Source organism: Erpetoichthys calabaricus, chromosome 11 (genome assembly GCF_900747795.2).
Source record: "Erpetoichthys calabaricus chromosome 11, fErpCal1.3, whole genome shotgun sequence".
Taxonomy (NCBI): Eukaryota; Metazoa; Chordata; class Cladistia; order Polypteriformes; family Polypteridae; genus Erpetoichthys; species Erpetoichthys calabaricus.
Window position 1 is genome coordinate 130,321,230 of NC_041404.2, and position 134,232 is coordinate 130,455,461.

A 134,232-nucleotide genomic window follows, 5' to 3' on the forward strand; every position below is an offset into this window, starting at 1 on the left:
TATATATATATATATATATATAAACTCCTTTTGTACAATGACAATAATGTTGAATCTAATCTAATCTAACCTAAAAGAGATAAAAGAGTTAGTGACAGTGCCCCCTTGTGTCCCGGGGTACTTACCTCCGACGAGCCTGGAAGATGACCCTCTGACTTGCATACATGACATCCACATTCAGCTCTGCTTCTGTGTGCAGTGATAATGGGACCTCTGAAATGATAAGTAATGCTGGGAAGGTTTGATAGTAGATGTCTGCCTTTAACAAATCAAATACAATTCTGTGATATAACATATGGGAGCACTTTACTTGTCCAGCAATATTAATGTCATTGCATGGTAGTGAAGGATGCTCAAAGAGGTCCTTATGTTTCTTTATTAAAACATTTATTATATAGCTTCCTTAAAACTAGCTAAAATGAATGGGGCTAACTGAAGAGGTTTTTTTTAATTCTGCTGGATAGCCATCTGGAATAGTGGTTTTCCCATTCACATAGGAATTTATAACTTCTTGGATTTCAAGCAGCTTCAGTGGTTAGTCCAACTTCTCTATGCACAGGATATCAAACTTTTATCCAAATTATGAGCCTCATGTTTGTTATGCTCTGAAAAGATTTCTTAAAGATGTTAGTTATTTCTTTACTCTCAGCTGCATTGTTAATCCCTGCAACTCTGTTCCAAATGTTCTTCTTAGATAGATAGATAGATAGATAGATAGATAGATAGATAGATAGATAGATAGATAGATAGATAGATAGATAGATAGATAGATACTTTATTAATCCCCAAGGGGAAGTTCACATACTCCAGCAGCAGCATACTTATAAAAGCAATCTATATATATAATTCACTAAGCCGCCGCCAGAGCAAGCAAGACACCCATGAAAGCACGCAGGATAAGCAAGACACCCATGAAAGCACGCAGGAAGGGGCGTGGATTCACTAAGCTACCGACAAGTAAGACACCCATGGCGTACGCAGGAAGGAGCCACGCCCACCAACTCTAAGACCATTGGATACGATGAGAACTCGCAGAGCCACGCCTACCAACTCGGACGCGACGACTCGGAAAAAACGCTGTCATTTATGTTCGTCTGTGCTACAGTACACATGGACCTCTGAGCCACGTTGACTTTTCGGTTACGACGCACAACTGCGTGCACCATCACAAACTGTTTTACACGCTACATACAGCAATTCACATCTGCGACAAACATGCGTCTTCTTAGATGGTCCTTTAGGAACACGGAAGACATTTCCCCGCCCATGACCAGGCAGTGTGTATGCTTCGAGAACGAGGGTGGACGCTGCAGGACCATCTAAGAAGAGGCTGTGTATCGATATATATAATTCACTAAGCCGCCACCAGAGCAAGCAAGACACCCATGAAAGCACGCAGCGCTTTGAAAGCAGTCAACTCACAAAGCCCAGCCCACCAACTCGAGCACGCGTCTACCCAAGCTCTCAAGGCATTCATGGTGCCTGCTTATGTGCCCAGACGGAACAACTCACTTTCATCTCTGCTACAGTACACATGCACCACTGAGCCACGTTGACTTTTCATTATTCCTTTCGGTTTCAGCTGCATTTCCATATGTAATCCACCAAGTTGTCCGACCATGGGGTACAAACGACAGAGCACCGCCCAAGAACTTGAACCGCTAGAGAGACACACCCACCAACTCTAATACGCCTGCCCGCCTGACTGTTACCAGCGTTCACCGCAATGTACTGGAGTGTAAAACCATCACAACTATCAGACGCTGTCTATATCTAAGAAGATATATAGATACTCATTATTCCCCGGCACGCGTCCACCCACGCTCTCAAGGCATACACAGTGCCTGCTCATGTGCTCGAACACAACAACTCGCCACACACAAATCTTGCTTAATTTGACTCAACACGGGAAACCTCACCCTGCCCGGACACGGAGAGGATTGACAGATTGATAGCTCTTTCTCGATTCTGTGCGTGGTGTTGCATGGCTGTACTTAGTTGGTGGAGCGATTAGTCTGGGTAATTCCGAAAACGAATGAGACTCCCTCCTGCTTAATAGTTACGCGATCGCCAAGCAGTAGGCGTCCAAGTTCTTAGAGGGACAAGTGGCTTTCAGCCACGTGAGATTGAGCATTAACAGGTATGTGTTGTCCGGTACTGCACGCGCGCTACACTGAATGGATCAACGTGTGTCTACTCGGCGCCGACGACTTGGTGGATTATATATAGAAAAGCAGCCGGAACCGCAAAGAACAAAGAAAGGATAACTTGGCTCAGAGGTGCACAGATGACAGCGACTCAGGTGAGGAGTTGGGGGCAGGCACATGAGCAGGCAGTGAGTACTGAACGATGACTGTATGTTGGTTTGTAGCGTGCATTGTTGCAATATTACTTTTCTTGGTGGTTTATTACATTACTGATTTTGCAAATGTTCAATTTTGTCCCTCTGCTTAAAAAACATTTAAAAAGCGGTGTGATTATGCGCTGTATGCTACGCCGCGGGTTGGTATGCAGCGTGTAAAACAGTTTGTTTGTCGCGGATAATTTGCCTTTTACTTTTACACAAAGACAATTTCCTGTTAGATTGGCCTTTGCGATGACAATTAATAAGGCACAGGGCCAAACTTTCAACACCATATGCATGTATCTGCCAAAACAAGTTTTCAGTCACGGACAATAATTGTATGTTGCTCTCTCCAGAGTTCCATCTTTTCATTCACTTACTGTTGTATCCTGAAACCCACCCCTTTTAGACTACTATGTCTTTCCGGAAGTGTTCAGCCATCAATAAATAATTATGGGGCGTATGCCTGCAGGAACACATGCAGCGAGCGAGCGAGGCAGAGAGAGAGAGAGAGCGACACACACCCACACATACAGGCGCACGAGACACAGAGGGAGGGCTGGACGCATAAGAATAATAATACTTCATTACATTGATATAGTGGTGTTCGCAGTATTCAAAGCGCTATCCACACAGGGAGGAACCGGGAACCGAACCCACAATCTTCCACAGTCTCCTCACTGCAAAGCAGCAGCACTACCACTGTGCCACAAGGCAGTTAAAGAATACACCGGGCTCGATTTTGTTTTCACTTCTGTTTACAGAGATCAGGTCGTAGATAGCATTGTTGCAATGTTACTTTTCTTGGTGGCTTATTACATTACAGATGTTTCACATGTTCATTTTTTCCCCTGTGCTTAAATGACACTAAAAAAGTGTTTCTCAACTGTGACTCCGGGACATCTCAGTACGCAAGCTATATTAAGAGTCAACAACGAAGACTCGCTACACCTTAATCTACAAGTACTGACACTTATCCCTACCGACGAAGTAACTTTCACCAGCATGCCTTCTTCGTCACAGACGATCCTGCTTTCAGTCACGGACAATTATATGTTGCTCTCTCCAGAGGTCTATCTTTTCATTCACTCACAGTGGTATCCACAAACCCACGCCATTTGGACAACTGTGTCGTTCAAGAAGTGTTCACCCATCAATACATAATTATGCGGCGAATGCTACGCTGCGGGTTGGATAGTATTAATTAAAGAGTGATAAAAACGCAGTACAGGTTAAAAAGTTCAAGGTGGAGAGTGTGAGGCAGGTATAACAGACAATAACTTTGTATAATGTTAATGTTAACCCCCCCGGGTGGAATTGAAGAGTCGCATAGTGTGGGGGAGGAACGATCTCCTCACTCTGTCAGTGGAGCAGGACAGTGACAGCAGTCTGTCGCTGAAGCTGCTCCTCTGTCTGGAGATGATACTGTTTAGTGGATGCAGTGGATTCTCCATGATTGACAGGAGCCTGCTCAGTGCCCATCGCTCTGCCACGGATGTCAAACTGTCCAGCTCCGCACCTACAATAGAGCCTGCCTTCCTCACCAGTTTGTCCAGGCGTGAGGCGTCCCTCTTCTTTATGCTGCCTCCCCAGCATACCACCGCGTAGAAGACGGCGCTCGCCACAACCATCTGGTAGAACATCTGCAGCATCTTATTGCAGCTGTTGATAGCCAGCCATCTAAGGAAGTATAGTTGGCTCTGTCCTCTCTTGCACAGAGCATCAGTATTAGCAGTCCAGTCCAGTTTATCATCCAGCTGCACTCCGAGGTATTTATAGGTTTGAACCCTCTGCACACAGTCACCTCTGATGATCACGAGGTCCAGGAAGGGCCTGGTCCTCCTAAAATCCACCACCAGCTTCTTGGTTTTGCTGGTGTTTAGGTGTAGGTGGTTCGAGTCGCACCATTTAACAAAGTCCTTGATTAGGTTCTTGTACTCCTCCTGCCCACTCCTGATGCAGCCCACGATAGCAGTGTCGTCAGCGAACTTTTGTACGTGGCAGGACTCTGAGTTGTATTGGAAGTCCACTGTATATAGGCTGAACAGGACCGGAGAAAGCACAGTCCCCTGTGGCGCTCCTGTGCTGCTGACCACAATGTCAGACCTGCAGTTCCTGAGATGCACATACTGAGGTCTGTCTTTAAGATAGTCCACGATCCATGCCACCAGGTATGAATCTACTCCCATCTCTGTCAGCTTGTCCCTAAGGAGCAGAGGTTGGATGGTGTTGAAGGTGTTAGAGAAGTCTAGAAACATAACTCTTACTGCACCACTGCCTCTGTCCAAGTGGGAGAGGGGATCGGTGTAGCATGTAGATGATGGCATCATCCGCTCCTAGAATGCGAACTGCAGACCTGTGGCCTCAGGTGGTGATAGCAGCAGCCTCTCCATGGTCTTCATCACATATGACGTCGGCCTGAAGTCATTCAGTTCACCAGGACATGATACGTTTGGGACTGGGGTGACACAAGATGTTTTCCAAAGCCTCGGGACTCTCCCCTATTCCAGGCTCAGGTTGACGATACGCTGTAGAGGACTCCAACGCACAGGCCTTCAGCAGTTGTGGCGATACTCCATCTGGACCCGCTGCTTTGCTGGCACAAAGTCTGCTCAGCTCTCTGCTGACCTGCGCTGCTGTAATTGTGGGTGGGGATGTCTCTCCTATGCTGGTATCAGCAGAAGGATGGGCAGAGGGTGCAGTACTCTGAGGTGAGAGTGGGTTAGGGTGGTCAAACCTGTTAAAGAAGTTGTTCATCAGGTTTGCTCTCTCCACGTGTCTTTCGATGGTGGCACCCCGCTTCGAGCTGCAGCCAGTGATGATCTTCATCCCATCCCACACTTCCTTCATACTGTTATTCTGCAACTTTTTTTTCTCTCGTTGTTTTCTAAGAGTAAACATGGCCACTCCACTTTCCATTTGCGTCAAAGAACAGTAGCGAGCAATGACCTGCTATTCATGGGATGAAGGAGTACCAGAGACTGAAAACTTTGGTTCGTCAAAATCAAGTACGAACTTGTTGAGTGTTGTCTTCAGTAGTGGACGCAAATGGGTATTCGACTCCTTTTCCATTCTTAAAACGTGTCTGCCAATTTTTGGGCTTCTCAATTTGTTTGTAAACACCCCATCATGGTAAAATGCTGCCTCCTGGTACACCTTCAGCTCATGAGAAGCGGATCACTGATCACTACTCTTCTTTGGTTTTAACAGAGAGTGGATCAGCCATGTTTACTCATAGAAAACAACAGAAACGAACCAATCAAGGTGGAAACTTTACCACTGTGACCAGAGACACACCATGTTTACACATGTGTGGGGAAAGCTGTACAGCCAACCCAAACAAAATATTCACAAAACAGCGGATAATTGTTGACTTAACCCTCATACATATGCTGTGTTCCATTTACCGCGGAAGTCGGTGCCAAGAACGACATCACACATCACACATAGCTCATTCACTTCATGGTAAGACATCTTGTGCATTCTGAGATGCTTTCCTGCTAACCACAGTTGTACCGAGTGGTCGCCTGAGTTACTTGTAGCTTTTGTGTCAGCTCCAGGCAGTCTGGCCATTCTCCTCTGACCACTCTCATCAACAAGGTGTTGCTGTCTGCAGAACTGCCATTCAGTGGATGTTTGTTGTAAACTCTGCAGACTGCTATGTATGAAAATGCCAGGAAATCAACACCTACAGAAATACCCAAACCACAGCCTGTCTAGCACCAACAATTATGCCACTGTCAAAATCACGCAGATCACATTTTTCCTCATTCTGGTGTTTGATGTGAACATTAACTGAAGCTTATGACCTGCATCTGCATGGCTTTATGCATTGTGCTGCTGCTACTTGATTGGCTGATTAGATAATTGCATGGATAAGCAGCTGTGATCAGTGAGCATAATATACACCACTGGTGGCATCCATGAATAAAATAATAAAGCAAAATAAATTTTACTCAAGTCAGAAAATTAATAAGCATTCATTTTATAGTAAGCTTAATTCAGAACACAATTAACCTTGTGTGTAATCTTCGGAATTTGTTGAAAATAAACTCCACAGGCACATGCAGTACATTTCACATAAACCGCAACCAAAACAGGTTTTGAATTCAGAAGTTGGGTTTCAAATACAACTGTAGCAGGAATACATTTGTGTGAAAACATTTTTAGCTTTGAATAAAAAGAAATTAGTGTCAGTTTTATGTACAGTAGTATAATGTACCACAAACCCTAATGCTAATGTGTGTTTGAACGCCAGTTGCATTTCCAGAGTTTCTAACAATCTGGTGATGTGCACACTGCTTTTATTTTTATGCGACCACATATTTATCTTTTGAGGCAAATAACACAGCGATTAGTGGCAAAATTAAAGAAAAAGGGGCTCTGAAGAGGAGCTAGAAATCAGAACAAATAACCTGTTGAGTGTTTAAAGTGCTTTGTCAGTTGGGATTTATGACATGCACCTAACCCTACCCTGACTGTGGGTTTCTTTTCACCCAGAGATAATATTATTTTACTGTTAAAACAACAGTTCTCCACATTGAAAAATGATCCTCATGCAGGCATGAAAAGAATGAGGCTTAACATTACAAGCGCATTTGTCTCACGCCCTTCTAAAAGGTTTTGATTAAACAATTACGGCTTTGGTTAATTTAACAGCAGTGAGAAAGGGAAATCTTGCATAACTGGTATCCTGGTTGAAATTCTTTCATAATAAAAATAAATATATATAAATATACTCTGATCATATCAGTGGCATTATGCGTAAGCGGTTATTTCTTCATGCTAAATTTGTTGCTAGAGTGGCATTTAATAGCTCATGTTTTCTTTCACTTTTTAATCTCAATTTATTCCAATAGGGAAAAAAAGCTTCAGCTCAGACCTTCAATAAACTGGGGCTCAAAATCTGTTTGGTTTATGGTAAAATGAACACAAATTTGAGACAGTAAAGTTGCTGCTAGCCATGGAGCATAGGAAAGGTACTATATACTGTAAATAAAATGTTATTATCAGTTTTACAAGGACTGGGGATCAATTACAAAACCTTATACAGTAAGTAGGTCCTTTAACTCTTTTAGGGCGGATGTTGACTTTTGTCGACTCATGGTGTTGACGGTGGATGTCGACTAAACATGCCATTCAGGCACAGAGGGCGATAAAAGCTATAAACGTTGCGTTACAGGTGGACCCTCTTTGATCAGAGGATTGTTAGACTTGTTGACTTGACGTCAAATCTCTGCGGTGTGCATGAATAGGGTAGAGTAAACAACAGAATGGTAGCAACATCTGGCACGAGAGCGAAGTGAATGCACAAAGCAAAACACTCTGTGTATGTCGTTTATTTTTTTGCGTATTATTGCTGAATCGGACTCTGACTTACCAAAGTCTGATTTTGATGCAAACAACCTGGAAATCGAAAATGAAAGACAGGTAACTGCATCAGTTGACTGGCCCCGAGCTGATTGTAGTGTTGAACACACTGGTGTAGCTAATGTGCCCATGATGACGTCGCACTCGTAAGACTACACAGACGTAGATCCGTGGGAGGCAAGCTGGCTACTGGACTTCCACAAATGACACGACATGCTGTCAGACACTGCAGATTACCAGCCCCTCAAGTACTTCAAGCTGTCTTTTTTTTTCCAGAAAATGCCTTTCAGCTTATGAGTGATGAGACAAACAGGTTATGTAATACGAGGGGGTACCCAAAAATTACTGGAATCTGTACGAGGTGCGCAATCTCGACTTAGTTGTGAATTTAGCCACTATGTGTAGCAATATTTATAGTATTCTGTGGCCGTCTGCCAAGTGGCGTTGCTCTGTATTGTTCGTACGCCATTCCATATCATTTTTCTTGGTGCTTACTAAACATGTTCTGCGATTTATTTGATGGGTGATCATAAAGAACAGCAAGTCTACGTTCAATTTTGTTTTCTCTTAGGGAAAACAGCTGCTGGAACTGTAGTGATGCTTGAAATTGCTTTTAAAGAGCAAGCTTTAAGTAAAACACAGGTTGATGAGTGGTTTTCGCATTTCAAAATGAGGGGAAATGTCACTTGAAGACCAACCAAGATCTGGCCGACCTTCCACAATTCGGATTGAGGAAAATCTTGAAAAAGTTCACAATGCAATTTACAAAGATTGTCATCGGACTACTGAAGAGATTTCTAAATTGACTTGTTTCTCTTGGAGTTCTTGCCACCTTCCCTACTTGCCTGTGAAAAAAAGAACTCAAAGGAAAGTGGTTTTTATACCGTGGAGGAAGTCAAAGAAAAATCGCTGCAGGCACTGGATAACGTTCCTCTTCAGCGATTCCAAAAATGTTTCCACCAGTGGGAAAAATGTTGGGACAAGTGCATTCATTCACATGGAGAGAACTTTGAAAGAGACTAAAGTTTCAGTATTAAAAATTATTAAAACAATTTTGTTTCCCAATTCCGGTTATTTATGGGTACCCCCTTGTATGTATATTAATTTACATACTGTAGGGGCTCATGGAACATAAAACAGAGTGATGTTTGTCATAAATAAGTATTTTATACTGATTTAAGTGTGAAACCATTGCTTTTTAGAAAACTGAGTGTTTTGGAAAAATACTCAGCCCTGGGGCAAAAGGTAAAAAATAATAATCAGCCCTAAAAGAGTTAAAAGAGTCGGGTTCAAAGGCACCCCAGAAAACAGGGCTCCTTGGTAAAGTAGATGCTGAGTCTGCCTCACAAACGCTCCTGCGTTCACTGCGTTCATCAGGAGACGCTACAAGATTCTTTGGTTCCGCACCAGCAGGCTCAGGAACAGTTTCTTTCATAATACCATCACCATTCTGAACTGTCAACCCTTACCACTCAATAGCTGACCTTTCTAAATATCAATAACTTCTGACTGTACTCTATGTATATTTTCACCTACTTACATAAAGTATTCTGTACATAAAATATTTCATATATCTATTCATATCATGTTTCTGTATATACTGATCAGTATTCATATCTATATACTCTTCCTGGTATATCCTACTTCTTGTAAATTCACCCAATTTATTGTCGGAACACTACATGCAGAGGGGTACTACAGTCACTAGTGCAGGTTATTGGGACTTACTGGAGGCCAATGTGAAGCCTGCTATTCAATTCAAGCGGCGGGAACTGCTGTGTCAAGGAGTCCTTTTGCTGCAAGACAATGCCCACCGGCCACACACTGCTAAGAACACCAAGGCTTGTCTGGAGAAACTGAAGTTTGAGGTATTGCCACATCCTCCTTATTCGCCAGATTTGGCACCGTGTGACTTCCACCTTTTTGGTCCGCTTAACAAACATCGAATCGTCAATTCGGAATAAGTGACAACGTAAAGAAAGCGGTGCACAAGTGGTTGTAAAAACATGACAAAACCTTTTATTCTGCTAGAATCCTGGAACTACCAGGCAGGTGGTGTAAGTGCACTGAGAAGGGTCAAGACTACATTGAGAAATGACAATATCAGTTTTGTTAAGGTTCATTCCATTTTCTGATAAATCCAATTTTCTAAGTTTAGCTTGACTCCCTCTTGTGTGTGCATATATATATATATATATATATATATATATATATATATATATATATATATATATATATACAGTATATATATATACAGTATATATATATACAGTGCATCCGGAAAGTATTCACAGCGCATCACTTTTTCCACATTTTGTTATGTTACAGCCTTATTCCAAAATGGATTAAATTCATTTTTTTCCTCAGAATTCTACACACAACACCCCATAATGACAACGTGAAAAAAGTTTACATGAGATTTTTGCAAATTTATTAAAAATAAAAACATTGAGAAAGCACATGTACATAAGTATTTACAGCTTTTGCCATGAAGCTCAAAATTGAGCTCAGGTGCATCCTGTTTCCCCTGATCATCCTTGAGATGTTTCTGCAGCTTAATTGGAGTCCACCTGTGGTAAATTCAGTTGATTGGACATGATTTGGAAAGGCACACACCTGTCTATATAAGGTCCCACAGTTGACAGTTCATGTCAGAGCACAAACCAAGCATGAAGTCAAAGGAATTGTCTGTAGACCTCCGAGACAGGATTGTCTCGAGGCACAAATCTGGGGAAGGTTACAGAAAAATTTCTGCTGCTTTGAAGATCCCAATGAGCACAGTGGCCTCCATCACCCATAAGTGGAGGAAATTCGAAACCACCAGGACTCTTCCTAGAGCTGGCCGGCCATCTAAACTGACCGATTGGGGGAGAAGGGCCTTAGTCAGGGAGGTGACCAAGAACCCGATGATCACTCTGCCAGAGCTCCAGAGGTCCTCTGTGGAAAGAGGAGAACCTTCAGAAGGACAACCATCTCTGCAGCAATCCACCAATCAGGCCTGTATGGTAGAGTGGGCAGACGGAAGCCACTCCTTAGTAAAAGGCACATGGCAGCCCTCCTGGAGTTTGCCAAAAGGCACCTGAAGGACTCTCAGACCATGAGAAAGAAAATTCTCTGGTCTGATGAGACAAAGATTGAACCCTTTGGTGTGAATGCCAGGCGTCACGTTTGGAGGAAACCTGGCACCATCCCTACAGTGAAGCATGGTGGTGGCAGCATCATGCTGTGGGGATGTTTTCAGCGGCAGGAACTGGGAGACTAGTCAGGATAAAGGGAAAGACGACTGCAGCAATGTACAGACACATCCTGGATGAAAAACCTGCTCCAGAGCGCTCTGGACCTCAGACTGGGGCGACGGTTCGTCTTTCAGCAGGACAACGACAATAAGCACACAGCCAAGATATCAAAGGAGTGCTTCAGGACAACTCTGTGAATTTCCTTGAGTGGCCCAGCCAGAGCCCAGACTTGAATCTGACTGAACATCTCAGGAGAGATCTTAAAAATGGCTGTGCACTGACGCTTCCATCCAACCTGATGGAGCTTGAGAGGTGCTGCAAAGAGGAATGGGCCAAACTGGCCAAGGATAGGTGTGCCAAGCTTGTGGCATCATATTCAAAAAGACTTGAGGCTGTAATTGCTGCCAAAGGTGCATCGACAAAGTATTGAGCAAAGGCTGTGAATACTTATGTACATGTGATTTCTCAGTTTTTTTTATTTTTAATAAATTTGCAAAAACCTCAAGTAAACTTTTTTCACGTTGTCATTATGGGGTGTTGTGTGTAGAATTCTGAGGGAAAAAATGAATTTAATCCATTTTGGAATAAGGCTGTAACATAACAAAATGTGGAAAAAGTGATGCGCTGTGACAACTTTCCGAATGCACTATAATATATATATATATATATATATATATATATATATATATATATATAATATATATATAATCTATACTAATAAAAGGCAAAGCCCTCACTGACTCACTGACTGACTGACTGACTGACTCATCACTAATTGTTCAACTTCCCGTGTAGGTGGAAGGCTGAAATTTGGCAGGCTCATTCCTTACAGCTTACTTACAAAAGTTAGGCAGGTTTCATTTAGAAATTCTATGCGTAATGGTCATAACTGGAACCTCTTTTTTGTCCATATACTGTAATGGAGGAGGCAGAGTCGCGTTACGCGTCATCACGCCTCCTACGTAATCACGTGAACTGAAAACAAGGAAGAGATTTACAGCACGACTCAAACGCCGGAAACGAAGGTAAATGACGTTAATTGTTGAGTGTCTTTTATACTGTGTAAGCATACATATTAACACATGGCAATTAAACGTGTGCATTTATGGGGTGATTTTTCAGGCTTAAAAGCTCGCCTTTTATTAAAAAGGTAAATGCAAACTGTTTTCATTCTGAAGGGCACAAACCACGTTGGATTTCAGCCGTTAAAACGCGCAAAAATGTCGGTACACCAGATAAATAAGCGCAACATATTATCAGTTGTATGTATGCTTACAATACATATAGAACTGTGTTAATCGTTAACTAATAGTATGGGATGGTGTTTTTCGACTCGCGCCTTGATTTAAACGATTCCATGTCTTGGTGGGTTTGCGTAGCTTATTGTCAATATCTTTACACCTCTTTTTAAGACTTATTGACTGAAACGGGCTTTCACGAAAAAACGTAAGGCTTTGCTACAGGATACACCCTCCACAAGTTAAGGAAGTAAAAATAAAGGTATATATTTCTGTTTTATTTAAACCTTTTAAGTTCGTATGCATAGCCCCATTTGGCTGTTTTAGTTTTTTTTTACTTTCTTCAGTAATATTTAATCTCCTTAAAGAAAAACAACATATGCATTTTACTTTTTTTGTATCTCTTTAGTAATATTTTAGTGTAAAAGGATAACCAGTATTTAAACCTTTTATGTTACTTTATAAAGTTATTTTACACAATGTTGAAAAATTAATAAGAAAGCTACATATTTTGACAGCTGCTGCTTTAAGTTTCAATGAAATGAAAAAAAGCTCTCCAAGAGAAAACCTCAATGAAGAAGAAACAGTTTGCACTATCTAAAAAGGAGAAACCCTCATTTATAAAGGTTTGCTGCAGATGACTTAACTGAAAATAAATGAATAGTTCCTATGTGTATAATACATATTTATCTATTTGACTTATGCCTTTATTCCAGCAACTTGCAACATCTGAGGTACAATTTTTACATTACTTTTGTTTTTTGCAGCACAGGCAGGTGAAGTAACTTCCTCAGGGTCACACAGTGGTGTCAGTACCAGGATTTGAACTGACAAGCTCCGGGTTTACTGAAATATTACTGAAGAAAGAAAAAAAAACGAAAACGAGCAAATGGGGCTATGCATACAAATGTCCATCCATCCATTATCCAACCCGCTATATCCTAAATACAGGAGCCAATCCCTGCCAACACAGGGCACAAGGCAGGAAACAAACCCCGGGCAAGGTGCCAGCCCACCACAGGGTGCACACACCCACACACCACGGACAATTTAGAATCGCCAATGCACCTAACCTGCATGTCTTTGAACTGTGGGAGGAAACCGGAGTACCCGGAGGAAACCCACACAGACACGGGGAGAACATTCAAACTCCACGCAGGGAAGCGAACCCGGTTCTCCTAACTGGCACCTTTCACTGCGCCACCATACCGCCCACATACAAACTTAAAAGGTTTAAATAAAACAGAAATATACACCTTTATTTTTACTTCCTTAACTTGTGGAGGGTGTATCCTGTAGCAAAGCCCTAACTTTTTTCATGAAAGCCCCTTTCAGTCAATAAGCCGCTATTCAATTACACTTGCCTAACGCCTCTCCTAAGGGGAGATACTGTGGGATCTGGGCATCCGTCAAAGCACCAATCACAGGCCCAATTAGAAACCGGGAAGCTGTGATTTGTCGTCTCCCTCCCATGTAACAATCACAGCCCGTGTTACAACGCACCATGTATGTATGTGTATATGTATATATGTGTATGTGTGTGTGTGTGTGTATGTGTATATATAAGTTGATATGTGTGTATATATATATATATATATGGATGTGTATATGTATATATATATATGTATATATATGTATATGTAGATATGTGTATATGTAGATATGTATATATGTATATATATATATATATATATGTTTACATAACTTTAACACACTACTTCTCCGCTGCGAAGCACGGGTATTTTGCTAGTATGTATATATATATATATATATATATATATATATATATATATATATATATATATATATATATATATACTGTATACCTGTAATATATACTGTATATATATATATATATATATATATATATATATATATATATATATATATATAAACTCCTTTTGTACAATGACAATAATGTTGAATCTAATCTAATCTAACCTAAAAGAGATAAAAGAGTTAGTGACAGTGCCCCCTTGTGTCCCGGGGTACTTACCTCCGACGAGCCTGGAAGATGACCCTCTGACTTGCATACATGACATCCACATTCAGCTCTGCTTCTGTGTGCAGTGATAATGGGACCTCTGAAATGATAAGTAATGCTGGGAAGGTTTGATAGTAGATGTCTGCCTTTAACAAATCAAATACAATTCTGTGATATAACATATGGGAGCACTTTACTTGTCCAGCAATATTAATGTCATTGCATGGTAGTGAAGGATGCTCAAAGAGGTCCTTATGTTTCTTTATTAAAACATTTATTATATAGCTTCCTTAAAACTAGCTAAAATGAATGGGGCTAACTGAAGAGGTTTTTTTTTAATTCTGCTGGATAGCCATCTGGAATAGTGGTTTTCCCATTCACATAGGAATTTATAACTTCTTGGATTTCAAGCAGCTTCAGTGGTTAGTCCAACTTCTCTATGCACAGGATATCAAACTTTTATCCAAATTATGAGCCTCATGTTTGTTATGCTCTGAAAAGATTTCTTAAAGATGTTAGTTATTTCTTTACTCTCAGCTGCATTGTTAATCCCTGCAACTCTGTTCCAAATGTTCTTCTTAGATAGATAGATAGATAGATAGATAGATAGATAGATAGATAGATAGATAGATAGATAGATAGATAGATAGATAGATAGATACTTTATTAATCCCCAAGGGGAAGTTCACATACTCCAGCAGCAGCATACTTATAAAAGCAATCTATATATATAATTCACTAAGCCGCCGCCAGAGCAAGCAAGACACCCATGAAAGCACGCAGGATAAGCAAGACACCCATGAAAGCACGCAGGAAGGGGCGTGGATTCACTAAGCTACCGACAAGTAAGACACCCATGGCGTACGCAGGAAGGAGCCACGCCCACCAACTCTAAGACCATTGGATACGATGAGAACTCGCAGAGCCACGCCTACCAACTCGGACGCGACGACTCGGAAAAAACGCTGTCATTTATGTTCGTCTGTGCTACAGTACACATGGACCTCTGAGCCACGTTGACTTTTCGGTTACGACGCACAACTGCGTGCACCATCACAAACTGTTTTACACGCTACATACAGCAATTCACATCTGCGACAAACATGCGTCTTCTTAGATGGTCCTTTAGGAACACGGAAGACATTTCCCCGCCCATGACCAGGCAGTGTGTATGCTTCGAGAACGAGGGTGGACGCTGCAGGACCATCTAAGAAGAGGCTGTGTATCGATATATATAATTCACTAAGCCGCCACCAGAGCAAGCAAGACACCCATGAAAGCACGCAGCGCTTTGAAAGCAGTCAACTCACAAAGCCCAGCCCACCAACTCGAGCACGCGTCTACCCAAGCTCTCAAGGCATTCATGGTGCCTGCTTATGTGCCCAGACGGAACAACTCACTTTCATCTCTGCTACAGTACACATGCACCACTGAGCCACGTTGACTTTTCATTATTCCTTTCGGTTTCAGCTGCATTTCCATATGTAATCCACCAAGTTGTCCGACCATGGGGTACAAACGACAGAGCACCGCCCAAGAACTTGAACCGCTAGAGAGACACACCCACCAACTCTAATACGCCTGCCCGCCTGACTGTTACCAGCGTTCACCGCAATGTACTGGAGTGTAAAACCATCACAACTATCAGACGCTGTCTATATCTAAGAAGATATATAGATACTCATTATTCCCCGGCACGCGTCCACCCACGCTCTCAAGGCATACACAGTGCCTGCTCATGTGCTCGAACACAACAACTCGCCACACACAAATCTTGCTTAATTTGACTCAACACGGGAAACCTCACCCTGCCCGGACACGGAGAGGATTGACAGATTGATAGCTCTTTCTCGATTCTGTGCGTGGTGTTGCATGGCTGTACTTAGTTGGTGGAGCGATTAGTCTGGGTAATTCCGAAAACGAATGAGACTCCCTCCTGCTTAATAGTTACGCGATCGCCAAGCAGTAGGCGTCCAAGTTCTTAGAGGGACAAGTGGCTTTCAGCCACGTGAGATTGAGCATTAACAGGTATGTGTTGTCCGGTACTGCACGCGCGCTACACTGAATGGATCAACGTGTGTCTACTCGGCGCCGACGACTTGGTGGATTATATATAGAAAAGCAGCCGGAACCGCAAAGAACAAAGAAAGGATAACTTGGCTCAGAGGTGCACAGATGACAGCGACTCAGGTGAGGAGTTGGGGGCAGGCACATGAGCAGGCAGTGAGTACTGAACGATGACTGTATGTTGGTTTGTAGCGTGCATTGTTGCAATATTACTTTTCTTGGTGGTTTATTACATTACTGATTTTGCAAATGTTCAATTTTGTCCCTCTGCTTAAAAAACATTTAAAAAGCGGTGTGATTATGCGCTGTATGCTACGCCGCGGGTTGGTATGCAGCGTGTAAAACAGTTTGTTTGTCGCGGATAATTTGCCTTTTACTTTTACACAAAGACAATTTCCTGTTAGATTGGCCTTTGCGATGACAATTAATAAGGCACAGGGCCAAACTTTCAACACCATATGCATGTATCTGCCAAAACAAGTTTTCAGTCACGGACAATAATTGTATGTTGCTCTCTCCAGAGTTCCATCTTTTCATTCACTTACTGTTGTATCCTGAAACCCACCCCTTTTAGACTACTATGTCTTTCCGGAAGTGTTCAGCCATCAATAAATAATTATGGGGCGTATGCCTGCAGGAACACATGCAGCGAGCGAGCGAGGCAGAGAGAGAGAGAGAGCGACACACACCCACACATACAGGCGCACGAGACACAGAGGGAGGGCTGGACGCATAAGAATAATAATACTTCATTACATTGATATAGTGGTGTTCGCAGTATTCAAAGCGCTATCCACACAGGGAGGAACCGGGAACCGAACCCACAATCTTCCACAGTCTCCTCACTGCAAAGCAGCAGCACTACCACTGTGCCACAAGGCAGTTAAAGAATACACCGGGCTCGATTTTGTTTTCACTTCTGTTTACAGAGATCAGGTCGTAGATAGCATTGTTGCAATGTTACTTTTCTTGGTGGCTTATTACATTACAGATGTTTCACATGTTCATTTTTTCCCCTGTGCTTAAATGACACTAAAAAAGTGTTTCTCAACTGTGACTCCGGGACATCTCAGTACGCAAGCTATATTAAGAGTCAACAACGAAGACTCGCTACACCTTAATCTACAAGTACTGACACTTATCCCTACCGACGAAGTAACTTTCACCAGCATGCCTTCTTCGTCACAGACGATCCTGCTTTCAGTCACGGACAATTATATGTTGCTCTCTCCAGAGGTCTATCTTTTCATTCACTCACAGTGGTATCCACAAACCCACGCCATTTGGACAACTGTGTCGTTCAAGAAGTGTTCACCCATCAATACATAATTATGCGGCGAATGCTACGCTGCGGGTTGGATAGTATTAATTAAAGAGTGATAAAAACGCAGTACAGGTTAAAAAGTTCAAGGTGGAGAGTGTGAGGCAGGTATAACAGACAATAACTTTGTATAATGTTAATGTTAACCCCCCCGGGTGGAATTGAAGAGTCGCATAGTGTGGGGGAGGAACGATCTCCTCACTCTGTCAGTGGAGCAGGACAGTGACAGCAGTCTGTCGCTGAAGCTGCTCCTCTGTCTGGAGATGATACTGTTTAGTGGATGCAGTGGATTCTCCATGATTGACAGGAGCCTGCTCAGTGCCCATCGCTCTGCCACGGATGTCAAACTGTCCAGCTCCGCACCTACAATAGAGCCTGCCTTCCTCACCAGTTTGTCCAGGCGTGAGGCGTCCCTCTTCTTTATGCTGCCTCCCCAGCATACCACCGCGTAGAAGACGGCGCTCGCCACAACCATCTGGTAGAACATCTGCAGCATCTTATTGCAGCTGTTGATAGCCAGCCATCTAAGGAAGTATAGTTGGCTCTGTCCTCTCTTGCACAGAGCATCAGTATTAGCAGTCCAGTCCAGTTTATCATCCAGCTGCACTCCGAGGTATTTATAGGTTTGAACCCTCTGCACACAGTCACCTCTGATGATCACGAGGTCCAGGAAGGGCCTGGTCCTCCTAAAATCCACCACCAGCTTCTTGGTTTTGCTGGTGTTTAGGTGTAGGTGGTTCGAGTCGCACCATTTAACAAAGTCCTTGATTAGGTTCTTGTACTCCTCCTGCCCACTCCTGATGCAGCCCACGATAGCAGTGTCGTCAGCGAACTTTTGTACGTGGCAGGACTCTGAGTTGTATTGGAAGTCCACTGTATATAGGCTGAACAGGACCGGAGAAAGCACAGTCCCCTGTGGCGCTCCTGTGCTGCTGACCACAATGTCAGACCTGCAGTTCCCGAGATGCACATACTGAGGTCTGTCTGTAAGATAGTCCACGATCCATGCCACCAGGTATGAATCTACTCCCATCTCTGTCAGCTTGTCCCTAAGGAGCAGAGGTTGGATGGTGTTGAAGGTGTTAGAGAAGTCTAGAAACATAACTCTTACTGCACCACTGCCTCTGTCCAAGTGGGAGAGGGATCGGTGTAGCATGTAGATGATGGCATCATCCGCTCCTAGAATGCGAACTGCAGACCTGTGGCCTCAGGTGGTGATAGCAGCAGCCTCTCCATGGTCTTCATCACATATGACGTCGGCCTGAAGTCATTCAGTTCACCAGGACATGATACGTTTGGGACTGGGGTGACACAAGATGTTTTCCAAAGCCTCGGGACTCTCCCCTATTCCAGGCTCAGGTTGACGATACGCTGTAGAGGACTCCAACGCACAGGCCTTCAGCAGTTGTGGCGATACTCCATCTGGACCCGCTGCTTTGCTGGCACAAAGTCTGCTCAGCTCTCTGCTGACCTGCGCTGCTGTAATTGTGGGTGGGGATGTCTCTCCTATGCTGGTATCAGCAGAAGGATGGGCAGAGGGTGCAGTACTCTGAGGTGAGAGTGGGTTAGGGTGGTCAAACCTGTTAAAGAAGTTGTTCATCAGGTTTGCTCTCTCCACGTGTCTTTCGATGGTGGCACCCCGCTTCGAGCTGCAGCCAGTGATGATCTTCATCCCATCCCACACTTCCTTCATACTGTTATTCTGCAACTTTTTTTTCTCTCGTTGTTTTCTAAGAGTAAACATGGCCACTCCACTTTCCATTTGCGTCAAAGAACAGTAGCGAGCAATGACCTGCTATTCATGGGATGAAGGAGTACCAGAGACTGAAAACTTTGGTTCGTCAAAATCAAGTACGAACTTGTTGAGTGTTGTCTTCAGTAGTGGACGCAAATGGGTATTCGACTCCTTTTCCATTCTTAAAACGTGTCTGCCAATTTTTGGGCTTCTCAATTTGTTTGTAAACACCCCATCATGGTAAAATGCTGCCTCCTGGTACACCTTCAGCTCATGAGAAGCGGATCACTGATCACTACTCTTCTTTGGTTTTAACAGAGAGTGGATCAGCCATGTTTACTCATAGAAAACAACAGAAACGAACCAATCAAGGTGGAAACTTTACCACTGTGACCAGAGACACACCATGTTTACACATGTGTGGGGAAAGCTGTACAGCCAACCCAAACAAAATATTCACAAAACAGCGGATAATTGTTGACTTAACCCTCATACATATGCTGTGTTCCATTTACCGCGGAAGTCGGTGCCAAGAACGACATCACACATCACACATAGCTCATTCACTTCATGGTAAGACATCTTGTGCATTCTGAGATGCTTTCCTGCTAACCACAGTTGTACCGAGTGGTCGCCTGAGTTACTTGTAGCTTTTGTGTCAGCTCCAGGCAGTCTGGCCATTCTCCTCTGACCACTCTCATCAACAAGGTGTTTGCTGTCTGCAGAACTGCCATTCAGTGGATGTTTGTTGTAAACTCTGCAGACTGCTATGTATGAAAATGCCAGGAAATCAACACCTACAGAAATACCCAAACCACAGCCTGTCTAGCACCAACAATTATGCCACTGTCAAAATCACGCAGATCACATTTTTCCTCATTCTGGTGTTTGATGTGAACATTAACTGAAGCTTATGACCTGCATCTGCATGGCTTTATGCATTGTGCTGCTGCTACTTGATTGGCTGATTAGATAATTGCATGGATAAGCAGCTGTGATCAGTGAGCATAATATACACCACTGGTGGCATCCATGAATAAAATAATAAAGCAAAATAAATTTTACTCAAGTCAGAAAATTAATAAGCATTCATTTTATAGTAAGCTTAATTCAGAACACAATTAACCTTGTGTGTAATCTTCGGAATTTGTTGAAAATAAACTCCACAGGCACATGCAGTACATTTCACATAAACCGCAACCAAAACAGGTTTTGAATTCAGAAGTTGGGTTTCAAATACAACTGTAGCAGGAATACATTTGTGTGAAAACATTTTTAGCTTTGAATAAAAAGAAATTAGTGTCAGTTTTATGTACAGTAGTATAATGTACCACAAACCCTAATGCTAATGTGTGTTTGAACGCCAGTTGCATTTCCAGAGTTTCTAACAATCTGGTGATGTGCACACTGCTTTTATTTTTATGCGACCACATATTTATCTTTTGAGGCAAATAACACAGCGATTAGTGGCAAAATTAAAGAAAAAGGGGCTCTGAAGAGGAGCTAGAAATCAGAACAAATAACCTGTTGAGTGTTTAAAGTGCTTTGTCAGTTGGGATTTATGACATGCACCTAACCCTACCCTGACTGTGGGTTTCTTTTCACCCAGAGATAATATTATTTTACTGTTAAAACAACAGTTCTCCACATTGAAAAATGATCCTCATGCAGGCATGAAAAGAATGAGGCTTAACATTACAAGCGCATTTGTCTCACGCCCTTCTAAAAGGTTTTGATTAAACAATTACGGCTTTGGTTAATTTAACAGCAGTGAGAAAGGGAAATCTTGCATAACTGGTATCCTGGTTGAAATTCTTTCATAATAAAAATAAATATATATAAATATACTCTGATCATATCAGTGGCATTATGCGTAAGCGGTTATTTCTTCATGCTAAATTTGTTGCTAGAGTGGCATTTAATAGCTCATGTTTTCTTTCACTTTTTAATCTCAATTTATTCCAATAGGGAAAAAAAGCTTCAGCTCAGACCTTCAATAAACTGGGGCTCAAAATCTGTTTGGTTTATGGTAAAATGAACACAAATTTGAGACAGTAAAGTTGCTGCTAGCCATGGAGCATAGGAAAGGTACTATATACTGTAAATAAAATGTTATTATCAGTTTTACAAGGACTGGGGATCAATTACAAAACCTTATACAGTAAGTAGGTCCTTTAACTCTTTTAGGGCGGATGTTGACTTTTGTCGACTCATGGTGTTGACGGTGGATGTCGACTAAACATGCCATTCAGGCACAGAGGGCGATAAAAGCTATAAACGTTGCGTTACAGGTGGACCCTCTTTGATCAGAGGATTGTTAGACTTGTTGACTTGACGTCAAATCTCTGCGGTGTGCATGAATAGGGTAGAGTAAACAACAGAATGGTAGCAACATCTGGCACGAGAGCGAAGTGAATGCACAAAGCAAAACACTCTGTGTATGTCGTTTATTTTTTTGCGTATTATTGCTGAATCGGACTCTGACTTACCAAAGTCTGATTTTGATGCAAACAACCTGGAAATCGAAAATGAAAGACAGGTAACTGCATCAGTTGACTGGCCCCGAGCTGATTGTAGTGTTGAACACACTGGTGTAGCTAATGTGCCCATGATGACGTCGCACTCGTAAGACTACACAGACGTAGATCCGTGGGAGGCAAGCTGGCTACTGGACTTCCACAAATGACACGACATGCTGTCAGACACTGCAGATTACCAGCCCCTCAAGTACTTCAAGCTGTCTTTTTTTTTCCAGAAAATGCCTTTCAGCTTATGAGTGATGAGACAAACAGGTTATGTAATACGAGGGGGTACCCAAAAATTACTGGAATCTGTACGAGGTGCGCAATCTCGACTTAGTTGTGAATTTAGCCACTATGTGTAGCAATATTTATAGTATTCTGTGGCCGTCTGCCAAGTGGCGTTGCTCTGTATTGTTCGTACGCCATTCCATATCATTTTTCTTGGTGCTTACTAAACATGTTCTGCGATTTATTTGATGGGTGATCATAAAGAACAGCAAGTCTACGTTCAATTTTGTTTTCTCTTAGGGAAAACAGCTGCTGGAACTGTAGTGATGCTTGAAATTGCTTTTAAAGAGCAAGCTTTAAGTAAAACACAGGTTGATGAGTGGTTTTCGCATTTCAAAATGAGGGGAAATGTCACTTGAAGACCAACCAAGATCTGGCCGACCTTCCACAATTCGGATTGAGGAAAATCTTGAAAAAGTTCACAATGCAATTTACAAAGATTGTCATCGGACTACTGAAGAGATTTCTAAATTGACTTGTTTCTCTTGGAGTTCTTGCCACCTTCCCTACTTGCCTGTGAAAAAAAGAACTCAAAGGAAAGTGGTTTTTATACCGTGGAGGAAGTCAAAGAAAAATCGCTGCAGGCACTGGATAACGTTCCTCTTCAGCGATTCCAAAAATGTTTCCACCAGTGGGAAAAATGTTGGGACAAGTGCATTCATTCACATGGAGAGAACTTTGAAAGAGACTAAAGTTTCAGTATTAAAAATTATTAAAACAATTTTGTTTCCCAATTCCGGTTATTTATGGGTACCCCCTTGTATGTATATTAATTTACATACTGTAGGGGCTCATGGAACATAAAACAGAGTGATGTTTGTCATAAATAAGTATTTTATACTGATTTAAGTGTGAAACCATTGCTTTTTAGAAAAACTGAGTGTTTTGGAAAAATACTCAGCCCTGGGGCAAAAGGTAAAAAATAATAATCAGCCCTAAAAGAGTTAAAAGAGTCGGGTTCAAAGGCACCCCAGAAAACAGGGCTCCTTGGTAAAGTAGATGCTGAGTCTGCCTCACAAACGCTCCTGCGTTCACTGCGTTCATCAGGAGACGCTACAAGATTCTTTGGTTCCGCACCAGCAGGCTCAGGAACAGTTTCTTTCATAATACCATCACCATTCTGAACTGTCAACCCTTACCACTCAATAGCTGACCTTTCTAAATATCAATAACTTCTGACTGTACTCTATGTATATTTTCACCTACTTACATAAAGTATTCTGTACATAAAATATTTCATATATCTATTCATATCATGTTTCTGTATATACTGATCAGTATTCATATCTATATACTCTTCCTGGTATATCCTACTTCTTGTAAATTCACCCAATTTATTGTCGGAACACTACATGCAGAGGGGTACTACAGTCACTAGTGCAGGTTATTGGGACTTACTGGAGGCCAATGTGAAGCCTGCTATTCAATTCAAGCGGCGGGAACTGCTGTGTCAAGGAGTCCTTTTGCTGCAAGACAATGCCCACCGGCCACACACTGCTAAGAACACCAAGGCTTGTCTGGAGAAACTGAAGTTTGAGGTATTGCCACATCCTCCTTATTCGCCAGATTTGGCACCGTGTGACTTCCACCTTTTTGGTCCGCTTAACAAACATCGAATCGTCAATTCGGAATAAGTGACAACGTAAAGAAAGCGGTGCACAAGTGGTTGTAAAAACATGACAAAACCTTTTATTCTGCTAGAATCCTGGAACTACCAGGCAGGTGGTGTAAGTGCACTGAGAAGGGTCAAGACTACATTGAGAAATGACAATATCAGTTTTGTTAAGGTTCATTCCATTTTCTGATAAATCCAATTTTCTAAGTTTAGCTTGACTCCCTCTTGTGTGTGCATATATATATATATATATATATATATATATATATATATATATATATATATATATATATATACAGTATATATATATACAGTATATATATATACAGTGCATCCGGAAAGTATTCACAGCGCATCACTTTTTCCACATTTTGTTATGTTACAGCCTTATTCCAAAATGGATTAAATTCATTTTTTTCCTCAGAATTCTACACACAACACCCCATAATGACAACGTGAAAAAAGTTTACATGAGATTTTTGCAAATTTATTAAAAATAAAAACATTGAGAAAGCACATGTACATAAGTATTTACAGCTTTTGCCATGAAGCTCAAAATTGAGCCTCAGGTGCATCCTGTTTCCCCCTGATCATCCTTGAGATGTTTCTGCAGCTTAATTGGAGTCCACCTGTGGTAAATTCAGTTGATTGGACATGATTTGGAAAGGCACACACCTGTCTATATAAGGTCCCACAGTTGACAGTTCATGTCAGAGCACAAACCAAGCATGAAGTCAAAGGAATTGTCTGTAGACCTCCGAGACAGGATTGTCTCGAGGCACAAATCTGGGGAAGGTTACAGAAAAATTTCTGCTGCTTTGAAGATCCCAATGAGCACAGTGGCCTCCATCACCCATAAGTGGAGGAAATTCGAAACCACCAGGACTCTTCCTAGAGCTGGCCGGCCATCTAAACTGACCGATTGGGGGAGAAGGGCCTTAGTCAGGGAGGTGACCAAGAACCCGATGATCACTCTGCCAGAGCTCCAGAGGTCCTCTGTGGAAAGAGGAGAACCTTTCAGAAGGACAACCATCTCTGCAGCAATCCACCAATCAGGCCTGTATGGTAGAGTGGGCAGACGGAAGCCACTCCTTAGTAAAAGGCACATGGCAGCCCTCCTGGAGTTTGCCAAAGGCACCTGAAGGACTCTCAGACCATGAGAAAGAAAATTCTCTGGTCTGATGAGACAAAGATTGAACCCTTTGGTGTGAATGCCAGGCGTCACGTTTGGAGGAAACCTGGCACCATCCCTACAGTGAAGCATGGTGGTGGCAGCATCATGCTGTGGGGATGTTTTCAGCGGCAGGAACTGGGAGACTAGTCAGGATAAAGGGAAAGACGACTGCAGCAATGTACAGACACATCCTGGATGAAAACCTGCTCCAGAGCGCTCTGGACCTCAGACTGGGGGCGACGGTTCGTCTTTCAGCAGGACAACGACAATAAGCACACAGCCAAGATATCAAAGGAGTGGCTTCAGGACAACTCTGTGAATTTCCTTGAGTGGCCCAGCCAGAGCCCAGACTTGAATCTGACTGAACATCTCAGGAGAGATCTTAAAATGGCTGTGCACTGACGCTTCCCATCCAACCTGATGGAGCTTGAGAGGTGCTGCAAAGAGGAATGGGCCAAACTGGCCAAGGATAGGTGTGCCAAGCTTGTGGCATCATATTCAAAAAGACTTGAGGCTGTAATTGCTGCCAAAGGTGCATCGACAAAGTATTGAGCAAAGGCTGTGAATACTTATGTACATGTGATTTCTCAGTTTTTTTATTTTTAATAAATTTGCAAAAACCTCAAGTAAACTTTTTTCACGTTGTCATTATGGGGTGTTGTGTGTAGAATTCTGAGGGAAAAAATGAATTTAATCCATTTTGGAATAAGGCTGTAACATAACAAAATGTGGAAAAAGTGATGCGCTGTGACAACTTTCCGAATGCACTATATATATATATATATATATATATATATATATATATATATATATATATTATTATATATATCTATACTAATAAAAGGCAAAGCCCTCACTGACTCACTGACTGACTGACTGACTGACTCATCACTAATTGTTCAACTTCCCGTGTAGGTGGAAGGCTGAAATTTGGCAGGCTCATTCCTTACAGCTTACTTACAAAAGTTAGGCAGGTTTCATTTAGAAATTCTATGCGTAATGGTCATAACTGGAACCTCTTTTTTGTCCATATACTGTAATGGAGGAGGCAGAGTCGCGTTACGCGTCATCACGCCTCCTACGTAATCACGTGAACTGAAAACAAGGAAGAGATTTACAGCACGACTCAAACGCGGAAACGAAGGTAAATGACGTTAATTGTTGAGTGTCTTTTAATACTGTGTAAGCATACATATTAACACATGTGCAATTAAACGTGTGCATTTATGGGGTGATTTTTCAGGCTTAAAAGCTCGCCTTTTATTAAAAAGGTAAATGCAAACTGTTTTCATTCTGAAGGGCACAAACCACGTTGGATTTCAGCCGTTAAACGCGCAAAAATGTCGGTACACCAGATAAATAAGCGCAACATATTATCAGTTGTATTGTATGCTTACAATACATATAGAAATGTGTTAATCGTTAACTAATAGTATGGGATGGTGTTTTTCGACTCGCGCCTTGATTTAAACGATTCCATGTCTTGGTGGGTTTGCGTAGCTTATTGTCAATATCTTTACACCTCTTTTTAAGACTTATTGACTGAAACGGGCTTTCACGAAAAAACGTAAGGCTTTGCTACAGGATACACCCTCCACAAGTTAAGGAAGTAAAAATAAAGGTATATATTTCTGTTTTATTTAAACCTTTTAAGTTCGTATGCATAGCCCCATTTGGCTGTTTTAGTTTTTTTTTACTTTCTTCAGTAATATTTAATCTCCTTAAAGAAAAACAACATATGCATTTTACTTTTTTTGTATCTCTTTAGTAATATTTTAGTGTAAAAGGATAACCAGTATTTAAACCTTTTATGTTACTTTATAAAGTTATTTTACACAATGTTGAAAAATTAATAAGAAAGCTACATATTTTGACAGCTGCTGCTTTAAGTTTCAATGAAATGAAAAAAGCTCTCCAAGAGAAAACCTCAATGAAGAAGAAACAGTTTGCACTATCTAAAAAGGAGAAACCCTCATTTATAAAGGTTTGCTGCAGATGACTTAACTGAAAATAAATGAATAGTTCCTATGTGTATAATACATATTTATCTATTTGACTTATGCCTTTATTCCAGCAACTTGCAACATCTGAGGTACAATTTTTACATTACTTTTGTTTTTTGCAGCACAGGCAGGTGAAGTAACTTCCTCAGGGTCACACAGTGGTGTCAGTACCAGGATTTGAACTGACAAGCTCCGGGTTTACTGAAATATTACTGAAGAAAGAAAAAAAACGAAAACGAGCAAATGGGGCTATGCATACAAATGTCCATCCATCCATTATCCAACCCGCTATATCCTAAATACAGGAGCCAATCCCTGCCAACACAGGGCACAAGGCAGGAAACAAACCCCGGGCAAGGTGCCAGCCCACCACAGGGTGCACACACCCACACACCACGGACAATTTAGAATCGCCAATGCACCTAACCTGCATGTCTTTGAACTGTGGGAGGAAACCGGAGTACCCGGAGGAAACCCACACAGACACGGGGAGAACATTCAAACTCCACGCAGGGAAGCGAACCCGGTTCTCCTAACTGGCACCTTTCACTGCGCCACCATACCGCCCACATACAAACTTAAAAGGTTTAAATAAAACAGAAATATACACCTTTATTTTTACTTCCTTAACTTGTGGAGGGTGTATCCTGTAGCAAAGCCCTAACTTTTTTCATGAAAGCCCCTTTCAGTCAATAAGCCGCTATTCAATTACACTTGCCTAACGCCTCTCCTAAGGGGAGATACTGTGGGATCTGGGCATCCGTCAAAGCACCAATCACAGGCCCAATTAGAAACCGGGAAGCTGTGATTTGTCGTCTCCCTCCCATGTAACAATCACAGCCCGTGTTACAACGCACCATGTATGTATGTGTATATGTATATATGTGTATGTGTGTGTGTGTGTGTATGTGTATATATAAGTTGATATGTGTGTATATATATATATATATATGGATGTGTATATGTATATATATATATGTATATATATGTATATGTAGATATGTGTATATGTAGATATGTATATATGTATATATATATATATATATATGTTTACATAACTTTAACACACTACTTCTCCGCTGCGAAGCACGGGTATTTTGCTAGTATGTATATATATATATATATATATATATATATATATATATATATATATATATATATATACTGTATACCTGTAATATATACTGTATATATATATATATATATATATATATATATATATATATATATATATATATAAACTCCTTTTGTACAATGACAATAATGTTGAATCTAATCTAATCTAACCTAAAAGAGATAAAAGAGTTAGTGACAGTGCCCCCTTGTGTCCCGGGGTACTTACCTCCGACGAGCCTGGAAGATGACCCTCTGACTTGCATACATGACATCCACATTCAGCTCTGCTTCTGTGTGCAGTGATAATGGGACCTCTGAAATGATAAGTAATGCTGGGAAGGTTTGATAGTAGATGTCTGCCTTTAACAAATCAAATACAATTCTGTGATATAACATATGGGAGCACTTTACTTGTCCAGCAATATTAATGTCATTGCATGGTAGTGAAGGATGCTCAAAGAGGTCCTTATGTTTCTTTATTAAAACATTTATTATATAGCTTCCTTAAAACTAGCTAAAATGAATGGGGCTAACTGAAGAGGTTTTTTTTAATTCTGCTGGATAGCCATCTGGAATAGTGGTTTTCCCATTCACATAGGAATTTATAACTTCTTGGATTTCAAGCAGCTTCAGTGGTTAGTCCAACTTCTCTATGCACAGGATATCAAACTTTTATCCAAATTATGAGCCTCATGTTTGTTATGCTCTGAAAAGATTTCTTAAAGATGTTAGTTATTTCTTTACTCTCAGCTGCATTGTTAATCCCTGCAACTCTGTTCCAAATGTTCTTCTTAGATAGATAGATAGATAGATAGATAGATAGATAGATAGATAGATAGATAGATAGATAGATAGATAGATAGATAGATAGATACTTTATTAATCCCCAAGGGGAAGTTCACATACTCCAGCAGCAGCATACTTATAAAAGCAATCTATATATATAATTCACTAAGCCGCCGCCAGAGCAAGCAAGACACCCATGAAAGCACGCAGGATAAGCAAGACACCCATGAAAGCACGCAGGAAGGGGCGTGGATTCACTAAGCTACCGACAAGTAAGACACCCATGGCGTACGCAGGAAGGAGCCACGCCCACCAACTCTAAGACCATTGGATACGATGAGAACTCGCAGAGCCACGCCTACCAACTCGGACGCGACGACTCGGAAAAAACGCTGTCATTTATGTTCGTCTGTGCTACAGTACACATGGACCTCTGAGCCACGTTGACTTTTCGGTTACGACGCACAACTGCGTGCACCATCACAAACTGTTTTACACGCTACATACAGCAATTCACATCTGCGACAAACATGCGTCTTCTTAGATGGTCCTTTAGGAACACGGAAGACATTTCCCCGCCCATGACCAGGCAGTGTGTATGCTTCGAGAACGAGGGTGGACGCTGCAGGACCATCTAAGAAGAGGCTGTGTATCGATATATATAATTCACTAAGCCGCCACCAGAGCAAGCAAGACACCCATGAAAGCACGCAGCGCTTTGAAAGCAGTCAACTCACAAAGCCCAGCCCACCAACTCGAGCACGCGTCTACCCAAGCTCTCAAGGCATTCATGGTGCCTGCTTATGTGCCCAGACGGAACAACTCACTTTCATCTCTGCTACAGTACACATGCACCACTGAGCCACGTTGACTTTTCATTATTCCTTTCGGTTTCAGCTGCATTTCCATATGTAATCCACCAAGTTGTCCGACCATGGGGTACAAACGACAGAGCACCGCCCAAGAACTTGAACCGCTAGAGAGACACACCCACCAACTCTAATACGCCTGCCCGCCTGACTGTTACCAGCGTTCACCGCAATGTACTGGAGTGTAAAACCATCACAACTATCAGACGCTGTCTATATCTAAGAAGATATATAGATACTCATTATTCCCCGGCACGCGTCCACCCACGCTCTCAAGGCATACACAGTGCCTGCTCATGTGCTCGAACACAACAACTCGCCACACACAAATCTTGCTTAATTTGACTCAACACGGGAAACCTCACCCTGCCCGGACACGGAGAGGATTGACAGATTGATAGCTCTTTCTCGATTCTGTGCGTGGTGTTGCATGGCTGTACTTAGTTGGTGGAGCGATTAGTCTGGGTAATTCCGAAAACGAATGAGACTCCCTCCTGCTTAATAGTTACGCGATCGCCAAGCAGTAGGCGTCCAAGTTCTTAGAGGGACAAGTGGCTTTCAGCCACGTGAGATTGAGCATTAACAGGTATGTGTTGTCCGGTACTGCACGCGCGCTACACTGAATGGATCAACGTGTGTCTACTCGGCGCCGACGACTTGGTGGATTATATATAGAAAAGCAGCCGGAACCGCAAAGAACAAAGAAAGGATAACTTGGCTCAGAGGTGCACAGATGACAGCGACTCAGGTGAGGAGTTGGGGGCAGGCACATGAGCAGGCAGTGAGTACTGAACGATGACTGTATGTTGGTTTGTAGCGTGCATTGTTGCAATATTACTTTTCTTGGTGGTTTATTACATTACTGATTTTGCAAATGTTCAATTTTGTCCCTCTGCTTAAAAAACATTTAAAAAGCGGTGTGATTATGCGCTGTATGCTACGCCGCGGGTTGGTATGCAGCGTGTAAAACAGTTTGTTTGTCGCGGATAATTTGCCTTTTACTTTTACACAAAGACAATTTCCTGTTAGATTGGCCTTTGCGATGACAATTAATAAGGCACAGGGCCAAACTTTCAACACCATATGCATGTATCTGCCAAAACAAGTTTTCAGTCACGGACAATAATTGTATGTTGCTCTCTCCAGAGTTCCATCTTTTCATTCACTTACTGTTGTATCCTGAAACCCACCCCTTTTAGACTACTATGTCTTTCCGGAAGTGTTCAGCCATCAATAAATAATTATGGGGCGTATGCCTGCAGGAACACATGCAGCGAGCGAGCGAGGCAGAGAGAGAGAGAGAGCGACACACACCCACACATACAGGCGCACGAGACACAGAGGGAGGGCTGGACGCATAAGAATAATAATACTTCATTACATTGATATAGTGGTGTTCGCAGTATTCAAAGCGCTATCCACACAGGGAGGAACCGGGAACCGAACCCACAATCTTCCACAGTCTCCTCACTGCAAAGCAGCAGCACTACCACTGTGCCACAAGGCAGTTAAAGAATACACCGGGCTCGATTTTGTTTTCACTTCTGTTTACAGAGATCAGGTCGTAGATAGCATTGTTGCAATGTTACTTTTCTTGGTGGCTTATTACATTACAGATGTTTCACATGTTCATTTTTTCCCCTGTGCTTAAATGACACTAAAAAAGTGTTTCTCAACTGTGACTCCGGGACATCTCAGTACGCAAGCTATATTAAGAGTCAACAACGAAGACTCGCTACACCTTAATCTACAAGTACTGACACTTATCCCTACCGACGAAGTAACTTTCACCAGCATGCCTTCTTCGTCACAGACGATCCTGCTTTCAGTCACGGACAATTATATGTTGCTCTCTCCAGAGGTCTATCTTTTCATTCACTCACAGTGGTATCCACAAACCCACGCCATTTGGACAACTGTGTCGTTCAAGAAGTGTTCACCCATCAATACATAATTATGCGGCGAATGCTACGCTGCGGGTTGGATAGTATTAATTAAAGAGTGATAAAAACGCAGTACAGGTTAAAAAGTTCAAGGTGGAGAGTGTGAGGCAGGTATAACAGACAATAACTTTGTATAATGTTAATGTTAACCCCCCCCGGGTGGAATTGAAGAGTCGCATAGTGTGGGGGAGGAACGATCTCCTCACTCTGTCAGTGGAGCAGGACAGTGACAGCAGTCTGTCGCTGAAGCTGCTCCTCTGTCTGGAGATGATACTGTTTAGTGGATGCAGTGGATTCTCCATGATTGACAGGAGCCTGCTCAGTGCCCATCGCTCTGCCACGGATGTCAAACTGTCCAGCTCCGCACCTACAATAGAGCCTGCCTTCCTCACCAGTTTGTCCAGGCGTGAGGCGTCCCTCTTCTTTATGCTGCCTCCCCAGCATACCACCGCGTAGAAGACGGCGCTCGCCACAACCATCTGGTAGAACATCTGCAGCATCTTATTGCAGCTGTTGATAGCCAGCCATCTAAGGAAGTATAGTTGGCTCTGTCCTCTCTTGCACAGAGCATCAGTATTAGCAGTCCAGTCCAGTTTATCATCCAGCTGCACTCCGAGGTATTTATAGGTTTGAACCCTCTGCACACAGTCACCTCTGATGATCACGAGGTCCAGGAAGGGCCTGGTCCTCCTAAAATCCACCACCAGCTTCTTGGTTTTGCTGGTGTTTAGGTGTAGGTGGTTCGAGTCGCACCATTTAACAAAGTCCTTGATTAGGTTCTTGTACTCCTCCTGCCCACTCCTGATGCAGCCCACGATAGCAGTGTCGTCAGCGAACTTTTGTACGTGGCAGGACTCTGAGTTGTATTGGAAGTCCACTGTATATAGGCTGAACAGGACCGGAGAAAGCACAGTCCCCTGTGGCGCTCCTGTGCTGCTGACCACAATGTCAGACCTGCAGTTCCCGAGATGCACATACTGAGGTCTGTCTGTAAGATAGTCCACGATCCATGCCACCAGGTATGAATCTACTCCCATCTCTGTCAGCTTGTCCCTAAGGAGCAGAGGTTGGATGGTGTTGAAGGTGTTAGAGAAGTCTAGAAACATAACTCTTACTGCACCACTGCCTCTGTCCAAGTGGGAGAGGGATCGGTGTAGCATGTAGATGATGGCATCATCCGCTCCTAGAATGCGAACTGCAGACCTGTGGCCTCAGGTGGTGATAGCAGCAGCCTCTCCATGGTCTTCATCACATATGACGTCGGCCTGAAGTCATTCAGTTCACCAGGACATGATACGTTTGGGACTGGGGTGACACAAGATGTTTTCCAAAGCCTCGGGACTCTCCCCTATTCCAGGCTCAGGTTGACGATACGCTGTAGAGGACTCCAACGCACAGGCCTTCAGCAGTTGTGGCGATACTCCATCTGGACCCGCTGCTTTGCTGGCACAAAGTCTGCTCAGCTCTCTGCTGACCTGCGCTGCTGTAATTGTGGGTGGGGATGTCTCTCCTATGCTGGTATCAGCAGAAGGATGGGCAGAGGGTGCAGTACTCTGAGGTGAGAGTGGGTTAGGGTGGTCAAACCTGTTAAAGAAGTTGTTCATCAGGTTTGCTCTCTCCACGTGTCTTTCGATGGTGGCACCCCGCTTCGAGCTGCAGCCAGTGATGATCTTCATCCCATCCCACACTTCCTTCATACTGTTATTCTGCAACTTTTTTTTCTCTCGTTGTTTTCTAAGAGTAAACATGGCCACTCCACTTTCCATTTGCGTCAAAGAACAGTAGCGAGCAATGACCTGCTATTCATGGGATGAAGGAGTACCAGAGACTGAAAACTTTGGTTCGTCAAAATCAAGTACGAACTTGTTGAGTGTTGTCTTCAGTAGTGGACGCAAATGGGTATTCGACTCCTTTTCCATTCTTAAAACGTGTCTGCCAATTTTTGGGCTTCTCAATTTGTTTGTAAACACCCCATCATGGTAAAATGCTGCCTCCTGGTACACCTTCAGCTCATGAGAAGCGGATCACTGATCACTACTCTTCTTTGGTTTTAACAGAGAGTGGATCAGCCATGTTTACTCATAGAAAACAACAGAAACGAACCAATCAAGGTGGAAACTTTACCACTGTGACCAGAGACACACCATGTTTACACATGTGTGGGGAAAGCTGTACAGCCAACCCAAACAAAATATTCACAAAACAGCGGATAATTGTTGACTTAACCCTCATACATATGCTGTGTTCCATTTACCGCGGAAGTCGGTGCCAAGAACGACATCACACCAGATTTGACCACATTTCGGTACAACATTTAGAAAAACAATATGGACGTGCCCAAAAAAAACCCTTGCTGTGTTTGTGCCATTGGAATAAACAGCAGTTGATAACAGCACTTCGCATGGTATTTTGCATATCCAAACACTGTAGCAGCACACCCACAGACAGAAGTTGGATGCTACTGTGTGTACGACTGATTTAATGAGACACAAACAGACAGATGTGCCAACAAACAGTATAGTGCTACAGCTCTCATTAAAGTTTGTGGTGTACATTGCCATTTCTGGATTGACGTCATGGCCTAAAGTGAGACTTGGCAGACCAGGCCAGAGTTTCCAAGTTGGAAATCTGACTTAAAGGGGTGTAACAGTTGAAAATTCTGACTTTCCACTTCAAATGGAATGCAACATTATTCCAGCCTTCTTAATAAAAATATGAAGTCATTGAAAATCTGAGACCTCTATAAAGACTGTGTACATATTCTTTGAAAACCACACTTCAAATATAATCTTCCAGCAACACACTTTCTTTCCCTATGAACAAGTTAGAACTTTATCAAAAGAAACCCGGCCAACTTCCCTAATTTTGATTAAATATCTATTCTTGAAGGTCAGTTGCGTCATTGGACATAACCAATGATTCACTCTAACTTGCCTGAGGCTCACTTTCATAAGATCAAACAGGTTTATTTTTAGTCATTGGGGTGGGCTCTGTGTACATGAGAGCTGACAACCAATGAATGTTCATCTGGAAATACAAAGCATTTAACGCACCAATGAGGAAAAAGGAACTCGGGTGTTTTGGATGTCACAAACAAAGCAGAAACTTGTCTGTTTGATGTCATGTGTTTAACCTACCAGAACATCCATCAGGCAGCACGTTATTCGCTGACACCTAAAGGGGCGAGTATGACTGCATTGGAAGGTTAGCACTCTGTCAGTAAAGTAGACATGACCTGCGATTTTTAGTTGTTCAAAAAATACAGCAATGAGATCATCGAATGCAGTCAGCAAATCTGACTCGCCTCATGACTAGAAGTCATGTAAATGTGTGACATCGGCTTAAGGAAAGGATAAGATCAGAACTTGCAAAGGAATGGAATCAAGCTGTCGACAAGACACACTCTTCTTCAATCCGTGCAAATAATGGTGCAGTTTAGCTTAGATTTGTGTGTCATAAAAGCTACAAGTCCTGACTTTGCCTTAATTAAATGCAAACGTAAATAGAATGTATTGCCCCTTGTATTTTTGGCTGATCTGTCATCCACTTATTGTAATGTCTTCTACAAAGTCAATACAATGTAAAAAAGAAAACATGAATTCAAACATCAGATTCAAGAAAGTATCTGAGTGAACAGCATTAGTCTTAAAAGTACAAGTCATCTTTAAAATAATAAATTGAACTGACTTAGTCATACAGTATCTCATAAAAGTGAATACACCCCTCACATTTGTGTAAATATTTTATTATATCTTTTCATGGGACAACACTGAAGATATGTCACTTTGATACAATGTAAAGTAGTCAGTGTACAGCTTGTATAACAGTGTAAATTTTCTGTCCCCTCAAAATAACTCAACACACAGCCATTAATGTCTAAACCGCTGGCAACAAAAGTGAGTACAGCCCTAAGTGAAAAATGTCCAAATTGTGCCCAATTAGCCATTTTCCCTCCCTGGTGTCATGCGACTCGTTAGTGTTACAAGGTCTCAGGTGTGAATGGGGAGCAGGTGTGTTAAATTTGGTGTTATCGCTCTCACACTCTCTCATACTGGTCACTGGAAGTTCAACATGGCACTTCATGGCAAAGAACTCTCTGAGGATATGAAAAAAAGAATTGTTGCTCTACATAAAGATGGTCTAGGCTATAAGAAGATTGCCAACACCCTGAAACTGAGCTGCAGCACGGTGGCCAAGACCATACAGCGGTTTAACAGGACAGGTTCCACTCAGAACAGGCCTCCCCATGGTCAACAAAAGTTGAGTGCACGTGCTCAGCGTCATATCCAGAGGTTGTCTTTTGAAAATAGACGTATGGGTGCTGCCAGCATTGCTGCAGAAGTTGAAGGGTTGGGGGTCAGCCTGTCAGTGCTCAGACCATACGCCGCACACTGCATTAAATTGGTCTGCATGGCTGTCGTCCCAGAAGGAAGCCCCTTCTAAAGATGATGCACAAGAAAGCCCGCAAACAGCAGACTAAGGACATGGATTACTAGAACCATGTCCTGTGGTCTGATGAGAACAAGATAAACTTATTTGGTTCAGATGGTGTCAAGCGTGTGTGGCGGTAACCAGGTGAGGAGTACAAAGGCAAATGTGTCTTGCCTATAGTCAGGCATGATGGTGGGAGTGTCATGGTTTGGGGCAGCATGAGTCCTGCCGGCACTGGGAAGCTACAGTTTATTGAGGGAACCATGAATGCCATCATATACTGTGACATACTGAAGCAGAGCATGATCCCCTCCCTTCGGAAACTGGACTGCAGGGCAGTATTCCAACATGATAACGACCCCAAACACACCTCCAAAATGACCACTGCCATGCTAAAGAAACTGAGGGTAAAAGTGCTGGACTGGCCAAGCATGTCTCCAGACCTAAACCCTATTGAGCATCTGTGGGGCATCATCAAACGGAAGGTGGAGGAGCGCAAGGTCTCTAACATCCACCAGCTCTGTGATGTCATCATGGAGGAGTGGAAGAGGATTCCAGTGGCAACCTGTGAAGCAGTAGTGAACTCCATGCCCAAGAGAGTTAAGGCAGTGCTGGAAAATAATGGTGGCCACACAAAATATTGACACTTTCGGCACAATTTGGACATTTTTCACTTAGGGGTGTACTCAATTTTGTTGCCAGCAGTTTAGACATTAATGGCTGTGAGTTATTTTGAGGGGACAGCAAATTTACACTGTTATACAAGATGTACACTGACTACTTTACATTATATCAAAGTGTCATATCTTCAGTGTTATCCCATGAAAAGATATAATAAAATATTTACTAAACTAGCCGATGCCTGCCGTAGCATACGGTGGTGTAATAACAACCCCAAAAAGATGTTGTTGTAGAATGTCTCCAAGTAATTCCTGCAGCTTAATCCAAAAGACTCGTACTACAATATCAGGTCTGTGCTCCGGCCTCTGGGTATCCGACAGTGCATGTAGAATTTCCGGCCAAGCAGGATTACATGTGAAAGTGATAAATAAATCAGGCTTTCCAAATTTACGTACTATGGCCATGGCATCCGGATAGTTTTGTTGCATGTATCTTGGACTTCCTGGAAATGTGGACAGTAAAATGATCATTTAGCCTACACGTTCGTTGTTATTTTCAGCGTTTGCTTGCAGTGCGTCTGATAGTCCTTTGTATTGATCCATGCACAGATCTTGTTGATGTAATCTGAGATAGTTGAGACGCGCTCCCTCTGTTTTAACATACGCATCTACGGCGTACTGTTGGAATAGTTTGCCGCTGGAGTGTAAAATACTAAATGTATTCCTCATTGCTAATCTGTACGTGTAAAATTGGCATTGAGTAAGCCATATTTGCTTGGCGGTTCTTTTATCGGGAACATGTTGTAAATGTTTGTGGCAGCCAATGTCTCCGTAAGGGAATAAAAGTGGGTAAACCATAGGATCGCAATTCATATTGAGCGTGAAAATCTGTTTACAGGAGTTGCCTATGGGATAGATGCAAATGTCCCTTTCAGCAGGCGGTTCACAATCTTCTCCGACGAAAATCGGTGCAACATCAGCGTGACATGTTGGAGCATTGTATCGTCGTAAATCCTGCCTAGGGTTTTCCTTGAAAACCATTCGTACAGATGCTGTTGGATTGGACTGACCGATTTCATGCATGTGTTTGTATGATTTAGCGAAGGGGTTGATGGTTCTGAGCATGGAATCTAGCTGGAGAAGTACATTTTCGCTGCCTGCAGAGTTTGCTTTATTTTGTAAGCGTACTTCAGTAGCTCGCGCTGTGTCAAAAACATACAACTGTCCATATCCTGGAGAAGTAGAAGTGTTAGCGTACAGTGGAGAGATTTGGTGATAAATTTGTCCGTGTATTTTAAAACAGTATGGACCGTGGCCAGGAGGTTGAGTTATCTGTGCACCCATGGAAGCAAATGCTAGAGAAGAGTTGTATTCTCGAATGTGTTCACGATAATTTTTAGCTTCTGATGTCTGCTGTGTAAGAAACTGTTGTAAAGACACAGGTGACTCCCGCAAAGGTGGTAAAGCTACTTTACAGTTGTGGCAGCACCTCGAGTACTTGTTGGATGAATTACGCTCAGCAGGCCAGTATAGTGCATGACAGTGTTTGCACTGCTGGTCTGGAGTCCCAATGCAGCGTGGGGAAGGGTTTGGAAGAGGACGAATAGGAATCGAGAAATGCCATGTCGCCTGCGTGTGGGCGGGACCAGTTTTGAAGTGGAAGCAGGACAAACCAGAAGAGAAATATATATAAGAGATGTGAGGGGTGTACTCTCTTTTGTGAGATACTGTAGGAGCTTTAGACTTAGCTAGTATCAGAAAAATGTTTAACAAATAACCTAACCAGATAATAATCAGATTTTAATTAGAATTAGTTTGATAAAGTATAATGAATGAATGAACATAGCAAATTGATAAATCCAGTAACAATCCTGATAAACTGCAAAAAAACTTAAAAAAAAATAAATAAATATTTTAAATTGTCTTACCAAAAAACAAAAAAAACTAACTAGAATCAAGTGTTTAGCTTCAGGGTGCCACGATAAGATAAAGAATATGAAAGTTAAACAGACAAGTTTTAAGGCAGCAGAGTTGTTGTTCAATGTAGGCAAGCAGACAGCCATACTCTTAATGTTTAAATATTATATACTCTTTGGTTACAGCACAGTATTCTACAACTGTAAATTTAATGTCAAACATAACGAGCAGGCCATCTTTAAACTATTTGACTAAAGATGAATGTAACTGATGTATCACGTTACTCATTTTATCAATTACGCTACAAAATTATACTGCAATTCTAAATGACACCATTTGTTCACTCCAACCTGGAATATCCAAGTCTTTCTGACCAATCTCAATAATGAATATAGCAAACATCAAAAACATTAATGCCCAACATCCTGGAAATTCCGTCTATTTGTCTAGGCTTTATGTTAAAGGCTAGTTATTTTTTTAAACCAAATATCAGATTTTAATGTTAAATGGACAAAATTTAAAGGAAATAAGTCTCAAAACAAATACATAAAATAAAAAGAAGTGACTTAAAAGGTAACAGAAGAAAGTAGTTTAATTGAGTAAAATTATGTACAAAACATTATTTGTTTAAAGGCAAAATCCTCTTTTGGAGTAACTCTGCTTCAGCATTACTCTGGGTTGTACTCATGGCAAAAGGTTTCCAGTACAAAAAAAAGTCATTATTGATAGTAAAATCTTCTCAACCCACACTTAAGCAACTATTATCAGACTATATATAAAAATATACAATGGAATACTTTAACAATTAACTACATGAATCCAGTCGACCACAGTGGTTCATGTGGTTGCTTCCATATGAAGGACTTTCATGGCTTCCGAGATCATACCACTTGTATCGATCTGTCCATAGATCCCAACAAGGAAAGCTTTGTGCAGCAAAATACTTGCATGTTCTGTGAAATGAAACACAAAATGTATTACTAAACAACATCTTAGTTTGGTCAAAAGGCACGGAGTTCAATCCCCCACTGGGAGAGTTTAAAGTATATGGGCCCAGGCAAGATCTTTGTCTTAGCTCCCCCAAACAGGCTTATTTTCACCAGCACACTCACCAGTCAGTTCTCCGCGCTGGTCAAGAGACCACAGCATAAATGTTATCAAATCAAATACTGACACCATTAAATATTCAAAAGTACCACTTTACATCTTTTATAATTATTTCTGTAATACTTTCAAAGCACTTTGAGCTATACTTACAGAAGAAAAGCAGCTATAAAAATAAACGTTGCTAATTACTCTCCTACTCCTACCATGCAGCCCCTCCAACATTTTATCCTTGAAATCCACAAGGGATGTATAATTATTAGTTGTACTATTTGTAATATATTCTATTAAATAAAATATTTTGAGACCACAAACATAACAACCAAATAATAGTGCTATTAAACCTACAGTACAATTATGTGACTTGTCTCAACAATACAATTTAGATGTTTGTAATTAACTGCTGGATAAGACATTGTACATTGTAACATGTTCTTTTTACACATTAGTTCATTTTTGGATATGGAAAATAGCCCTTCACTAAACATTCTCTGATTCTCTGTTGTCTTTAAATCTGAGAAGTGATGAAATGAAAGGGAGTTATTGAACTTAATCTATACGCAAACTCAGGAACAACACTCAAGAAAATCAGTATGTTTCCTTTTAACAGTTAAATCTTAAAATCACACCTTAATGCATTTTTTAATGGTTATGATAATAGGGTTATTTATCACTAGATGAAGGACCCGTAATATCCAGGATACAATTAAACAAAGAGAGCTAACTGAACGTAGTTTGTATTTGGTTTTTGCACATATCATTGGCAGTGACTTATGGTAAGGTTGCCCTTGAGTGAATCATATTTATGAAAAATAATTCCTACCCTTGATATCATGTGGGTGGTTATTTTACATGAGCAAAAATTATACTGATAGAAAAATATAGAAACTAAATGTATGTTACATTGGTACTGTATAGATTTAAAAGTAACATTTTTTTCTTAATTGTTCATAAAAGCCGACCAAGTGATGGAGCAGAAGCAATGATCTGCCCACAGAAGTTCAATTGGCAAATGTTTAAGCATAAAAAGCATTTTACTTAATTACAGAAATAAGCCACTAGCTTTTCAAAGTGTACTTTAATATGCTAAAATATACTTGCCAACAAAAGCTCCCATTTAATATCAGTAATTTTTTGACTTACTGTATTGTTTTTGATAGAAGAGTATAAGTACCAAAGTGCCATCAACACCTGCCTGTCACGCTGAAAGTGTTTCTTTTACAGCATTGTTTAAATACAGTTGCTTTAAAAATCAACATTGACAAAACTGAAATTGGCAGTTGGGAAATTTGCTAAAAAGATAGACTAAGACAGAGCTGGTACCCCAAATACTTATAAATGATTATAAACACTGGGTGACACTATACATTTTGTAAAATAAAGTAGGTATTCCATAATATGTAGTCTTCTTTTCAAGTCCTTAAAACCAAAGTTTCATACTGTATGCCATTCCAATGGCAATCACAAGCTATGGCTCTGTTGCTGGCTGCGGTGAAGTCCTCCATGATTCTTCCAGGAATCGGCAGATCAGGAGGTGTTCCACGGTCTGTCTTTCCCCACAGATGAACAGGTCGCTGTCATCAGAGTATCCCCACTTGGTCATGTTGATTTTGGATCTGACAGTCCTGTTGTGCAGGCGGTTAAGGATTTTCCATGTTGGCCAGTCTAGGTCACCTCCAGTGGGTAGATGTTCTCTCACTTCTGTGCTAATGCTTTCGATTGTGTTGATGTTCCTGATGCGTTTGCGCCATAAGTCCAACCTGCCGTTGAGTCTAGAGGTCTCTCGAGCATGAAGCTTTTATGAGATTTGAGGCGTTTGGTGACATTGATATGGCTGTGCAGTGGGTGTCTGGGGTCCTCTAGTTGCTTTAGTTTTTTCTGTTTACATGCTACATTTCTACTTATGTCTGGGGGAGCAATGCCGGCCAAGATGTAGAGGGTGTTGATGGTTGTCAGTTTTAGGCATCCTGTGATGTAGCAACAGCTCTCATTGAGCACAGGGTTGAGTTTTTTGGCATTTGATGACCGCTCCCAAACTGGACACGCATATTCTGCTGTGCAGTAGCAGAGTGCGAGTGAAGTAGATCTCAAGGTTATAGAGTTGGCAACCCATCTGGTGTTGGCTAGTTTCCTGAGGATAATGCTACGAGCGCTAACTTTCATTTTCATCTACTACATATTCCAGTCCAAATATGCAGTAAATTATCATAATAAATTTGATGTCTTAGTGATATTCTGCTTCATGAATTAGATTACAAAACTTGATTATTGCCAACAACTCTGATCAAAATGACCGTATTCTTTTCAATTTGGCTTTTTAAAGGCACATCCAGAAAAATGATAGTTGTTATCATCCTTGGAATCTTTCATTGATGCTTTTCCAAAAAATGAATGCACTTGCCCCAGCCAGCTACATGTGACTTGAAATCTGTCCATGAACGTGAGTGGAATAATGGCTTTATATGAGTTAATGACTAACTTTTAATTGCTAGTATTATTTATGCATACTATCTAAATAAATGTAGCACAAATCTAAAGTTAGGTGTTGGATGTCTTTGCATTACCATTTAGGTTCAGCTCATGAACCATGACTGCTTTTGTAGTATTTAATTTATCAATTCACTGCAACAGATAACATTGCTGTGAAATATTGTATTTGACCATAAATATTCTGCATTCTGCAGTCCAATGAGAAGGATGAAGTATGAATGTCATGTTTTGTATTTCATCGAGTCAATAAAATAAGATTGCTGTCCAGTTTGAGAATATTTTTTTATAGGGAAAATATAAAGAAGTGGATGACTATTCAGTGTCAATAGCCTAAAGTTTATAAGATGTTTTCATGTCAAGTAGAATGAAAAAAGGTACAGCATTAACTATTTATTATAGTTACACATAAGCAAAAAAGCAAACTTGTTCTTCACTATATGTGAAATTGGCCTTACTGAAATTAGGTAAAATTATTTTCGCAAATATGCAGCTTGAACAGCTGGGGAAGAGAAAACATTTTGCACAAATGTGGATTGATTAAATTTCACGGTTTACCTTGACAAAGAAGGGTGTAGTCTGGAAGATGCCTCAGAGCTGTCTGTACAACATCAAAGTTAGTACTTCCCATGCAGTACATAAATGTTGGCAGGAAGTCGGCAGCCATGCTTAGTTAAAAAAAAAAGTAAATAAATCAATTAAGAAATGACAAAAGTTATGTGGACTTCTACAGCCTCCATGATCAGACCATAAAAGAGAAAATGCTCTGAAAAATAGGCTAGAGACAGAGTTAGGTTTTTACTCTTGACTAATTAGAGCTCCAACACTTCACATAAATAACAATTGACAAATCATGGTGGATACACTTCACACATGTCTACACTACTCGTCAAAAGGTTTAGAACACCCCAATTGTTTCAGCTGTTACTGAAATTTGCCTAACACATAAGTTGTTAACTCTCAGAAACTCATATTCTGATTCTGTCGTGTTTTCTCCAGTTTACAGTTTCCTTCTGATGGCATAGGAAACTATATTAACTGAAAAAGTTTTGCATGCAAATTGAGTGGCATAATTAAATGCTGCTACTACCCATAGAAATCTTTTGATGCCAACATTCAAATTATCCAGAAATACACTGGAGAATTATATCAGTGAGCTGAAGTTTTAATTTTATAAACCATAGTTTAATTTTTTCAATTTATGATGAAACGTTTTCTCCTTTTATCCATCCAGATTTGAAACCTACTTATTTCAAAGGCTTGCTCAGAAGCAGAGCCTATGCCTAAAATTATCAGGTTACACACTAGATGTGGCAAAACTCCACAGTAGGACACATTAACACATATACCTAAGGTCAGGTCAACAAGTATTTGGACAGTGACACAATTTTCAGAATTTTGGTTCTGTACACCACCACAATGTATTTAAAACAAAGCAATCAAGATTTGATTGAAGTATGGACCTTCAGCTTTAATTCAGGGGGTTTAACAAAAATATGAAATAAGCTGTTTAGAAAAGGCATATTTTTATACACGGTCCCCCTATTTTCAGTGGCTCAAATGTATTTGGACAAACTACCATACTGTATAATGATCCATTTTCAATATTTGGTTGAAAATCCTTTACAATCAATGACTGCCTAAAGTCTGGAACTCATGACCATCTCCAAATGGTGGGTTTTTACCCTAGTGATACTTGTAGCTGTCTTCAACTGTTGCTTGTTGGTTGGACTTTCTGCCATTAGTATTGTCTTCAGCAACTCAAATACATGCCCAATTGGGTTGAGGTCAGTTGATTGAACTGGGCGTTGAAGAATGTGTCACTGCTTTGTGTTGAAAGGCACTTGATTTGCTCGTGTCATTGTCCACCTGTACTGCGAAGCGTTGTCCTATCAGTTTTGCAGCATTTGGCTAAATCTAAGCAGACAATATAGCTCTGTACACCTCAGAAATCATCCTGAAACGTTTGTCAACAGTCATATCATCAGTAAATACCAGTGATCAACTCCCAATGGCAGTCATGCATGATCATGCCATAAAACTGCCACCATCATGTTTCACAGAAAATTTGGTATTCATCAAATTAAAAGCTATTTCTTCTGTTCTCCATGCTTTTCTCTTTCCAGCATTCTGGTATATATTGATCTTAGTTTCCTTTCTCCAAATTGTTCCAGAACTGGACAGGCTTTTAAAAATGTTTTCTGTCAAAATCTAATCTGTCCTTCCTACGTTTGAGGTTTACCAGTGGTTTGCACTATGTGGTAAACCATCAGTGTTTACTTTTAATGAAGTCTTTTACTGACTGTAGACTTTGGCAATGATAGTTCTACCTCCCGAAGAGTGCTCTTGGTTTGGCTAAATTTTGGGAAGGTGTTCTTTTTCACCATCCAAAACAGTTGTCTTCTGTGGCTTTCAAGACTGTCCGGTGTCGCTGAGTTCACAGTGGCAATTTCCAAATGCAAATTCCACACTTCAAATCAATTCCAGACCCTTTACCTGCTTAATAGTTAATGAAATATTGTGTGAACTGCTCCCACCTGGCTACGGAACAGCTTGTCAGTCAAATCTCTATATACTTTTGAACAACTGGAAACTGGGGAGCGGGTAGGGGGATTTATGCAAAAAAATGTCTGTCATTCGTAAATGGCTCATATGACATTTTTGGTGAACCCTTAAATTAAAGCCGAAAGTCTACCATACACTTCAATCACATAATGACTGCTTTATTTCAAATCCATTGTGGTGGCGTACAGAGTCAAAATTATGAAAACTGTGTTATTGTCCAAGTACCTATGGACCTGACTGTACATTCATTTATATAACATTGTTTTTTAACCAAACTGAACACTTCCTATGCCTGTGACATCTCATTTGTGATGCTGAAGGCAGCCAGGATACTTGCAGGGTGCTATATACAAAAATAATACCTGGTTGATTAAAAAGGATTTTAAGGCTAACAGATCATTCAAAAATAGAATATCAATTTCTCATAACTGATGTTCCTCAATAAATTGTAAGAGAAAGTCAAATAGGATCAATAAGACATAAAATATCTGCTTTACCATGGACTGTTTTGGATACATCGTAGGGCCAGGCTGAATGCCATGTTGCGACACAGCTCCTCTGGGGAGGCCATCAGTCTTTGTAGATCATTCTAATAAAAAAAAAAAACTTTAAATTATTTGCTTATGCTAATATTTGTAAAATTTTGAATATTACCAACACAACAACTTAAACAAAAACAGGCTAGTTAAACATCTATTGAATTTGCTTATGTCTCATAAAAGTCACTGAAGCTTTATAGGCATAACTCAGTTTCTCTTGTGGATGACAATGAAATTATAGCCCTGTGTGAACCAACTCCCAAAGTCAGCCTCAGACACTTTGCAGCTAAAGGGCTATTCTGTTCATAAAGGTTTGAAACTGAAAATGAAATATAATGATATGGTCACCTAAAGTGAAAAAGCTTTCATTACAACTGTCAAACAGCATTCTTTAGAACTGAAAAGAGGTTGTTGGGTTTGGAAAGGGCATAAATGTCAAGTGCAAAAGACCTCTGCTAGTCGATTAAGTACACGGGCAACATAAAGTAGTCATTATGAATTATGCTTATCTAAAATTGTTTTAAAAAATAAAACTAAGTTATTTATTGAAAAGAAAATCTCAATATTTAGTTTGTCCAGGTTCTTTACCTCCAAACATTTCTTAAATTACTCCACAAACCCCTTGATCTTAAAAGATTTTGGTAGCTTGTTAAAATTCTCGTGCACCAATTATTTGGACTTTGGCTTGCTTTGGAGAGAAAATCAAAACATCAATGGAAGCTTTTTTTTTAGTATTAACAAACAGGGGTAGGAGTTATCTGTCTGTAGTCTGTGGCATGAAGTCTGCCTTAACATAAGGAAACAGCCAGAGCGCTAGCTACTGGTGAGACACTTCTGATTTGAACAAACAATCTAACAGCATATATCAGGTATATTCTGATATTGAGAGTCAGTTAAACATGCAAACTAGAATGACGTTTTCATTTACCATTTTATATTTCTGAATCTAAGTAAAATTCTAAATATTAAGAAAAAAAATACTAGTATAAAGTTATTGTTTCTAAATATTTTATTCTACTTCCAAAAAATTATTATCATAAATATTCAAATACAGACTCAAACTCTGGATAGTTGCATATAAAAGAATAATAGCAGAAGGTCATATCAACACAGCATTCTCAAACTCACGTAATCCAATTTATGGGGGTCCACAGTCTATCCCAGTTGCATCATGCACATGACAGGCAACACAACTAGACGAGGTGCCTAGTCATCATTAGGCCAAAAACTAAAACACATGTCTTTGGGAAGTGGCACAAAAAGTGGAGTACCTGAAGAAAACTGTTGTAGACACAGTAACTGCGTGTAAACTCTACAAAGACATCATCCAAGTGCAGGACTTGAATCAAACTTGCTGGAATTGTGAGGGTGCTGCATTAATCACTGTATAAATAATTACAATGCCCTCCTTGGCTTCTCTTTTTTTCTAAACTCAAACTTTTTGACAAACCAAACTTCCGCACTTCTACATAATGCAATCAAACTCTGCTTTTTTCAAGTGAACATGAATCCTTTTATTCCCATTGGTGTTAACCATCAGACTGCTGGGGATAAACACATATGTTGTGAGCTGTATGGTTTACGTAGCACATCCAAATCAATTGAAAATTTCTGTTTTAGCAAAAGAAAGCTTGGGTTTTTGTGTGTGTGCAGTGTTTTCTAGTGTTCTGCAGTTTCTGCATGAGTTTGGTTATAATGTGTGTGCTGAAATCTCAATTAACAGTAAACATGCAACAATTAGAACCTTTCTGTTTGCAAAGGGTGTGTGTGTGTAGGGGGTGGGTGGTAACAGGGAGAGCTTAAACATTTTTAAAGAGTGACATTGTAGCCTGGCAGGTAAGCAATAGACTTTAAAGAATAATGCCGCTAGTCTCCACTTCTGACACAATGTGTAACTTGAAGCAAGTCACTATAAGTACATGCATCTCCAATTGTAAATGTAAAGAAAAACATATATATACATACATACATATTATATATATATATATATATATATATATATATATATATTGTCACAGATGGCCGGGATCCTTACCCGGTTGGGACACCTCTTCGCTGGAAGGATCTGGGGAGCAAGCCTGGTCAGGGAGTTACCTCCCCCAGGACAGAAGATGGCAGCCCCCATGGGTTGCAGCAGTGCCTCGGACTCATATTCGATCTCTTTTCGCTGTTCCGTTATTTCACCGAGTAATAATTTCCGTTTCTTTACTATCATTTTTTTGACACTTTCTAATTTAGTACTTTCATTATCTCTAACATGCTCTGCATGTGTATCACACCAACATTTTTGAACTCTTTATGATGTTCTACTTTGTCATCTACTCTTTGTCTTTTATTTTCAGCCCCGGGCATGGTTAAATCTCTTGCCACAACGTCTCGTCTTGCGGGACATGAAAGTATCTCTCTGAAAAAGTCTCGTCTCGTCCCAGGATTTTTTAATCATAATATATATATATATATATATATATATGTATATATAGAGAGAGAGAGAGAGAGAGAGAGAGAGAGACCTGGAAAATAATATTAATTTGTGACCACTACTGAAATGGCACTATATAAATTGTTCTAAAAATACTTTATTAATTTTTGACACAAACCTGGCTTCACACTTATAGTGATTATTTCGTCACAAAGCTGCTAAAAATATGAAATTTCAGGAACATTTGTAACAGAATAGCAAAACAAAACATGCTAGGAAAAAATGCCAAAAAAACCCACACTTTTTCTCAAAGCTGAGTATCTGTAGTATGACCTCCTCCTCTCTTTTACACTATGGTGTAAATAAAAATTATTCAATTAACAAACTTTTTTGTTAAAAAGGTTTTGGCTTTTTGAAAATTTTAATTAACTATAGATTAACACACTTCCACTACTAACCTAAAATAATCTTCAACAGACAGGCAGATAAAACCATAAATGTTTTGACACATTCAATGCCTGAAATAAAATAATTTCAAGACATTCTTAACATACTGTTGTATTAAAATATTTAAGGCTATACAAAAAATTAAAAGCCTAAGTCACACTTATCTAAGTGCAAAGTAAAAGCACAAGAGGTGCCATTTTATAACAAGAAAAAGCCATTTGTACAAGCACAAATAGCAGAAAGTAAAATGCTGAAAAAAAGTTCTTTCTAGAGTGGTTAAAATCCATATTTTTTTTCAGAAATTGCATGTGCTGGGCAAACATTTACACCTGAATCAAAAACACAGACAGCAGTATGATTACAATCAGAGCTTCAAATGAATAGTGGAAACAGCTTGCCAGTGTTTTTATTTTCTATTTCATTAGCAGCCCGAGGCTAATTCATCAACTCCAGCTTATTCTCTTTGTTTTCACAGTTCTATTTGGAGTCATTCTTTCATCACCTCTCTCATTCTCTCACTGTGTATAGTTATAATGGAAGTGAGTAACACTTTACTTGTGGTTATACTTTGATAACGATAACTAAAGGATCATATAAAAACAAAAGTATCACTTAACACTCAGGAACAATGTGATTACTATATGTATGATAGGATCTATAGACAGCACTGCACTGGCGTTGATTATCACTATACTAAATTGAAAATGGCATACACAACACAGCAGCTGTGTATAACCACATCCAGACAATCTAACAAAATCATATAATTAAAACATTAAATAATGACTGCTGCTGCTACATAGAATGAATTTATGCTTTAGTATTTCGTAACTAAAATACATAGTGGAAAAGCAAAATAAAAATGCACTATACACATTTTATTCAGAAACCATTTCTAAGTACTAAAGTTCTGTTCTTGTAAACCTGAAGTGAGAAATTTACAACTGGAAAAGTGTGACCTAATGGTCAACAATCAAAACAAAAGTGCAGACAAGATTACCTTCTAATTCCATGGCCATAAAAATGATTAGATTAGCACGCATATCTTTATGTGTCCTTTCCTAGTTTATGCACTTAAAACATTACCATGGATAGTCCAACAAATGTTAGCTGTGATCATTTGTGAACAGACAAATAAAACCCTTGAGACATTTGATACCAGAAAAAAATTCATAGCATTTCTAATATATGCTGCATAAAGCAAAAGACACAATAATGAAGAAAAGCCATTTCCATCTAAACTAATTTTTGCTAAACAGTGTCTTACCACAATTTATTTCAGTTCTGGACATGTTACATATATCTCCTGAATTACCTGAAGTATTGTGTTGGACAAATTGCTACCAGATATACCAGGAGATCAAAGCAATGTTCTATACGGTTTCTTTCAGCATAAAGACTTAAATTCATCTCTTTAACTGAATAATGACAAAGCTTTTATACTAGCAAGATAGATAGATAGATAGAGAGAGAGAGAGAGAGAGAGAGAGAGAGAGAGAGAGAGAGAGAGAGAGAGAGAGAGAGAGAGAGAGAGAGAGAGAGAGAGAGAGAGAGAGAGAGAGAGATAGATAGATAGATAGATAGATAGATAGATAGATAGATAGATAGATAGATACTTTATTAATCCCAATGGGAAATTCACATCAAAACAGTCCACTATTGAATTATGACAAAAATGGAAGGAAACCATGTACAAACCAAAGAGTATGTCAACCAAACACCGTTTCTGAATTCATTTTTGACAACCTTCCAGTTCTTTCAATTCGTGCTGCATTTAAAATATAATTCCATCAAGTGCCAGGTGTAAAGATTAGCATTAGATCTCAGATGAAGAAAAATTATTTGCTGTCTTGGTTGAAAAATTAGAATTGTCTTCTAATTATAAAGAATAACACATAGAAAAAGCAGTTACCACTTTCAAAACTATACTACTGGTTTAAAGGAATAACCTAACTTTGATATACCTGATGCCTATTTTTCACTTTCAGCTGGAAAAAAACATATTACTAGGACAATAATGGCACTATTAAAATGATATATATTATTTTTTGCAGTATGTGTTTCTAGTAGGGTAGACTTTGGAGGATAAATATAATGCATGAGCAGAACAGGATCTTAACTTAGCAACTTATTTCAGCATCTTGAAATCTGCTCTCAGGCTGAATGTGCTAGGGTAGCCTGCTGGCAGTTGTTTGAAATCTTCTCCACTTGTACACGATCTTCTAGACAAAAGAATGGCTGACTTCCAATTGTTTGGATATCTCTTTAAATCCCTTCCCAGACTCACAAACATCTATAACCTTCTTTCTGAAGGGCTCAGAGAGTTCTTACGATCTAAGAGCTGTTGTTGAAGTATGTGCCATCACAAAGAGGGAACTGGACTAAATGTCTGAGGTTTAAATAAGACCGGTTCCTCCAAGATGATCTCTAATGATGTTCTAATTATGCGTACCTGATTCTAATTTTACGTATTTGAGGTAGTGGTAAAGTAGGGGTGTACTTACTTTTTTCCACATGTGAAATTTACTTTTATGCTTATTTAAATTATACAATGAGACTAAAAAATTTTACGGCATAATGTTTGTTATAGTATATCACCCTTTCTATAGATACAATTTAAATGAAGATCAAATCTTGGTAGGTCTACACATGTCAAAACAGAAAAAAAAACAATGGGTATACTTACTTTTTCATAACACTGTACATAAATTTTAAAAACAATGGTGCAGTTTGAAAAAAATGTTCTTCGCTGTAAGCTACTCTTACACCCAAAGATTCTTTGGACGCAATATGTTTCAGTCAAATATGCTTACCATAAAGTAGGGTAAAATTTCAGGGCTTCGCTTTGATTTCTCATCAACATCAGTAAGGACCTCTAGTGTACCTAAAATGAAGACCAGATGAATTTATTTACTAGATTTACTCCAATCAATGGCAAAGGTCACAAAGTCTGGCTTGATTAATTTGTACTTCTTCTGAATGGACAATGAGATGGGCCATTTCCACATTCTACAAAAATTAAATGCTGTAGTTCTTAATGCAGCTGACTTGAGTTTAGAGTATAAATAATGCAGATATGTGTGAAAACTTGTGAGGCTATCAGATGTAATACACTAACCTTTTCCCAATTACAGTAGATGTGTGAATGAGCTAAAGGAAAGTGATGTTTCAAACACTGTGATTAAACCATAGCGCCTACAATTATCTGAAACATATGGGGATGTCTTACTGTGTAAGATCACTTACAAGGAATGACAGGAAAAGGAGGGGGAAAAATGTAAAAATGGATAATATTTCAAGGAGAAGGACTCCAAGTACAACACCCAGAAAATTAGTCGAAGTACCTGGTGTTGCCCAGGTAATATTTGTAGGAAAGGGCAGTCTTCTGTGCCTAGACCAAGGAAGCTGCAGGTAAGGTGTGGTAGTCACACAAGGTGTAGCTTGGGGTCAGAAAAATGGCTTATAAGGCAAGGCAGAGAGAGAGAGAGAGAGAACCACTATACATATCAACATGGTGCTAAGAAATACAATAATAGGGCATACAGAGTCCAAGTATCTCTATAGATGCCACACCTCTCGAAGTACAAGTGCCTAGGGTGAAAGTTTTAAGACACTACTAAGTATGCTGAAGGGCTGCCCAGTCAAGAACGACGTACAGATGGCTGTGTCTTCAACTAAGGTCCTGAAAGGTCAAGGCCATGTTATTGGCTAGAGGTTAAGCGATGATCTTTTTTGAATAATTCTAATCTTATAATTTGCTTGAGTAATGAATATAAATGATCACCCTGATTCTGAGCTTGTGGTAAAGAAAAGAGATGTACATTATATACAATATTACGGAATTGTTTTCTTTACTAACCCTCTTGTGTATTTATATCAGAAATACTTGCAATTTACTGTAATACTATGGTGTGGAATAATTTTGCTCTGGTTAGTGGGTGACTCTTTAATTATTGCTATAATTATTAATAAATGTGCACCTTTATCAAGGCCAGGTTAAAAATAACACATCCACATTTTATTACCTTCCAGTGATTCATTCGTGGAAATATTTTTTAAGTACTTTGTCACATCTGATGCTGTTAACGAAGCGGAAGCAGATATGCTGACCAAAGGCAAGGATCCCGTGGTTGACTCCTCTGTTACTCAAAAAAAAAAGAAGAAAAAAATCCTTTGCATTAAAATCTTCAGAAATTATCAATATTCTTTTATTCAAATTCTAAAGGTTATGAAGGCTTAGTTGTTCTTTCTTTGGTCCACAATAATTTTGTATAGTAAAAGTCAATGGATTCTAAAAGGCAATAGAATTGAACTGTTAACCACAATTAGCTGGTTCAGTCTCCTACCATTGTCTCATCACATGACTCTCAACAAATCGCCTAATTTTCTTTGTGTACCAACTGCAAATTTTTGTACAAAAAGTCACAGCTAAGTAAATAAAAGGAACTGATGATTTAAAAAAGCAAAATGCACACACTTATTAATTTGCTCTGCTGTCTCATCTTTAACTGCTTTCAGTACAGTCAATTCTTGTTATCTACAGGGGTTACATTCCTGAAAATCCCACCTAGAAACGGAAACCACAGATACTGAATTATTGAACCTACAGGAAAAATTAGGTTAGATTCTAGCAGCCCTGTTCACTGTACACTTTTGCTACCCAATACAATAAACAAACACTGAGAACATGTTGAATGCTATCATAACGTGGAGACCTGTTAACACTTTAGAAACGTCAAGAATGAAGACATTAAACTGTGTCACTGAAGCAGACAAGTAGATACCTGGGACTTTTCAGCCGAAAACATAGGGAGGGAGGGAGGGAGGCAGCAGTGGGAGGCGAGCAGGACTAGGCCAGGCACAGGGGCATAGGGTTGAACAGATGCACCAGCCCTCAGCTCTCACTTCTCAAGGCTCAGTAATGATCCTTCTGTAGGTTCACATATAGAAACCTTGTTACAAATTTTACTTCCTCTAGATAGTCAAGTTTGACCAGAAGCAATGAGCGACTAAGGTAGGGCTGTTCCCAGGATCTCACTAAACCATGCAATTAGTAGTAGCAATGAGTGATGTCTACAAAGGGCAGGGACTTAATCAGTGTGAATGTCTGCACTTACTGGGAATTTTTTGTTCAAAGGGGACAATCACACATGTTGCTGCTGGCCTCTGAGAATTTTTTTTCTATTGTGCGTGGCCACGAATAGGTGTGAATACACTGCTGATGTTGTAAAATAGATTACACTGTTTTTAAAACACACATAAATAAATGGAATGGAATCTACAGACAGCGAGGATTTACTCCCTTTCAAAATTGGAGCAGGCTTTATTTGTCCTGGGGCAAATCTGGCTTAAATTAATTTTCAATTAAATATCAAACATTCTTAAATTACAATGTTATACTGGTTTCATACTGCAAATTACATTTTTGAATTTTTAATAATAAAGCAGTAACAATACATATTACAGATTGTGAGATACTGAATGTGCACCATAATCATTTGGTGCCTGTCTGTACTTTATTTCCCATAAATACATTTTAGTTTATAATGGTACATGTAATGTAAAATGTTTTTCATTTACTGTATAGTGAGAATGTAAGAGTTAAAAGAAGGGTTAACCTGATTTTCTGAGTTTTCATTCTTTCCATTTCTGTGTGACTTTTTATGACCTTTTGAAAGAATTGGAGTAGACATTGTTGGACCCCTTGAACCCTCTGCAAGAGGACACAAATATATTCTGGTCCTCGTGGACTATGCCACCCAGTTCCCAGAAGCTGTTCCCCTACACGCAGCTAATTCAAAAAATATAGTACGGGAATTAGTAGGGGTCTTTTCGCGAGTCTGCATCCCCAAGGAGATCCTTACGGATCAGGGGACACCATTTACTTCGGAGATGTTCAAGGAGGTGGCCAAATTACTCAGAATAAAGCGTTTAAAGATCTTGGTATACCACCCACAGATCGACGGACTGGTTGAGAGATTTAACCAAACTCTCAAACAAATGCTTCGTAAGGTGGTTAATGAGGATGGGAGAAACTGGGATCAGTTGCTCCCCCTCATTTTATTTGCCTACTGGGAAGTTCGCCAGGCCTCTACCGGTTTCTCCCCTTTTGAGTTATTATATGGGCGACAACCCCGGGCATACTGGATATCTTAAAGGAAGGTTGGGAAGAGGAGGCCCTCCCATCCGTCAACATTCTTGAATACATTGCTCAATTACGCAATACATTGGACAAAATCAGACCAATATTATAAGAACACGTGCGTAAGGCTCAAGCAGTGCAGGCCCATTCTTATAACCAAGGCACGGCTCTACGGGAATTCCAACCGGGAGATCCCCACCTCTCATTCCAAACTCCTCGCACATTCGCAAGGCCCTTTTGAAATCAAAGAGCGGAAAGGACTTGTTGACTATCTGGTCAGCCAGCCTAACTGCCGCCCAAACGAGCGGGTATACCACGTTAACTTGCTGAAACCATGGAAAGAAAGGGAACACCACCCCACCTCTGCCAACCCGCAAGCACTGTTTGCCCGCTCGTCCCCCCTTAACTTTGGACCAACCCTTTCTGTCAGCAAACGACGGGAGTTGGAAAAGGTGATCCACTCGATCCCGGAGCTGGTGAACGAGAACTCAGGGCGGACCGCACTGATTGAGCACAACGTTGTCACCGAGCCCAGGACTTTCGTCAGGGAGAGACCTTATTGGCAAAACAGGCTGAGGTACAGCTGGAAATCAGGCGCATGCTGGACCTCTGTATTACTGAGGAAAGTCATAGCCCCTGGTCCAGCCCTATTGTCCTGGTCCCTACGCCCGATGGTAGTTGGCGCTTTTGTAATGACTTCCGTCGGCTTAACCAGGTGTCTCAGTTCGACGCCTATCCAATGCCGCGCGTAGATGATTTACTCGAGCGGCTCGGTAAAGTGCTATTCCTGACCACATTTGACATGACCAAGGGGTATTGGCAAATTCCTTTAATGGACACCGCTAAACCAAAGACCGCTTTTAGCACCCCTAGTGGGCACTGGCAGTATAGGGTCCTCCCCTTTGGGTTACACGGGGCACCCGCAACCTTTCAACGTCTGATGGACTGAGTGCTCCAGCCCCATAACTCCTATAGTGCTGCCTATTTAGATGATGTCATCATCTTTTCCAACACCTCGGAGGAACACCTGCTGCACGTCCGGGTGGTACTTCAGACACTAGGCAAAGTTGGTCTCCGCATTAATCCAAAATAATGTTTTCTTGGTCTAACGGAGGCCAAATTTGGGCTACCTAGTAGGTCAGGGTACCATCCGGCCACAGCGCTCTAATGTCAGTTCAATCCTAAACTGACCCCGTCCAAAAGTCAAGAAACAAGTGCAAGACTTCCTAGGGTTAGCGGGTTACTACCGCTGGTTTGTTCCTCATTTCTCTGAGAGGGCAGCACCTTTGACTGACTTAACAAAGAAGCAGGCACCTAACACTGTGGTATGGTCTGAAAATACAGAGGCTGACTTCCGTGACCTAAAGCAGGCCCTAGTGTCAGCACCGGTTCTGAGAACACCTGATTTCTCTTTATCATTTATTCTCCAGGCGGATGCTTCGGACACCGGACTGGGAGCCATGTTGAGCCAAAGCATCAATGGCACTGAACATCCCGTAATGTTCCTGAGCCGGAAGCTGCTGGACCGAGAGATCAGGTATGTGGCTGTTGAGAGGGAGGCTCTTACGATTAAGTGGGTGGTAATCCAATTGAGGTACTACCTCCTGGGACATGAGTTTACTCTGGTCACTGACCACGCAGCCCTTCAATGGATGGTGTTGCATAAGGAGTCTAACCCCCGTGTCACGAGGTGGTTTTTGGACCTTCAACCATACTGGCTTTCCGTCACTTATCGGAGAGGTTCCCTCCAGGCGAATGCCGACGCTCTCTCTCGGGTATACGTCCTCGCGGCCCAGAACGCCGGTTTGTCCTGGGGGTTGGAGGGGGCAGTGTCACACACGCGTGCATGGGAGTCAGCAGCAGGGTCTAGTTATTGTTGAAGCGTAGCATGGGACTGATTATGTGCACTAATACCCTCTCTCATTCCTTGCAGGGACTCTTAAGAGTTTTCACTTCCTGTTTTCAGCATAAAGACTGCCCTTTGATGATGTCACTTCCATTTGATGACCCACCTCTTCACTATATAATCCTGATGATCCCCCTGGTCTGCAGTCTGATATATGACTTGGTTCGAAGAGATTACTGTCTTTCCCAAAGCAACGTATTTTGCCTTGCAGCTAATCCTGGCAATATACAGGGTGGATCCCCCAAACCCTTTATCTTGTTCCCTTTGTTTTCTTACTATATATATTTGTTTATCTGCAAAGTCTTTCAAGAATCCAGTTGAGTTGTACTTTCATTTATTGAAAAGCAAAATTAGGAAACATGTTATTGGTAGAACACTAGTAGTCAACTGTTTTCTGCAATTTTTTTTCAAGACAAATTACTGAAAATTAATTGTAGTATAGTAATAGTCACATTAGTAAGTTACAAGGCAATATATGTTAATTAGACTAATGACAGGGATTTAAAGCAAACATGATTTAGGCTCCAGAATAGTTACGTTGGCTCTCACCTTCTCTGTCCTCCATATTGTTGTCTGTAGGTCCACTTTTCACAGGGAGAGTAAGGACAGCAAGAAGAGATTTCAGCTGCATGAGGTCCGGGTTTTCTGAAGACAAACCTCTGCACCAAAATAAAAACATTTTTCAATTCTGAAACGTGTAAAATCCAGTAAGTCCACCCCAAAACTTCCACCACCTAAAAACTGATCAAGTCATGATAAGTGAACATCTGAATATGGCAACTGTTCAGGTGCTAGTAAACTTTCAACTACAAACTGATGACAACTACAAAATCTAATACCCTTGTTTATCTAGACAACTGACTTGTTCTATTGAAAAACTTATGCCAGTGAGACTCATATTCAGACCAGTAACTTACAAAATCCAAAGAAGAAAATAATAAATTCTTGAAAAGTCAAAGTTTATGTTTTGGCAAATATATTTTCTAGCAAATATGAAATTTTACAGGACATGTACAAATGTGATGTATAGCTTTGTATGCATCCTATACAAATGGTGACACATTTCATACAATTTTAAAAGTGAAAGATTACATGACTATATTGTACTGAAGCTACAATATTTATGTAGCACCTGTCCATGTGCATTCTGAACATCTTCTCAGAGTCTTTGTGGATTTTCCTCAATAAATTCTAGTTTTTCTCACACATCCCCAGGGATGTGCACATTAGCCAGACCTACAATTCACTTGCACCCTTCTCTGTCCTTCACCAGTTCCTACCTTGTGTTCAGTGTTGCCAGTATTTGCTCTGGCAACCTGTGACCCTGGATTGTATTAATCAAGTTTATTAATAGTATGTTATTATTTATACCTTTTTAAATCTCTGTGCAATATTCAGAAATACAAATATAAATAAAAAAGACATTTCCGAACACTGAGCATTAAACAAGCGAAAGCTGACCTAAGGGTGCAAAATAATGCAGCATAAGTGCTTTATTATTTTTCAGCTAATATCAAGGCTAAAAATTTTGTGAGCTTGAATTTCTGCAGCATCTTAAAAGCAATATGCAAGCAGATAATTTGATAAACAAGAATAATGCATTAAGATAAAAACCTATTAAAATGGCATATCTCATGAAATGGTTAACAAAAATAAATATTTGAAAGTATACTAAAATCTGAATTGTGCAATCTGAATTGCACCTGCCTCACAAATTAATTAAATGTCTGGAAAAAAATTCTTTGCTTATTTATCGGTCTTGGATTCAATAATCCTGAACTCAAACAGCAATGTCTGAGGGAATGCCTGATAGAACACTACTGTCTAATGAACAATCTACTGCAATAACTTACAATATATTAAGATGCAAGTACACTGCCTTTCTTCAACTATAGAAGAGTTCTAAAGCACCTACAACAACATAATGTGAAAGGGATGTCCTGTTTTACTTGAAACTGGAAGACTCTTATCTACTTTATACAGAACAGTCCAAATGTTCTTTATAGCCTGGCAGGAGTGTATTAACACTATCCACTTTAGTTTAGGTATTGAAAAATTTATCTATTACTGATTTACTATTTTATAACAAGACAGTAACAAGGTTTTCTTTTGGTCGTAATAACACTTACAAAGCTTAAATTAAGTGTTCATGCCTACAATACAGCCTACTAAAATAACTTCACTTTGCAATGGCTAAAGGCAACTTAAATGAGACAAGTTTCTGTAGTTCCCTCATACTTACCATTAATCTTAACGGAATGTCAATGTGCCACACTGCATAAAGGTGAATAACCACTTTACAGATATTTTTAAATCTTAGTAAGACCAAAAGAAGCCTTTATTAAGGTCTTGTTAACTGTCACTGTATATGAGTAATAGAGGCAATTTTTGCAGTACCTAAACTGAAGTGTTACCAAGAAAAAACTACATGCTGTGTACACTGAAAGTTTACAAATGTGGCTCCAGGAATCTGCTTTAAGATGGTAGCCTCTCTTGGCCTTGTGATCTGGATCACAGAAAGCAATGTCACCATCACAAACACTTGTACTTCTGAACACCAAAGCTCTTAATATGTTTTCATTTTAATGGACACCTATATAAGATAAGCCTTGGTGTGTATAATAATTAAATTCTATCAGTCAATAACAAAAAAAATAAAGAACAAAAAAAAAGCACTTTTGAAAAGAAAGATAATGCAGGTGTTATTTTATCAAATATTATATTAATATATTAGCAATACTTATCTGTAGATTCATTTGTTCAATAAACAAAATCAGTCTCAAGGACAGTATTATTCTACATGGTTTAATCCAGACTAAATCCCACACATGATAAACTAAAGCCAATTTGGTTTATTTTTTTTTTTTAATAATTTCTCAAAGTAAAGTATCATGAATGAGCCTTCAATAATAAATTATTAGCAGTTTAAAAAAGGATATACTCACAGAAAGATGTCTGAGTGCTTTTGAAGGTATGGAACAGCAGTACTAGCATCCTGAGTAATATATTTATGAATAAACTGGACAAATTTACTAATAAAAGTGGCAAGCAGACGAGAGCACTTCCTGAAGTTCTAGGAGACAAATAAAGGAAACATTCTTTACTATAAGATTTAGTTTTCAAGGAAAATACAGTAAGATTTTAAGTCAGAGCTTTAAATAATAAAATAGAATACTCAATCACCGAATAAAGAAAAAACATGCAAATACTCATTCAATGAATAAAGAACAAAACATCATCTGAAGAAATCAAACTTCTGTGCTGAGTGCTGAAGGAATGGAAAGGAGCAGTTACATACCAGTTCTTGGCATTAATTTGCACTTTTGAGTTATCCAAAAAAAGTCAGATTAAATATCAGAAAAGAATAGGTAAACACACTGGAAAGATTCTAGAGTCGTTTATTTTTGGCTTGTTGCTGTATGAGAAAAAAGTAGACAAGAGCCTCACCTGAAGGACCTGCATAAAAGACAACAAGCAGTCCTGAAGTGCTCCTTGATGTTCAGTATGGAACACAACTGGTTGCAACAGTTCCAGAATGGCCAAAACATGAGTAAAAAAGGCTAAGTGATTTTGCTGTTTGAATTCCTGGAAGTTCAAGTGAACGCGGCCATGTAGAAGAGCAGCCACCATTGGCAGATGTCTAAAGAAATACAGAAACTATGATTAAAAATAATAATTTTTCAGACAGAAGAGTGTAAGCACAAATTTTGAAGAAGAATAAAAAAAAGTGTCCTTCATAACTGCAGTATATGACAGCAATCATGAATGTGTATTTCATAAGACAGAAAAATTGCAAAGTGCTAACATGGCTTTGCAATTTTGTAATAATAATTATAATAATAATAATAAATTTTATTTATATAGCACCTTTCCCATGCTTAAGGCACTTCACAGAGTTTAAGAAAGAATGGCAGGGTATACAGTATATAACATTGTACTAAACCAGATAAATAAATAAGAAGATTAAGAGAAAAAGCCTAACAGACAACATAATTGATGGCATAGCACACACACGTACAGGTAACATGAGCATCTTGACATAGAGGTATACTGAGAGAAGGGTAATAAAGTCAAGTAGAGCTAAAAGCCTTCCTGAACAGATGAGTTTTGAGTTGTTAATAATTGTTTGTAATGAAATATAAATGCAAGGAAAGGTACAATAGCAGTAACAATAATAAAAAGCACAAGATGGGGCAAGAGGATTCAGCAATAAACATTTGATTTCAAACAAGAGTACAAATTAATATAAAAATTAAAAAAGGTACGTTTGGTGAAATTTAATTAACCCTTTATCTGTTCATGTGTCCCATTTTTAATTAATGTATTAAGTATGGATGGCATAAAGAGGCTACAATCTTAACTGAATGGAAACATTAAGAATTGAAGGGTATAATTTTAATAAAGAAGTAGTAAGCACACACCCAACATTTTCTTAGCTATGGCCAAAACAGCAATTTTCCTGAAATCCATTTATAGTAATCTGTTATTTGGTGAGCCTAATTGAATTTTAGGGTCGTTGGCCTTCGCTCTTACATTTCATTACATTTTTTATATATAAGAAGTTATGCCAATTACACTCTAAACATTTTAAAGGGGAGACACCAAACATATTTAATAACGTACTGCACAAAAAGGGATCAAAAACTCAGTATTGAGTGTTACATCATTTTATAATGGATGAAACTGCAAATAAAAGAACATTTTAAAAATACACTGCCTGGCCAAAAAAAAAGTCGCCACCAAAAAAAAAAGGTCACACACTAATATTTCATTGGACCGCCTTTAGCTTTGATTACGGCACGCATTCTCTGTGGCATTGTTTCAATAAGCTTCTGCAATGTCACAAGATTTAGTTCCATCCAGTGTTGCATTAATTTTTCACCAAGATCACAGTCTACGGTTGGCACTAGGCATGATGGGTGCATCACTTCATCTGCCTCTCTTCTTACCCTGATGCGCCCATCACTCTGGAACAGGGTAAATCTGGACTCATCAGACCACATGACCTTCTTCCATTGCTCCAGAGTCCAATCTTTATGCTCCCTTGCAAATTGAAGCCTTTTTTTCCGGTTTGCCTCACTGATTAGTGGTTTTCTTACATTTACACAGTAGTTCAGTCCCAGTTCCCTTCGCATTTGCATGTGGAAATGCTATTAAACTATTAAACATAGACCCGAGTTCTACTGTTGTTTTTCTTCGATTTGATTTCACCAAACATTTAACTGATCGCCGATCACGATCATTCAGGAATTTTTTCCGGCCACATTTCTTCCTCGAAGACGATGGGTCCACACTATCCTTCCAGTTTTAATAATGTGTTGGACAGTTCTTAACCCAATTTTAGTAGTTTCTGCAATCTCCTTAGATGTTTTCTCTGCTTGACGCATGCCAGTGATTTGACCCTTCTCAAACAGACTAACATCTTTTCTACGACCACGAGATGTGTCTTTTGACATGGTTGTTTAAGAAATGAGAAGCAACTCATTGCACCAGTTGGGGTTAAATAACTTGTTGCCAGCTGAAAGATAATCGCCCATGCAGTGATTATCCAATAGGAGGCTCGTACCTATTTGCTTAGTTAAATCCAGGTGGCAACATTTTTTTTGGCCAGGCACAGTGTAATAAAAATAGGAAATGTTTAGCACGACAAGTGACATTTACAGCAAAGGCTCTCAAACTGTGGGGTGGGCCCTCCTAGGGGGGCGCAAAGTAACAAAAAGGGGGGCGCAAAGATGTGAAATAAAGAAAACAAGAATCGAAAATATGACAAATACATCTATTGAAACCAAAACAAATGAACTTAAAGTACATTCTGATACTAGAAAAATAAATATAGAGTTAGGTAAATGTCGATAAAAGTTAAGTAGGTATAATAAAATATGCATCTATGATATATCATTAATTAAAAATAGAACAAATGGTATTAGTGGGCTCCTTTCAAAAAAACGTTAGGGGGGCGCGATTAAAACTGTTATGAAAACTCGGGTCGCAAATACTTAAAGGTTGAGAAACGCTGATTTACAGTAAGTTAGCAAGCCATCATGAGGTTTGCAACAAATGGATTTAATTGATATAATCAGTGTACTTGATCTCTTAACTACATAAAATTTCAATGGTATGAAAAAAAAGGGACAAAGACATGAACACGTCATGTCCAAAGGGTTAGAGAATACTTTGTGCCTGTAAAATACTGCTGGCTATTTCACAAAGAAAACATCAGATATCACAAATAATAATGAAGGAAAATGAAAAAGTAAAGCTATAAAAAAAAAAAAAAATCAGAACCTCAGGAGGAGAACAGGATGTGCCACAGCTAATTTTCTGCAAGCCATATTGGCATCGGACATTCGATTTTCTGCTGACTTCGAGTCTCCAGTGTCTGCAAGTAATGTAAATAAGCGATGTACCAAAACATCCAGCTAGCACAGAAAAAGAAAATAGGAATAGCAAACATATCATTAACTCTCACATTTAGACAGCCACTCTTTGTATTATATAATTTAAACCCAATCTTGTGGTCTGTAAATAAAAATTGCCTTACTGTATAATGAGACTTCATATAAAATGCAAGAATTAATTTTAAATCTAAACAACTATCGTATATCTTGCGCTCATTCATTATAATTTTCCTCTTTTGTTCTTTAATATTCTTCATTATTACAGAGCAATAGAAATTCCCTATTAGTTTTCCAATAATTTTATACCTTTTTTTTCATGAAAAAGTTAACTTGTTCAAGGGGATTGCAATAATTGCCCTTAAATTGTACAATTAATTAGAGCCAGTAATATTCTTCAATCATGCAGCTCTTTCTCTTTAGTTCATTTTTTTCTAGATTACGTGTAAATATTTACTAACAACTTTAAAGCAGCACAGTGAAAAACAAAGTACATCTTGAATAACTGGTAGCAACACAAGATCTAATAAATGATGTTCTTGTTTACGTACTAAGTAATTTAACTCTGATGTTTTATGTTTATAAAAACATTAACTCTTCAAATGATACACATGAATATTTAAATTAAATATTGAAAAACATCAATTCTGATGCATAAAGTTGAAAGAAGTCCTCTAAAATTTGTTTTGCATGTAATATTTAATTTCATACTTTTATTTTGAAATGAATAACTATTATTCAGGTTTCCTTAAATTGTTTTCAAAATATTCAGCCTGTAAAATTAATTAATCTATAATAAATTAAAAAAACATGCATATCTTCAATCCTGCTCTCTTGGGAATGGTTGCGATAAACAAACATGATAACAGATATACAACACATAAACAAAATATATATTGTAATTATAGCACACAGTAAATTCCTATTGGTTTCCTAAGACTGCATACCACAGCTTAGTGAAGACACACCTTACAGATGCTGCCTTCTGCTGCGCCTTCACTATTAAGTATGGCATCTGGAAGGGTTATATGCTGGATCACCTTTGGTACCTGTAGATATATCTGCAGCAGGAGGTTCTGGCATCGCTTGCTCATTATACTACAGAAAAAACAACAACACAACAGAGAGTTGCTCAAATCTAACAGAATAAAAAAAAATCCTTTGCATTCATCATAACTTTAAAGTCTACAGAAAACAATAAGGTTCAAAATCTATTAATTTAAAGGTTATGCACAATAAATGACCTTCAAGTAGCATAAACACCCAGATTTGTGGCTAAACAAAAGTTTAAGATTTCTACAAAGTAAACGATATATTTGAAAAACAAATTTAGCTAATAACACTATTTATTCAATGTGTTTTATAATAGCAACTATAAAATTGTTCACTTGCTATAATAATTCAAGATCAAAACATTCCCAAGATTTTAATCTATATTTACATGCTTTGTTTACCTTTCAAAAGTCTAACAAAGAAATCATTTTAACTACAAGCCTTACCAGTGTAATAAGTTTAAACAGCAACAAAATACTTTTGGGAAATTTTTTTTGTCGAGATAAGGATTTTTTTTTTTTTTTTTTAAAGATACTCGATTGTATTATATGAAATTGCAAAGCTTTACATTATCCTCTTTGTTAGCAATAGTTTATAAATGTCTTCATCTATCTGTATCCTGAAAACAATTTTTTTGATTACAATATGCTGTACATATATAGATAGATCTACATACAAGGCAGAAGATGGCCTCAGAAGACTCTAGTATATTTTACACAGCACATGTATGACACAGACACTTCATATACTTCTAACAGTACAGTTTGGGATACAAGAGGAGACCAGGGTCCTGAAGATGAACTCCACATAAACAAGTAAACAGAATGCCATACCACACAGAGCAAGACATTGGATATAAATCTTAAATGGAATAAAGCTGAAGCAGGGATGTTAGCACGACCAACCTCTGTAGCACCAGGCAGAAGGCAGGAACCATCTTTGGACAAGGCACATTTGTGCAAACACACATACACACTCATTTATAAAAGGCTAATTTAGACCCACCATCCTAACCCTACCCTTCTTTTGAGATGTGGAAGAAAAATGACTGTACCAAGAGAAATTCTACGTGAAGATGGGTAGAACGCACAAATTGCAAACAGATAGTGCTAACCCCTGCAACACTGTTGGTACAGCAGAATCAAATAATAATATAAGTCTTGAAAATGCACTTAATGATATGTTAGCAGCTTGTCTTTCACAGCTTTCTAACAGAAGTATAGTCACAACAATATACTGCTGGTTCAATCTTTTTAGGACGCAAACAAAACTTTTCCCAATCACATGCCACAATACCTGTCTCCCCATTTCTTGATGCAGCTTATCAAATATTCAGATACTTTCTTGACACTCTCCAGATCTCCATGGTAACAGCTATGAAGTAATGGTAGTCGAGACTGTATCAATGAACAGGAAGTCTCATCTAGTGTCTTCTTGCTTATTGAAGGACTACTGTCACTCATTTCAGACTCCAGTAAGATAAGATCTACAAGGCTGATCAACTCTGGAGGCTTGAGACGCAAAACAAACTCCTCTGTTCTTTTCTGCAAATAAATGAGACATTCTTCTTTTAAAATTTATAATAGTTTAGGCAGTGTCAAGTAAAATGCTAATATTTAGTAAAGTGTTCACAGTTTGTAGCCATTTCTAAGATTATTAATGATTCTCAGGTAGATTAATAATATGATACCACAAGAGGAACTGAAACTAAAGTTCGCACACTTAAATGTCAGTGTTTAAAAAGATTAAGAAACGTTAATAAATAATCAATAAGATGTAACTATATTTTTAGCACCACTGAGAATAGTGCAAAAATTAAATAAATGCATTAATATAATTAACAATGTCAAAATAGTCAAATCAAAGTTTAGCTACAGTATGACAACCTATACATTTAAAAGTTTTTAAAAAACTGAGTTACAGTAATATCAAATACACATCAGATATACATTTCGCATATAATTTCAAAATGACTGTCAAATGCAAAAATACACTCTTAAATTGAATGATGTGAAATATTAACTATCAACAATGTGCCATCTACTGGAGGACAGCAATATTTCAACCCAAAGGACATGGAAACAAGGCAGCATCTAATCTGGTTGTGGTGTCAATCTGCTAAAGGATGTAGTCATAGCAGAAAAAAAGGCAACACAGAACACCTTCATTCTGAGATTATTCGTATTTTTAACAATAAAGAGCAATGCAAAATATAATGAAGTTTATGTCTTTCTCATGAATTTTAAACACACTGCATTTGTGGACAGTTTATGTTAAATTCCCCTACAAGTAAAATAAAAACAAACACACTCGTTCACACACACAGTGACAACTATCTATATCCATATTGTACATTCGCAAACAAACTATACCTATATTTCACTAAGACTCAAGTAAAATGTATCTGAAACTTTGGTTCAATGGACCCGAATATGGATGATTGCATAAGTCTTTATGTCAAAATCAAACATAAGAGACTAAGTACATTCAAAACAGATGTTGTATTCTGCATATAAAAAATGAACTGACAAAACACTTGAGTTGACTGGTTTATATTGTCTTTCTTGATGGCTACCTAAAATTTCATGAATTAAATGATAATGAAAGCAAATACAAGGTACAAAAATTGTAAACTAATGCTGAATACACTATTGATGGAGTGCTCATATTATACTGGTGTGAAATGAGTGCACTAAAGGTTTATTCTTAACCTGTGGAGTCTTCTGGTCGCGGCCTTGCCAAATACGTGGAATGTGAATACACGCCCAAAGAAAATCCAAGGATGATGATGGGTCAAGCCTAGAAAAGGCAAATAAACAATGGTACATTCATCACCTGAACATTTCTTAAGGATTCATATAAAATGAATTATGAGTGAAGTGCATGTCAATATAAGTACATTCTTTCATTCAATATAATAAACCTCAAACATAAGTTTCAAACTCACCTGAGCTCACGTTGCTTACTAAGCAAAATCCTAATGCACTGGTGTAAGGTACTCCAGTTGGACTGATGTGTCAAAAGTGCCAAAAGGTAGGGTCTGTAAGATTGCATATTACCTTTGCCCTGTTATTCACAAAAAAAATTAAGACATAAATCTTCCTAGTGAAAAAAACTTCATTCAAAATAAGTACTGTATATGTGTTAAAAGAGATATTATGCACGACTGACACAACACAATTATAACAAAAATGCCGATTTTTTTCTTTTGAGTTTCATTTTTTCATTTTCTTTATTGTTGTTGGTTAATTTCATAGCAATAAAAAACAACAATACAAAAAATGAATTTACTCTGTGTAATCATAGCAATGATAGTTTAGGTTTATTGGTAAAAACGTATTATCAAAGATCATGAAGGTGAATAACAAGTTTAAATACTGGTAAGTTAGGTGATATGGTATAATGGTACAAAATCTATTACAAATATTCAGTAAACTAATACAAGCAACAGATCATTCTGTGTGTAAGCAACAGTCTTGTACAAACATTGAAATCTGTAGATCAGGAAAATACTTGTTTAGTGTTGAAAGACAGGAGTAAACACTTCATCACTTTCATTATAAATCTGTGTTTCTCCAAATAAAAACTTTTTAATTGCGTCATATTTTTATCAAGGAAGTTCAATTACAATTTACTATGCAGTGAAAGACGTAGGGAATCTGTAGTGAGTCAAAAAGCACTGAATCTGCAAAAGCATGGCTTACTATAAAAAAGTCCTATATTCTTCGTGCATATTGTAATTTGTGCCTTCATATAAAACAACTGTAACAAAAAGTTTGTTTAAAGATTAAATCCTTTTAAAAGTAAACCTTTCGCAAAATTGGGCATACAGTGCATCCAGAAAGTATTGACAGCGCATCACTTTTTCCACATTTTGTTATATTACAGCCTTATTCCAAAATGGATTAAATTAATTTTTTTCCTCAGAATTCTACACACAACACCCCATAATGACAACGTGAAAAAAAGTTTACTTGAGATTTTTACAAATTTATTAAAAATAAAAAAAATTGAGAAATCACATGTACATAAGTATTCACAGCCTTTGCCATGAAGCTCAAAATTGAGCTCAGGTGCAATCTTGTTTCCCCTGATCATCCTTGAGATGTTTCTGCAGCTTAATTGTAGTCCACCTGTGGTAAATTCAGTTGACTGGACATGATTTGGAAAGGCACACACCTGTCTATATAAGGTCCCACAGTTGACAGTTCATGTCAGACCACAAACCAAGCATGAAGTCAAAGGAATTGTCTGTAGACCTCTGAGACAGGATTGTCTCGAGGCACATATCTGGGGAAGGTTACAGAAAAATTTCTGCTGCTTTGAAGGTCCCAATGAGCACAATGGCCTCTGAGGTGACCAAGACCCCGATGGTCACTCTGTCAGAGCTCCAGAGGTCCTCTGTGGAGAGAGGAGAACCTTCCAGAAGGACAACCATCTCTGCAGCAATCCACCAATCAGGCCTGTATGGTAGAGTGGCCAGATGGAAGCCACTCCTTAGCAAAAGGCACATGGCAGCCTGCCTGGAGTTTGCCAAAAGGCACCAAAAGGACTCTCAGACCATGAGAAAGAAAATTCTCTGGTCTAATGAGAGAAAGATTGAACTCTTTGGTGTGAATGCCAGGCGTCACATTTGGCGGAAACCTTGCACCATCCCTACAGTGAAGCATGGTGGTGGCAGCATCATGCTGTGGGGATGTTTTTCAGCAGCAGGAACCAGGAGACTAGTCAGCATAAAGGGAAAGATGACTGCAGCAATGTACAGAAACATCCTGGATGAAAACCTGCTCCAGAGCGCTCTTGACCTCAGACTGGGGCGACGGTTCATCTTTCAGCAGGACAACGACCCTAAGCACACAGCCAAGATATCAAAGGAGTGGCTTCAGGTCAACTCTGTGAATGTCCTTGAGTGGCCCAGCCAGAGCCCAGACTTGAATGCGATTGAACATCTCTGGAGAGATCTTAAAATGGCTGTGCACCGACGCTTCCCATCCAACCTGATGGAGCTTGAGAGGTGCTGCAAACAGGAATGGGCGAAACTGGCCAAGGATAGGTGTGCCAAGCTTGTGGCATCATATTCAACAAGACTTGAGGCTGTAATTGCTGCCAAAGGTGCATCGAACAAAGTATTGAGCAAAGGCTACGAATACTTATGTACAAGCGATTTCTCAGTTTTTTTATTTTTAATAAATTTGCAAAAACCTCAAGTAAACTTTTTTCACGTTGTCATTATGGGGTATTGTGTGCAGAATTCTGAGGAAAAAAATGAATTTAATCCATTTTGGAATAAGGCTGTAACATAACAAAATGTGGAAAAAGTGATGCGCTGTGAATACTTTCTGGATGCACTGTATATGACCACAATCTGATCCATGCTATTCTCTCATCTACAAGCCTGTTATTAGACGAGAACAGATCTCTTAGCATTAGCCAAACCAAGAGTTTGTGTATATGTGTTTAGGTTGGTTGTTGATTACAATATTTCTATTTTTCATGAGCTTCTGTAAAGTCTTCATTTCCTCATGGGGACAAATAAAGTATTATCTGCTTATTGTGAAATTCCAGTTTTTCACAACTAACCACATTTAAAGGCCAACTATGCATATTCAATGTCACTAAAATAACCAGTATTGAATATATGGAGAAAAATGCATGCATGGTATCAAACCTTTCCAACTACTGTGTACTAATGATGTCCAGAATTCACTTGAATAGCCATCCACTAACCTCTTACCAAGTCATTTCTCTCTATTATAATAAAAAAATCTTGGGTCGAGAAATGATCTTCTCGGAAAGACACTTTGACGTCCCACAAGACTAGACTTTACCACCTTTGGAAGCAAGACAAATGAGACGGTGACTTCTGCACGTCATGCCCTACTTACAAATAACTTAAAACAAGAAAAACGGACATCTAACCTCTCAGTTGTTGGAATGCTTTTGGCAGACACACTTCATGTGCTCCCACCTCTTAAAAATTGTATACGTTCTAGATGGCACGTCAACGAGTAAGTGAAGAAGAAAGAGCAGCACGTCGAAAGGAGACAAAAAAGCGTTGGAGAGAAAAGAAGGCAAAAAAGAATGCACAAAAGAACAATAATAATCTATGTGCAAATTCAGAAAATAACAAAATTAATAATCAGCCCGGACCAAGTAGAATCAAAAACCTCATAGGTCCAATCAGAAATAAAAGACTTCATAAAGACATTCAAAAATGTGGGCACGACACACCTGGAGAGCAGGTTAAAGATTATGAAAGCAGTGGAATTCGAAAGGCTCAAAAAAATGTTGATGCGATACACATGCAGAGCAAGTTAAAGGATATGAAAGTAGTAAAATTCAAATATATCAAAAAAAAAAAAGGAAGTAAAGATCGCATTAGCACAAACAAACAGAAATTATTACTCTGTGAAATAACGGAACAGCAACAAGAGACCGAATATATGGACATAAGTGATATGTCAGAAGTATGTAGATATTGTAAGGCTTTAAAGTTTAAGTCAGAGACTTGTTGTTCCCATCAGGGAAAAGTAGTGTTGCCTCCCAATGAAGAGGCGTATCCGCGAAAATGAAAAGATTTGTTGTCACAGGTGGAACAGTGGTAGTGCTGCTGCTTTGCAGTAAGGAGACTGTGGAAGATTATGGGTTCGCTTCCCTGTTCCTCCCTGTGTGGATAGTGCTTTGAGTACTGAGAAACGCGCTATATAAATGTAATGAATTATTATTATTATTATTAAAGTGAAATCCATAAACACTACAGGCAAAATATCCGAATCTACAATATACTTTTCACGATTGCATCATTCAATGTTCAAAACGTAGATTTACACAATAATGGACCATACGCTATGAGAAGCTGTGGCTCTGCAACAATTAAAGCTATGACAAGTTTAATTTTGAAGAAACCACAATTCGGTCAGGTGTATATTTATGATCACGGAGAAGCGATGCAACATAGAATCGAAAGAGTATGTAACAGTTCCCATGAAAATAACAATCTCTTTAAATTGTATATCCGGATAACCAATTCCAGGGGTGGGCGAAGTCCCGTATTAATTCATTATATTCAAGTCAGAGACATTGTTTAAAACAACAATCTTTCCTTTTTGTCTAGCGTACAAACTTCATTATAAAGAAGGTTTACTTTTGTTGTTTGATTAAAAATATTTAAAATTTATTAAAAACTACAGTAAAATGGCAGCTAACCTTACTCCATGCAAAAAGGAGACGAAGTTGCATTTCAGGGCAGAGAGATGCCACTTCAGGATCAAGAAGCTCCAACCAGTCTATAAAGAGTCCAGATGCAGATACCATCTTTGAGAGTTCAACGCTGAACCGGGAAAATAAAAAGTATTTCTTATTTCATGAAAATATATGTACAAAATGATTTCAATATAGACTGACATAAGGTTAAGTTAATGATATAGAGCACAATTTTTATTTAGATAAATAATAATAGGAAAAAGAAGAATATTGAATACTGAAATATATTTCCAAAAATTTAATTCATTCATATTACAATATGGTAGCTTAATAGTATTATTCAAATAAAATGGCACCTATGCCAGAATACAAACAAGAATGAAAAGAAACGTCTGACAGATATCTCCAATATCACTACTGTGTTTATACTTTTCATTTGCAAAGCCAAATGCATTCACTTTGGGAAATTCACACAACCGCTTACGCTGAAAGAAGACAGCCTCCCTGCTCTCAGCCATATGCATAAACTCTTTTTGGATAATTATAATTAAAAAGAACAAAAATGACTACCTACTTCCATAATGTCTGCATATGAACTAAATGACATTATTTCTTTTAACTATATAAATGTGATGAGGGAGGTAGTTTTCAAAGCAAAATTCTATAAGCAACTGTGCTACTTTCAGGATGCATTTGCCTTAAATATATCGATGAATAACATTTTTATGTTGATATACATTATTTGAGTATATTTATATGAACCATATATATTTAAAGTTAATATATTAAGAGATTTATGCATATTTTGGAAATGTGCAATGTGAAATATATTAGGGAGTTCAGTTTAGAACCGAGAATGCAGAGTCAGTTTTTTAAAGTAATATGGGTAGCTTATATTTGAAGAGTTAACTGCTTTTTTAGACAAAATAACTTATTTCATAAATATGTACCTGTTAGAATCAGTCTCCACTTTGCAATGAACATCTTCACCTTCTTGAAGAAGAAAAGAATTTACCATGGTAACTGGGTGCTTCAACTGTGTTTCCATGCCAATGGTAAGCAGGAGGGACAGAAGTTCCTCCACATATGGAGACTTTGCCTCAATGAGACCATGTAAAACTAAAATAATATAATCATATATTAATATCATCCAAATAAAACATGCAAAGTTGATAACATTTATAATAAAGATACTTTAATAGATAACATAAGGTACAATACATAATATTACACACAATTTTAATTAAGATGAAAACATTGGCTTGACAGCAGATTTCTTCTTTAAAAACAAACTACAATGAAATGCCAAAACACAACAAAGGACCACAGACCTGAAACTACCTTTATGCTGGATTTATGAACATCCCTTGTCACCAAGCAATATATAATAAAATACCACACACGCCAAGGTAACCATCTTTTTAGGTAACACAATCAGAGAAATGCTTTATCATTCAAAACAAGAAACATGTTAGAGATTACTGTTAGAAATAATTTTTGTCAATCTTAAGCTTTGTTTCCAGAAGGCATGGTGACTCAGTGGTCAGCCTTGCAGCTTCACTGATCCAACATCTTAAGTTTAAATCCACATTCAGTCATTCTCTGTGTCTGTCTCACCATGCCTGAGTGGGTTTTTCCTTGAAGTAATGACGGTGAGAATAGCAAGCAAAGTAAATGAGCAATGTGTTGGCTCTTTGAAGTGGGGATTTTAAAGCATTGTAGTAAAAGGAATTATAAATTATTTTCTATTATTTTCTGTTTGCATTAATTAGAAGATCTTAGCATTAAACAACAATCAGGGATCTCAGGTTTAAGAGTGAATGGGACAGAATCAGATGCAAAATGATTACTTTCAGGACACCAGAAAAGCGTTTAGAAAACCTGCTTTGCACAGCACAGCACAGCTTAAGAATCTCTGTGCCAAAATTAGTGCAGGAAAAAGAAACAACTGTACTTTTACAATCAGATACCAGCACTTGTATTCGAATAAGACCTATTTTTAAATAAATTCAAATCATATTTGAATAGCAATGTTTGATCTTAAAGCTCTACTATACACTTTACAAGAACTGGTAATATACAAGTGTAATTATTAGGGATGGTCTGATCAAGACTGACCAATTTTCACTTCAAATGACTCATTCAGCGATAGGTAAAACACATTTTTTCAGAACTTTCTTTTCTAAGCTTTACAGAAATTTACTTGTAATGCTAGTTTATGCAGTATATTACAGTACTTGAGGAATCACACATGCTATTCTGCTGCCTAACGTCGTGTAAACAGAGATTAGACAGGCAGAGTTTAGGAGAGTGAAGATAGGAATAGCAGTCTTTACATTAAAGAATGTGTAGTAATAAACTGAGAAAAATGAATCTGAAGAGTTGTCCTGTGCACGGAGAGGAACGGCACAATGTAAGAAAAGAGGGGTGCGTTTTAGGCAGAAATTAAAACAGAATGAGTTCAGAACTTTTTTTACTTCTGTCCTATAATTAGAATGGACACTTCTTGTCTGAGTGTGGACAGTGAGCAAACGTGTTTGGTAAAGCATTTCACATTTTTAATTATAAAAAGAACAGATATAGAAGAATGTGCTCTAGGTGATTAGTGAAAAAAAAATTGCTTGTTAGCAAAATGTGTTGATTTTGCGTGCAAACTGGTTAAGAATGTTAGCCCTGCATCTTCTTGATAAACATAAACACATGTAAAAGGCCGTTTTATATCAAGTCCTACTATACACTTTATAGCCCTACTATACACTTTATAAGAAATGATAATATACAAGTGTAATTATTAGTGATGGTCTAATCAATTAGCTGATTCTACTGATATCTCTACATAGAACATGTAATATGTGGTGATATTAATAAGCAAAACTGTAACTTCAAAAAACAAAATAAGCAGACACTTCATTGATTTGAAAAGGTGCATGAGAATTTGATGAACAGTTGCACGGTCAGTTCTGTGGATCCACAATATCCTGCTGAACTTGAAGGGAACTGCATTATTTTATTGGATTTATCAACTAGCACCTATTTCTTATTTTACAAAGCAAATTAAGAGGACAAAGACAGCAGCTAATTCTACTTAGAAAAATACTTATCAATCCTTTTGTTTATAAATCATTGTTCTGATGTTTATCACATGTCATGTCATTTTTCTAAATTATAAATTTTAGTAGGAGGCACAATATTTATGTTTTCATTCAACAAAGGCAAAAAAGGCAGCCAAATTATAAAATATAATGGTAACTATAAAAATGCTTGCATTATTTCTGTAAACTTCAACTTAGTGAAGCAGAAACTTTTTGATAGGGTGTCCAGAGACTAATATTAGTTAGTAATCAATTTGGTATAGAAAAGCTTTATATTTATCCAAATATTTGTTGCTAAGCCAAACAGGAAAACTATAAGATACCCAAAGAGCAAGAGTGTCTTAGTTTTAATCATGTCATTACATTTTCAGTGAGTCTACATTGGGTTGGAAGAAATCAGAAAACAATCAGCTATCATAAATAACTTAATATACACAATATACACTAATTAACAATATAAACCAATAATATGATAATTAATAATTTCAATATAAACTAACAAAAATTAACAGTATAAAATAATAGCACACACATGTAGTACAATATTATTATTTTAATAAAATTGTACTATGTTGTACTTAACCTACAGAGCTTTAAAGGAAAATAAACAGCAAACCAAAGTTGTAGTGACCTCCCACCGAGAAAAAAAGAGCGTTTGTGTATACAGTACCTTTCCCAATTAACTCTGGCTCAGCATTGCACCTTTCTCCAGATTTGAGAGATGCAATAATATTCCGCACTGCAACATCAGAGTCCCTGCGATACAGGAGAGTTTCTGCTAGATGGAGGAATCCACTGCGAACTGTGAAATACAGAAGTCAAATTCAAAAATTTTTACTTAAATGGAAATAAAAATAACACGGGAAAAGAATGGGGTAGTAACAAAGAGAAATGTTAAACCTACAAATAATTACCAAGCCAAAAGATGCTGTCTTCAAATAATAACAACATCTGAAAGAAAAAACATAAGCTTTCTAATTCAGATGTAACACATTAAAAATAGATTCATAACAGGATGCAGATGTCTTGCCCTTGGCATGGTGTTCTCACACAGCCAAATGCTCTAGTTTGAACTGCCAAAGTTTCTGCTTTTATGGAGAAATGGCAGCACTCCACGATTAACAGTTAATCAACAGCACAGATTCGCAACCTTTGGTTCAATTACCCTCTTAACTTGCATAGTAAGGGAGTACTTACTTTTCCACAAATGGGTTCTGCATATTAACTTATCGTAAATTGAAGAAATACTGATAGAACAAAATTGATTATGTGCCGCTTACTGGATTCAACTAATCTTGGGACTTGATGAAACCTAGACAATCACTGTATTACTCATGTCCCAAGATCTAAAACTACAGGACTTAAAGAGGGTGTACTTTAACTTTTCATATCATCTTATGCATTGTTTAAGACTTATTCTGTCTCTGCTCCACAAGAGCAGAAATCCCTTTCTAAACATATTGCATGTTAAGCTAGCAGGTAAACTTACATAAACGCTCATCTGGGTAGACTTCCATCAGTCAGGACAACTAACTCCAAATGTGTTTAAAGCAAAATGAATCTAGACACTAAACAAATTTCTCTGCATGATAACGGGACATAAATATATCCTGCAAGTCTTGGAACAAGAACAAAGTGTTTTCAAAAAACATTATCTTCTAACGAAAACCTACATGCAATTTAAAGGCCTAAAATTCACAGATACTACAATCATTTCAATATTTTGTCTCAATGCAGGAACCAATAGCTAACATGATTGTTAGTCAACAGCAAGACACACATTTACATTCACCAGATACAGAGGTCAATTAACCTGTCAGTGAATATTAATAAATTGTCCTAAACAGTGCCGTGCATAGACCCTGAAAAGAAAAACTGAGGGAGGGGGCTGACGCTAGTGCAAGATTGGTTACAAATACAATAATGTTTGTAACAGCTGTTAGCAATTTTCAGGAGTGAGTTTCATTAACTTACTATAATAAAATACATGTTAAAACTGGGACTAACTAACCATGCTATCTAAATAGTGTTGCAGAACGGAACATTTCCTCTTGTCTGAGAGTTTTTTCCTTATAACAGGTACATAAAAGATTTATACGGTGCAGTTCACATTTCTATGCATTCTTTTGTTTGAAATTTGTTGTATTTGTGCAATATATAGATAGTTGCATGAGCCCTATGTAGGAGTTTTGTCTGTGTATGAAAGAATATGAGGAATCCGAGACTAGTATTTGAGTCAAAGTGAACACTGCCAGTGACAACCAAATGATTTCTGCTAAAATAAAAAACAGATTTGATTTCTTCTCACAACAGAATACGAATATACTATTAAATGTACTTTCTTTGGTAATATCTGAAATTTAGTAACCCTAAAACCACATAAACAATATGGATATGTTAGTTGCTCGGGTGGGCAATGTCGGTCCTGGAGTGCCACTGTGGCTACAGGTTTTCATTTCAACCAAATTGCTTAATTAGAAATCAATCCTTGCCAATTTCATTTTAAAACCTTATTTAATTTTATGGCTTGTTAGTCTGCATTGTAAGGTTTTTATATAACAGATTTTTTTTTCCTTTACAAGGATATCATACAAATGATTTGAAGTGTAAACGTATAATTTTCAGTCTGTCACATTTTTTTATTAAGTGTTTTATTAAACAGTGCATGATGAACACACACAGAGGTAAATGGAAAAAAGCTAGATGAAGAACTGCTGGCTGCTTTGTCATTTACATCTTATTGCTAATAAGGATCCAATAAAAACACTGAATACAGCTGTTTAAGATTGAAATAAGCAATTAAGGGTGGGGAACCTTAACAAGCAAGACCACTAAAATGAAGCATCAAGATGTCACTTAAGAAATGTGTTTCATTAGTAATAATTGACTTCTCATTAAGAAACTGAGTTGGAACAAAAAACTGCAGCTCTCCAGGATTGACGTTCCCCAACCCATATTAGTTCTGAATAATAGTTCAGAAAAAACATCAAGCATAGTTCACATCTTACACGATTCTGCTGTAAACTATCTTAAGAAAAAAATGTCATTTATTTGTAGTTGTTATCACAGGATTCTTACAAAATATCACTAAGCTTTTGAAGAAGCTTGCCCCTACTTCTCAGATGATTACAAGGTACTTTGGTAAGAGACTAGTGCAAGCTGTGACTATTGTTGATACCCAAAAACAAATCTGGGGGATTGAGGTAGGTGATAAGCTTACCATCACTGAGCCGATGTTTAAGGGAGTACTGGGCAGCAAATGCTTTGAGCATGGTACGAAGTGGTCCTGCTTCAGAGACAGGATTTTCCAACCAGGACAACATTTGCATGATAGCCTTAAAAAACAGGGAAGAGAAAGCCATGTCTTGCGGAACACAACGCTGAAACAAAAAGAGAAAAGTAATTATTATATGGCAACATTTCAAGGTGTTAAACAAGCCAAGCCAAATCCTTTTAAATCCTTTTATTCATTGATTCATCATCACATACAAATCATTATTCATCTCTCACTGTAGGTTCGATATGACCCCATTATCTGCCATTTAAAAGTTAAAAACAAACTAAAATTTTCAAAAATCCATGTCCAAGACTTCAGCTTAAAACAAGTATTTTTTCTCCAAAGTAAATTATTTTCTTTAACCATAACGTGGACATTTAGGCATTAATCAATTCCTTTACCTGATACTGATAGAGCTGACGCATCAATGGGCAGGACATGACATGATTTCGATGCATGGCTATTACAAGTGCTCCACCATGTGGAGAGTTGAGGAGTGCTCCAATGGCCTGAAGAAGACGAACAGCAATTCCAGTAACCTGAGCATTTCCTTGCCTTATACGGGCCAGTTCTTGGGCGAGAGCTTGCTGAAGGGACAATGAGACCTGTCGAGGGTTGGAGCTCTGCCACCGTGGATCAGAATTTAGTGGAAACAACTGGAAAAAAAAATGCAAGCTGATCACAAACAAATCCCTCTCTCTCATGAAGGATTCCAGATTAAAGTCCTTACTATTCAGCAAACTTGTCAAAAAAAAAGATCAAAGAAATAATATCTTTATCTTATATGTATCAAATCCGTCTACCAAAAGAAGATGCTTTACTAAAAAAAACTATAAAACATCTTGTGCAAGATCCTCTAAAGTAGAAATGTAAAGATTTTCATAACTACAAGAACAAATGCCAATATGCATTTAGGATTTAAACACATACAATAGTACGTACTTGGTACTTCTTTTTTCAGTCTAAGCCACAAATTCTATACCTGAAGAAACATATTTGCAAGGTCATCATCTGGTCCAATGACAGGAATTTGATTTGAAGCTCGAACCCTTAAAGGACCCTGGGGTGGTTCAACTTTTATCTTTGCTCGACTGACGTCTGCACTTTCTGAATATGCAAAATTGATAAAGAGTAATAAAAAAAGATGAAAATAGGAAAAAGCAGCAATTAATTAACATTCGCTTCAATTCTACATTTTGCATTGCTCAAAAGAATTAATACTTGTAATTAGAAAAAAAATGTTATTATTTATTAAGTCAAAGAGTGTTTAAAAATCTCATCTAAAAACATAACAGGTCAAAATGGAAACAGATTAATTTATGGCATGTTAAGCAATTTTACTCTCAGCTGCCTAATTTCACTCTCATATCACCAAACCGATTTTAGTTAAGGGAAAAAAGTAAGTTTTCGTGGGTCTTGCATTACATTTCTAATTATACTTCATGTAATGTATACTAGAAAATAAATTGATTTTTTTTCACCTTAATATAATTACTGTAGACAATCCTATCAGCCACTATAATTAAGATCAAATTAATAAAGATTGTTTATAGTATGATTTAGAACAAATTAGGAAAGACTGTTTTAATGTATCTGGATCATACAAAAGTTAATCAAAATGAACATTTGATTAAATAAAAAGAAAAAAAAATGAAATCATTAGGATGTCTTGATTAATTTTAATTAGACAAAATTATAAGAGTCTACAAAGATTCAATCACCTTCTCTTCTTACTAAAAGCACTTTTGAACATTTAGATTTGTGTAGGAGAATATTACATTATAAAACAATTGCCTCATATCAAGGTCACTGTATTAAGACAAATGATTGTAGAGTGTTTTGCCATAAGCAAGCAAAATTATTATATTTTCAACAAGCAAAATGCAGATTTTAAATTAGAGAGCACCTCTAAACAATAACTTTCATTGTACAGTGATTTATAGAATAAAAAGCTCTGTAGTTCTGAAACTAGTGCAGTGGTAGTTTAACTTCCTTGATTTGGGTTATAGGTTTATAGGGTCATTACTGTCACATGTACAGAGTAAAGTGAAATTCTTACACTGTAAGTAAATCTTGGGGTCTAAACCATGAGGTATAAAATCCAGTGTCTCAGCCACCACATCTTAATGTCTACACCAAACATGTTTGTGTTTATAAGATCTCTTGAACCTCTAACTCAAAAGGTAATCTAGTAATCTGCAAGTCAAATACCTCTGCGGGAATTCAGAGAAGCACTCAATAGTGTATGGAAAGTGTGTCCACCAGTTGCTCCTCTCTCATGTTGCACTTCAACAAGATGTGCCATGTAATCTGATATAAATGGAACAAAAGATATATTTTATTTACCTACAGTATAAAAGTTTTATACCATAAAATATAATATCAAGGTTTTATTTCAAATACTTCATAAATCAGACAACAGCTGTACAATATATTCTATATAAACTGTCAGAGGGTCGATAAAATGTTTTCAACTAACAAGAATGGAAAAGACACTTACTTTTATCCATTATATTCTGTTCCAGAGTCTGTGGGTCATGAGATACAGCTTGATCCAAGTACTGTAATAGTTTGCTCATGCTAGAGACTGGGATACCAAAAGACTGAACAAAGAGCAACAGCTGTTGAGGCTCAAGATCTTGCAGTGCTATAAACAAATCAGAAATGCAATTTGCACATTTTAACATGATTATAAATAACACCTGTGTTTTTAGGTTTTAACTTTTGCAATAATAAACTGTCATAAGATTCATTTCAGTACCATGAGTACTGTTTATATGTACAGATATTGGTTTGATGTTTTGAACCAAGCTCAAATGTTTTTTAGGAATCATTTTGTTGACAATTAATCAATTTAATGTCCTCCTTAATAGAAGGACAAGTGTCTATGTGTGTGTCTGTGTATCTGCGTGTCAGTCCAGTTGCTGTGACTCTGTTATATGGCAATAGGTATGGGATTCTTAAAAATAATACTAATGTTAGTGTAATGTAATATTAGTGTAATCTGCTGGAAAGCAAAATACAATGCATTTTAGTATTTTATGCATTACAAAACTCACTCCAAATAGATGAAGCACTGTACTGAATATGCGGAGGTCTACATTGATTACTTAGATTTCAACCTGTCTTAGATGGGTAGCACAGTTAGTTTCAGGCAGAGGCAAGAGGCCTACGTCAACATTTCAGGCTCAGTATTTTAAAGAGAAAAGAAGGAAAAATAAAGGAAAACCCTTCAATGCTTTGCAAAAAAAAAAATCCATCCAACATTTTTTCCACATTCTACAGATGTTTTGCACTAATTAAAGTAAATTAAGCTTTACAGTAGGAGCAAACAATTTACAAAGGTGTCCCAACTTCTGTTGATTACTTTAAAACCCTCTGTGTGACTTAAAGTAGAGTTGGAACAGACAGTTTACTTCACCATTTGAAGTACTACTTGGGCAATATTACACTGTATAATTGCAAGAAAACAGCAATTAACAAATGAAATGAGACTGAGTATTATTACCCTTAGAAGTGTAGGCTTTTCATTTAGAGAATTTGCAAAAAAAAAATAAAAAATTCGAAGTGTCAGTGAGTATGGTGTCCTACACAATCCAAAGGCAATTGGAACATGGAAGAAAGTCTGATAGGAAGAGATCTAGGAGACCCAAAGGCACAACCCAATCAGAAGACAAGTTTCTGAGGGTCAACAGCTTTGCATGATAGGTACCTCACAGCACAAGTGCTTCAGGCACAGCTTAACAGTTGTCAACAAAGCCAAGTCTTGGCTTGTACTGTGAATTAGAGACTTTGTGCTGTAAATTAGACAGGGCGAGAGGCAGTAAGAAAGCCATTCCTTAAAAGACAAAATAGAGCCTTGAAATACTGGCTGTGTACTACTACAGACTGGAAGAAAGGCTTATGGACTGAAGAATCAAAATTTGAAATCTTCAGTTCATCACGTAGGGTGTTTGTACGCCATCGAGTTGGTGTAAGGATGGTTCCCCAGTGTGCGGCACCAAATGTCAAACATGGAAGAATGGGTTCTTTTGCTGAAGAAAAATTTGGTGACCTGCACAGAGTGACTGGCATTCTGAATCAAAAGGATTACTACAGTTTGGCTCTTACATCAGCAAAAGGTGGTTAATTTGATGAATCAAAAATATGAAAAAAATTTTGTAAAATTAATGATTCCTTATTGAATTAAAATAAAGTAGAACAAAAAGTAACAAAAAAAATAAAACACAATTTTTTCCAGCATGCACACATTCTAAAAATCACCCATCCCATGTACCATGAACTATCCAAAATTTGAAAATGATAACAGTAAGAACTATCTCAATACATTTAACTTTAAAATGTTTTATTAGTAATTTCATTTTCAACTATTTTATGTCCAAATGGAGTGTTCAAATGTTGATATAATACTCCCAAAACATTTATGAGGAAGTGATTCTAAGTTAGAGGCATGAAGGTAATGGCGTTGTTTCTCAGTTTGGCTCTCTAGTAGAGTTCTGCACAGGACAGATTTCCTCTTAACTCATTCAGCTGATTGACCTACACGGTGGTGCTTGATCTGTATTAATCACCACAGCTAGTTGTGTAAATTAAATCTGATTAAGTAGAATGCAGACTTAAGGATGTTGTCCTAATTGAACTACACAGTTGCTATTGTGAAAGCAATGTATCTTATTTTTCCTCACCTACTGTATTTTTAAATGCTGTGTTTTTTATTTTATTAAAGCAAGTTGTAGTTAACCTAACATCCTCCAAAACAAAAACATATTGCAGAAGCAGAGCAGGTAAAGGTGAACTAAAAAGAAAATACAAAGAGCCCAATATACTCTGCTTCCACTAATCCTATTACTATCAGTAAAAATCAAGTTTCATTGTCTATACCATTTTTCATTTATCCTGAAAAATAACTTTATGCTAACAAAAAAGGAGAAAAAATCTTTGAGTAGAATAAAGCTAACTCAAAAAAGTCAAACAATTTATTTATACTACTTTACAGTGTGTGTTTATAATGATTCCACAAATTGAAGTGATCAAGGCATAAAAACTTAATAGAGTAAGGCAAATACAATTACAAGAAAAAATGAAAAAAACTAACTCAATTATCACTAGCAACAACGTTCAATCAGATGTGTTTAATAAATTTAACAAAATAATGTCCAGGCAATGTAAAGGTATATACATTCTTTTTAACTGTCTACTATCATTCTCTTTCAGTCCACCTAATTACTTTAACATTTTCGTACTTGAAAATGTGTAAACATGCTTAATGTAAATAATTAAATGTGTGATTTGTCTTTAACCATTTTTGTTGTAGTATTAGGTATTTTGTGTGGGACATGTCTAGTCACATTAAGTTAGTGTTTAGAAATTAAACTTTTGGACTTTAAAACACACAGTGCTTCTGTGGTTAAACAGACTGGTCAGGTCAGGTCAGGTTGGGGAGCATGCACTGGTACCACGCGTTGCCACTCCCACCACACGACAAAACAGCTCGTGATCCTGGTTGGTAACCCCCAGGCAGACACGCGGTCCAGTCCCACCCCCTGGAAATGACCAACTATCTGCCTTAGCCAGGTGTTACATGGAAGTCCCTATGGCCTGGTCGTGCCACATATGTAAAAGGTACAAGACAAAGGTATAGAGTTAATGCTGTATTTTTAAACATAAGGCATTTTCTCCACTCTAGCCAAGTGCATATAATCTCTTTCCACAAATATGCAATGGCATTTTTTCTCCAAAATGGCACCCAAAGAGGTTACAGGATTGCTTTTACTAGTATTTAATACTTAACAGCAACAACATACTGACAGGACTAAATATGTTACTGAATTTTAATAATACCAGAATCAAACCTTACAAACATACTGTGAATTGTTTCTCAAAAAAACACATTTCCATACCTTCAAATAATTACCTAGAGGCAGAACTACACATCAGCACTTAAAATACCAAACAGAAATGTCAGTCTTTGTATACTCAGTTGGCCAAAAGGTACATGGCGACGGGTTTTCAATCCTTTATTATAGCAAACAATTATAACTTTTGTTCCAGAAATCATAATGGGGTCAGGATAAGGTCTGTTTTGAATTGTACCACTTGTACCTGTGCCTGTATGGCTTGTATGTAGTTTTGTTGTCTTTAACGCTTGACTTGGTACATTAAATTAGGGGTGGATAGTTTACCTAACAACCTGATTTACAATCAAAGTCAATATAAAAATGACACCTTACCATACCAAAAAAAATGATATTCATCACTATTCCTGTTTAACCACTGAAAATATATATTTGAAATAAACACTCTTGTCCAAATGTAAATACAAACAGAAAAAAAAAATCTGTTTGGCTGCTTACCTGCATCAACTAAACGTGAAACCTCTGAACGGATCATTCTAAGTTTCAGCCAATCAGGAAGTAACAAGGCCTCCTCAGAAGTATCAACCAAGAAAGCAGTAGGCAGAGGTTTCTTCTCTGGAAACCAAATGTCAAGAAGACTGAAAAAATCACTTTCACCTATGAAAGCAAAACAGTATTAGTTAACTTTTCAAATTTAAGCAAGGGTAGTAGCAAAAGAAGCTAAGAAATGTACATCTTATAAATAAAAAGCTGTTAAAAATGTAATGAAACATTTCAGTAATGAAAATTCAAGAAATCATTAACAATTTTATTACGATGAGTGTAAAACAGTCTGCATTATGTGGCCTTTACATATACTTTGAAGAATGGTTAATGTAATTATAAACAAATTGTTTAAACTTCCAGCAAGCTTTGACTTTAAGGCACACATACCCTTAGGTGGACCCAGAGTCAGCAAAATAACCATGGCATGGACTACAAGAATGTGCATGGTGGCAGTCTCGCCTGTTATCCAGCGTAGGAAGACCTGGTCTTGAGATTCAGACTGAGAAGGAAGCAGAAATAATTTATTTGATAATCATGACTTACCAAATATTTTAGAAGTAACCAACATAACTAGCTGAAAATACACAGAAAAATGTGCTGGCTGAAAATATTTTAATGCAAATATATGTGTTATTGGTTCATATCTATCATGCCCCATTCCAAAACCTTAATTATATATTTTTAAATATTTCTAAGTAAATTCTTTTCAGTCATAAAATTCTTATAAAACTCACCCAGCTGTATAAATCTTCTCCCTCTTTAGTTTTTCTCATTCTCTTAATGTATTTAGAAAAGATTGAAATGAGAGCAATGAGCACGGCATCCGACTCTGGTCGAAAAGAATTTTTTGAAAAAAGATGAGACATGATGGTTGAACGTTCCACAATCAGACGGGCTACATCCTTCAAAAAATGAATAAAAAAATAAATATTGTATTTAAAAACAGGATTTAAAAATATATAAAACATCTTTTTAATTGTCGGACAAAAATACATGGCATGGTCTATTGACTTTGCAGTGACTTGTGACCCACATTAGGGTAAAGGTTTGGCTGAAACTGTTAGATATGATCTGAACATTAAAGAATAGCAATTGAATGTCCATTGTCCATCAAGGGTTTAGCTTGTAACTGATAACATAATCCAGTCCTAACCTCCTCATCGTCGTTTATAGTTTTCCACACGAAAACATGTCCTTTTAAGTGATCCAATCTGATTGAACTAATAATAATTCTGGTATGTCTTTTGTCATTGTTGTGGTTGTTCTAATATCTACATTGATATTGCTACAAGTAAACTTATGTAGTGAGAACTAGTGCTGGGCGGTAAAACCAGAATTCTATATCACGGTATTTTTCAAAATTATTCCGGTTTATATCATGGAATATCATGAAATTAATGTATTCTGTGTGGTGATCGCTGCCTGCGTCTTCTCTTAATGCAAGAGGAAGTCAGTTTAAGAAGCACGTAGCAATTAACATGGCTCGGGGAACACTTAAAACAAAGCATTCAATGTGCTACATAACTTATGATGGGGTTTGAGAAAATATAGTAAATTAAATATTCATTTTAAGATGAAGTTTAGTTTACGATGTTCTACTTTAATGACAAATTACGAGAATAAAGTCAACATGTCGACTTTAATCTCGACATAAATGGTGAGAATAAAGTAGAAATTTCAAGAATAAAGTCAACATGTCAACTTTATTCTCGTCATAAGCGTCAAGATTGAAGTGGAAATGTCGAGAATAAATTCAACATGTCGTCACACTATTACACAGTACCCAGGTACATTACACAGTATTGGGAAAAAAAAATAAAACAAGTACAACTTGGCTTGCAGTATTATCCAGTAGTATTCACACATTTGAACATAATGGTCCACATTCGACCTTTTAAAACCAAAGTATCTCCAGACAACAGACACGGCTCCTTTATTAGGCAAACGTTCTTCTGTGTCAGCATGTTCAACTTTACCGTCTGCTACAGCTTCAGTTTCAGAATGTTCTCTGTCCATTTTCACCGTTCAATACCTCCAGTAACGCACTAATGTGAAAAAGGTCCCCCCTTAAACAGTTTACCGCTACGCCACGTTCCAAACGTTGTTTAGGCTATTTAAACCGGTGTTGCAGTATAAGAAAAATCCATATCATAACAAAAATAAAAAACGTTTTTTGGTATGAACCGGTATACCGCCCAGCACTACTGAGAAGTCAAGCAAAATTACACCTTTTATTGGCTAACTAAAAATACTACAATATGCAAGCTTTAGGGGCAACTCATGCCCGTTCTTCAGGCAAGATGTAACTGCATATTGTAATCTGTTCAGTTAGCCAATAAAAGATGTAATTTTGCTTGACTTCTCATCTTTTCTTTCTATGCAATTCTTTGAAATAAGCAAGGAGTTTAATTAACAATAGTGTTAGTCAGAGGCTAGAGTCTATTTGAAATTAACCTGTAGCCACAATTTCTTGAATGGACCAAAATTAGGCTATCACAGCTTTTATAGGCAAAACTGAAGTAATATCAAATGGTACTTCTTATCAAATGGTACAGCTTCAAAAAGGATCAATGTAACATCTTAGAGAATTATGGGATTTAATTTACCATGAATTGCAATAAAACACAGTAACATACAAAACTTATAATTTTCCACTGCAATATTAAATAAGCCATTACAAACAGGTAAAGCATTTTGGGTTTCCATTCCATTCTTACTATTCAAATAATCTACACTTTATAATTAAAAAGTTCACCTTGATACAAGTGTATTTATCCCTAGTAAGCAGACTGTAAACTAACATTTTTCAAATTGGACATTTAACAATTCACAGTTCATTTTATAAAAACTGGTTTACTAATACTAAAGCAAAAAGGACTATAATAGGCAAACAACAAAATAAAACAAAGTAACTATGTAGGATGCACTTGACAAGTAAACAGTTTACAGAAGCTGAGCATTATCTCTTATATATATTTCTCTTCTGGATCATCCTGCTTCCTGTTCAAAACCGGTCTCACCCACATGCAGCCGACGTGGCATTTCTCGATTCCTATTCCTGCTCTTCCAAACCCTTCTCCCATACACCCCCATACCGCTTTTCTCAATTCCTATTCCTCCTTCAGACTACCGTGTTCCCCGCTCCTCTCTCATGATCCCATTGGTGTCACGTTACCGCCCTATATCTAGCCTGACCGCGTGACCTTTCACTTTAGCCATGTGTGCGCCTGGGAGTCTTTTCCATAGCCTGCTACAGAAAGGTACTCTGTCGACCACTGGCATTGGTTTCACTCCTTGCTATTGGTTTCGCTCCTTCGTATTTTCGTTATACTGCGATGGTTGTTTCCTAAGCCTTTGTTATAAAATGAACAACAGTATCTTTTTTGTCAACGGGTTTTTGTACAACGTCATCTCTATTCTGGGATCCGGCAACTGCCTGTTCCTATCAGTGGGTTATTTCTTGACACAAACTGTTGACGAAGGCAATGCACTCTCACTACGACATAGGGCAGTAGATTTCGTTGCATCACATTGGGACAGATTTGGAGACGTTCTGCCTGTTGTTCTTTCCAACACAAGTCGAGTTATCACAACAAGTCAGGAGTACTATCAATACATGGCAACATCTATTCACAACTGCGTCTTTCAAGTAGTATTTATTTCTTCTTGATTTCTGAATTCCTTTCTCACAGTTTTCCGTTCCTATTCCGTCGGCTAGTTTTAAATATTGTATGATTTTTTTTTTTTTAAGTATCAAAGATAACATAAATTTCCTGAATTTACTATGAGTTGTTTTGGTAAAAGATACTATTTTAAAATAGTTTCAACTAACAAAAACTTTAATACTGAGCAACCATTTGTTAAATATTAATAGATTTGTAGCAAAGCTGCATTGGGATACTTAAACAAGTACATACAGGTTAAATATTTTCATTTTGTATCAGATGGATACAATACATGCTTACTATTATAAGCTTAAGTTCAGACACTAACAATAATACATACATACAAGACATGATTCCTTTTCGCACAGACTTAAAATTAAAATGCGAGTCATGGAACTATATGTAATGCTACCACAAAGAGAAAGCAGTAAAGGATACCTTTTGCCCATTCCCACATTCCCAAAATATACTGTGAGGATTACTGATGACAATGCATCAGTATTGTTTGTGTCTGCCCTCTATAAAACTGTTATTCTATTTACAGGAAGTTAATACTTTGTGACCTTGGCAGTGATAAGACACACACTGAAAATAAACAGTTGGAATGCATTTGCTAATAATTCAAATTAATGTGAACAGAGTTCCAAAACATTTTTTAAATATTTGATTACAACTAATATACCATAAATCATGTATACTTTCTTACCAAAGCAAGATCATTATGAAGTGTTTGTTCCTGTATTGGAGCATGCTGAGACAGATATATCAGATATGCACTAATAGTCTGTGGATCTGTTTCCATGTGAATAGCCTGAATCAAAGAAAAAATGCAGTTCATAAAAATAGTTTACCTTTTCAAATTAAATAACTTAAACTGAATGTTGATTGAAACACTTTGACAAATCGTAAATGAATACCTCTGTGCCAACCTTGAAGAACTGTGATGTAAAGGTTCTTTAAACTTTCTGGTCTAAAGTTTTACTCTTTAAATAATAACAACAAAGATCATCATCTATTTTGCGTGATTCATGTAATGTAAAGTTTGATCCAGCAACATAACAAAATAATCAATTGTAGCACTTTGTGGGTAACTAGATTTGTTTTGTTTTAATCCCCACATCAGACAGCAGATCTCTAATTGCATTAGCAAAACCACAGGAATGAAAACAATACATACAAAATTCTGAAAGCACAATGTTATTGCCTCTTTTCCTATAAGCTTGGGTTTACAGCAACAAAGTCAAGGCTTAAGTATCAGAAAAATTAAATTAGATTATTAGTTTTTATAGCAAATACTGGTGATGACATCTGGACAGAAAAAGGAGGAAAAGGAAACCTGGTAGTGGAATGGGGAAGTACAGGAGAGTATACAGAGGAAGAGGATGGCAAAGGAGAAGTGGGATAGTCAGAGAGATGCAGAAAGTAGACAAGAGTACAAGGAGATAAGGCACAAGGTGAAGAGAGAGGTGGCGAAGGCTAAAAAAAAAGGTGTATGATGAATTGTATGAGAGGTTGGACACTAAGGAGGGAGAAAATGACCTGTAACGATTGGCTAGACAGAGGGACCGAGCTGGGAAAGGTGTGCAGCAGTTTAGGGTGATAAAGGATAAAGATGGAAACGTACTCACAAGCGAGGAGTGTGTTGAGCAGATGGAAAGAGTACTTTGAGAGGCTGATGAATGAAGAGAATGAGAGAGAGAGAGAAGGTTGGATGATATGGAGAATCAGGAAGTGCAACAGATTGGCAAGGAGGAAGTAAGGACAGCTATGAAGAGGATGAAAAATGGAAAGGCCGTTGGTCCAGATGACATACCTGCGGAAACATGGAGGTGTTAAGGAGTGATGGCAGTGAAGTTTTTAACCAGATTGTTTAATGGAACCTTGGAAGTGAGAGGATGCCTGAGGAGTGGAGAAGAAGTGTACTGGTGACGATATTTAAGAATAAGGGGGATGTGCAGGACTGTAGTACTATAGGGGGATAAAATTGATGAGCCACAGCATGAAGTTATGGGAAAGTAGTGGAAGCTAGGTTAAGAAGTGACCAGCAGTATGGTTTCATGCAAAGAAAGAGCAGCACAGATGCGATGTTTGCTCTGAGGATGTTGATGGAGAAGTATAGAGAAGACCAGAAGGAGTTGTATTGTGTCTTTGTGGACCTGGTGAAAGCATATGACAGGGTGTCTCAAGAGGAGCTCTGGCATTGTATGAGGGAGTCGGGAGTGGCAGAGAAGTATGTAAGAGTTGTACAGGATATGTATGAGGGAAGTGTGACAGTGGTGAGGTCTGCGGTAGGAGTGACGGATGCATTCAGGGTGGAGGTGGGATTACATCAGGGATCGGCTCTGAGCTCTTTCTTATTTGGTGATGGACAGGTTGATAGGCAAGATTAGACAGGAGTCCCTGTGGACTATGATGTTTGCTGATGACATTGTGATCTGTAGAGATAGTAGGGAGCAGGTTGAGGAAACCCTGGAGAGGTGGAGATATGCTCTGGAGAGGAGAGGAATGAAGGTCAGTAGGAACAAGAAAGAATACATGTGTGTAAATGAGAGGGAGATCAGTGGATTGGTGAGGATGTAGGGAGTAGAGTTGGCGAAGGTGGATGAGTTTAAATACTTGTGATCAACAGTACAGAGTAATGGGGAGTGTGGAAGAGAGGTGAAAAAGAGAGTGCAGGCAGGGTGGAGTTGGTGGAGAAGAGTGTCAGGAGTAATTTGTGACAGACGGGTATCAGCAAGAGTGAAAGGGAAAGTCTACAGGACGGTAGTGAGACCAGCTATGTTATATGAGTTGGAGACTGACCAGAAAGCAGGACACAGAGCTGGGGTTAGCAGAGTTAAAGATGCTAAGATTTGTACTGGGTGTGACGAGGATGGATAGAATTAGAAATGAGTACATTAGAGGGTCAGCTGAAGTTGGACGGTTGGGAGACAAAGTCAGATAGGCGAGATTGCATTGGTTTGGTCATGTGCAGAGGAGAGATGGTGAGTATATTGGGAAAAGGATGTTAAGGATAGAGCTGCCAGGTAAGTGGAAGGCCTAAGAAGAGGTTTATGGATATGGTGAAAGAGGACATGCAGGTGATGGGTGTAACAGAACAAGATGCAGAGGACAGAAAGATATGGAAGAAGATGATCTGCTGTGGCAACCCCTAATGGGAGCAGCCGAAAGAAGAAGAAGAATTAGTTTTTATACCAAATGCATCTATTTAGGCAAAGTACAGACCTTCCGCTGAAAAACTATATATTAATTTAAACAGTATTTCTAACTAACAGGTAAAAACAGTTTCTGTAAAAGCATACACTTTATATAACAAGATATTTCCAGATACCTAAAAAGAATCAATTTGTTATAAAAGGTGTTTGGCTAAATCAAATGCTAAGATAAGCCATTTGAGGTTTATTTCAACCTATTATTATACAGTATATTATGTACTTAAAATAATTAATTTATAACTGAATCACCTGCTGCAATGCTGCTGAAGTCATTCCTCTAATGTTGTCAAAAAGGGGGAGTTTTGGCAAGTCCTGTAGTAGCCACTGATAACGTGGAAGCAACTCTGAGTCTCTAGAATCATCTTCCATTAGATGGTCTCGGTCCTCACCATCTCGCAATGCACCCTCTGTAAGCACTAAAGACAAACCCTTTAAACAAAACAAATAAAATTTAAAAAAATCTTAATTATTATCAAATTGTGCTACATTTTATTATGATGTAAATGTAAAAAATATTTTAACCAGAAATGTAAGAAATAATACACCCTATTTTAATTCCATCCAGAATGTTGGAATTGTCTTTAGACTCATTTAAATTATTTGTTTCTTATATTAAATTCAAGCTACTGGTTCAGAACAAGAACAGTATTATGTGGTGTCAGATGTCACTCCACACCATGAGAAGGCACAGTTATTAAAACCTTCTTTCCCTTCCTATACAGTTATGAAGATTGTCTATAAACTGACTGCCATCACTATCTTGTCCTTTCTAGAATCCTCCCTACACAAACTGGCCAGCAAACGTATATGACATTTCGTTCAAAGAGCTGCACCCGAATGAGACTCAACTACTATTCAGAGCATTTTTTCAATAAATGACTGACACTTTTGTAACTGCTGGCTTAGGCCACTTATTTTTGTATTTCTTTTTTTTTTTTCATTTATTAAAGAGGGCTTAAATGAGGAGGTGCCCCAACACTTCACCTTGTCCTGTTTTTGCTGTTACATTGGGAAAAGATTTAAGTTTATGAAATTAAAATAAAATGTGCTGACAAAAAAAAAACTAATACAATTTAATAACTGATGTGTTTTAATTCTACCTTCATTGCAAGGACTCTTGAGGCAACCTGTGAAGAACTTAAACGACGCAGAAAGTAGTCAAGAACTTCACATGTCGTCTGTTCATCTGCTTTGGGACCCAAAAGCAGGTCTTGTAAGCGACCGAGGAGCTGTCTTTGCTTTTGAAGTCTCTGTCAGATGAGAAAGAATTAAGCGTATAAATGTCTTCATAAAATGTTTAACAGACGCTTACCCACTAAATTTATAGTAAATCTGATTGACAAGGCTAATCCGGTCCAGTAGACTAATTCAGGCCACTACCTGGCGCTTTTTGGCTCGTTGTTCTTTGCTTTCTCCCTCTTCATCCTCCTCAACTGATGAAGTGTCATCCGCTGCATCATGCAGCAGAAATTCACACAGACACTGCACAGGAAGAACATCCAAAGATCCCTCACTTGACTGGACGAGATCAGCCAACCAGGGCATTGACTGTGATGAGGCCTTTATTTTTATTTAAAAAAAAAAAAAAAAAAAAAAATCAAGAAATGGTAAAAAAGTAAACTCTGCATATCTGTAACTGCAGAAGTATTATACATAAATAAATCTATTAAACAATTCATACTGATTACTGAATTGAAATTGATTAAGAAAGTATTTTGTTTTATTATTGTACCTGTCTCTGAATGATGTTGAGAAGAAAGTCTGGACTGCGGCTCCGGCAGAGAAGATGTCCAAGCCTTAAAGACTGGTTTAAACTCTTTACCTGTTCTTGTATGTGAGGAGGTGGTCTGCGTGGAGGACCCCTAGGAATAACAAAGCAAAATATATTGAGGAATTTTTAAGGTTCACATTGTTTACCAAATGATTCTATATAGTAACAGCATTTCATTGTCATTAAGACAAATCAGACACAATGCCACTTTTTTTGCTGCATGATGCCCCCATGTGGCTAATGGTATAACACAATGCCAACCAAATCAGACAAAATAGTTTCTTTGTCATATGATATAAACTACCAGGGTATGCCCGGCTGTCGCTTGGGTTGGAAAAAAAGTGAAACTATTTATTATTTGGCAATTAATTTATTATTTGAATATTGTTCAAAAGTCAAACTGCCACTTTTAACGAATAATGAATTATAGTTGCTACAAATCATATAACGTGCCTTATGATACATGATGTTTTTAGTTTCGCCATTAGGAGCAAGAACATATAAATTCTTTCCTGATCCTACCCAGGAACGGGCAACATATAGCTGGCTATGTGAAAAGCAAAAATCTTTTAGATAAACTCTAGTAACTGTGATTGTTTTTGCGCTTTATTTATGGACATCGCAAATTCAAGACATACTGGAAATTGAAGTCATTTGAATTTGAAAAGGAGTTTGAAAAGGAGTTCATTGGAAATCATAGGTATATGTGGAATGAAAACGTCCTCTCCCTTTCCAATTGTAGTTAGAATAGTAGCATCAATTACGTGTGGATGATGTGACAGTGTTTGTTGCTATATTTCTCACAACCTTGATATATAATTTATTTCCGGATTAATTTAGAATTTTAGTGTTTTAGAGTTTTACTTAATTTTTCAAATCATATAATCACGCATTATTTTATTTATTTTTTTTAATACTCACCAAAACTGTAGCTTTTTAGAAATTTACATTGTTACGAACATCGAGAAAGACAAACTTTCTTGCTCATTTATTACATATTCTTTGTAAGGATGCAAGCAGCCATAGGAAAACTGCACCAATAAAGCTATAAACAAGCTGACTATATTTTAATCTTTAATGTTGAAACTATTTTAGAAATACCAGAAATGGGAGTACAAAGCAGGATTTTTTTTTTCAAAATTGCCTTATCATATGCATTCTTCTGTTTGCAGAGAACACAAAGCACAAAATGTACTGCACTGTTTAGGTCATACTGTATTTGGTTAGAATGACGGACAATTTAATGTTTTATGGATTTTTGATCATGGATGTGAAATATACAAGGACATTATTATGTGCCATAAAAAAGTTTTAAAGGCACAAGGAATGTGCTCCAAAAACTATAACAAAAAGAGTAAGTATCCTTGACTATATCTTTGGTGTAAGAATGTAAGTGAATATTCACTTGTTTGACATTTTGTAGAGGGAAATGAAAAAAGTGACAGCACTTTAGACAATTGTACATATGTGGTGAATATTAGTTATTTAGGAAGATGGATTATAGTGTATCTGTGAAGGCTCACCTAGCTTTGTTCCTCCTAAACTCTTTATATTTCTTCCTAGGTCTGTTCATGTTCTCTTTAGATTGATTGTTTCTGTTGTTATTTTATTTTAACCACATCACACTGTTACAGACTCCAGTATGGGTCTATCAGCTCTTATTGTCAATCTACCCATGTGCATATAGGTTTGTTTCACCTTTTGAGGGATGGACTAGAATTCGCCAACGATGTGTCTTTGTTTCCTCTCCTGTTCAAAATTTTCATGGCCCACTGAAAGAAATCAGGAGTAGGCTCAAGACTTCTTAAGTATTTATACATTATCTGTCAGATTGCACATTAGCATCTGGGAATTCCCTAGGAGTTGCTGAAAGAAGATTTCAAGGATAGGTAGGACTAGCCACTTCAGCATGTTGCTATTGTGACTCTCATCAAGATGTAAATAACGATGATGTTTTAAAGAAAACATAGTTTTATGAAAACAAAAATGTAAAATATAGTAAAACCAACTTTACCATGGTCAATTTTCAAAGTTAGCAGAGCACAACACAGCCTTAATTCAGAACAGCAATATACTAAGTAAGCACATACACAGATGAAGCTGCTACTTACTGTGGATCAAGGCTGGTTAGCTGTGACAGCAGCAGACTATTGTTTTCTGTAATTGTTTGCTTTGTTGAGGCAGCTGCAAGATGACTTTCGAAAGCAAGAATTTCCTGCTTTTCTCTTTGAGAGATCTGTAACTCTCGATTAATCATTTCTGTTTTAGTCTCCTCATCTGCCACTGTACAAGGAGGGTATGAGTAGTTGCTAAAAAAAAAAATAAAAAAATAGTTACAAACTACACAAATATCACACCAATGCAAAAATAATAAAACTGAATTAAAAATTATATTATTGTAGCACTTTATAAGTAGAGGTGGAGTGGTGGCTCTGAGGGTAGGGATCTGCACCAGCAATTGGAAGGTTGCCAGTTCGAATTCTGTAAATGCTAGAAGTGACTCTACTCTGTTGCCCTTAACTTGCAATTGTTTTTCCCTAGGTATGACTTTAATCTGCATCCAGTCCTGCAAGCAGGTCCTCCAACTTACAAAGGAAAATTTGGGGGTTGGTGGCAGGATTGATACTCCAGCCACTACAAAAAAACCTCATACTGTTCCAGTGTGGTGCTGAGGTGTCACCGGTTGCATGGCTGCACTTGGGTCCCAAAGCAGGTGGTTCATCGTGTGGTGGGTGTGGCAATGCGTTGTAATCAGTGCATTCTCGAAACCTTCTCCTCTTTATCAGTACAAAAGTATATTTTTGCTTTAAGAACTCCTTGGCAGATCATGAAATGCAGATATGTCAAAGACTAGTTAATGTTTCATGGTGGAAAATATTGAAATGTCCATATGTAGGCCGGTTTTGTGTTTTAGCAAAACAGTCTTGGCTTCAGCTGTAAAGTAAATCTGTGAAACTATTACTAGAGAAACAGTCTGAAAACCATTTTACTTTGAACATCTATAAAGGTGCACGTTAACATCAGAATAAATAAATACTCGAGCACTCGTTTTAAATATACAATTCCACCAGAATCTACTTACTTTGTCATTACCATCTCCATCAACATTTTTAAAGTCGGGTAACCATCCCATGCTGCAAGGCCTAAGGGCAGACCAATAAAAAGAAACAAAATATATTTGTACAAAAAAAAAAAAAACCACAATGTACATAACTACAACTGCTTAATTCAGATCTCCTTCACAACAAATATAATTTCATTGTAATTATTTAATTAATAGAAAGGAATATTTTGACATCCACAATGTAAACATGAAAGCTGTGCAGAGTGTTACACAGAAGAATTTTGGAATTAAAAAATCCCTACAATTTTCAAACCTGTTCTTTAATTGACTTTGTTAAAAAGGAAATATCAAGAAATGAAAATTAAATGAAAACACATTACCAATATTTTGTGGGTTGAATGCAGCAACAACTAGTAAGAGAAGCCAGGCTTTCCAGTAGAGAGTAGAGATTGCAAGATTAGGTGGCTGGTATCTATAAATAAGAAAAAATAAAAAATAAAATGACAGGCACGTTGCAGAAACAAAATTCAAATGGACTAGGTCAGCAATATTTAATTTGTGACATGCTCTCAAGAAAGAACTAATAGAACTATGTTTCACTATTTGCTGCCACAAATGAAATGAGGTAATTACATTTGCAAAACATCATTATGTGTGACTATACTCAAAATTCCATTTACAAAGAAGTAAATTTAAAAGGTTCTCATCTTGGTATCACTGCTTAACCATTTCAACCTGCAAGACAACCAGGACTTTTTAGTGTTTCTGTAGTACCCCTTTTCTAGGTCTGTCCTTAGAGACTCAAATTGAGATCAAATCTCTCCCTCTGTATTATAAATAATTAATCCTATACAAGATTTTTGTTGCTTTCTGCATCTTCATTACTAACTATGCTTTTGTCAACCTGTTTAAACATATTTTGATCAGTATCACCAGACGTCTAGGTTCAATTCTTAGTTTTTTTTATTGTTCATCTATATATGCAGTTTTCACAAAAAAAAAAAAGAACTTTCTTCCGTTTCGTTTAAATTTGGTTTATTTTTGCTGCAAAGCTATGATTATGAAATAGATAATTGTGAATGATGCACACGAAAAACACACATCAGAATTTATTATCCCAATAAGAAAATTTCTTTACTTTTTATAGATGTTGTTATCTGAAGGCACATTCCCACTCATTAAGTCTTTTGGCCAGTCATCAAACGTATGACATTTTGGACACCAAGGAAAACAAATATTTGCCACATGAAAAAGGCATAAGCCTTAAGGAGAATATCATTTTAGCCCTAAAGAAAGTCTACTTTATCATACCCTGGGGGAAGCTGGATGTTTTCGGGATGATGATAGGTGCAAAGGTTAAGAACTGCATCAATCAGCTGAATCCGTTCAACCTTCAGAACTTCTAGATCTAAAATTATCATGAAAAAATGAAAACATGATGCTTAAATATGCAATAACGAACAATGACAATAGAATAACATTTCCAAGACATGTTTCTCGGGTAAGGAGTTCACTCATTCTAAAGACGCTTTGTGTCTATTATGCTAACCTTGACAAATTTTCTAAGCATTATTATATACAAGGAAAAAATTTTATCATAATTTAACACTATATACTGAAACATCATTCAAGTACTAAGGATTTAAATTTACCATTACCTAGAACACACAAAAAGATATTTATCAAAACAGTGGTGTGCATACCTAAATTAAGTTTGTCTTCATGTGTCATTGCAGTTGGCAAGGCACATAAAAATAAACAACAAATCGAAACATTAAATGTAAAGTTTGAAAACAACATCACTGCAAATCATATACTGGTCTGGAGTAAAAGGGAAGAATAAATATTTTTACCATCAGACTGTACACCAGCTGCCCGCTTTACTAGATGATCAGCAAGTTCCATAGCATCGGCAGGCCCAAGTGGTAGGTCACGTGACAAGCCAATGACCAAAATGCGCATAAGTGTATCTTCAAGGAGAGGGACTTCTGAGCATAAGCGAAGAAAAAAGCTATAGCCACAATGAGAAAAGAAAAAAAAGTTTAAGCATTTAAAACTAAAACTGCTTAAGTGCTTCTTTTAAATTAAAGCTTAACAGTTTTTTGTTGCATGGACAATGATTTTTTGTGTGTCTACAGTATGTATTTTTTTTATCCATTTTAAGTTATATTACTTTTACTTTACATATGCTTACGTAATATTTTTCTTTTGATTAATTTTTGTATAGGCATTTTTGATCATTTTGAGGGGATACAATGCAATATCAGCACTCAGAAGAACATTTCACAAACTCGGTCCTGCCATAACACTGTGCCTTCTGATTTTCACTCTAATACATTTTTTTTTAATGAGAGTAACATTCCTCTCAGGAACTGGACTACTACTTCAAATTAACATGCATATTATTTCTACATTTAATGTTTTAATATTGAAATTTTCTAATATGAGTCTGTGTTTATTTCCCAGTATTCGTAGGAAAGTATTTTGTTTTATTTACATTATTACTTTATCCAAGCTCGTTTGTAAAGTTTTAATACTATTAAGTACTCCACAATGTGACTTATTGAAGCAGACACTTAATAATGAGAACAAAGATGTTAAGGGGTGTGATTTAGCATAATTAATGGTTTATGTCACATACAAATCTTGCTATTAAACTTACTTTCGGTCACTCTCTGGAGGCCAGTTATCCCATTTATAATATGTTTCAGGCTGCTCAGTAAATAGTACCTTGTGAAGGCTTAAAAAAAAAAAAAAAAAAAAAAAGGTGAAAAATTACTAGAAATACACTGCACATTCATAAATTATGGTGCCAAATATAGAGAATCATAATTAAACATGTCTCAAATTATAAATTATTTTTAAATTCCAGTACTTTATCATTAAAAAATGCAAGTGTTTTACTTAAACTATTTAATAAAAATTATCCTCTGGGTTTAGTAATGTCTTATTTCAATATTTAATACATTACATTCAAATATATAAATTTACTTTAAATATTAATGTTAAAAGAGTGATGGTATGATATGACTGTTCAATGTCATTTTACTGTTTTAAAAAATGCAGCATTAAGTAATATGTGGCCACAGGGACAAATAGCCAACCCCAAAAGAATCTTCACATATTTATCATGTCTCTGTCTTTTTCCCTCATTAAGAAGTATTGTATTGTAATCTTGCAAAATCAGGTTAAACCAGAAACCACGTTTGACTTCCTTCTTAATGTTGATGTAACATTACACAACTTTTTGTTGTGGAGTATGTCAGATTTGCCAACCGCTGTTACCAATCTTGTTGCTTTGCCATGTCAAATTAGACAACTGAAAATCTTCCAGCAAAGTTGTGCTCAACCCCTTTCTCTGATAACCAGTAGCATGCTGGCCAACGGAGCTGGTACTGTATGAAGGGCAATATCAACACTTTTTTCAGTTTTCGTTGTGTTATGATACGTAAAACATGAGACATCAGATAGACAAGCTTCTTTTTTGTTTGTGATGTCCACGGCCTCCATGCAGCCTGATGTAGCCGGCACTGTATGTAGGGTTAATAGCTTTGGTAAGTTCAGCTGCAGTTTTGGCCCTTTTTATTTTTTCCCATTCTCTTTTAGTATGTAATACATGACATATCAGATAGACAAGCTCATCTTCTAGATGCAAGGATCAAAACATGTATTCCTTATTCCTTGATTCTACATTTTATGTTTTGTACTTCTGGTTGAACGCTGATTGGTTGTAAGCTCTCCAGATCAGACAGACTGCCCCTCCAACTAAAGATGAAACCAAACCTGTTTGATTTTATAGGAGCGAGTCTCAGACAAGTTAGAGTAGGTTATTGGGTATGTCACATTCATGGGAGCATGTCTACCTCCGATTTGCTAAGATTATGTAAATGAAGGATACGACTAAAAATTGCTTTAAAAGTCACATAATGTGACATAGGCTTATGGTGAAAAAGGGTGTTGCACTGAACGATTTCCTCTCCATCTCTAAACCACACAATGAACTCACACTCCATGCAGAAACCTAACACCTCCATTATCTACCTAATATCTGTAACAAATCTGCTGGCATCGTCACCAAAAACATTCACATTCCAATTAGGTACCCCAGAAGCCACAAACAAATATGAATGTGTAAAATATGACTGTAGACTAAGTTTACCTTTTATTTGTATTTTACACTTTTTTTAGAAATTAGTAAACTTACCAGTGAACGTAATCCTTGGGGCCAACTTTACTGATGGTGGGTACAACAGTATGAAGCCACCAAACAGCATCACGCTGGATAGCAGCAATCTGGTTCTGAAATGAACGCAGTACTTCCAGATCTAAGATGCAAATATGCAAAGACAAAAAATGTTAACACATGTGTCCAGAAAGTTTCTAAACTATTTACGAATTATGTTTTCAATGCTACTTGCAATAATTCCCCATTTTTAGGTTGTAATTTTCTTCTTTTTTTGTTTGCAAAAGTTAAAAACTTGGTCAGAATGAGTCTGAGTTTCTATGTCAGAGTGTTTGATCACTAGGATCAGCAACTGTTAGTGATGAAGAAAAAAAGAAAGACCCTCTACGAATTATGCTTCCTTATCCAGTCTAGCCTAGAATGTCATCAAATAAAGAGCTTGTGAAAGTGAAAGAGAGGTGTGACACCATCAGATTAATGGAGATTTTCACGGTTAGATTCTTTATATTCCTGTGAGCTGGGCACTAGCTTCAGTACAATGTCCGAGCCTGTATGCAGCATGTGTGTGCTGGACTCCATCACCCTACGTCTTGAGACTGGTCAGGTGTGGTCCATTAGCAGTTCGCTAAGGAATAAGCTAATTTCTTCCAGATCTTTATGAATCTCTATTAGAAGAGACAGCTGGCTGATTTGGATTGAATGGTTAAATAATCTCCTATTGTCAAAGTTGTACCTGGCCAATCTTAGCCTGTCATCTGCTTTTACACCTTACCTGACAAAAAATATCTAATTATGAACAAAGACCTGCTAAATATTGTATATTTTATTTATCACTCTATGCAGCTTATATTGAATTTTTGTTCTGTATGTAATGCACGATGTTGTGCACAAATTTCTATGTATAATACGCCCTTACTGCTCTTTTAATGAAGGCAACCTTGAATAAGAATTCTGATGTCCAAGTAAAATACCACAAACTTTTCATTTAATAATCTCAAATCAGTGAACCTTAGTTTTATGCACTGCTTCTAATGACAAAAAGAATGATTTACATTTACTCTCTATATATAAAAAGATTAGCTAAATTGTGCAACGTTTTCATGCAACGCTCATTTTTCTTCAAAACCGTCATATAGTATACATGTATAGAGTAATCCCCCGCTAGATCGCGGTTCAGCTATTGCGCCCTCGCTACATTGCGGATTTATTAATATTATTATTATTATTATTACTAGGGGGCTGTGCCCCCTGCTCGCTTCGCTCACCCACCCCCGGGTTTGGTTTACCGGATAAACAATTTAAAGAGATTGTTATTTTCATGGGAATTGTTACATATGCATTATTTTCATTTTTACTTTAAAACTTTTGTAAAAACAATATTTGTCCTTTATTTCCTGCCCCGGGCGTGGTTAAATCTCTTTTTCACGGGACTTATAATGCTGCTCGCATTGTGATGGGGGGGACTGAATGCAAGCTAAGGAGAAGCGATCGGTTCAGCTGCTGACTTGCTGCTGCTGCTGGCCAGCTGTGTGTTGTGCTTGTCGCGCTATGCGTCAATCACTTAAAAGCATGTAGAGCAGCTGTACTTTTGCCACTTTGCATCTCTGCCTCTCACGTTATGAAGGAGAAGGAGGAGGAGGAGGAGTGGAGGGTGGGTGTGAGGGCTAAACGCATGCTAAGAAAGAAGTGCTCGGATCATCTGCTGGCAAGCTGCAGCTGCTATTGGCAAGCTGCATGTTCTGCTTGTCGTTGTTTTAAGAGCTGGGAGCACCTGGAGTTTGTTTGACAAAAGCATTCCTACAGCTGCTAGGTTAGATGTCAGTGAACTTGTTTTAAATTATTTGTAAGTAGGGCGTGACGTGCAAAGGTCACCGTCTCACGGGTTTTGCTTCTTAAGGTTGTAATGTCTAGTCTTGCGTGTCGTCAAAGTGTCTGTCCGAGATGATCTGGCCTCGATCGCGCACTACCCCAGAGGTGCGCTACGCTCCTGCCACTTCGCGTCTCTCCCGTTCACATTGGGAAGAGGGGGGTTGGGGGGGGGGGGGGGATTCGTGCGGGCTGAACGCACGCTAAGGGGAAGTGGACGGATCAGCTACTGGCTTTGTGCTGCTTCTGCCAAGATGTATGTTCTGATTGTAGCTCTGCACGTCGATCATTTAAAAGCCTGTACAGCAGTTGTCCTGTGTCTCACTGCCTTGTCTTGCGTGACGTTAAAATGTCTCTCATGGGATGTCAAATTGTGTTCTGAGAAGATCAAGCCTCGTCTCCCTGCCAAGATTTTTTTTATAATAGAGAGATGTTACTCATTTGCTTAGCCCAACATCCACATATCATATGTGTTTACAAAGTGTGTTTTAATAAGTTTACATGTGTTTAAAGTGTGTGGGAGGGGTATTTTAAGGCTTAAACTATTTTAAAAAAAATGTTTATTTATACTGTATGGTCTTTCTATATCGTGGATTTTCACCTATCGCTGATGGGTCTAAAATATAACTTTCGCGATAGGCGGGGGATCACTGTATATCGTTTTTTTGTCTTCATTAGGAAAATACAATAATGATACTCTCAAGTCAATACAACCAATTATACCGTGATCTGCTCCACTAAGAACAGTATTGGTAGAGTTGTATATATTAGCAGTCAACAAGCCACGCAGGTGCCACAATGGTAGCACGGCTATGAAGATTATGAGTTTGCGTCCGCCGTCCTCCCTGTGTGAAATATTATTAATAGGGTTACATAACCCTCTTTTTTTTCATTTTACCAAAAATTCCACCATGCACCAATAGCAAGCAAAGCAAGCTATCTATCGACAAGAGAGTTGGGCCACCGGGCACACCCCTAGTATGACTAAAACACAAGAATCTACTACATTTTGCTACTAACTATGCAGTAATAAAAGTGGTGTACTGTGTAAAGTTTACCATTAGATCATATCACACAATGGTTAGCTTTTCAATTTGGATTTCAATGACACCACTGAGAAGCCTAACTCTGCTGTTACACTATATATGTTACAAACACTCAATATATGTCATTTTCTGTTTTCAACACAGGCCAATACAAGATAAACAGTAATTACTTTTTTTCTCTCCTTTATCCCAGGCAATTCCAGATTCTTTTACTTGAGCTGTGATTCCCAACATCATGGACACTGTTAGAAGATCTGTTATTTGGATTACAAAACGTTCCTATACAGAGAATAAAGAAAATCAATGCACAGCAGTAAATTAATTAGTTATCTAAAATCTAGGAATTAAAGAAGAATTAGCTGCTATGTTACACAAAATTGAAAAATAAATTTACTTTAAACTCCATGTCTATATAGGATGGTTCTTTTCTCTCTTGCATTAATCCAAGACAAAACGACTGAAAATTGATCTCATGCTTAGTCTGCTTAATTATTTCTCTTAGAAGAGCTCGAGAAGCTCGCAGATAATCTTCTTTGTTGGTCAGCAAATCTTGAAAAACCATTGCAAGGTACTAAGGAGAAGAAAAAGAAAAGGAAATAAAGTAAATCAGAACTATATATACACTTGATTCAAAAAGGAGTTGGAAAGCTGCATAAGGTAAACATTGAAATTCAGTACTAATAAACAAGTACCACACCTGAAAAATGTCATACTAGGTTCCATAAAGATTTTTTCTACAAGACAACTTGCTAAGACTACTCTATCTCACTTACATAAAAATGAAGATATCAGATTACCATTCTTATATGTTTAAAGTGGGAGAAAAAAATAACATTTACTTGTTATATATGTTGAACTTAACACAAAAATTTAATACATTATAAGGAAAAATACTAAAATTCTGCAAAAAAGAAAAAAATACTTAATTATACATAATTCACTTTCTCATTTAACAAATACAAACATTATGGCAACTTATAAACTTGTACATTTATGCTTACCTTAGGAGCATGTTCAGGACTGTGCAATAGAATTGTATGAAGAACTTGCATGTTATTTGGATTTCTTGCACTTGATAGCTCATTAAAAATCACAAATTTCACCATTGTCCCAAGATTGTCCTTGTGTGCACTTAGAAGCTCCCTGTTTTAGACAATAAGCAGTAGTACTATTTTAAATTAAAATGTTAATACAATTCTTAGGGTGGTGTTTCTATTATAAATTTTCATCTAGATGTGTGTCTGCATTAATAAATTTACACATATTTTTGAAATAAAACAAGCACAATGAAATATGAAATGCAGTTTACCTAGTCACTTATCAGTAAGAAAACCAAAATAATACAATGGGAGAGAACTTGAACAGGCTGTGCTGGAGGGAACCACAATGTTTACTAAGTCACATCAATAGCGTATACAGTGAATTTCAACATATACAGAAACAAAATTAAATCATTGTTTTACATATATTTTTAATAACTAAAAATGTGTAGAGGTTAGCCTGTTTCCTTTAATTTCATGAGACCCTTATTATTATTTGCGACTGTCATCCATAAGATACTGAAACTAACAGCTCACATTCAAATTCTTTGATTTAGTCATCATATTTGAAAACAAGTCATATTATTATTTCTGTTTGCAACAATGCAGTTATTATTAGCCAATAACATTTTCTGCTGTCATTTTTTTAATAAATAAAAGAGAAGCCAAACCAACTGCTGTAATGCTACAACTAAGACAAGATATTTAGTTAGTCATGAACTAGAGTCAGTCTTCTCCCAATCTGTAGGAAAAAGGTGCAAACAGAAAAGCAGAGTTTAAATATAACAGGTGGGTAAGCAAGCCTTGTTGGTTATCTACTATAAAAAAAACACTAAGGTCTGTGTGTCCGGTCCCTCTTCTGATCTGATTTTTCAGTTTGGCTATGGCGATGCAACAAAAGAGGAAGTGCACATGTGAGATGCATGGGAAGGCATAAAGGCATACAAGGCATGCCAAGAGCAATGCCTTCAAAGAAGGCAAGTATAAAACCAAAAGGGACGAGAAAGATGTCTTTACAGTAATGACAAGTCTAAGAAAGTAGGCTTTACAGGAACGTGCTTGAAAGAGGGAGTGCCAGTTAAGAGACATTCACACACGCAAACACAAAGGAAAGACGCTAAAGGTACATTTACGGCAACAGATAGCAAATATATTTACTAAATTACCTGTCTTTGACAGGAACTGTGGCTAGTAGCCTTATAATGCTCTATTCAATAATCCAAATTTCACATAAATTGCTTGCGTGGTTTGACTATGCATGTAAAAACACAATAAAAATGTACTGTGCTGCATCATTTTTTTTTTTTTATATGAACATTTTTGTGACTGTAGTTAACAAAATATTTTACCTTACACGGAAGAGAAATACTTCCTTTATGATAAATAAAAATATGACTCACAGAATTCTATTGTAGACCCAAAAGGACCATATTTAACATTATTACAGTAAATTGTCTGACTGAAACTAAAGTAGATTAGTTGTTGAAAAAATCACATTCAGAAATTTGGAGAACTAAAAACTTTTTTTGTCTTACCTGACACATAGCATGTAATGATTTAATAGGACTTTAGGCTTCAGTCGGATTTTAATAAGGTTTGAAGAAACTTCCATGTCTTCGGTCCCGTGGGTGTTACAGTTCATGCAAAGAGACATAAGCAAATCCTGTGCTGGACGAGTCAGCTGGTCAAAGAAAAAGAATCTTAGGATATCTCTGCCAGAGACAATGAAGCTTTAAAAATGTATTTAATTATGTATAAATATATTTTTAAAAAGGGTAAAAAGTTAAGAAATGTTTAAACCTTGGGATTTTGCAGCCACATCTCTAGCCGTTGAACAGCCATGAGTCGAACCTCCTTGTACCCGCATGTAGCTGTCAGCAGTCTTAATAAATTACGGGATACATTATCCATTGGCTGTCTGCGATTTAACTGATCTCGCAAGACATCCAAAACATAATCTTCTACACTTTCTGCTAACTCTTCATACCTAAAAGGAAACATTTAAACACTGCAGTGAAAATATAAACAATAAAAAGTTTTAGAGTGTACATGATTTGAAAAAACAAGCCGTGAGATGCAGTATTGTGCAAGCCTATGCTTATAATCTCTGAACTAAGGTGACTCCAAATTTACAAAGGTACTGACAGACACATGAATGTACATTCTACTAGAAAAATGGTTACTGCAACTCAATGGAAAACAACGTGAAAGAAATAAAAACAACGAATGTTAACAATGTCTGTGATGCTTTACATTTCTTTAAGTGGACTTCAATCATAGATCTTGTGGGCAGCATTGTCAGTAGACATGTACTAGATAGCTTTGACACATTCTAATACACAAAAAGTGAATAATAGCAATGCCAAAGGCATAAAATATTCATATTTTTATTTTTTCATTATAAAAGAGTACAACACCAAATATAAGTTTATAAAAAAGTGTTTTCAATGTATTACCTGGGCATGACTGTCCCTTCTTCTTCAGGGCTAAGTTTTTCCTCAGCAATGAGTAGTTCAGCTTGGTTGTCATCATCATCAGGAGTTGAAGGGTGGGGACTACTTCCTACAAAAGCATGTGTGAAGCTGTTTTATGATTTTTTTTTTTTAATTAGAAGTATTACAAATACTTGAAAGCTCTTACATGCACACACTGTACCTGCACTAAGGTCGCCACCAGATCGGCCAGTATCCGTCTGTAACAGCATGCTTTTGGGAGGCATCTTTGTACAAAATGCAGTCTGTATGTTATCAACAAAGTTTTTACAGTGTGGGCTATCAACCCAAATCCGCTCACCAAGAGAGTCTTCAATGTAAACCTAAAACAAAACCAGTCAACTTTTTATGTAGATATTCATATAAACAGTTCACATACCTTCAATGGGCTACACTGTAATTAATATCAAGTTTTTATTGCATTTATTTTCAAACTCTATATTAAAATTAAAACCTTAAAATATTTTTCTCATGTTTACCTTTACAAAGATTTCTGGCCAGTTTTCATCTTCCTCATAGGCAGCCATTAATAGATTACAAGCCAACACTGAAACAAGATTGTTCCCCTTAGCTTTAAAATTGATGGATGCATCCCGTCGCAACAAACTGCACAAGGCCTACAAAAGACATGGCTGGTTATTACTGAAATGGAAAATAACACCTGACTGTAACTTAGTCACACATTGGAAAAGCATTATACATTACAAGCAATATTTCAAATTAAAAAGGAGTCTACAATGAAGGAGTACTACTCAAATTCACTATCACTTTACAGCATTACCGGTAAAAAAAAATGTTTTAATCTACTCAAGCTTACTTACAGAAGTAGCTCTCTATCCTTGTACCATTAACACAACATAACAAGAAAACTACTATTACCTTATTAGAAAGCTATATTAAATATATATATATATATATGTATATATACTGTATATACATTCACACACTTCCTGAGCACTACATTGATGGACTAGTACCAGATGCTTTAGACTCCATATACCCACAACATTAAAATGAATACAGGATTGTGTGCAGTTTGGGAGGATATACACGTTTTTCTGTTTGACTCACACTCTTACAAATGTGTTGACCAGGCTTTTTAGTCAGCATTCTTGGTGATAGTTGCCCATTGGTTAGTGCTGCTACATCCAGTCGTATCCTGTACTTAGTTGTTGTTAGTGTGGAGTTTGTGCATTCTCCCTGTCTGGTTTTTATCCGATGCATTACTGAAGTGGTCCTGTGAGTGCATAAGTAGGGCAATGCTTGTTCTTCCCTGGCATCAAGTGATGCAAGGATAGGTTCCAGTCATCCTTGGCCACAAACTGGATTAAGGATTTTTTTTAGAATATTGTGTTATAATCTATTTTGAAATTTTCAGGCATGCTGATAGTTTCCACCCATGTAACTAGTATGAAAGGACAGAGGCTAGTGATCAAAATACCTGGGAATGAAATTTTGAGTTTACAGAGGAAAAAAAACCATGCACTATGCTGAGAGAAATACATATGTATCCCAAAATGTAGGTAGGTGTGAGAAAAGAGTTTGTAAAGCGTAGTCCTAAAAAGGATCATTAAAGCTGCTTGCAATTCATATTTTACACAATACAAATAAAACTGATAGTACTCCATAAAATATGTAAAGAACACTAAACAAAAGTGCTGGACTGAAATATGACAGGGTACCTCTGTGAAAACAGATTCTCTCAAAGAATAGGGAAGTGGCCAGAACTGCTGCCTCATAATTTGAAAAGCTAGGGTTTAAATAGGTGTCCAGTCGTGTGTGCTAGAGAGACATGTAAATCTATATTGGCCCTCTATTGTGTGAATGTGGCAGGGTGGTTGTGTTTGTGTGGGTCCTGCATTGAACTGGCACTGCCCCCAAAGTTGAGATCAATAACTAATCCTACCAGAATATGTAAGAAATAACAATAATTACCAATATATAATAAGACAAAAATATCTTCATGATTTACTCACCTCAATCACTCCTTCTGTAGCAAAAACATTGGGTTTAATTTTAGCAAGAAACATCAAGCTGAGGTACAAAGTAATATCTGGTTTTGCACGGTTCATCTTCAGCTGCTTTACTGCCCCACATAGCACACCTTCAATACGGTCATCGTTACCTTCTAATTCTGCAGCTTCAACTTCATCAAGAAGAATTGCAGGAGGAACTGCGAAACAAAGCAATAATTATATTCACTAGGTAATTAACAAACATACTACTGGAATTAGAGAAAAGCATGCTTTCTTCTGCTGATGACACAACTTTAACTAAATTTTTATTATAGGTTGCTATCTATTTATGAGCATCAGTATCACCTCTCATATCTTTTTGTTACTCTAGTCTGTGGTCTTCTTAAATTTTTACAATTAATGATAGAAGAAGTACCTTTTGATAAATTTTGCAATATTGTGTGCTATGGAAAGTACAGTGGTGTGAAAAACTATTTGCCCCCTTCCTGATTTCTTATTCTTTTGCATGTTTGTCACACAAAATGTTTCTGATCATCAAACACATTTAACCATTAGTCAAATATAACACAAGTAAACACAAAATGCAGTTTGTAAATGGTGGTTTTTATTATTTAGGGAGAAAAAAAAATCCAAACCTACATGGCCCTGTGTGAAAAAGTAATTGCCCCCTGAACCTAATAACTGGTTGGGCCACCCTTAGCAGCAATAACTGCAATCAAGCGTTTGCGATAACTTGCAATGAGTCTTTTACAGCGCTCTGGAGGAATTTTGGACCACTCATCTTTGCAAAATTGTTGTAATTCAGCTTTATTTGAGGGTTTTCTAGCATGAACCGCCTTTTAAAGGTCATGCCATTGCATCTCAATTGGATTCAAGTCAGGACTTTGACTAGGCCACTCCAAAGTCTTCATTTTGTTTTTCTTCAGCCATTCAGAGGTGGATTTGCTGGTGTGTTTTGGGTCATTGTCCTGTTGCAGCACCCAAGATCGCTTCAGCTTGAGTTGACGAACAGATGGCCGGACATTCTCCTTCAGGATTTTTTGGTAGACAGTAGAATTCATGGTTCCATCTATCGCAGCAAGCCTTCCAGGTCCTGAAGCAGCAAAACAACCCCAGACCATCACACTACCACCACCATATTTTACTATTGGTATGATGTTCTTTTTCTGAAATGCTGTGTTCCTTTTACGCCAGATGTAACGGGACATTTGCCTTCCAAAAAGTTCAACTTTTGACTCATCAGTCCACAAGGTATTTTCCCAAAAGTCTTGGCAATCATTGAGATGTTTCTTAGCAAAATTGAGACGAGCCCTAATGTTCTTTTTGCTTAACAGTGGTTTGCGTCTTGGACATCTGCCATGCAGGCCGTTTTTGCCCAGTCTCTTTCTTATGGTGGAGTCGTGAACACTGACCTTAATTGAGGCAAGTGAGGCCTGCAGTTCTTTAGACGTTGTCCTGGGGTCTTTTGTGACCTCTCGGATGAGTCGTCTCTGCGCTCTTGGGGTAATTTTGGTCGGCCGGCCACTCCTGGGAGGGTTCACCACTGTTCCATGTTTTTGCCATTTGTGGATAATGGCTCTCACTGTGGTTCGCTGGAGTCCCAAAGCTTTAGAAATGGCTTTATAACCTTTACCAGACTGATAGATCTCAATTACTTCTGTTCTCATTTGTTCCTGAATTTCTTTGGATCTTGGCATGATGTCTAGCTTTTGAGGTGCTTTTGGTCTACTTCTCTGTGTCAAGCAGCTCCTATTTAAGTGATTTCTTGATTGAAACAGGTGTGGCAGTAATCAGGCCTGGGGGTGGCTACGGAAATTGAACTCAGGTGTGATACACCACAGTTAGACTATTTTTTAACAAGGGGGCAATTACTTTTTCACACAGGGCCATGTAGGTTTGGATTTTTTTTCTCCCTAAATAATAAACACCATCATTTAAAAACTGCATTTTGTGTTTACTTGTGTTATATTTGACTAATGGTTAAATGTGTTTGATGATCAGAAACATTTTGTGTGACAAACATGCAAAAGAATAAGAAATCAGGAAGGGGGCAAATAGTTTTTCACACCACTGTACACACAAAAAGGATGGTATGTGAAGACTGATAGAAAATATACTGTCACTGTGAGTTGAACAGTTCAAACAAACAGTTGTGATCCTCTTCAATCTAATGTAAACGGTTTTTGCAAACAAGATTACATTTTCAGATTACTGAAACTTCTGGTCTATTTGCCTGTCTTACAAAAAATGAACTACAAGAAGACTCTCTGAAGGACTGAAGGTTCTCTGACTACCAAGAAGAAACAAGTATGTTTTATAATAGAATCTATGAATTTATTAAACAGTGCCACAATCACAAAAAAATCCACATGAAGATACTAAATTGTGTACTTCCATGTGAAGATAATCCCCAAAAGTCCATTAATCCAACATAAAATCAGTTATTACACAGAGTACACATTTAGCAAAGTACTTTATAGGAACATTTATAATACAGATGACACCTTTTTATTATATTAAAAAAAAAATCAGAGTAATGCCAAGATATCCTAATTTTAAATAAAAACAACATTTGGCATAAAGAATACCACGATCATTAAAAGTATTCATCTGATTGGATTATATATCATTTCATTGTTTTAAAATATGGAATTCCTTCACATTTAAATGGGAGTTTATTTTACTCATAGATCAGCATGAGAAAGTCAATAACATAAAAAATGCAAAAACAAAAATCCATTAAAAAAAAAAAACAACAAAAAAAAATTAAAAAAATGTTTCCTGATATACACTATGAAAATTGTCTTGCTCCTTATGAATGCAAAATGTCAGCGTTCTACCTAACATCTCATCCTTTTTGGCCACTGATTTAACTGGGCAAAATTTAACTTACACAAAATCTTCAAGACTGACCAGCATCCCAATGCACTTTTCAATATAGGATTAAGGTTAAATTTACTTTCTCTGTATTTTATAATTGGAGCACATGCAGGATAATTGACAACGTGGGGGAATGAACAGGCAGCCTTGAGATAAAGTTCAATACCCTATGCTGCTGACAGTGTCAACTCGTTCAACTGCAAAACCCTTGAACTATTACTTACAGATACATTTGACACACAGAAGGCCCAGGGGTCTTCTTTAATTCGCCTCTAGTAAGCGCTGAAACATTGACTTTTTTTTGTTTTGTAGCCAACCCATGGCTGGATAAATATGTCTTAGGACATTAGCTAGTGAGAAGATGAACCCCCAAGTATGGTACATTTTATAACATTGTTTTAGTCTGGAAGTCTCCTGCAATTTGCAGCATGCGTCTATCTAATTTCTCTGAAGCTGATCTTGAAAGAGGGCGGCACGGTGGCGCAGTGGGTAGCGCTGCTGCCTCGCAGTTGGGAGACCTGGGGACCTGGGTTCGCTTCCCGGGTCCTCCCTGCGTGGAGTTTGCATGTTCTCCCCGTGTCTGCGTGGGTTTCCTCCGGGCGCTCCGGTTTCCTCCCACAGTCCAAAGACATGCTGGTTAGGTGGATTGGCGATTCTAAATTGGCCCTAGTGTATGCATGGTGTGTGGGTGTGTTTGTGTGTGTTCTGCGGTGGGTTGGCACCCTGCCCAGGATTGGTTCCTGCCTTGTGCCCTGTGTTGGCTGGGATTGGCTCCAGCAGACCCCCGTGACCCTGTGTTCGGATTCAGCGGGTTGGAATATGGATGGATGGATGGATGGATGATCTTTAAATATGTTCCATAGTATTATGCTGCAATCAAATTACTTAATGGCAGCAGTGTGCACAGGACAATGTACAGTGTATGCTTGAACCAAACATAAAAATTTAAATGGGTCAGAAAAATCATTTCAGGCCCAATCACAGCAAAATATATACTTTTCATTAGTTATCAGGATATCCTAAATATCTTCTGATAAACTGTAATTGAGATTATATGATTTTTTTTTTAATAATGAAATCAATTTTGCCACTCTCCTAAGAAGCCTAAATTTGCTGTTCAACCAGGCTATTATTTTCATATTTAAAGTCTCTCCCAACTCAGCTGTGGAAAACTGTAATTCATGTAGATCATCCAAAAGCCTCTTATTGCCCTGATTTTCTCCTAAATAGTCAGTCTTGGAAGAAGCCATATTCTATACACAAACACTTCACACCCTTTTGCTGATTGATGCAATTCAACCAATTTATTTAATGTCTGACTGAATGATCATAATGCGGTTTTTGCTAGCACCTATAGTACCAACTGGGAGATTTCCCAAAGGTAGGTGCATTTAACATCAAATTATTAAAAGCAGCTTGGAGGCCAACTATTTATGTCACTTACAACAGGTTGAACAAGGTACTCTGGTTTTCTTCTATATTCAAACAGTGTACATACTGTTTTTAAATATTGGCCCCATGGTTTGTAAGTAAGTGGGCCCAAACTGTGATTGCATCCAAGCTTAGTGTCTGCCTTATCGGCAAATGAATAATGGAAGACTCCAGATGCTGTCAACCATCGAATTAGACTAAGCAGGATGGGAAAAAAACAGGTTTAGGAATTTTGTTTGCACCGATAAATGCAAAAACCTAATATTAGATATGATTCAATAATATAATACAATTAAAAAGGTGAGAACATACCTTCAATTGGTACTACAGAAGGCTCCTTAATAGAGGGGGAAATTGCACGTTTATCTGCTGTTGCAACATCTGCTAACCTGCCTAAGGCACTCAGTGGAGGCGTAGAGGAAAGTTTTGGTCGTTTTGTGAGTCCTGAAAGACCAGATGGCGGTGGGAGAGCTGTAGGAGCTTCTCTTTTACGATCAGGAGGTAAGCTTGCTGACGCAGGTTTCAAAAGAGCTGTTGTAGCTTTTGGTTCTGGAGCCTGGCTTTTGGAACCCAGTGCTATAAAATCGCCAGGTGGTGGGTGCCCTAAAAAAAAAAATCAAAACTTTATATGACAGTTCAACATTTTTTATTTTTTTTTTATATCTTATTAATTTTATTGTAATCATTCTGTACAAATAGATCAATTTTTTACAAAAAATAGGATTGAAAACAAATCAAGTTCAACATTTTAAGATGCATAACTATATAGAATAGGGCTAGAAAAGCAACTTCTCTCACCTGAAGACTTTGCAGCACTGCTTGGCCGCCTAATTGTTGTAGGCTTTGGTCGATTCATTCTGATGAAACTTAACTCACTTAAAAGAAAATTAATAGGTTACAACCTAAAAATAATAAATAATACATTTATGAAGTACATTTCAAATGCTAAAAAAACTACAGTAACCATTACTTTAAAAATATGTAGAGAGAGGGTGCGAAAAATACTTTAAATTTTATTTCATTTAAATATTTATAATTATCCAAGCAATCCAGATTACCTGTGTGGCAGCCGCATATGTACAGCATATTTATATTTACTGCAAGGTAACGTAATGCCAAGTTTAAATAAAAAAACTCAAACAACAAAGCCTAAATGCGTCAAGATTATTTAACAAACTGGTTTTCAGTGTAATTCAAAGCAGACCACTTCATCATCATCTAAAATATGTCATATATGGCATGCAATGACTGTCAGTTTTCTGAAAGACCCCCTTTTAAAATTCATTTCATTGGCTGTATCCATATGTAAATGAACATAAATACATTTACACCTGCCATCAAAAGGCGTCTGTGGTGTCCACTTGCGTTAATATACACAGCACAACTCACTGCAGCTACTAGTAGTTTGGAGTTAGAATAGGAACAGGCTGCTCACAATGGCTAAGCATGAAAAATCAACAAGAAGGTGACAGGCCACACTGCCATAAAGAAAGTTTGTGTTTTAGCAAGACACCAAAGACATGACAGTCTCCTGAGAGAGATGGTAGGTCAACTTTAAACACACTACTGCTGCCACTCTGTTCACTATTAAAGCTACACAGGTGTCAAGGCTGGCCATTGGTACTTCAGCGGCTTACTTCACCAATGCCGTCAACCCACACAATTCTCTCTTTTTTTTCACTAACTTGAATTCTGTATGTGCAGAGAAAACACATTCATGTTTGGTGTGGCTAATGCTGCTGGAAATGTCACAGTGCTGAATCTAAAGGACAACAAAGTGTCTGGGATTAAAGGATGGAAAAAACTGCAGTGAATTCTGTATTTTAAACATTACTTTTTTATTTTCAAAAACACACAATCATTACATGCTTATTTAAAAAGTAATAATAGAGCCATGAGAGTATTCAGCAGCTTTTGTTATGACATATGTCTGAAATAACAAATTCAGTATTTTGGTAATAACTGATTATTATTTATCCCTAAAAACTGCCAACTCGTTTTATGTTAAGTTTAAGAACTTCAAGTACTAGTAAAAATAACGTATTCAATTAAAACGAAAAGAGTGTTTTTGAAATAGCTTCTTAATTTTTTATTATGGTTTAAAAATACAGGCGCTGTGTTAGCAATAGCAGCAAGTACGACTTTGCTAATAAATGTAAATAATAAAAAAATTTAAAAAAAACATGCAGCTTTGTCAAGACTGCAGCAGAAGTGCAAGTGAGGAAGTATCGGGGGGGGGGGGGGGGGGGGGGGGGGACTGGTGTATTCGGGCGGGCTTACATGGTCTCGTATACTGGGGGATCTTTAAAGCATAAACGTTGAGAACCCCAAACCAAACATGTAAGGAGTGACCGATGGTGATATATAGTGCGTTAAAAGTAATCATTTACAGTGTCAGGTATATGAGAAGAATCTACGTGAAGATCGCCACAAGGCTACGTTTCATGTCTTTACTATTAAAAAATGAAAATGTGCAATACATAGGGTAGGAAACTGAATAAAACAATTATTATTTTTTTTCTTATTTCTACATATGCAGATTGGCAGCTATTAATTTGGAGTATTCTTGTTTAATACCACGATGAAGACATACATAAAAAACAATCACAAACACTTATGGTTAAAGTGTTCTACTTTCGAAATAGATAACACTGTAACTCTAAAGCACTTGCGATAACAAAATCATCTAATACATAGCCCATATGGTTGAAGTTACATATGTTATGTAGTGCGTGCTACACTTAATAACAACGTATAAATACACTATAGACTATGTCAAAATATAGATATTTAAAAAGTACCGTTCAGCTAAAAATCACCCACAAATGCCTATGTTTCCATCTTCTTTACTAATCATAATCGGAACAAACCAGGGAACCATCATCCAGGCACAAGAGGAAGCGGAAATGCCAAAAAAGATGTAACACCTACCGGCTTCAAGTTGTGAGATCGGAACCAAATGCAGTGTTTGAGTTCTACTACGGAACTTTAATAAGACGGACAGTAGAACATTAGTGGGTTCATATGCATATGTAGAATCGGGATAAAGTGAGTAGTCCGATTAAAAGAGAAGTGTAGTTCTTCAAAAAAAGACAACCAACTTTAGTGAGTCTCCCTTTGGCAAATGCTACAATGTCATAAAAAAATGCGCTGAAAGTCTCTGTCGCTACTCCATATGTGTTACTTGCCCGATTTGCTGTTTTCAACTGCCCTGCTTTAGCTGACTTATATTTTATAGTGATGTTGGAAATATTACGCGTTTCGAGCCTTTTAAGTTCAATGTGTTCAATTAACATTAGTAAACTACACTTTTAAACGTAAAAGGCAGTCATCTGCAATGGTTGGCTCATTCGACTTTTTTTTTTTGCAGGAGGGCTTCTTCTGCCTTAAATGTTCATACCCGGTGTGCCCTTTATATGTACATCATAGTTAATGCTACACCCCTTTATTGAAAAGTCAACTGGAATTTTGTGAATGGTTTTTAGCGGGTTTACGAGCGCTAGTCTGCTCTTTTCGTGGTTGACTGTTTAGTGACATCTGGACACCAGTTTACAAGTTTGTCGACCTGTTAGGAGAATGAAAATGAAGAAATGCGTTTATCTTGGGCAAGGAAAAGGGTGGATGTTTTAAAAGTGTTCAGAATGAACACGCGGATTGATTGAGTACTGCTATTAGGCAGTGAATAAAGAAAGAGGTAAAATATAAGGCAAACTGGTGGAGCTTTTTTGCATGGCTCTGTTTGCGTCAAACGCCGGTTTTCAGTGACATCTACTGGCCATTTAAATTATTTCAACTAGTTTTAGTGAGTGAAAAAAGCGCTTTAATTTCATTGCTTTTTCAATTCCTACTCATTTGCCTGCTAATAAGGAATTTCTTTAGTAAGCTAGAGATCACCAATGTTAATGCAAGATGATCGACTTTAAGGAACAGAGGTATAATAATGTAGGTAATAATTACTTCCTCAGAAGGCTCGCGTCCTTCAACATCTGCAATAAGATGCTGTAGATGTTCTATCAGACAGTTGTGGCGAGTGCCCTCTTCTACGCGGTGGTGTGCTGGGGAGGCAGCATTAAGAGGAAAGACGCCTCACGCCTGGACAAACTGGTGAGGAAGGCAGGCTCTATTGTTGGCATGGAGCTGGACAGTTTAACATCTGTGGCAGAGTGAAGGACGCTCAGCAGGCTCCTATCAATTATGGAGAATCCACTGCATCCACTAAATAATGTCATCTCCAGACAGAAGAGCAGCTTCAGCGACAGACTGCTGTCACTGTCCTGCTCCACTGACAGATTGAGGAGATCGTTCCTCCCCCAAACTATGCGACTCTTCAATTCCACCCGGGGGGTAAATGTTAACATTTAACATTATACAAAGTTATTGTCTGTTTTTCACCTGCATTATTATCATTCTTTAATTTAATATTTTTTTTATTGTATCAGTATGCTGCTGCTGGAGAATGTGAATTTCCCATTGGGATTAATAAAGTATCTATCTATCTATCTATCTATCTATCTATCTATCTATCTATCTATCTATCTATCTATCTATCTAGGTTACGATGACTAACTATGCCTTGACCACAATATGCAGTCCTGTCAGTGTTTTATAATTTACTTATGACTCTACTTAAATTATTTACATTTTACATTCACTTATTTGGCTGACACCTTTACCCAAGGCGAAGTACATCATTTGAAATACAATCGTTACATTACGTTTGTGTGTGCAGTTGGAGCAAGGACAGGTGAAGAGACTTGCTTATGTTCACTCAGTGTCAGTAGCAGGATTTGAAGTCCAAAGCCTTAACTTCTACGCCACAGAATAATAATTTTATTAAATATAAATTGGGGGTAACCTAGTCTATTAAAAGAGCTTTGATTACCTCCACAATGAATGCAGTAGACACCCCATTTTTAATTGCTCATACGTCATCTACATGTAAGCAGTTCTGGAAGCATACAGTAAATATGTACATATCAGTTTTGCCTGAAAACGAGCACATTTTCATTCTTTTTCCCTTTATTCCCTACCTATCTATCTATCTATCTATCTATCTATCTATCTATCTATCTATCTATCTATCTATCTATCTATCTATCTATCTATGCTGAAAGCATTTTGTTTCAGTTCATCTTCACTTCACAATTTGACTGACAGGCAGTGTGGTGCAGTGATTTAAACCCTGAGGTTGTGGATTCAAATCTTGCTACTGACACTGTGTGGCCATGAGCATGTCACCTTAGTCTGCCTGTGTTTCAGCTAAAAAAAACAAAAGAAATGGGACCAATTGTATCTCAGATGTTGTAAGTTGCTTTAGTTAAACACATCAATCAAATAATAAGTAATACTAATTATTTTATTTTATGTCATTAGAGCTTCTTGCTCTTGAACATGCTATATACGTGTACACAATTGCACACGAGTGAAACATTCCTCCATTAGGTCAATTCCCTATGAGGGGCCAAACAGGCCATAAATCATATATTTCTGTGTGTAATCTATTGGTTTACGTATCAACACTATTGGTTTATGAATATTTACTATCGGTTTGCGTGCATACTTAATTGGTTTGCGTGCGTATAATACTGGTTTCATTCATATGAACTATATTGGTTCGTGTCCGTATATTATCGGTTTGTGCGTGAACTATATCCGTTTGTATATGCATAGCACTGGTTTGCATATGAACTATATTGATTCACGTGTGTATATCAGTGGTTCCAGTACGTTTGTTATTGGTTTGTGAGTGAACTGCATTGGTTTTCGGTTGTATGTTATCAGTTTGCATATGAACTATATTGGCTTGCGTTCTGTGCCGGTCTAACGATGGATTTGTGTATGCAATATATTGGTTTCATGCTCGTCTTATACTGGTTTCATGTGGGTAACATATCGGTTTTGCGCTTGAACTCTATTGGTTGTATGTGTTCTCCATGTCGGTTTCTCGTACGAAACATACTGGTTTGCGAACGAACACTATTGCAACTCTGTGTATGAACTATATCGGTTCTGCGTACGAACTATATTGGTTGTTCACGTGATCTTCAGTGGAAATGGGCGGGGCAAGAAACAGGAACTCAGGGGCCGGTAGTGTCATGGAGCGTGTAGAGAAGCTGACAGGAGACATAATGGGTTTACTTTAAACAGTGCAGTATTTTTTTCCACACGATAGGTTTGGGAAAGGACTTGGTGGTAATTATTACTATTTAATAGAATCTGCCATTGAGTGTGTAATGAACACAAAGCTGAAGTTAAGTACGTATTTGGTCGTCTTTTTATTCGCTTCCAGCTACATGCTCGCTTGCAACCCGCGACTGTACTTTTTCACACAGCTTTTGCAAGCTAGTTACTTATTCTAAAGGCAAAATATTAAAATTTACGACTGACGCCTTTATCCAGTATAACATTTAGTTACTACTGGTTACATTTCTTATGCCCAGCGATCCCGCACCGTGCCGCCTATTCAGGTGAAGTGACATGCTCATGGTCACACAGTGTCACTATCAGGACTTTAACCGAGAAATGTAGGATTTAGAGGGCAAAGCCCTTACCACAATGCTCCACTGCTTGCACATCTGCAATGTGTATATTATTTGACATAATATAATCTTGTCCAGGACAGATTCCTTTGTTAAAGTTGAGTGTAACATTTTCAACCCGTTCAAGAGCTAAATCTGGGATATTTATTCTTTCAAATAATGTATCAGTTTGCAGATTAATGTACACGCTGTATGATATTTTACCATGCACTTAACATTGAAGAAGAAGCTGGTTTGTGAATAAGTAGCTGACTACAAGCATATGTGTAGCTAGGAGTGAATAAAAAGCCACCTGAATGTGTACCTAACTTAAGTCCCGTGATCATTTCAGATGTTAAACGTTAATCATCACCAAGCCCTTTCACAAACATTAAGTGGCATACAAAAGTATTCAATCCCCTTGAAAGTCATAATTTTCTGCAAGACAAAAGATTTATACACATTTATTCATTCAGTATTTTTCTTATGCTGTGACAAAACATTTCCAAAGACAAAATAAACCATTTTATGTAGACGTTTAACTGAAGAAGAAAAACTCCAAAGTTAATGTTTGCATAGGTATTTAAACCTCTGTGCTTTGGAAGCTCCATCATTACACCAATGACAAATTAATTACAAAGGTGACAGTCGTTTAACAGTCATAATTAAACATGATGAGGTGCTACTTGTGAGTCCTTTCTGTCTCTCTGGATATAAACAGCCCCCTTTGTAAGGGCCGTAATCTTTGGTGGACAGTCACTGCAAAAATGAAAACAAAGGAGCATTCTACTGATGTTAGAAACAAAGTTATTGAAATGCACAATACTGGGAATGACTATAAAAATATCAAAAGAGTTTGAATGTCCCATTGCGCACTGTTGCATTCATCACCAGAAAGTGGAAGGTTCATCAAAGTACACAGACTCTGACTAGAACAGGCTGTCCCTCAAAACTCAACATCAGAGTGAGACATCAACTGGTGAGAGAGGCGACTAGAAATCCAACTGTCACTCTCAGACGTCTGCGATGATCTTTAGCTGGAGTAAAGGTGCAGGGGTCCACAATTTCAAGAGTTCTCCATAAAACAGGCTTCTATGGGAGGGTAGCATGAAAGAAGCCATTCCTTAAGAAGGTCCACATAAAACAATATATGGCGTTTGCCACAAAGCATGAGAAAGACCCAGTTAAAATGTGGGAGAAGGTTTTATGGTCATATGAGACCAAAATAGAAGTTTTTGGACAGACGTAAGAGGTATGTGAAGTGTAACACTAACATTGCCCAGGCCTCAAGAAACAACATTCCTACAGTGGAATATGGTGGTGGCAGTCTCATGCTATGGGGATGTTTTTCATGTGCTGGGTCTGAGAATCTTGTCAGAGTTGAAGGGACAATGGATGGACACATATACTGCACAATTTTGCAAGAGAACTTGTTCCAGTCTGCTATGAAAGCTCAGGAGAAGAGTCATCTTTCAACATGATAATGACCTTAAGCATTAGGACAATGTGACACTGGGATAGCTCAAAAACAGAAAGGTGAATGTTTTGGAGTGGCCAAGTCAAAGCCCTAAGCTTAACCCTGTTGAGAATCTGTGGCACTGTTTGAAAACTGCTGTTCAGAGGTGCCATCTCACCGACATAGAGGGTCTCTAGAAATCCTGCCAAGAAGAAAGGGGCAGAATCACTCCTGAGCAGTGTGCAGAACTGGGGCCTACTTACAAAAGAACGAAGGCTGTTACGGCAGCAAAAGGATTCTTGACAAAGTATGAATGTGTTGGGCTTGAATACTTAATGCAAATATCAACTTTGGAGTTTTTCTTCTTCAGTTAAATATCTACAGAAAATGGTTTATTTAGAAATGTATTGTTACAGCACAAGAGTTCACATTAAAAAGAATGAATAAACGTGGAAAAATCTTTTGTCATATAGAAAATTAGGATGACTTTTAAAGTGATTGAATACTTTTGCATGTCACTGTTTGTTTCTGAAAGGGCTTGGTGGTTATTATTTTTAACAGTATTTTCCCGTAATTCTGAAATATTCACGGGGCTGACGTGAGGTGCACATTCTGCTGGCTTTTTATTCAATCCTAGCTACATCCACTATATGCTTGCAGTCAGCTACTTATTCATACAGCTTTTGCACACCAGCTTCTTATTCTAACAGCATGGCAAAATATTCTACAGCATGTACATTAATCAGAATCATTACAAACTGATCAATTATTTGAAAAAATAAATATTCCACATTTTGGTTCTGCACAGGTCAAAAATGTTAAACACAACTTTAATTTAACAAAGGAATCTGTCTTGTCACAAAACTGTGAAAATTAAGGTGGCTGAACGTGATTTAACACTTTACAGTGCCCATGATAGCACAGTAAATCCTATTTATCAGATATTGGAGTGGAAATACGCAGGTACTCGTACCTGGCAGGGCAAAAATCGGCTGCATCTTAAAAAACGCATATGCCTTGTCACAAAACTGTGAAAGGTAAGGTGGCCCAATATGATGTAACTCACATATACTGGTCCTAAATATGGAACATTTAGCTTTTCAAAGAATGGACACGATCATATCATGTCAAATAATATGCACGTTGCAGATGTGCAAGCAGTGGGGCATTGTGGTTAGGGCTTTGTCCTCTAAACCCTACATTTGTCGGTTCAAGTCCTGATAGTGACACTGTGTTACTATGAGCATGTCACTTCACCTGTCTAGGCGGCACGGTGCGGGATCGCTGGGCATCAGAATTGTAACCAGTAGTAACTAAATGTTATACTGGATAAAGGCGTCAGTCGTAAATGTAGAATATTTTGCCTTTAGAATAAGTAACTAGTTTGCAAAAGCTGTGTGAAAAAGTACAGTCGCGGGTTGCAAGCGAGCATGTAGCTGGAAGTGAATAAAAAGACGACCAAATACGTACTTAACTTCAGCTTTGTGTTCATTACACACTCAATGGCTGATTCTATTAAATAGTAATAATTACCACCAAGTCCTTTCCCAAACCTATCGTGTGGAAAAAAATACGGCGCTGTTTAAAGTAAACCCAGATCTGTCTCCTGTCAGCTTCTCTACACGCTCCATGACACTACCGGCCCCTGAGTTCCTGTTTCTTGCCCCGCCCATTTCCACTGAAGATCACGTGAACAACCAATATAGTTCGCACGCAGAACCGATATAGTTCATACACAACATTCCAATAGTGTGTGTTCGCAAACCAGTATGTTTCATACGCAAAACCGATATAGTGCACACATAAATCCAGCATGTTACTTTCACAAAGCCGGCATAGTACGCACACATAAAACCGGTAGAAGACTGACAAGGACTCGATGTAGTGCATACACAAAACCAATAGCGTTCATATGCGAAACCGATATATTACCTACGTGAAACCAGTATAGTGCATATGAAAAACCAGTGCTATACGTAAGCAAACCAGTAGTATACGAACACAAACCAATATAGTTGATACGCAAACCGATTGCATACGCACGCAAACCAATGCAATTCCCTCACAAACCGATAGCAAACGCACGTGAACCAGTAATAAAGTTCAATTCAATATAGTTCATATGCAAACCAGTGCTATGCATATACAAACGGATATAGTTCACGCACAAACCGATAATATACGGACACGAACCAATATGGTTCATATGAAGGAAACCAGTATTGTTCGCACGCAAACCAATTAAGTATGCACGCAAACCGATAGTAATCATCCATAAACCAATAATGTTCATGCGTAAACCAATACTTTACGTACAAAAATATATGATTTTTGGCCTCTTTGGCCCCTCATAAATTCCTGCTTTTTCCTAGTGACTTGACTTTGTTGTATGACACAGTCATACGGGGAAGTGTATTCTTTTGAACTGAAACGCACAGTCAGTGGGAATAATGTGAAATTTAAGTATATATAATTGTTATATGTTTACATCGTTCACTCAAGTATTTCTGTTTGTGTTTTTTATCAGTTGAATGTTCAAGCTGGTATTTTTTTTACTATAGCCTTAGGCAGTTCTAACACATCGTATTTTATTATACTGTAACTTATTACAAACAGCAACGTGCAGACCTTTATAGGGCTGCACATTTAGGTGGCCCATCTAGTGAACTTAATGGGGTTTTTTTTCTTTGTTTTTTGAAGTAAAAAAAAAAATACTGTCCGTTACTATGTTTTGGAGGCTTTAAAACGATAAGGGGCCCCTATTTAAAGTCCGCAGATGCGACTGTATACGTAAAAATATTATAGCGCGGTGGGTAGGTGTGTGAGCATCCTTCTTTATTCTTGTAAGCAGATGCACACGCGAATGTAAGCGATTTCGGAGGTTGAGAGTTGTGGGTCTCCTTTCGAAGTCCGTGGATGCGAATGTGTATTACAGTGGAGAGCAGCTCGTGAGGGAGCCGTTAAGTTTAACCTTAAGCCGTCAATCCAATTTCTCTTTGATCCGAAGTCGTCACTTCAGCCTCTGCTTCAGTCTCCTTGACTTTTTACTTCTAGCAAAGGAACGCTAACTCACACAGCGCCAGTATCAGGGACGGACTGGTCATTAGGGCAATGCCCGGTGGGCCGCGGACTCTGGTCTGGTCATGGACCGGCCGTTTCATGAAATAAATTTTATGTACTGGTTACTGTTTGACATTAAAATAAATGTTCTAAACTACTAAACATTATCTGTCCGGTACAGCGATGTACAGTATACAGTCCTATATAATATACCGTATTACGTCATCAAGTTGTTTTAGTAGTCTGTACACAACGTTGCAGCGAAAAATTTGGTCAAAACTGTCTTTTGCCGATACCGCTACATTTCGGTTAGCATATACATTATTGCAATTTATTTTATCTCATGTTCTCCCCGTGTCTGCGTGGGTTTCCTCCGGGCACTCCGGTTTCCTCCCACAGTCCAAAGACATGCAGGTTAGGTGGATTGGCGATTCTAAATTGGCCCTAGTGTGTGCTTGGTGTGTTTGTGTGTGTCCTGCGGTGGGTTGGCACCTTGCCCGGGATTGGTTCCTGCCTTGTGCCCTGTGTTGGCTGGGATTGGCTCCAGCAGACCCCCGTGACCCTGTGTTCGGATTCAGCGGGTTGGAAAATGGATGGATGGATGGGTTTTATCTCATATCTAGTATTTAAATTCTTCGGTAGTAATTATTAGTCTAGGTATTGTATTATGCATTTTATTCTTCTGTGGTCGTCGGCGTGGGTGATAAGGTTTTCAGCTACGATTATTGGTATGATGAAATAAAGTTATAAAGCACAGGACAGGAATTTTTCATATTAGGACGGAATATTTATAGTTTATCGTTAAGTTAATCGAACATTTCAATCATGTGAGTTTTTCATTATAACCTTGGTTATAATTTATTCCATTGTAAATGAGCAGCTACTAGCCGACTAGGATACTGGCACTTGGACATGACATTGACATTTGACATGTATAGTACTCTGATAACCTGTAAGCCGTGTTACTAAATTTTTATTTTTCATTAAATTTTATTTTTAAAAATGTCTTCAAATTTTTAATTCTGTCTAAACCTATGAGAGCGAGCCGCGTCTCATCACAAATTTTAAGAAAATTACAATGAATAATGAACCGAGTGGGTCCTTCGTCACCTCCTCACTTGTTGAAGGATGCCAGGGCTGGTTTTGAGACTCAGTTCGCTCCTGGCCAGTATTGAATGTTTATAGCATGCTTGCTAGCCATTGAGCTCTGCATTATCCTCGAACTTCGTCAGACTTTCTCTTTCCATTTTACACGGCAAAGGTTATCACATTTTTTTTTCACTGTCCAGTGCACCGCCTGCTTTTCAAGCATTCATCCAGCTTATTGGTTACTGCTGCTGTCAATCGCTTCTGCTTCGCCCTTTGCTTACATAAAGCCATAGACATATCTAGTTAGATGCCGCATTCACTATGTTGCCCTGTCGACACGATACGTCAGGGCGTATGCCATATTGCGAGTGGCAAAAGTGCCATTTAAACTAATACGGGTAAACGTGGAAACCGGGTTTTCTGATGAAAAAACAATAACATTTAAAACAGTATCGTTTACATACAACAGATTTTGGCGAATCGTTTAAATGCAATTATTTTTATCTATTTATACACTAATAATGACAATTATTAAATAATAATTATTATTAAATAATTTTCCCATATAAGTAACATTTCTCGGACTGCCTTCTTCCATCTCCGAAACATTTCCATACTTTGTCCTGTTCTTACGCAACACAGTACTGAAATATTGGATAATGCTCTAGTCACCTCACGTATAGATTACTGTAATGCTATTCTACCTGGCATCCCACAAAAACGTATCCATCGCTTACAACTTCTTCAAAATTCTGCTGCCAGGATAATAACCTGCTGTTCTAAATCCACTGAACATATTACACCTATTCTCTCGCAACTTCACTGGCTCCCTGTTAACTACAGAATACATTACAAAATACAGCTCTGAACGTTTAAAGCTCTCCACAACCTCGCTGATCTCCTACAGACTTACACTCCTCTCGCTCACTCAGATCCTCCTCTGCAGCTCGACTTTCTGTACCACACATCAAATCTGTTCTATGGGAGCTCGAGCGTCTCTCATAGTGCTCCTCAACTTGGGAATTCTCTTCCCTCTCATATACATCAGCTCCATTCAATAACACATTTTAAAACTACCCTCAAAACTTATCTTTTCAAACTGGCACACCAATTGTGAATTTTGCACTGTTACTGCCAGTTATCTTTGTTGGTCTTTCTTTTAACAGTGAAATGATACACCCAATGACAAAAATAAACAATTGTATACAAATTGGCTTAATAATTTCTGAAAACATTTCACTCATTCCTCTCTCAATCTCTCTCTTTCTCACACACACACACACGCACACACAATGTGGTTACTTAAATATATACGTTTATAGTGCCAACTATAATAGCGAGGAGAATGTAAATAGTAAGGTGGAAAGATTTAATACTAAAGTGAGGGCTGCTGTTGACATAGTTGCACCTGAAAAGACAGTTAAAAAATCTTCTAGCATTGTTATACCTTGGAAGACCCAAAGAGTGTCTGATTTAAAGAGAACATGCCGTAGAGCTGAGCGTAAATGGAGGAAGACTAAACTAACTATTGACTATGAGATATTAAAAGTTAAAATAACAGAATACAATAACACAGTCCGTCTTGAGAGGCGCTGCTATTTCTCTAAGATTATAAATAACAATGCTAGTAATCCCAGAGTCTTATTTTCGACAATTGATCATCTGTTAAACCCAGGTAACTCAAAGGAATGCCTCCTAAGTACTTCCAGTAAAACCTGTGAGGCTATCGCTGTATTTTTCAATCAAAAAAATTAATGATATTAGAAATAACATAGTATATCTCCCCAACACTAAGGATCCCCCGAAACCCCAGTACTCCATAATAAATAAATTAGAGTCTTTCACTAGGATAGATTTACCTGATTTACATAAAATAATTTCTCAAATGAAACCATCCACCTGTGCCCTTGACCCAATACCAACAAATTTTTTCAAAGAAGTATCGGGTGTGCTTATTGATAATGTTCTTGACATAGTAAATTCGTCATTAGATACGGGGGTCTTCCCAGACTGTCTTAAGACTGCGGTAGTTAAACCCCTACTTAAGAAAAATAATCTCGACCCCTCTGCTCTTGAAAATTATAGACCCATCTCTAACCTGCCTTTCTTAAGTAAAATTCTAGAGAAGGCAGTCATTATGCAGTTAAATGAGCACCTCAATAAACATGCTATTCTTGATAAATTTCAGTCAGGTTTTAGAACAAATCACAGCACAGAAACTGCACTCGTTAAAGTAGTAAATGACTTGCGGGTAAATGCAGACAGAGGCCATTTATCTGTTCTCATCCTCTTAGATTTGAGTGCCGCATTTGACACTATTGATCATAATATTCTTAAGAATCGCCTTAGTCAATGGGTGGGCCTCTCTGGCAGTGTCTTAAACTGGTTTGAATCCTACCTGGCAGGGAGAAAATTCTTTGTTAGTTGTGGTAATTATAACTCAAAGACACATGATATTCTATATGGTGTTCCACAAGGCTCTATCCTGGGTCCGCTGCTCTTCTCCATCTACATGCTTCCATTAGGTCAGATTATCTCGGGGACATAACGTGAGCTACCACAGCTATGCTGATGACACACAGCTGTATTTATCAATAGCACCTGATGACCCCAAATCTCTTGATTCGCTAACACAATGTCTAACCTGTATCTCAGAATGGATGAATAGTAACTTTCTCAAATTAAATAAAGAAAAAACCGAAATCTTAGTGATTGGCAATAATGGATACAATGAGGCTATTAGAAATAAACTGGATGCATTAGGATTAAAAGTCAAATCGGAGGTAAAAAGCTTAGGGGTAACCGTTGATTGTAATCTGAATTTTAAATCGCATATTAATAAAATCACTAGGACAGCATTTTTTCACCTAAGGAACATAGCAAAAGTTAGACCTCTTATATCATCGAAAGATGCAGAGAAATTAGTTCATGCGTTTGTCTTTAGTCGGCTAGATTACTGTAATGCACTCCTCTCAGGACTCCCCAAAAAAGACATCAATCGTTTGCAGTTAGTGCAGAATGCAGCTGCTAGAATCCTTACCAGGAAAAGAAAATCCGAACACATTTCTCCAGTTTTGATGTCACTACACTGGTTACCTGTGTCATTCAGAATTGACTTTAAAATTCTGCTTATGGTTTATAAAGCTTTAAATAATCTCGCCCCGTCTTATATATCGGAATGTCTGACACCTTATATTCCAAATCGCAACCTCAGATCCTCAACTGAGTGTCTCCTTAGAATTCCAAGAGCAAAACTTAAAAGAAGTGGTGAGGCGGCCTTCTGCTGTTATGCACCTAAAATCTGGAATAGCCTGCCAGTAGGAATTCGCCAGGCTAATACAGTGGAGCACTTTAAAAAACTACTGAAAACACATTACTTTAACATGGCCTTCTCATAACTTCACTGTAATTTAATCCTGACACTCTGTATATCCAATTCATTATAATAACTATTCATTCAAAATTTGTACTAACCCCTACTCTCTCTTCTGTTTCCTTTTCCGGTGTCCTATTGGTGGTGGCTTGTGCCACCACCATCTACCCAAAGCACCATGATGTTCCAACAATGATGGATGGATTAAAAGCCAGAAGTCTGTATAACCATCAGCATCAAGTGACTCCGTGAGAACCCTAACTACAAAGAGGACTATTTCATTTATGTTAGGTAGAATGCCCAAAGGGGACTGGGCGGTCTCGTGGCCTGGAACCCCTACAGATTTTATTTTTTTCTCCAGCTTTCTGGAGTTTTTTTTTGTTTTTTCTGTCCACCCTGGCCATCGGACCTTACTCCTTTTTATGTTAACTAAGGTTGTCTTATTTTAATTTCTTTTTTGTCTTTTATTCTTTTTTTCTTCATTATGTAAAGCACTTTGAGCTACTTTTTGTATGAAAATGTGCTATATAAATAAATGTTGTTGTTGTTGTTACAGGATAGGATCTAAAATCCATGAAACAGAACTGTCTTACATAGCTTTTTCCGTGTGTTGCCACTCTGTAATTTGAGAGTATTCAGTGTGGCAATATGGTGCAGCCTAGTTTGTGGAAGACATACACAACCAAAGACGTGAGCATAAAATAATGGTTGTCAATTTCAAACTGTGTTTCCTCAATGTTCTCCTTGAGAAAAAACACATCATCTGAACCAATCTCAGCCCGAACAAACTGATTGATCAAAGATACACTGACAGCTTGCCCTAATGTCGACTGTCGGATAACACGCTCAGCTACTTTGACCACCATGACTGTACCCTCAGAAGGAATCATCAAACCTCCTTTGTTTTTTTAATGTGAGTAAGTGTTAGCTTTGATCATATGATGCCTGTACAGCATCTGTTACCAAACTAGCACGGCACACATCACAGGGCAGCTTTCTCAAAATCTCGTCTAAGGGCTACATCACACTGCCTCCTGAGGTGGATTTCCTTGGGAAACTTTCAAAGTTTGAGAAATGTTAACAGCTAACAACAATCTACATAGTTAGTGACTAAATACATTTGGCCAAAAACGTTGTTTGGAGGCGCACTTGAGCACATAAATGCATAGCTTTGCTAGCTTAGCCTGACGTAACTAAAGTTTTGATTATAAAACGGGTTTTTGTAATGGCCAAATATAACCAAAACAATTGTTCAGCTTTACCTATGAAATGTAATCCCCCGGGATTTGGTTTGGAGCATACAGCGGTTTATATAATCCCAAGCAGCACATGCGTGAGGCATCTTTATCCATTACTTCACTCCACAGCAGTGCCACTCGCAATATGGCGGCGACGTTGACATACGATGCTGCTGGTCATGAGTCGTCTAGTAATTCTATGTCTATGCATAAAGCCACCACCTCTGAGCACTGCACAGAACATGCAAGTTAGCAAAATATTATTAAACTAGCCAACCCGCGGCCGCATAATCAGGCCGCTTTTTTAATGATTTTTAAGCACAGGGAAAAAATTAACATTTGAAAAATCCGGAGGAGAGGGGAAGGACGCCCATTACGCCCCATCCGTCATGCTAGTCTGCTGATTTCTCGTTCAGTAACCTGTGAGTAGTGATGGGCGGGGTGAAGCCTCGCGAAGCATCAACACGTTTGAAGCAATTGGGTCGGAAATCGTATCGAAGCTTGGAAGCATTTGACACTCAACTCTCTCGTGACAGCTCCTGGCCATTTTCATTAACGTTACAGAAACTTATGATACACTTCAATGACGTCTGTTAAAAGTCGTATTGCTTTTATTTTTTAGTAGCTACAGACTGACAACGAAGAGAAGGGTTCGTCAGCAGCTTCTAGTGTCTGATGTCTAAAAAATATAAATATAACTAATGCCGACAGGCAGAATGCACTATACGATAGCAAGAGTTAAACAAAATAAGACGCCTCACCTCATGCATTCCCGGCTCTTTCAATTAGTATTTACTTTTGCACTGTATCATTATAATCCATCCATCCATCCATTTTCCAACCCGCTGAATCCAAACAGGGTCACGGGGGTCTGCTGGAGCCAATCCCAGCCAACACAGGGCACAAGGCAGGGAACCAATCCCGGGCAGGGTGCCAACCCACCGCAGGACACACACAAACACACCCACACACCAAGCACACACTAGGGCCAATTTAGAATCGCCAATCCACCTAACCTGCATGTCTTTGGATTGTGGGAGGAAACCGGAGCGCCCGGAGGAAACCCACGCAGACACGGGGAGAACATGCAAACTCCACGCAGGGAGGACCCGGGAATCGAACCCAGGTCCCCAGGTCTCCCAACTGCGAGGCAGCAGCGCTACCCACTGCGCCACCGTGCCGCCCATCATTATAATCGCTCCTGTTATTAGTATTATAATTAACCGTGATCTTTTCTTGAGATCACATTTAATAGCCTTAAATGTTTTGTTTGGTCTGTCTTAATTAAAACGGAGTAGACAGAAAATAAAGGTTTATCCCTGTACTTTGCTATGATATAGGTAAGCACATTTGAGAAAGAAAATGTGAAATCCTTAAATCACAGATGTCATTATTTGATCAAGTATTAAAATCTGCAGTGCTTCGAAAGCTCGACACAGTGTCGAAACCTTAGTATTGAACGGCCCATCACTACCTGTGAGTCACGTAGAGTTTTCATTGTTGTTTGCGATTCTGGCCGCTTTTCGCGTACTGAGTTGTTGGGGAGTCACAGCTGAGAAACAGTTTTTTAATGTCTTTTAAGCACAGGGGAAAAAATGAACATGTGGCCCGGTGCATTCTTTAACTGCCTTGTGGCGCTGTAGTAGTACGGCTGCTTTGCAGTAAGGAGACAGTGGAAGATTGTGGGTTCACTTCCCGGTTCGTCCATGTGTGGATAGAAAATTATCCGCGACAAACAAACTGTTTTACACGCTGCAAACCAATCCGCGCCGCTTTTTCAATGTTTTTTAATCCTTTGAGTTGCTAATTAACTAACACCCACCCACTCAGCTTGTGTGAAAAAAATACGCCCGTTCTTTCATCATTTTGTTGCAGCCTATCAAAGACTTGGTGATCATGTTTTGTAGACTCAATATATATTGGCTTTTCACTCCGCGCGAGGGCGCGCATTCATCTCGGATTATTACATCTTGCTAGACTAATCAGCTACACGGCTGCGTTTGAAAAACCGACTTATCCCGGATGAGTTTCACCGGCATTAATGATTAGGAATCTGGTTGGAACAAAACCCTGCAGCCACAGGGGTTCACCAGGACCGAGTTTGGCAAACACTGCTGAACAGAGACGAAACCGACTCAGGTGAGGAGTGGGGGCTGGCAAAGTAGTTGGAGCTATTGATTATTCAGTGTTGTTTGCCTGGGTGTCTGATCTGCTCAACAGGATTATAAATAAAAGGAAAACAATGTGAAGGCAATGTCACAGGTGATCCTGTGGTATAGCGGGTCCACAGCTCCCCTTCAAAAGCCCATTTTTAAATAAATAATCATAGCACTCACTGTGTAGACTCGTGCTTCGGGCATTTCTCCCCTGTGCAGTGTGTGAGCCAGTGAGGAGAGAGAGAGAGAAAGCCGGTACGTTAGAGTGAGCGAGAGCAGGCTCGAAGGCAATGTGTTCCTGTGGTATAGCAGGTCCATAGCTCACATTCAAAAGGCCATTTTTAATCAGGCGACTGACAGTAGTGGAGTCAGGCACAGAGAAGGTCAGCTGCAGAGAGAGCGTCTCGACTGTTGCAGGGCCTGAAGCAGGTGAGACGCTAATGAAAAAGAGGCACAGGGCTTATTGATTTTTAAAGACTGCTTCCTTCATTGTGTTTTAACTTCAGTTTTAAAGGATTGAGCGGCTCTCTCTTGCGCTGCCTGTGTGTGCCTCTGTCTCTCTGTGGTGCTGCCTCTGTGTGTGTGCTTGGCTCTCTCTCACGTGCTGCCTGTGTGTGCGCTTCTCTCTCTCTCTCTGGCGTTGCCTCTGTGTGTGTGTGCGTGTCTCTCTCTCGTGCTGCCTGTGTATGCCTCTGTCTCTCTCTGGCGTTGCCTCTGTGTGTGTGTGTGTGCGTGCGCGGCTCTCTCTCTCGCGCTGCCTGTGTGTGAACCAAGATTCCACTGAGGTTGACTAATGAAAAGTCAACGTAGCTCAGAGCTGCAAGTGGAATGTGGCCCAGACAAACATAAATGACGGCATGTTTTTCGAGGCGTCGCGTCCGAGTTGGTGGGCGTGACTGTGATTTTTTTCGTCGTATCCAATGGTCTAAGAGTTGGTGGGCGTGGCTCCTTCCTGCGTGCGCCATTGGCGTCTTACTTGTCGGCGGTTTAGTGAATCCACTCCCCTTCCGGCGTGCTTTCCATGGTCGGCTTCTTGTCTCCTGGCTTAGTGAATTATATATATAGATATTGACCAATAATAAAGTGCATTCTAATTTTCTTTTTTCTACAATGTCACCAAATTAAATTAAATCAGTCAACACATTTTTGGTATTTTGGGGTATTTTTCTGATTGTATAATTTTTTCCCTAAACATTCTTTCATTCATTTTCCACCACTTATCCAAAGCCAGGTCACAGGGGCAAAAGTCTTAGCAATGAGGGCCATATGTCCTTTTTCCCAACCACACTTGCCAGCTCATACTGTGGGATCCCAAGGCATTCCCAGGCCATCTGGGAGCTATAATCCTCCCAGCAATTCCTGGGTCTTCCCCAAGGTCTCCTTCCAGCTGCTCATGTTCGTAAAACCTCCACAGTGAGGTGTCCAAGAGGCATCCGTGTCAGCTGCCCAAACCTCCTCAACTGGCTCTTCTCAATGTTGAGGGTCAACACCTGCAGGAAAGGGAATATCGAGAGGTAAAATTGAAACGGGAGAATACAAGCAGTAATTAAAAGTCCGGGTAAAGGCAGAGCTGGTGCAGTGGATAGGAGGCTTGGCATTCTGGGAACATGCCCCGTACAAAGCGGTGGTGTTTCAAGGGTAGGGTCTCTCCCGCTGAACGCTGGAGAGCGGCAGGACTGACCATCCACTCTAAGAGTCTTACGAACACTGAAGAATGATGGTGGGAGTAAGGAGCAGGGATGGTGATGGGGACATGAGCCAGTTAAATGGTTGACCTTGCTTGTTGGCGGGCATCTCTGTCTGCTGAGCAGACCTGGAAGGATGAGCAGAGGAGACATGGCTTAGAAAGGCTGACTGAGACTTGTGGGTGTGTGTGTTTTTAAAGGACTCATCCTGGCTGTATTCTGACCTGATTTTGGAATCAATGATTTTAACCTCCACAGAGTACTGTTTTATATATTTTTTATTTGACTGACTGAACTGCACTTTGTTTGTGAACACTAAATTGGCTGCTGTGAATAAAAGCACTTTGCACTATTTCACCTACCTCTTGTTGTAATGTGTCTCATTCGCTGATATCTTGGGTTCAAGAAGGATGTTTTAAAATCTGTGGGCAACCTGGGCCTCGCACATCTTAATACATAATTCGCCTGCCTCCTCACTCACTCACTCACGTCCGTCCGAAGCCGAATGCGCAGTCGCCTTCTGCGCAGCTGCCCGAAAAACCTTACGAGACCGACATCCAACCCCAACATCGCGGCAGGCGGCGGATTTACGGCCGCAAAAATTCAAAGAGAAAGGCTTCAATTAAAGCTCTAGAGGCCTGAAAGGCGATTTCGACTACAGCTCGAGGCCTAATTATGCATTCTGATTCAATTACGCATTCATTCAACACACCTATATCAGGTTTGTGGTGCTTATACCTATTACTATTCCATATTGTACTGGAACATTCATCATTCAATATTATACTATAGGCCCGGAAAATTCATCAACTAACAGTACAAGCCTGTACAGTAATGAGTAAAGTGGACTACAATCATTACAAAACAACTTCTTCATTACTTATCATTTGTTCTTCATACACTGCTGACACAAACTCGTGCCCGTTTCATCTTGCGTTGTCGAAACGGGCTCTTTGTCTAGTTTATTATATATATATATGTGTAATATATATATATAGACCTTTTGTCATCTTCATTAATTCTGATGTACTATTTTTTGAATGTTCCTGTTAATTATGTATTTTTTTAATATTGCTCTTTGTATTTATCATTTATTATTCCTGTGTTCCTTGTATTTTGTGAATGAAAACCAATTTTGTGAATGAGGCAGGGCTACCTTAATGCATCATCTGGAGGACCACACTCAACCAATATACAGGGAGGCTGGGGAGTGGACCCTTCAGTGGCTCATTGTCATTTGAAGTGTTCACGTAATCATGAGGTTTGATTTTAGCACAAACAAACGGAAATTATGACTCTGTGAAATAATGGAACAGCGAAAAGAGATTGAATATATGGACATAAGTGATACGACAGAAGTATGTAGATATTGTTCGGATTTAAACTTTAGGTGGGAGACTTGTAGATCATCTAATTCAT

General features: G+C 38.3%; 1 protein-coding gene across 3 annotated transcripts; it reads right to left on the reverse strand.

Annotated features, from left to right (window-relative positions):
• Positions 1-39,155: 39,155 nt before the first annotated feature.
• Positions 39,156-115,140, reverse strand: ints1 (integrator complex subunit 1). Of its 3 annotated transcripts, none has more exons than XM_051933624.1 (48): positions 115,040-115,140; positions 113,037-113,113; positions 112,551-112,841; positions 107,928-108,124; positions 106,431-106,568; positions 106,115-106,274; positions 105,916-106,021; positions 105,260-105,446; positions 104,995-105,140; positions 103,421-103,562; positions 102,814-102,990; positions 102,590-102,698; positions 99,529-99,649; positions 97,987-98,064; positions 97,178-97,335; positions 96,636-96,732; positions 95,705-95,796; positions 95,343-95,403; positions 94,372-94,569; positions 92,222-92,351; positions 91,870-92,049; positions 91,590-91,739; positions 90,739-90,918; positions 87,981-88,085; positions 84,344-84,511; positions 83,997-84,108; positions 83,562-83,720; positions 79,709-79,855; positions 79,420-79,518; positions 78,191-78,315; positions 77,610-77,864; positions 77,152-77,311; positions 74,602-74,733; positions 71,790-71,958; positions 70,843-70,966; positions 66,584-66,702; positions 66,348-66,435; positions 64,933-65,180; positions 63,552-63,681; positions 62,474-62,607; positions 59,636-59,828; positions 59,134-59,261; positions 56,738-56,847; positions 52,166-52,279; positions 50,954-51,024; positions 45,233-45,324; positions 42,729-42,838; positions 39,156-39,532 (listed from the first exon to the last, which is right to left on the reverse strand). In XM_051933624.1, the coding sequence occupies exons 2-48, from the start codon at positions 113,092-113,094 to the stop codon at positions 39,417-39,419; spliced, it is 6,564 nt and encodes a 2,187-aa protein (XP_051789584.1). In that variant the 5' UTR covers positions 113,095-113,113; positions 115,040-115,140; the 3' UTR covers positions 39,156-39,416. The 3 variants fall into 3 exon arrangements, with proteins under 3 accessions (XP_051789584.1, XP_051789583.1, XP_051789585.1); XM_051933623.1 differs by having other exon boundaries at positions 113,037-113,140; positions 115,040-115,134; XM_051933625.1 differs by having other exon boundaries at positions 115,062-115,080.
• Positions 115,141-134,232: the final 19,092 nt, after the last annotated feature.

What these genes read in the sequence shown, in the direction of transcription:
- ints1 (XM_051933624.1), bottom strand. Translation starts at nt 113,094, where the DNA reads ATGAATCGACCAAAGCCTACAACAATTAGGCGGCCAAGCAGTGCTGCA. An exon ending in CTACAGAAGGAGTGATTGAG is followed by an intron (nt 106,569 to 107,927) that starts GTGAGTAAATCA and finishes TGTCTTTTGTAG; the next exon opens with GCCTTGTGCAGTTTGTTGCG. An exon ending in ATTCAACCCACAAAATATTG is followed by an intron (nt 95,404 to 95,704) that starts GTAATGTGTTTT and finishes GTCTGCCCTTAG; the next exon opens with GCCTTGCAGCATGGGATGGT.